Source organism: Teleopsis dalmanni, chromosome X, assembly GCF_002237135.1.
Source record: "Teleopsis dalmanni isolate 2A chromosome X, ASM223713v2, whole genome shotgun sequence".
NCBI lineage: Eukaryota > Metazoa > Arthropoda > Insecta > Diptera > Diopsidae > Teleopsis > Teleopsis dalmanni.
In genome coordinates, this window is record NC_051848.1 from 2,966,072 (window position 1) to 3,073,780 (window position 107,709).

A 107,709-nucleotide genomic window follows, 5' to 3' on the forward strand; every position below is an offset into this window, starting at 1 on the left:
TTTATATTAAAATACATATTTATAAGGCATAAATGTATATATGTATTTTTTGAAATTAAGTAGTTACATAAAGTGTCAAAGGCTTTCAAAATCAGAGATGTTATAATAGTAGATGTCAAAACTCTAATAATCTATTAAAATTTTAAGGATACAATAGAAGAAGAAAATTATAAAAGAAATATAATATATATACTATATGTATATATATATATATAATATATATACTATATGTATATATATATATATAATATATAATGTATAATATATACACTGTATATATAGATAATATATATACTTAATTTTTAGTCAGAATTTAATATATAGTACTGTTAAAATTTATCACATTTTTGAAAACTATCAATATATTTATGTGAATATTTATTTACATATATATACACACATATACAAGTAAAACTGCTCAGTCGATATCTAATGTAAATGTAAGTCAAGTCAAAGTGCTATTCACTATAGACACTATTCACTTTACGATTTTTTTCATAGTACAGTTTAGAATACTTTGGTAGTTAGAAATTAGTAGGTCTAAAACTGTAGTCCATTGAACTACCAGAACTTTTTGCCAGCAACAATTTTATGCTAATTGTTCATATTAAATGATATTCGATTATTAATTTTTTCTTATTATTTACTTAACATAATTATAAATTCGTGATAAAAAAAAAATTTATTTTGTAAAAGTTGTCCACCTAAGAATAATGTGTTTTTAACAGAGTTCTTCTTTAGAAGAGTGTGTTTATGTGTACAATATGAACAATATGAACTTATGAGGAGTGTACAGCTCATCGTCGTCTGAGAAGACGAGTGGCAACGGCGACTATTCCTAGTATTCTCTTCTTATCAAATTTAATGAGATCATCCTTTCGAATCGTAGCACGATTACTGCCGAATAATAGTTTTATAATTGCAAATATACAGTTTCGTATTACTTACTAGCCTTCTTTCAGAAGACTAAGAACTACGAAAAATAATAGGTTAACAGTATTATTATAATTAGACTTTTAGCACCATTACTATAGTTCCAAAACATTGCAGACAGACAAAGTATTATAGTCACCAATATTAATATCATACCAAATTATTTTATGTTTTTAATGGAAAGAACCATGTATTTGTTTTTTTGCTAATTAATTTCTAGTCAAATTGTATATATATATATATATTTATATATATATAGCATATATAGTATATATATATAATATAGATAATGTATAGATAATGTAAAAATACATAAAGTAGTTCACATTCACCTTCCAATGTGAACTACTTTGACATGCTAAGGATTATTAATTTGATAAAAGATAGTGTTTATACATGTGTTTTTAAGTAAATCGGTTTAAATGAACACAGATTGAAGTGCAGTATAAACAATTTTTCTTTTGAGTATCAATTTAGGAATTAGTTTTAAAAAACTTGATTAAATCCTCAAAAAGGATTGACTTTATATATGCCACTCTATTCAATAATCGATGATACTATAACATATCGAAGTTGTGCTAAAAGATTAAGCATGCTATGTATTACCAGATCTATATTATCATATATATGCTTACCTAATTAAAATGTTCCATATACATATTTTATTATATAACATATATAAATGCTATAAATGTGCAAATATTATAATATTACTAATAATGGAATTAAATTGATGATTATATATGTATACTGTTGATATGTGTTGGAACAATAGTTCTCTAAAGCAGTTATATCACTTTAATTTAATATGAAGTTATTATCAGTTAGAGCTATTACAGAACTAAGGTTACTGTTAAGTAACGTAACAGGGCCTGCTCGTCATCTCAAGTAGATATGTCTGTTTTAACATAAGTAAATATTATTTCTGTTCAAAAAAAAAAAGATGAATACATCTAATCTCTTAATCTGTCTAGTATTCCTCTGGTCACTAAGAAATTACTGAAACAATAGTTCTTACCCCAGTTTGATTTAAGGAACTCCTCATAAATATATAATGATGATATAAATCGAAAGACATTCTTGCGTTCATTCGAAACCCTCAATGCTCTCTTCATTATTTAATTTGGAAGGGAATGAGACTTCGAATTAATTATTTTGAAACTGACTGGTTTTGATCTGCGCTAGAAAGAAAATACTGAAGAGGAAACTTCTGTCCCAGCGTTGTTTTAAAAAAAATTCTTTGAACTAACAGTTAATGTAGTAACATCTGTGTTAAGATATTCAATCCCGATTCATCGAATTCTATACTTATTACCATATTTAATTTCAAAAGTATTTTAAAATAATATATAATAATATTATAAAATTATTATATATTTTGTCATATCTCTTCATATAAATTAAAACAAAAATATATTTTTTCTTTTGTATATAAAAAACTCTTCTCCTCTGGCAATAATGTATTACGCATTATAAAATTTGAATTAAAATTTAGATGCATATTTTTAGGAGGTTAAAAAATTTATATATCGAAAACATTTTTTTTGCATTCTTGAGCGAAGAATAGGAGATCGAGTTCTTTGGCTTGATTTTCGGTTGAACAATAGAATTCTGAGTAGAATTACAAATGAACATTCAAATCTACTCATTTTATTTTTCTTAGAATAAAGGAAAATATTTTATTTTTTTCAAAAATATTTTAAAACAAAAATTTTATTCATTAAAGTAGAAGGAATTTCTTTATAGTAAATTTTACTTAAAAATGTATATATGTGAAACCATTTAGAAATCATTTGACATTGTATGGAGTAATTTTTTATTCTGAAAAAATGGCAGAAAATATTTAAACAATTTTAGCCAACTTTTTATTAAAATATAAAACAAATACTTTTATTATTGATCGATTTTTATGAATAAACGAAAAATAATAAAAGGTAAATAATTTAATAATAATAATAATAAAACAATAAAAGAAAATAATAATAATAAAAAGTAAATTGTATAATAATAATAATAAAATAATAAGGTAGATAATAATAATAAATGATACTAAAGATTTGTCTATAATCTCTTATAACATAAATAAGATATAATATTATTAAATAGTAATAAATAAACGTACTTATGAAAAAAGTAATTAAATGAAATAAAAATTAAAACAAAATATAAAATAATGTACAAAATTGATTAAACATAAAATAGAAATGTAATTGAAAATAAAATTACATAAAGTTTAATACATTAATATATCATATTTATATATTAAAATTTAAGTTTATTGCAAAAAACTAAATTAAAAATTATATATAATACTATATAGCTAATTAAACACTTTGCTAAATTTTATTTATTATAATTTTTTTATTTTAATTGTAGAAAATTCTAGTATTAAGTGAAAAATCATATTATCAATTTTTTTCTAAGAGAAATTGTTAATATATAATTACTGATAAGAAATACATATATTTCAATATATGAATTACCTAAACACTTGTGGAAATGCGGGGCCATACTTAAATAATAAAACATGATATTTTACAGAAAAAATTGTCCGTAAAATCATGAACGATATATATAAATGTTTAAAACTATATAACTATATAATAAACTTTTACTTATAAAAAAAAATCGTGTAGCTTAAAAATATATATTATTAAGAATAATATTAAATAAAAAATTTATTAAATAATATGTAGCGTATATATTATATATATAAAAGTACAAAATTTTTTTGAAGAGTTTCGTATGCAAGAAAAATATAAACCAAATTGTAACTAAAAAAATATTACATATAAAATACTAATAAAGTATTTTTTTTTAAATATCAAAGTAGGGAAGATAATTTGTTACATAATATTATATATATATAAGCATAAACATTCGTTTGTGAATTTTGAAACAACCTTTAATGGATATGATATTTATATTTAAGTAAATATATTTATTTATATTTAAATTTGAATTTTAATTTTTTATTAATTATTGTATATACATATATATATGCTTATTTAAAGTATTGATGATTTTTTTGTAGAAGGTTTTTTTCGATAGAGTATTTTCTGACAGCATGTATATACAAAAACGGGCTTACGTTCTATACAATTTTTTTTTATATATTTTGACCACTATATCTTCTCATTTCCTTAGGAAATACCCTGTATATATAAATATTTGTATATTTATCTGTATGTATATACTGAGAGTTATAATTTTACAAAACTAATATAATATATTTAACTTATTTATTTTTAATCCAAACGTTTTAAAATGAAATTTTTAAATGTTCCTTTTGTTTCAATTGTTTAAATTAAAATTTTTGTTTTTCTGAAAATAAATCAAAAATATTTTTTTTCAATAAAATATTATCAAAAGAAATATTATAAAATATCTTATAATAAATTATTGCACAAACAATTTTAAAAATATGTATTATACAAAAAACAAAAGAAATCAAAAAAAAAAACATAAAAAAATATAAAAGCAAATATATAAAAAAAATAAATAAAAAATGTATAAAAAAATATATAAAAAAATATATAAAAAAATATATAAAAAAATATATAAAAATATATATAACAAAATATAAAAAAATTATATAAAAAAAAACATGTAAAATTATATAAAAAATATGTATAAAAATACACAAAAAAATATATAACAAAATACGTAAAAAGTATATAACAATATATATAAAAATATATATAAAAAAATAAATAAACATATATATATAAAAAAATATGTGAAAATATATAAAAAAAAATATAAAAAGCAAATATTTAAAATAGAATAAAAAACAAAATTCAATCTAAACTCGAAATGTAAAAAATATATATACTATATTTATTTATAAAAAAGTTAATTAGCCGTACATATACGCTATATATATTTATAAGCTCAATATAATAAATATAAGTGTTTGTCTCTAAAAAACTTGAAAACAACTTCTGATGCATATACAATAAAATTAATTAAAATTTTTAGTATATGATTTTTTTATTCAAAAAAGAAATTAAAACCTTTGAAAGGTTTCAGAAAAAAATTAAAAAAATTATAAGATATATTTTAAAAAAACATTTAAACTAAATAAGCATCAAAGGCGAATTGAACGTATATGTATATTTAAGCATATATATATGTATGAATATATATATATTTTTTTTCTACATAAAAATATTATATATATGTGAATATATATACACAAATGCTTATATGTATGTATATATTATTTAATATAAAAATATGCATTCGTATATATGGGAATATATATATATATATTACATGTATTTTTATATTGAAATGTATTCATTCACATATATAAATATATATGCATATATATATATATATAATATATATATAATATATATATATATAATATATATATATATATATAAAATATTAAAATACAGAGATATAAATCAAAAGCTCAAAACCGATTTCAAATATATAAAATCAAAATATTTAAATAGATAAAATAAAATTAAATATCTAAAGAATGAATAAAAAAAAGGCGAACAACGTTGTTTATTACTAAAAGAACCATTTATTTAAAATATTTTAAAAATAATTGTATAAAAAGTATGTGCATTGAAATATATATAACTTGTAAATAAATAAATCTTATGCTAAATATATATACTTAAAATTATTTTTATCTTAGAGAAATTATAGTGTAATAACGAATTGTCAAAATGTTTCTTTAGCATCTTAAGCCTAGCATCGTACTAGCATCGATTTCGCACGAAAAGTTTATTTCGCAAGAAGAATTTATTACGCACGAAGAATTTATTTCGCACGAAAAATTGGCATAAACCTCCGTGTAACTTATATATAATAACTTTATATAAAGTTTTATGTCTATTTTTTATGTTAAAATTTTTGTTTATACTAAGCTTTAGATATGAAAAACACCTAACCGTCCAAATAACTTGTTTTTATGTAGGGTATTATAAATATAAGGTAGTGGTCCCTAATTTTTTTTTTGACTAAGGACTACTATAATATTTTATTTCTTAGTAGGAACCATAAAGTTTAAGAATATGAATGAATTGTATAAATGCATAGGTGCATTATATATTCTATAAAATTGGAAAATAATTGTACTTAAAAATTTTTTGTGCGATCTCCTAGAATCTCCTAACCTAGAAGTTCATAGGGTAAGCTCAGAATATTATCTAGACATTCTATATGGAATCAAGACCAGTATTCGACTGACAATAAATGATATATAGAAAATACCGAAACATTTTTCAAAGCGTTCATCTGTGTCTCTGCGACTCTTTGAATATCGAGCATATTGAGAGCTATGTAGTTAGTTTTGGTCGCACAATAATAGACTATCACAGAAAGTTAGCATGTTCTTGACTAAAAAGGCAATCATTCTTATCAATCATTCATGTTAGATATTCTTTATTCTCTAAACTAAAATTGAAGTTGAAAGAAAATGATTTTGATTTCATCCCGTTTTCCAAAATATTTTGATCGATTTATTATAGGTTACTTCAACCAGTGAGTATGAAAAATGTTTAAAAAAATTCGAGCCATTTGTAACGCTATTTAAACGTATAAGGAGTCAGATAAACCTGTGAAACTACTATTCCTTTTAAAACTTTTTTTGAATCTAAGGTTTGAACTCTGAATCTGAATCTGCACTTTCCTTAAGACGTTCTTGTGAATTGATTGTTTAATTATTATTGTGAGAGTATGATGTACCATTAATTGATAAACAAATATGCAATCATATTTAAAGTGCTAAAAGATTCAGGAATTTAGAATCACTGCTCAAAACCATATGCAAAGTTTTACTTGTCCCAAATTTTGCGAAGATATCTTAGTTAATTCATGTTGCGAAAAATGAAATTGTTTAATCTATAATTATAAGTGAAGTCAAATTTTGATATCTTTTTATTAGAAATAGTTTCCTTCAATATGCTACAATCAATTCGATATAGTTTCCGAAAAAACTAATCTCAAACAATTTTCTAACTATATTTTATATATTGTTCGTTTAAAATAGTTTCGTTCCGAATCAATGTCCAGTGAATTTTGCAATACTTCTTTTTTTACACTCATTAGCTCGAAGTGTTCTTACTTTACATTATGTTTTCTAAGCTACATGAAAATAAAACAACTTACCTCACTAGTGTCACAGTGAATTTTAATTTGACCTCTTTGTGACACTAATGAGGTGACTTCACAATTCGACTTCTATACACCTAAGAAAACATTCAATAAATTAAATAATTTCATAAAAAACTGTTGTTACAATTTTTGGTCTCTTCATGATCCGGTGTCTACGGATCATGGACAGACTGTATATATCTCTGTCTGCAGAACCGCCAGTTCTTCCAATATTCAAACTATAATAAAGTCATATTTAAGGTGAAGATTCGAAATGCATAAATTAAAATTAATAAACAATTAATAGATATTGTTGCTTTTATTAATTAAAGTCAATATAATCGTACATTTCTGTTTACGAGTACTTGTAGTGACGTTTTGTGCTAACAAAATTATAAATTCTAACCGAAATTCATGAAATTCTCTATCTTTAGATACTCAGCAGTGTGTTTTGTATTGTTTTGCTATCGTATAAATTGTTAATTTCACATAAATTAGCGGCAGTGTCATCAAGCGAATGAAATTGTGTCGATTCATATATAGGCCCACAGCGTTGTGGCTTCCACGCATTATTTAATATATTTAGACTGACTTATCTCTAGAAACAGAAATCGCTTAATCTGAGCAAAATCGCAGCTCTCAAGTGCGCCAACAGTAAACGCGCGGCACGTCTGAGTCTTATCTCTCATTTGTTGTATGTACATACAAACGATTACCATATCAAACTAACCAGTGAGATATGTTTGTGTCGTATCTACACACAAGTATTTAATAAAACTTGATTCGCAGCAAATAAACAATTTAGTGAAATACTCAGTGAGAATCGAACAACATGAATACCGCGCGAATAAATCGCTTGACGCTGCTGGGCGTTGCGTTGTTGTTTTGTGCGTTTCAGATACAAAATGTAAATAGTATCAATATTCTGGGCTTGTATACGAGCCACAGTCCCTCGCATTTGATAGTGCACATGTCCGTGGCGAAGGCTTTGGCTGAGAAGGGACACAATGTCACAGTCGTATCATCATTGGAACCAAAAGTCACACACAAAAATATCAATCACATCGTAATACCGGCTCCCAAAGAGGGTATGGAAGCACTTGACAAGATGATGTCGGAAATAGCAAAAAAGAAAAATTCGATATTTTCCACTGTGAGAGACCTACTTGGCTCAATGAGTATAATGTTAGAGTTACAATTTGACGCGATGAAGGATAAACGCTTCACAGCCTTGTACGAAAATCCAGATAACAAATTCGACGTTGTCATATTAGGTTTCTTTATGAATGATTTTCAATTGGGTGTGGCAGCTAGATTTAAAGCACCCATTATTGTTGAGTGGACTGCAGCCAGTAATGATCTTATCGATAGGTATGTTGGAAATCCACCAGAAATCTCATATGTGTCCAGTATGAGTGCAACCACAACGCCAGGTGTGCCGATGACATTCCTGCAGAGATTAAAAAACGTATTTGAGAGAATATTTTTCCGTGGTGTAGAGTTAATTATCAACAATCTGATGAGACGATATTACAGGTAAGTGTCGGGGAGACATAAATAATTCATTGGATAAGGTCTTTAACAATATGAATACTTGATATAGAGATTTATACCCACGTGAAAATTTCCCAACATATGATGAGATGAAGAAGAATGTATCGATGATATTTACCAACAGTCATTTCAGCGAAGGATTGATTAGACCAAATGTGCCAGCAGTCGTCGAAATGGGTGGCATACAAATCAAAGATAAGCCCGATCCATTACCAAAGGTACGTATTGCGTTATTTATACTGTAATCGTATCAAGTACTTAACAAACAGCGCTAATGCAACTTAATTGATTGCATAAAACTATCGACTTTTTTATTGTATCGAAATTATTTACAATTTTGATTCTAGAAAACACAAAACACTAAAATAGGTGCTAAAAGCAGTAATTTTGTATTTAATTAAGGGTGCAGTTTTTAATATTAAAATATTTAAATTAGAGTACAAGTAATTAAATGGGAACGGCAGTGTTTGTAAGATACCCTACGCTCAGTCTTATTACTTTTCATATATCTGTTTCAATTATAATTATTTGTATTTTAGTATTATTCTATGCTTACATATTCTTATTATTATTACTTATAATAATAAAGATAGTTCAGGCGATATATTAGAGACGAAGTACCAGTTCAATTTGCCTAATGCCTACTTGCACTGTTGCATATTATTGGAAAATGTTCAGTATGAAGTATTTGTTTTTTTGTCCGCTTTACTGCATACAAAGAAATTTATTATGCAGTTTTTTCTGCCTGAAACATACCATACTAGTCGGAAAGTTTACAAAACTCTCTAGACATAAGAGAGCTTTCACAACTCTCTAGACATAAGAGAGTTCACACAACTCTCTAGACATAAGAGAGTTTACACAACTCTCTAGACATGAGAAAGTTTACACAACTCTCTTATATCTAGTTCGGCACAGTTAACTGCAGAACATACTCACAAATATTGCAAGTATGAATTTAATAGTGACCAACTATTCCTATTTTGCACCATACCTTTCAATTCGGTTAATGATTTGCTTGTGATGGTCAATTAACTCTCATAGCCAATAATTCTTGATAATCGAAATTTATGATTTGTTTCTCCATGTGACTCGATTTGGCTCTCGAAGACAGTTATTGGTCATTGATCACAATGGACTTTAAAGTTGCCTGGAGAAGGCAAGCTACCTTAATTATTTTTTTCAAGTTAATTGACTGCTCAGTTATCAAAGCCAGCTTGAAAACTACAAACATTGACAACTTAAGTCAAATATATTATTATTAAACATTAAACCCTGCCGTGTGAGTTGCAAATTATATTCGCAAATGCGCATCTCTATATACATATTTCTATATGTCTACATCCGTGGTTCCCAATCTTTTTTTGACAAATGATCACTATAATATTTTTGTTTTTTGTACGGACCATAAAGTTTAAGAATAATAAACTAATAAAATAACAAATAAAATAAAATAATAATAAATAAATAAAATAAATAATAGAGGAGTTTCGAACAGTAGTAAGCTACAACAACAAAAATTATTTTTATATAATTTTAATTAATTGGGTTTTTGGCTGACCATACACTGTTTTGAGTATTGCCAAATACTCATCATCAGTGGAAATATTTCTTGTATTTATTTATTCGTAAATAATTTTCATTTTTTTTTTGAGACTGCCAGTACCAGGGATTGAAGTCATGCCCGCCAAATTTAAAGCACAGAGCTACAACAAAATAGCTCACTACTGTTCGAAACTTCTCTATTAAATACCACAGTTTCTATTAAAGTAAAAATAGACACTTCTATCATATTGACGTTATGTAGCCTAATAATGTATTTGTATAATGTATAATATATTTTCTAATAAATGAGATCTCAGTGGACAAACTATAAACTATGTAAACATAACGCGGACCATCAATTGGGAGCCACTGACCTACATCTATATATAACAATAGCAATAAAAGAATAATAACAAGAAAGTTATTATTTTTATAAGAAAGTACCAGCTGTAAAAGACAGAAAAAAGTCGAATAAAAGTTTTCTATAGAAAACCTTCCGTATAACATTTTCAATACCCTCATTGACATTGAAAATATATTTACCAATGCTATCAATTATATCTCAATTTCTAATTAAAGCTACTTAGCAACTGCACCGTCATCATCTACTAACTTTATAGAGCTTTTGAGAATAATTTTATTAGTTCCTTACCTACATAACATAAACATTATTAAGTACGTATACCACTTAACTATATTTTAACTTACGTGTCCAGTTAATGATGTACTTTGTACATTTTTATTGATAACATATATAATATCACAGGGTAAAATTAGTTCTAATCAATGTTGAGTTATAACATTGTAAAATATTCAATAATAATCTGTGATATGATAAAGTTCAATTAATGGAGTTCTCTAAAAGTAATCATATTCTTATATAAACGTATGTATGTATGTATAAATATTTGAGCTTATATTTACGATTGGTAGTTTTTATAGAACTGATACTGTTAATACTCAAATAAAATTAAATATGTTTACTCTATTATGTACATTTACATTCTCAATATCTGTGACAGTTCTTTTACATTTTTTAAACAGAGATAATGATATCATATAATTTCATAAAATAGGAAAAGTACTTTTTAGAATTTATTATATATATTTATTCATATATTCATAAATTCCCACTGTTACGTATATGATTTAATTGGTATAGCTTTTCTATACCAATCTATTTTAAACGTTATTTAAACGCTGTTTACAATAGATACCATTCAGTAATCCTGAATCAGATTAACTTCAAAAACAATATAAAAATGAAGAGAATAGTTTAGATATATCTGTAGAATAGTTTACGATGCTAAATATATCGCCAATTATCTATTAATAGATAGATAAAAATATCTATCTTTTGAAAAGTAGAAACATGAGACAGAGAGTTAAGAAAATTAAATGTAAAGAAAAAGTTGTGCTGTAGTATATTTATATTGCTTAGGTTTATCGATTTGATTGAAACTAGTTTCTATAATTTTTAAAAAATTTCTAAGCTGCAAAATTTCTAAAATGTTCAATATATCATAACGTTATATATGGTATATGGCATCACTATTGTAACTTAATCTTCTAATAAAATTTTTCGCAACTAGACCAAATATTATATTAAGAACATAAACAAGTATATAGACTTTTCAATTTGGTGTCCCTTTATTTGGCTGGAAAGTTGCACGTTCCCGAAAAGACGCTGGTCATGCACTAGATGTTTAAAACTTCGTCCTGTAAGGGTATTCTTTACGCCTAACGTACGGACGTTGTCTCATCTGTGGCTTCCCATTGGACCATTATATGTGCTTAACTGAACTGGAGTGCACAAGACTGCCACTTCAAATTTATCTTTCCCCATTTTCTGTTCGCAATAGATTTCTTGTAATAGGACACAAAAATTTTAATTTAACGTTAGACTTGAAGATTTCAATGAATTTCTTGAAGTCATATTATTTAAATCTGAAAAAATAACACAATGTAATTTATATAGGTTTGACTTATGTTTTTATTAGTTTAATTTTTGTTCATGAATCAATATCGGGATCTTAGAATACCGCATATTAACACTGTATTTACACGAGAGTTTTGTTTGTAATTTCAGCTGTCATGTTTGTAATTTTACATGTCATATATTGTTGGTTTCAAGCCAAAATGAAACGTATAAGTAAGCCAGAGTTCAATTCCTTAACTTACTGTCCAAGGGTTATGTACGAACAATATAATAAATATAATAAATTTCAATATATTATAATATATAACAATATAAATTTTATTGATTATCTACAAATTTTTTATTATTACTTACAGGACATTGATGATCTCATGAATGCATCAAAAGAAAATGGCGCCATACTTTTCAGTTTGGGTTCAAATTTAAAGAGCGACTTTATCAATCCTAATACTAATAAAATCATATATAATGTATTATCGAAACTTAAGCAAAATGTCATCTGGAAATGGGAAGACTTAGATAATACTCCCGGCAAAGCATCGAATATAATTTATAAGAAATGGTTACCACAGGATGACATTTTAGCCCATCCTAACTTAAAACTGTTTATAACACATGCCGGTAAAGGTGGCATTGCAGAGGCACAATATCATGGTGTACCTATGGTAGCCCTTCCATGTTTCGCTGATCAATCGAAAAATGCTGAATATATGGAACAGTCTGGTTATGGAGTACAATTAGATATGCTGTCACTAACGGAAGAAGCCTTGACAAAAGCACTGCAAGAAGTTCTCTCAAATCCAATTTACAAAAAGAATATAAACAAGTTCTCTGAATTATATCGCGATCGCCCAATGTCTGCTAAACAGAGCGTTGTATATTGGACCGAATATGTAGCACGTCATCATGGTGCCGTACATATGCAGAGTCCACTGGTACATTTGAATACTATACAGTATCTTGCATTAGATGTATTTGCAGTTATATTTATCGCCCTCTACATTGTTTGGAGAATCATTAAATTGGGCTTTTGCTTTATATGCAAAAAGGCCTGTAATGCACTACAATGCAAGAAGAAGGACGAAGCCAAAAACAAAAATAAGAATAAGAAAGTTAAAAAACAATAATTAATAATTAATTAAATAATTTAGATAATTAAGACTGTGAAATGTAAAAATTAAACAATATTTTTAAGGAAGTTGTTACAATGTTATGTTTTTAATAAAATAGAGTAAAAATTATAATAATTTTGCATTTAGTTCAAATTTTTGTTTTTTATTCTACTTGTTAAGAATAAAATAGGTCATTTGAATTATTATTTGATATTATAGTACTACTCAATGTAAATAGATTTATCAAAAAAAAATATATGTACCACTTAATTGGGACTTCACCCTTTCCTATATATATAGTTAATATATATATTCAACTTGCAAATACTTAAAACAGCAATTATAAATATAATTATTAATTAATTCAAAGCAATTAATTATTGTTCTTCTTAGAAGACAGGAATCGCTTTCGATTTTCCATGTAATCTTTTAAGTTTCTCTATTCTCTAACTCAGTCCATTTCATTTAAAAAAATTTGAGATCCCCATAACAATCAAACCACAAATCCTGCATGTAACTCTAGATAAAATGTTACCATTCTTCGCATAAACCACCGCCTTATATGGTCGATATCAATACCATATATACTGAGAATTAAATATCTCACTTAGCACAGTACAAAAAATATGACTAATTATAAAATCATATACTCTCCAGTTCTACAAAACAAACTTGAATCACATCCCAGTCTGACAAGACTCGGTGCAGCAAATTTTAACCGGCGTCAGTTAAAGTTAACGTTCACCATCAACGTATAATAACTTAAACTCTTCTTATTAATAATTTCCTTATGATTGATCTTTAAATAGATTATTAATCTGATAGTGCTATCATCTTTATCATCAGTTGATCCTAGCTTTCATATTTTTAGTACAAAATTAATATAGTCGAATACCAACAAACAATAAATCCATTTCATACTGATTCAGCATTATCTTTAAAAGCCCATTCAAATTACAATGTGGATTTTAATAAACCACCGCCCGACATTTTCTTCAGGAGATAAAATTTTTAAATTTCTATGCAACATTGCACAGAATATAGAACAGTGGAAAATGATTACTTATCTCGATTAAATCCGACCATATCTAATATATAAACGTTGTTCATATATTCAATTGTCCAAAAGCAAACACCAATTTGCTTTTAAAAGTTTTTATTTGTGGGAAAACTTTATTGAAGTAATAAAATTCTTCCTCCATATCCTTCACTTCTATGAATCTTTCCGTTCAATTGATTTGTAGGAAGCTAGGTAAGAAGATTTCTGCACTCGGATTCAGACTAATCTGTAGAGTGATGCCTTTTCCCTTCTTTATTTTTTTCAAACATCGCACTAATTTTCGCAACAATCAGTCTGTCCATCCCATTCACATTTTTTATGGCATGTTTTGCCTAAATTTATTTATATTGGTTAAGATCACAAAAACGGTTCAAACAGATCGATCAAATGCTGAATAGTTACTTGCCTTATTAAAAATTAGTCTATATCCAACATATACCACAAATGCACATTTATTACATGTGGCATTTTCGGCCTATTTAAATGTACAAGCATCAATTTAAGTCAAATTTTTTACTCGTCAGGTCTATTGAGGTAGTAAGACCCTGTGCTCCATTTAGGAGAGAAGGATAGTAGTAAGTAAGAAAGAATTTAAATTATGTACGCACAACTTTACAAATTTATAAGTGGTCTAAAGACCACTTATGTAAAAAATATTTGAAGTATCTGAAATAGCTGTACAATCAGTCCAAAAACTCACTGGCACAAAAATTAAATTTTTGGTCTTAAAATTTTTTCAATATTTCGCTCTGTTTTTTTCGAAATTAATTTCTTGTGATAGAACAAAAATAATTTTTAACTAAAATAAAATAAAATAAACATCATTATAATTTTTTCTTTATTTTCGTAGGCAAAGAGCGACTTACTCTGCTTGCTAAGCCAGTAAGTGTCTTATTTCATATGTAAAGTTTTAAGCGAGCAAGTGTTCTTTTCGTATTACAATTGATAAAGCTTTTTTGTAAGATTTAAAATCAAATTGCACATCCAATCACTATTCGATAAATAATATTTCAATGATCATAATAATAAATAACTTATACATAATCAATCTTAAAAAGAACATCCATAATGACGCAATGTTATCCTAAATGATTTCTGCATATTATGGACCTTTGTCATAGCTTTTTCAGTCGATTTTTTATACAGCATTTCTTGATTCTTGACTATATACTCCAGTTCGTGCAGCTCAACAACTTTCAATTCAAAATATTATATTCATTTAATCTATTTAATCAGATAAGATTTGTCGTCCCATTGCATAAGGTGGCTCAGAATTTGTTTTTAAATAAAATGTACCACGTTTCGGTGTTGATGGCTCACCACCCATTCGGAACTCTGCACCACTATCCGAAATTAACCAAATATCTTCAGATTTGCGTTTACATAGTTTACCCCAAAATCCTTTGGTACTTGTTATAGACTCCGCAAAATAATTATAGGCGCGCGAATGTGAACAACCATAAATATAACAATTCTTCTGATCTCTTCCATAGTTTGGATAAAATGTTGCATGTCCAACAGGTTCTTCAAAACCTAAACTGCTACTAGTTTGTATAGATTCTACGTATGTAGCATCTGTTGGATCCACCCGATGTTCATCGCTTAAATCACGGAATTTTGGACCAGCCGGATCCAAAGCAAATATTGTATTAAATCTGAACGGTTTGACTTGTTTACCCGCGCTACCAGCTATTTGCGCACCTAGTGAATGTCCTATCAAATAAACATCGTCATAATGCAAACCGGTACGCATATGCAGGAAATGCACAAATTCAGCTAATAAAAAGCCAAGATCCTCAATCAAGTCTACAACACCAAAATAATTAACATTGGATGATATGAGACTCCAATCCACAACGATGACATTGAAATCTGTGATGTTATGCATGGTTTGTATGATATGTGTGGTGTTTGTTGCATCATTTAAAGCATTGTCAAGTGCTGGAGTATTCACGTCTAAATCTTCAATACTCGGCGTGCAATCTTTTTTATCTAATTGCTCAACAGCAAACTGTGACACTAAGTTAAGATAAGCATTCTTAACGGCACGATTAAACGACCCTTTGCTTTGACTCATCCAGCCATGAATTATGATTCTGCAAAAAAAAAAAAAAGCAACGACTATTATAAGTAAGACTGATTTAAAATGTCCAATAAAACGTAAATATTTGATCAATTAAAACCAAAGGCAAATTTAAACATAATAAGCTATATTATTTCCAGGACATTAACCTCTATATATTGTGTACAGGTAGCAAACAGAATTTTTACTAAAGAACTGAATTCTCGAAGAAAAGAATTTAACTTTGACTGACAATACATGGCAGATGTATGTAGACAACACAATACGTTACCTCGCTACCTTTTCTAAAATTATCTTAAGAGAATAGAAACTAACTTAGGTAGGTAGGTAGGTTGGTTGTATCGCCGATTCCAAGGCATCCATTTAACCCTATCGGTTCATCGTGGTACTGTATAAGGAAAGCATTTGAGGTTTAAAACCACCTTCAACCTTTCGCAAAGCTTATAAACCTAATTAATGAGAGGTCTTGTAATTGACCAAGATTTTCAGAAAAGAAAGCCTCTTAAGTTGTAAGGCGGTGCCGCGCATGTGGCGGACAAATACAAAACGAATAGGAGGTATTTTCTCCACAACTGTGACAGATATAATTGAAAGGGAGATTCTATCTTAATTGAATATGTAATTGATATATATAAAATCTATATAACTGATTAAATATATCAATTACATATTTAATTTTTTATTTGATGTATTATTAAGTACAATTTTTGTAAAGAAACAGAAGCTCTCCTAAAACTTTTAAAGAAATTTCTAACACATAAAAACACTTTCACATACAATAAGTTACTTATTGCAATGGAAACGACAAAATCCTAAAGTTACTTAAGTAACTTACTAAGTAAGTAGTGGAAATATCGTATGAAGTAATCGAAATAAATGGGTAATACTTGTGTTTTGTCAATCAGAATAAAAACAATAATGTTTCAAATGTTTGAAAAAAATGCCGAATACTTTTTGCCCAACATATTTTATATACATTTGTTTGTCTATTTTTACATATTTTTAGTAATTTAAGAGGAAGTTTCATTCAATGTATAGTAATAAATAATTATATAATTAAGTGAAGTAAACTTTTAAATAATAATTAAAGTTGTATTACTTAATCCATTAAGAAAATGAGTAATAGTTTATATATACATATTATTATTTATATATATGTATATAATTTTTAATTTGGCTACAGTGCTCATAAAATCATTAAATAAGAACTGAAAGTTTCTTCTGGTAAATGGTGATCTCATTTCATTCTGTCAGTTCTGTTATTAAATACAAATATAAGATTGCTTGATACTTTCGCTAATTATTTATTAATAGATGCATATATAATGGCATTATGAGGCGTACAGTTTGTAATTTGGGATTTCATAACGAAAATAATTCGTCATAACACACATGAAAAATGAAGGGCAACACTACAAAGAAAATCTACAAATCGTCTGACACAAAAAAAAATTGGCATTCTAATGGATTCGTATATATACTAACTACATATACTAAGTATATATGTATATTAGCCGTATTTAATATAGATGTACTTACTTAAAAACTAGCGGCAAACTGTATGATGTTATTAGGTGATATTTAAATGTGATCTCTTACCCAATGTGGCTACATAAATGATTTTTGCAATTATACTCTGGAGTATTCTGCGATGGCACAAAGCTAGCTTTGTGCACGAATCAAAACAAATCAACTGACGTGAGTGACCGAGCATCTGTTATGACACTTCGTGTGATTTTTTTTTTTGATTCCAAAACTGAAATAATCATATCGTGAAAGCCATTCTCAGTCGATTCGAGGATGTAAAAAAAAAATTCACAGAAGTAGATGAAATCAATACCTCAAATCAGACTTTTAAAAATGTGTGAAGGATTGGAATAAGCACTAGCATATTTAATGGTTCATACTATAAAAGCGACAAAATAAGTTTTTGAGGGTTTGAATAGAAATGAAAAGGCAACAACAGACATTTTAGTTGATTTATTGAAGTTTAGCTGACCATACAACGTTGTTTGGAGTATTACCAAATACTAATCATCATCAGTGGTCTTAGGAAATATTCGATTTTTTTTTGTTTAATTAGTTTATAGTCATAAGACAATTAACATCAAACAAGCAACGATGATTTCTACGTAATTTTAATAAATTGCTTGTGAAGTATTTGAAAAGAATGTCAGGATTACATATAACTCAATACGTGGATAACCGCTTATTCCAATATGTTCAACAGATTTAGCATCTTGCGACTACTCACAATAGCCAAATTTGAAACCCGTTGAAGACAAAAGACAGAAAGCCGTTGAAGAAATGATTGGCTTGAAGACAGTTAATTCACAAAAAAACCGTGCAAAAATCGTGATATTTGCACGGTAACAAGCTGAAAGAGAATATGATGAGAAATAAAAATAAATCAATCAGGAATTATACAAGACGATAGACGACTGCATGGTTGAGCAAGCGATAGTGAAGTTAACAGTTTGATTATAAAATATATTTGATTCTTTATAAATTATATACTAACAAAGTAATCCTACCTTGTTGGTTGATCGCCATTAAAACCGGAAATATCTAACGATTCAGTATCATCCGTGACAATTTGACGTCCGCAATCCGCAAAATCACGTTTGTATAAGTAAAATTCCATTTTAACACGTGATGTACTTGTAAAAGGAATCCAGTGTTTGAAAAATTTCTTCAGAAAAGAGAAATCTACATGTCGTTTGAAAAAACTTGTTGGACGTCTTAAAGTATGCCCACACTCATCCGTGTGTGTGCTAATGGATGCACAAGTGATAGGACGCACTTAAAATAAACCATAAAATAAAATATTTATTTAATCTAATCTGTATTTGAAACCTATATAAAAATTCTATTATCTAAATTTTACAAGAAATTATAAATTTTTAATAAATTATTTGGCAAAACATGAGAAGTTTTGAGGACACTACAACTACTACTTACAACTTACCATGGGCATAGGAAACCTATGTTTGAAGAGTTCTAATATATGTGAAAACGGTATTTAATTCCAAATATATATCTCCGCGGTTACCTTATCTAAAAAACTTAAACGCGCTGCCTTTCAAATTATTTTTGATAGATAGTTCTCTTAAAGTCACTACAGAACCAGCTTGTTTCAATCAGGCACCAACTGAGTCGAAGGAAAGTTCATCCAAGGAAAGACCGACTAGTCGGTTTGGTTACAGGGACAAATATTAAATGACGTAAAACTCAATCATTCTATAAGTGATCTTAGTTATGTGCTGACTTGCCCAGAAGATTTGGACAGAATATCAGGAATACTTGACTTTACTACAAAAAATAACACTATTTATAACTGGGTAAAAAAAATTTTATTAAATCAAACTATATATTATAATACTGACAAAAAATAATTAAATCAAAAATAATATCGCATTAATTTTAATTTTCTAGAACCACCGGTTCCACTGCTTTTTCTAAAAAAAAAACCCTTGAAAGATAATTTCGCAATAATGATTTTATTCTTCTGGAACCGTCGGTTCCGGCAACTTTATATCTGCCAAATCCAATCTAGTTCCAACCATTTTCTCTGCAAAACGCTTGTTTTGTTCTTCGTCAATGGAATTGCGTAGGAGACTTTTAATTTCCAATGCAATTGGATCTAGTTCAGCTGATGACAAAGTTTCAGCGGGTGCAATTTCAGTCTTCGCCTTCTCTGGGAGTAGAAGTTCTGGTTTTATTGCACCAAGATCATCTTGAAAAATAATGTCAGAATCATCATCTTCATCTTCCATCATTGCGTCCATATCGATGTCAACCACCCTTGGAAGATTCCTATCGTCAAGACCACCAGAGAAAACACCATCATGCATATCAACCGGAATCACATTTTCGACAGGACTACTCACTTTACTTATGATTTCCCTCTTTACATCATCTGGGAGTATTAGATCAGTTTTGATTCCATCAATGATGTCATCATCGTCAACCTCGTTATCGTCTTCCATCATCTTGTCCATATCTATATCCACCACCCTAGGAAGATTCCTATCATCATCAGTGTCAAAGAAGAAGGCATCAACGGATTTAGTCCCCTTATAGCCTATTTTTCTGATACTGCTTGTACTAAATGAAGAAACAGTAGGATTTTTTCTTCCGTGGAAGGAGATATAAGCCATACGTCTAGCTAGTTGCCTCAAGTTAAACATTTTTCAATTTTACAAAATAGCGTATTTAGAATTTTAAGATAGAACGAATTTTGCAACTTAGTTGAAATACTTGTATGTTGAAATATTATTTTTAGTTATAGAAATTAAGTTTTCTCAGAGAAAAAACTGGAAACACAAACTATGTTTCAAAATTTATAATGTACTTTGAAAATTTTTTTATTGACAAGTAAAACACAAATCAGCTGTCAGCTGTCAAGTAGGTAGGTTGCTAGACCATAATTATTAATATTTATAATTTTTAATAATACAAGTATAATCAATTAAAAAGGTTCTTATGAGCTTCGTATAAATATTCATGTAACATAGCGTTGGGAAGATAAATTGATTTCGGGCGATGATATTGAATTGAACGTAGTATAAACACTTAATTGAAATTGTGTAATTAATATTAATAGGGCTTCGCTAATTGTGCAGTGTGAACGCAATGTTAATATAATATGTGCATTAATAACCAGTTAATCTATTTGTATTATCTGCACTCTAAAAAAACTATTGACAAATGTGACCAATCATTTTAAAGGAAAACATCAAATACTTTTTGTAGCACATTTAAGTTTTTGTAGGTTTTGTAGATTTCTGTATGTTGTAGGTCAATGTAGGTTACGTTAGGTTAGGTTAGGTTATACCGGCGATCCTAAATACATATCTACACATATACCATATAAGAACTTAAAGGTTTAAAAACCATTTTTAACCCTTGACATACTCTAAGATGCTCTTTAGAGAGGTATTGGAACCGGTTAAGATTTTTAAAAAAGTATTGCCTAGCATAGTCAACCAACGCATCGCATGCAATGAGGAGTAACAAAGCAATTGTGAAACACTTTCATCGACAAGAGTGGTTAAATAGCAGATTTAATTTTCTGATATGGTTCCCTAAACAGCTATGATCTTTCAACAAAAACAAGACTGATGTACTTACGGAACATCTCAATGAGATTGCTAGATTTTTTCTTATTAGAACACGGCCATCATGTACTAGGTTCGCTAGCCGATAGATGAAGCAAGAAACTACTGTTTAAATAACCAATATGATATGACTTTATAGCCAAAATAAAGTCTGATATATCGTAAAGCAAATGAAATCGATATATTCGACTTATGGACACTTTGAGTTCGAAAATTTTTTAATTTTTTTTTTCATTTTTGAAAGAAACTAAAATTACATTTTAAGATATTTATTTATTTATTTGAAATCGAATGCAGCACAGAAGTGCAGCAAATAAAAATTCAGAATTTTGAATGAGTCTTCTACTTCATTCTTGGAAGGCTGATGAACAATTTCATTCACCGAACCCTTATCATCACTTTCCTTTGCAATTACAATCGGATCCAATAATTCAGAGCTATAATGCTCAATAATGTAGGAAAGGTTATTGTACAAATTTCATTGTCAAGCACAATATAGTCCTTAAGAGTAGCATTGGAAGCGATTTTATTTATTTTACTTTTACATCAATTTACGGTCTTCATAAATGTTATTCAAGAAAACTAAAAGAATATCGTTGAGTTCGTCCCATGTAGAAAATTGGCCAAATCCAGCTTTTTTAGAGCAGTGCGCGATCATTTGACTACTTACTTCTATATCTTAAGCTATAGTTACCTGATGTATGCAATCCATAAGTGTAATATTCTGCTTTTTATTTGCTTCTATACGCTTTAGTGCTTATTTTACGGTTCTGTTGCGAAAGTTGCACTCTAAATTTTGAATTACTCCCTAATCAAGTGGTTGGAATTTAGATGTCATATTCGGCGAAAGAAGAAGTGCCAATTCTATGCATTTCAACATAAGAAAAAAAAGTAAACATTTGATTTGGAAAAAAGGACTTCCCCTAACACCAAAATGAATTCATACTTATGTCGTCTGCGAGTTCGTGTAAATTGAGGTAAAGTAAATTGAAATTTCCTAGGGATTTTTTACAATGCACTTATGTAAATAAATATTTATTTATTTATTTATTGCACTTATTTATTATTTTTGGCTAAAAGTTTTCAAATTTATTTATTTATTTATTAAACATCTTATAAAATTTTCACAATGGTAACACATAATTTACCTAATTTTTATCTAATTTACCTTACTCGAAATTTTGGTAAATACCAACATTCGCTACCATACATAATTTACTATTTTCCTCTATTTACCATCAATTTACTCGAACTCGCACACGGCCTTAAAACAAAAATTCGACTTGTAGAATGCAATATTTTTATTGGAGTTATAGAGAAATTCGAGTTATAGAAGTTCGAGTTATATTTCGAGGAAATTTTATTGGAGTTATAGAGAAATTCGAGTTATAGAAGTTCGAGTTATATTTCGAGAAAATTTTATTGGAGTTATAGAAAAATTCGAGCTATAGAAGTTCGAGTTATGGAAGCATAATTGTATGTAATTTGCTCGCTAAAACTCTGTTTTTAGTTCGAGTTATAGAAAATTCGATTTATGTCATTTATCATATATGATTATATTAGTATGGTAAACTTAAGAACAATCACAACTCTTAAATAGTGGAGCCTAGGAAATCGTATCGAAGCCATGCATGTTTTATTTTAAAATATTTTTATTATTTTGGATAAATAAATAATTTTTATGTTAATTAAGTTTCACTTTCATTGATAAACTGAATTATTTATATTAAAAAAGGTTAAAAATGCTGATTTAAAAAATATGTTATAAATAAATAGGAAATGCATTAAATAAATGAAACAAAAAAATTTTAATATACGCTTAGGAAGTAAATATTATATATACCGTCATTGGTGAGGAAAATAATAAAGGTCAGCAGCACTGCAGCAACAACAACGGCAGCATCATACTCTGCTTTATGGCTTCTCATGTATTTGAATGGAATAGTGGCAAACTTGCACATAAACACATAAAAAAAACAACAACAACAGCAAACGAATTACAGCAGCAGCATAAGCTTTACTTGAAGAGTTGTAATTTACGCGTCATTTACGCACAACACAACACAACACAATACACACGCAATACACAAGAACTACACGAAATACACGTTAATTAGTTAAAAAATAAAACAAAAACGATATGCTATCGATGATGATTTTATGTTTAAACGTCTTCTGTTCTATTGGTCAAAGAATGCGTCAATATACCAACAAGTCTGCTTGCTGCTGCTTAACTCAATGGTGAGTCTTCAACTGAGGAAATGGCTCGACATGATGCTGATCAGTTGGTAGATCAGTTCGTTATTCGTTATTCGAAACAAAAACAAAAACGACAACAAAAATAAAACATAAACAAAATTTTTGCTTATGATTCAGTTTGAAATTGCTTCATTGCTGACTGCTGGCTGCTGGCTGTGCTGCTTCACTCTTGAACCTCTTATTTTTTTGTGGTGAAAATTTGTCTCACTCTTGTGTTGTTGTTTCTATGTGTTATTATGTGTTGTATTGTTTTTGTAAAAGCTAACATTAATGCTGCCGCTGCCGCAGTCGTTGCCTCTGCTGCTATTTTTGTTGTGGAGTTTTAAGCTGTGACTTTCAAATTCAAATACGCGTGAGTAGATTTGCAAAGCAATGCTTCTTCTTCTTCTACTTTGCTTTCGCACTCGTATTTATTCATAGCACAGTTGTTAGTAAACAAATAAAAAAAATTTAATTAAAGAAAATATTAATTATTTTCATAAAAATTTTTTGTTTTTTTTTTATAATTAAAATATTGATAATAAAAATATGAATAAACTATGTAAACGCAAATGTTCGCATATTTATTTTATTTTGCAAAGAAAAATTGCATGGCAAGTGCAAAATTTTCTAAATTGCATTGAACTTCAAAGCGTCAAGCGATAACTAAAAAAAAAATAAATTTCAAAATAATCAGCAACAAAATATATTAATAAAATAATGTACTATAAATACAATTTAATTATATACATATTATATAACACATTAAACAATTTCACAAGAAAAATATGAAGAAAAAAAAAATATATTTCCCATATTTAATAATAAAAATTTAAGCATATTTTATCAATGACAATATTTCTACTTCTTTTAATTAAAAAAAATTTTATTTTTAAAATATTCTTCCATGTCTTAACAATTTATTGTTCATTTGTTTAGCTAAAGCAAACTTTTTACGCGGATATAAAGCACTTAACGGAAATGCAAGAAAAAGCCTGCAGCATTGAAGACTTATAAAGTACCTTACACACAAGCATAACTTTATTGGTAACCCAGTAGAAAACGAATTAATCCATCATCGAAGATGTCTCGCATAAATGAATGCATGCCTGCAGACTAATCGATCGAAATGTATGACGATCATGGAAAATATTTTCGAACAAATTAGCCAAATGTTTTTGAAGACATTTTACGTATATGTCTCGAAGACTGGATGCGTCCGTGTCTTGCATAGCGGACGCATTCGATTGTAAGTTGTGAGCTCTTAGCATAATTACTTATTTAATTTTTTTAAACATTTTCTTATTATAATTTTGTTATTAATTTTTTGAGTTGTTACGTCGAAATTTTTATTAAAATCTGTTTTGTTTTTTAAGAATGTTAACTTTTATTTTAATATTAGGAATCCTCCTGATGAAGGCAAAAGCGAATTTGCCGAAATACGTATAGAATTATACTAAAAAATAACGCACGAAATAAAAGTTAACATTCTTAAAAAACAAAACAGATTTTAATAATTTTCTTATTGTTTCTTATTTTTTTGTGCTCTTTAAATTTTAAATTTTGTATTTCAGAGATGTATTTAGAAGCGTATTATACATATGTGTATATATATTATTGACGACGCGTGCTCTATATGGAAGGTGTTTAATTCAAATCGATAAGATGTTTTATTAATAATAACTAAATTATATCACGCGAGAAGAGGTTTTTTCAAACAGTAGTGAACTACTGAACTACAACAAAAATTCATCTTATATTATTTTAATAAATTGAATTTTTGGCTGATCATACAGCTGTTTCGAGTATTGCCAAATACCCATCATCAGTGGGCTTGGAAATAATTCTTGTATTTAATTATCCGTAAATAATTTTTGAGACTCCAAGTACCAGGGATCGAACTCGAGTCTTGCAAAATAAGGCGACAATACATTCACAATAACACTTATAAAAATAAATCAACAAAATTAAATATTAAATAAATTAAATTATTCATTTACATTTATATATATTAGTTTAATATTATATCAATATGGAATAAACATAATTTTTCACATACATACATACTTCTCACAACATCAAAGCAACTTTTTTCAAGCAAAAGAGTATGTACTCAAAGCCATACATGTTTATGCAGTGATCAAATAAAATCGAAAACACTTGCAACGTATAAATGTGCGACCAATTATTGCGTACAACTAGCGGCAAAAATTCGTGGCTGCTACTGCTAAAAGGGGAGACACGAAATGTAATAGAAATGTTTTGCGATTTGAACTGCAAACTTATGAGCACACCTAACTACTATTGAAGCTAATTGTATTTAATTGTTTTTTATAAAACTTTATTCTTTAAAAATATATATGCATATGTAAATGTAATAAATTATTTTAATTCTGGATGTAGATATTTTAATGAAGTTATATATTTTCTTTGACATTTTGCAAATTATGTTAATGTGTGCCCCGCACACCTAAAAACCTTAGAGCAGGCGTCATTCGTATATATGTAAAAGATGTAATAGATTCTGAATAAGCCATATCTAGCTTTCTCTGATATGTACATTGCTGATTCATATGTTATGGGTTTGTTGCATAGGTCTGTTTCATATCCCTATTATACTTGATATTAAATATCTTCCTCCTATTGTTTTTTTTTTCCTACATAAGGGGATTTTTGTGATACGTGCGATAAATATGTTTATGACATATACTTCACTAGTAAAGGAAGTAAAAACTTGTAAGTGATACTAAACCCAAATGTTCACCTCTCTGCACAATTGTCTCAAGTTAGACGTTGTAACAACAAATGCGAGTCGTTTTTTTACCAATCCATTTTTGAGTTTCATATTAATACACACATTAATATCATTACTCAACTCTAATCCTTTTTCATTTCCTCCAATCCAAAAAAGCATGCGCCTATCCGACTTGTTTGCCATCGGTGGCAATAGAATATATTTTAGCGTAACACGTATAAATACCTGCTAGCCTCAATAAGTAGAGCTTACCGTGTTATCGGAGGCTATGATTAGGTGATTAGGAGATAAAAACAAATGCTATGGTAGAAAGCTATCACAAATATTTTTACTACTTTTATTCTTTTAAGAACAAATATGCAATACATACAATTAATTAAAATACCAACCATTATAATGGACAGACAACTCTATAACATCACAAAAAGTACGTACAAAACAAACTCTATACCCCAGGATTAATCTTGTTTTTTGGAAAGAAACTAATTTCGAAACGCGTGCAAATATTACACGTGCATTATTAGTAATGAAACTGGTTTAATTTACTTATCACGTTCCAAACACAGATATGCACTCAGAAGTGTTGATTCTCAGATTAAAGTATTTTTACATTGTGGGAGTAATATTGGATCAAAGCTGTCAGCAAGGTTATCGGTCTGAATATGTTGTTAAGTTGTGGATTCAATATACAAAAATAAAATCCAATTTAAGTCAGGATTAACAAAAAATTTCATTTAAATTGGTATTTACCTTCTGTGCAATATCACAAATATCTTCATATCGTAAATTTTTTTACGATATTGGAATAGTTTCTCAAAAATTTAGAGATCAAAACTTATCGGAGTAAGTAAACATTTTATTTACTTTATTTTTAATATTTGATTTATTATGATGCATTTTTCATTAAGAAAAATTCAAAACGAAGAAAACACTGCATGCGGTGGCCTTTCATGATTTCGTTTAAATTTATTTAACCCAACAAATCATTTTTTTCAAAAGAAGACAAAACTCTAATACCTATATGCGGGATATCCTTATAGCAAATTTTTCTTCACCACCATATTTTTTCCGCACTCATCACAAAAGTGATAATATCTTAATTAAAATAAGAGACGGTGTAGTTTAAATACCCTTAATCATGCAATGTGAACGTACTATTAGATAGTCAAACCACAAACCCTTCCCACTTATAGTGGATAGAAGTGTCTTCCATCAAACTTTGTATTTGGTCGTTACTGTTATTATGATCCAAATGTGGAGTTAAACAAAATATTAATACACGAGTTAATTTTTAAACGCTTTTACTATATATTGAAAGCAAAAATATTCGGTCGGAATACCACATATCGTGAAAACACATTATTCTGTCCCAACGCTCGATTTATTGTAATACAGGATTGTAACAATGCGAGATTTATTGCAGTATCATCTTTTTGCAATTTCTCTTGTAGGCAATTAATTTTTAAGTGTTGCATTCGACATTATTCGCCTTAAATCAGCTGATTTATTGATAATGAGCTCATTTATGAAAGCACTTCGTATAATATATTATCCTTCATATAATATATTATAATATATTATATATATTATATTATCCTTCGTATTATAATATATTATCCTAATCTTTAGTAACAACTTTAAAATATTTTTATGTGATCTGAATTTGCGTAATAATAAAATAACAGCTTGATCAAATATTAGATCAATATTAGGACCATAAAATTTTTTTATGTAACTAAATAAATTATGACCGTGGAAGCAAGCATTGTATATTAACTGTATCGCAGGTGTATGCAATTGTTTATTTTGTTTTAGTAAAGCATAAGTCTGCAGTACATATTTGCACATGTATTGATGGAAGACCATTTAAAATAGTTTATTTTACACATTTATAAACAATACAACATTTATTTTATTAAATATTTAATGTATCATTAGTATTATATATACCATACTATATAAAAGTAATAATAATAATAATAATTAAAACTGTACTAAAATATCCGTACGAATTAAAATTAACGCTACAACCCTAAACAAATATTTTTCAATACGTTTTTTAATAACGTAACGTAAGTATCAGAGCGTCATTCCGCCAAAATTGAGCAAATAGTAATTTTACCGGAACCGAAAATTTTATGATGTTGCAACGTAAAGTACATATTTGTTTCCAAACTTATCGTAAACTTAATAAGTTTTCGATAAGTGGTGTAAGATGTTACAACGAAAATTTATTATATTTAGTTAGATATGGTTGTATAACCATTTAATCTTAATAACTTTTTTAAAAGCTACACTGTAAGTGTAAAAATATGTAAGCAGTGAAGTTTACCATAATACGTACCGAAGACTAATTTTAATTATGGAATAATTTGTTAATCACACAAAAGCAAATTTGTTAGTGAGTAATGTAAAATTTTAAAACTGAAATCGGCTCTATAGTTTTTTCAGGTGCAAATATAATGTAAATAAAAATAATGCGAAATGGAATAATAAAAATTACTTAATAATAAGTGTTGAAGTTTAATATAAAACTTAATTAAAATTTTTAACAAGATCTTACATATCAATATTATATTAAAATATTATTAGCATATATATAATATAATAAATAATATAAATAAATTATTTAATTTGCAAAATTAATAAACTGTATAAAGTATAATTTAGTATAATATAATATAATTTAATATAATAAAGTGTAATTTGTTTAATCAGCTCCATCACTGAATAAATTCAAACAATCTCTTAATTATTTTTCCCTTCAGTTTATAGAGTACTGTTTATGTAAAATGATTTATACATAATTACAATATTTAGCGCCAATTTTTAAAAATGATTTAAAAAATTTTGTACTTATATAAATTTGAATATTTTTGTACACCCAAAATATTACTTACGCGTATTCAATTAACAACGTACGCATTTACGTTTCATTTTAATAAAATTAAGTTGAAACAGTGTTGGCAGCTCTAAAACGTCATTTTTGAAAATAGCTTTGCGTTAAGTCGCTTGCCCTGTGAAGCTGTAAAGAATTAGAGGCAAGACGCGCGAATTTTAATTGCCTTCAATATATATAACATTAATAAGTTTTATGTTTCAATTTGAATAACTAAGTGATAGAGACAAAATAGTCTCTACCAAAACAGTGGCTGCGAGGTAACTATGTCAAATCGACGAAATGCAAATCGAAATTCGGGCAAATTCGGTGCAGGTAAACGAAAACAGGATGAAGATAAAGATGAATCAACAACACGTAAAAAAGGCACAAAAGCCAATGCTAACAAAAACGTATCTAGAAATGCAGCCGAAGTTGAAGATACGCGCTTAAACGCAAACAAAACATCTGAACCAAATGCTTCGAAGCAAGATGAGGCAACTCTATCACAACCAATTAAGCAAACACACAACCCTGTACCAGTTATTGAGTCAAATAACCAAGCAGTAAGTGCTACAGATGCGCCAGGGCATGCATTGGATGAAGCTACCATATCGGATGATGAAGAAGGAGGGACGCGTATCGGTGACATATATATACCGCCACCAATCCCGCCTCACTGTTCCATGGAAAGTACCGGACCAAGGCTCATTATAACGAAAATAATTAATAACAATTTCAAAAGTTATGCAAACACAGTAAAGTTGGGACCTTTTCATCATGTACGTATATAACAACAATACCAAATTTGAGCGATTTTTATTTGTGATTAATGAAATTTTTTTTTATATTCTAGCGATTTACTGCTATTATTGGTCCGAATGGTAGCGGTAAAAGCAACGTGATTGATTCGCTATTATTTGTGTTCGGCTATCGCGCTAATAAAATACGATGCAAAAAAGTATCAACTTTGTTACACAATTCAGTAAATTATCCAAACACCCCTTCTTGTTCCGTTGCGGTACACTTTCGCCAAATAGTGGATGTGGATGACGAATCGTGTAAAGATATACCAGGTAGTGAAATAGTTATAGAGCGGGTAGCTTTTCGTGATAATTCTTCGTATTATACAATAAATGGAAGACGTGTACAGTTTAAAGCGGTGGCAAAATTGTTAAAAACGCATCATGTCGATTTGGATCATAATCGGTTTTTAATTCTACAGGTTAGTTTAGTTATTATATATAATAGATAGTTTAGTTATTGTATTGAAAATATTCTTATACAAATATATTAGGGCGAAGTAGAATCGATAGCGATGATGAAAGCAAAAGGGCAGAACGAAAATGAGACCGGTATGTTGGAGTACTTGGAAGACATTATCGGCACAAGTCGGTACAAGGAACCGCTTCAAAAAATTAACGAACGCGTTGAACAGTTAACAGACGAGCGCACTGAAAAACATAATCGCTTAAAAATATCTGAACGTGAAATGAATGATTTGGAACAACCATATAATGAAGCCTTGGACTATTTGAGGCTTGAGAATGAAAATACACGTACTAAAAACCTGAGAATACAAAAGTACATAAGTGAAAAACGTAAAAAATTAGAGGAATACACCAAAAAACAAGAAGAGGTGCGTGATGAATTAATGAAACATGATGAAATTTCTAAAGAATTGGAAACAAAGCGCAAAGAAAAAGAAGACTTAGAACGTAAAGAAATCAAGTAAGCATCACATTTTTTTTTTAAATTTAAAGTTGCAAGTTGTCTTCATATTGACAGAAAAATTTAAAAGTAAAAATGCAAGATCTGAATACATTTCTTGCCCATTTTCAGTTCTTATTTTTAATCGTTTTTTTTAACTATACATTAACTATACAGAAAAAAAAATAGAATTCTGAAATCCCACATGCAGGAAATGAACAATAGTAATCATTATATTATCCAAATTTTTATATAATATATTAAGTACTTAATATTCAACTACAACTGCAAGCGGATATTCCATGTCATTGCAAACAATTTTAATCTAAGTTTAATTTGCGCTCACACTTTAATCACATTCTAGAACAATAAATCAGAAGAAGGTCTAGATTTTTTTGTCGTAACGATTAGTTACATTGTCGATAACCCACCACAATGACGTAGGCAGAAGGGTTATTCTAAAAAAAATTGTTTTTCTGTCCGTTTTTCTGAAATTCATCAAATTTTTGTATCATTAAGTACCAATCCTTCTTGAATATGCCAATAATCCAACACATCGCATCAGCTAAAACTAAAGCAACAACCATATTTATAAACTTAGATATAATTTTCTTATATTTATATTACTTTTCATTCTCATGTGTCTTATGTCGGCATTTTTTTATTATATTATCGGACTCATCAGAAACAATCAGCTCTCATTGCTTTTATTCCTGAGCCGAAAATAAATAATTCAAATCCTTAGCAAACTAGACAAGTTCGTCTGTTGTTTTGACAAGCATTTACTCCTAACTGGGCTTTTCATTTACGAGTGAAATTGCTATAGTGCAAACTAGTAAAGATGGACAGTGACACAAGAACAAAATACATTGTGAAACCGCTTTCAGCTACATAATTTAATATGTAATATTTGGTTGTTTAATGACCTTCCTTAATAAAATGATCTCTAGCACATCCACGTCTTGGTACATTTGAGGGCTGTGCACTTTTGCTTATTTCATACAATTTACTATCCTTCTTTCTTCAAAATAAAAAAAACAACTAGAATATCTCAAAAGTGCTATAAGCAAACACTACCTATTCCTGTCTATTGAAATTATTAACCATCTTTATTTGAATAATATTCTAATTGCGTTCGTATTTATCAGAGAATTTGACGCCGTACGGAAGAAAAAGGAAAATATAGAAAAGGATCTAGAAAGGGCAAGCAGTGATTTTACTAGAGTACAACGCACTATGGCAGCAGTTAATAAACGTCGTAAAGAGAATAAGGTTTCGCTAGAGAAATGTGAAGAGAATTTGGAGACTTTGAAGAAAATACCAGAGAAGAACGAAGCTGAAATCAAAGAATGTGAAACGAAGGTGGAGAAACTAACTAAACAAAAAGCAGAAGCTGATGAGGATTTACAAAAAAATTACATTCTTGTCGAAGAGCAAACGAAACCTCTTATTGAAAAGCGTACTAAACTTGAAACGGATCTCTTAGATTTTAAACAAATATTTGACAGTGCAAAGGCGGAACAAATACTGCTGGAGAAAGAATTGAACATCCTGAAACGTGATGAAACGGCAGAAGCAAACAAATATTCAATTCTTAAAACATCCTATGATGATTCTCTTGAAAATTTGAAAACACAAAAGGAGAAATTTGAAGAGATTCAATTAAAACTGCCAGAAATAGCTCAAGGTATCAAGGAAAAAGAGCAGGAATTGGTGAAATTAAATCAAGATGAGAAGATCAAACGACAACAAGTCAACGCACTTAAGTCACAAGTAAGTAATTGATCACAACACAAATTACTTTGTATGCTTATTAGGAATTGATTTTATTCTCTTTTAGATCGATGAAAAGGTGACCACTTTAAGAATGGCCCGTTCCAACAATAAAGTTGTTGACTTTTTGATTAGGCAAAAACTTTCTGGGAAAATACCTGGTGTACTCGGACGTTTAGTATGTGTATACTATATATTTAAATACCAATTTCTTTCAATGTGTATATTTAGGGCGACTTGGCTGGTATCGATTCGAAATATGATGTTGCGATTTCTACAGCGTGTGGTCGTTTAGATAATATCTTGGTGGAAGATGTTCGCACAGCACAGAAATGTATCGAAAGCTTGAGACAAGCTGGTGTTGGTCGAGCATCGTTTCTTGCATTAGAGAAAATAAAACATTACAGTAAATATTCTGGACGTATAGAAACGTAAGTCAGCAAATTGATAACATAAAGTAGTTTTATAATATAATTCTTTAGTCCAGAAAATACACCACGACTTTATGATTTGCTTCGTGTTGAAGATGAACGTGTTTTGCCCGCATTTTACTTTGTTCTTCGTGATACACTCGTTGCAGATAATCTCGAAGTAGCATCACGTATTGGTTTTGGTGCGCGTCGTTTTCGCATTGTAACAGTCAGTGGTGATATAATCGAAACATCGGGTACAATGTCAGGTGGTGGTCGTTCAAAAATTCGTGGAAAAATGAGCTCAAAAGTGCAAACGAAAACCAAACCAGATATGAACAGCTCAACGAACGAAAAAGCTTTAGATGAAATGCAAGAGCAAGCCCAGAATCTTCAGTCGGAAATCAATTTTTTGCAAGAAGAACAAGGTCGTATTGAACGCGAACTGCTTCAGCTACGAGCAAAACGTGTACAGTTTGAAAATGATGGCAGGAAACTATCAATAACAAATAAAAGTTTAGAAGAGCAATTACCACGAGTTTTTGAGCAATTACAGATACAAAAGAAACGTATGGATGCAACAAAATCCGACACGGTTAAAGTCAATGAATTAGAAAAACAAATAAATGAGAAGCAAAAGAGTGTGGAAAAGGCTAAAGTTGACACCGATAAACTAGATAAAAAAATTGCAGCAACGAAAGCTGATATAGAGGAAATTCATAGCAATAAAATAAAATCCGTACAGACAAAAATTAAAAATTTATCTAATCAGATAGATAAACTGTCCAAGAACATAACTAAGTTAAAGGTTGAAGTCAGTTCTTCAGAGCGAAATGTCCAGAAAACTGAGAAGGAGATTGAGAATTTAAATTCGATGATTATAAATTGTCAGGATGAAATAACTGAGCTTAGTGAACAACGCCAGAAGCACGATGATGAAACCGTAGAATTAACTAAACAATTAGAAGAGACAAAAGAAGCTTTAGTTAATGCTAAATCTGGTGCAAGTGTTGTACAAAAAGAGATAAAAGAAATCGAGGATCTTGAAGAACAGCAAAAGTTGAAGCGTATTGAAATTAACCAAAAACTTAACACAACAACTAATCGTGTTAACGAAGTAAAATCACAAATTCCGCATTGGGAACAGCAGTTGAAACCACTAAAACTGAATGAAATACCTGTAGATAAAGAGCCCCAAGCACCTTTAAAAACCTATACGGAAGAAGAGTTGAACTCACACACATTACAGGATATACAGTACAAGGAGAGTGTGCAAGAAGAATTATTGCAGAAAAAGAAACCAAACCTCTCGTGCATAGATGAATATATTGTCAAACGCGATGCCTACTTAGAGCGTGTAAAAGGACTTGAGGACATTACAGCAAAAAGAAATGAAATGCGTCAGTTGCATGATGATGTACGGAAGAAGCGTTACCATGAATTTATGAATGGTTTTCAAATTATAACGAAAAAACTTAAGGAGATGTATCAAATGATAACGCAAGGCGGTGATGCAGAACTGGAATTAGTCGACTCAATGGATCCATTTACTGAAGGTGTATCGTTTAGTGTTCGACCCCCAAAAAAGACCTGGAAAAATATATCAAATTTATCAGGTGGCGAAAAAACTCTGTCTTCATTAGCATTAGTTTTTGCTTTACATTACTACAAGCCATCACCTTTGTATTTCATGGACGAAATTGATGCAGCGCTCGATTTCAAAAATATATCTATCGTTGCGCATTACATTAAGGTAATTTCGAATTTAATATATTTATGAACATTAAAGTAAATGTATGCAGTATATAAGAATATTAGAGAAACCATAAACTCTACTTAAGATAGTTACATATTTTGAAATATGATTTATAACCACTACAACGAGTGTATATAGAAGTATATTTATTATTTAAGTATATATATGAATCATGATGGTAGAGCTGCAGTTTGGGCACACATCAGGAATAAACGTGTTATTTATTTATTTGTTTATTATTTATTTATTTGTTTATTATTTATTTATTTGTTTATTATTTATTTATTTGTTTATTATTTATTTATTTGTTTATTATTTATGTTATTTATTAATTATTTTATTTATTTATATTATTAATTTGTTTATTATTATTTATTTGTTTAATATTATTTATTTTGTTATTACTTGATTTAATTGTTTATTATTTATTTATTGTTTATTATTTATTTATTTGTTTATTATTTATTTATTTGTTTATTATTTATTTATTTGTTTATTATTTATTTATTTGTTTATTATTTATTTATTATTTAATTATTTAATTATTTATTTATTTATTATTTATATATTTTTTTATGATTTATTTATTTCATTATATTCAATGGATTTTATTTATTTTCAATTTTTTTTAATGTATATGTTTCAAATCGAGTTGAAGTATATAGTACTGTTTAATAGATTTTTATATTTAATGTTGTATTTAAATTTAATGAAAAAAAATTTTTTTTGCCTTTCAGGAGCGAACTAAAAATGCTCAGTTCATTATCATATCGTTGCGTTCTAACATGTTCGAGTTATCAGATTTGGTTGTTGGCATATATAAAGTTATGGATTGTACTGATGCATTATGTTTTCATCACAAGAGATATAGTTTACCAGATGCAAAACAAAATAATGAAACAACAAATTCATTAGACAGTTCAAATGCAAACCTGGCTGTAGATATCGACAACTCAGTGAGGGATACAATAACGAACGATGCACAATTAATTCCATGCGATAAAGATACTGATGCAGCAGCGGCAAATTGTGAAAACGAAACGCAAGATTCAATGCAAACGTAAACCTAAAATCCAACTTCTTACGACGTCATCAATTCGCTATTATTAAGTTTCTTTAACAAAAGTAGTTTTAATTACAACTTCTTCACATAACTAAGCCGATGCTTGTCCAACTCTGTTATGTGCAATTACGTTTAAGTTTACCTAACGCATTGTTTGTATAATTTATGCATACATTATGCATGTTTGTATTTATTTTTTTGTTAGAATGTGTTTTTATACAATTTTTACCAAAAGCATTATTTCAAAATTTTACATTTGTTTTATACTTATATTTTGTGTAAGACAGCATACTTGACCATTGAAAACTTCTTTATCACAAAATTAATTAATTTTTAAAATTAATTAAATTAATTTTTAAAATTAATTAATATTGTGGTAATGACTTTTTAACTAAACTCTGTTGTGTAATACACCTATATATATTGTATAGTTTTATACTTCTAACCTACCTAACTAGCTTAAAGTGTTTGTTATAGTGTTCCAATGGTAAAAGTTGACCCCACTCATGTTTTAGTTTTATATTAACGTTTACGATGAACAAAACAAAATTCCCTTATAAATCTATGTTGTAAATTTTGCAAAAAAATTAAATATTTTATATTAAAAATAATTACAAATAAATATTTTATAAATACATAAGAAAGTATGGCTACATTTGTAGTTGTCCTTGCTTGAAACACACATAAATTGGGTTAAGGGCGTTATTAAACATTTTTAATCCTACAAATGCAAGCACAGCAAATTTATAAGTATTGTTAAATAATTTTTAAATAAATGTACATTATTGTCAAGTATTTAAAAAAAAATTTGTGCGAATTATATTATAAGAAACTAGATGCAAGTTGTTGTTGTTGTAGTACGCAGCGATCTGTTTGTGTAATGTTGTTGTTGCTGTAGTCGGCCGAAATTTGAAAAGCAGATAATTGTAAAGATTACAAGACGAGTACATGGGTAGGGAAGTGGATATATGATGTTTGGGGTATGGGATAATTGCAAACGGAAGGTGGAATATAATTGAAATTAACCCATGTCCAGCCGTAGAAACCTAGCTACCTCAAGCGAGTGGGTCCAAAGGCCGATTGGACTAAGATAAGTGTGTGCAGAGGGACAAGAGAACAGTTGGACGACGTCATGGTGGGTAGAGTTGCATGGCTGTATCCTGATCTTAATTGAGCTAAGACAATTTTTACACGACGTTCTTCCTGTGAGGTTGCTTATGTAATCCCTTTTGGGGGTGATAAATAGTATTTCGTCGTCAAAATTGACGGGTGGCTCTAGGACAAAGATCCAGCCGTTCTTGCAGCCTACTTTGTCCTGCATTATATATTAGTAAACGAACACCTGTATATACTAGGTGATTGATTATATATTCAGCTATGATAATAGTATTATGTCTTATTGTTGTAATCAGAACGGACCATCTAGAATACTTGAACCAATTATCATAGTAAAAGCATTTGTAATTCCAGCAATATGCTTTTAAAACCTTAAATACAGTATCGCAATAATTTCTGACAATCAACATACTATTAAAGTGTTTTCGTCTTTTTCTTATATAGATTGTTGTTTGTGTCCCAGAAAGTTGACTTTTGTTTTCGGTAGCTGTTCTGAGGGTAAATGTTATGCTCTTTGTAATAAAACAGGCATTCAAATAATATACATACAACAATTAGAAAAAGGGTTTAATCAAAAGCAATCTACGTTATATTCTAACCTACAAATGTTTTTTTTATTAAAATCGATCTCATTGAAAACTGAACTTTAAGAGTCACAAGAAACTGTGAAAGGATTATGCTTTGTTTACTTATAAGCATATATGGTTTAAGTTATAATGTAAAATATATACTCAGCAATTAAGAAACAACTACTGGCTGCAATAATTGTCTTTGTTGTAGCCCGCGGGGAGCTGCTTGTAAAATCTCTTTGGGGTGGGAGTGAACGGCACTTGGTTGTTGAAATTGACAAATGGCTCCGGGATGTAGACTCGGCCGTTCTTGGAACCGGGTACAGTAACGGTTACCTAAACTTACGTTGGGAGTTAGACTAATGCATTAATATACATATAAACGATAAATACATACAATGCAATAGTACAGTACGCTAGAATAGTCAGTATTTAAACATGCGTTGGGTAGTCTAACTCCCATTTATTCATTTATATGTTTTCCTCTCTGTACATAGAATCCGCACACTTCCATTGTAGGGTTATCTATTTCGGATGATATGTACCTTTTTAATATTTTCCAGTGGCATCGGGTAATTAGATAGTTTATTCTTTAAGAGCGCATTAATCCATGAATTATTTATAACTATCAATAATGGTAATTTCAAGATCATTAAAGAACATTATTTGTTGAAACTTGAACACATAGAAGGATATCGTCCAATTTATACAGAGGTGAAATAGTTTCTAAAGACATTAAACGCCGGGTTGGATGCACCATACTATTTATATGTACATTTCAGAATGAGCAAAGAATAGCTTAACTAACATTCCTTTGATCAAGTGTTCTTCTTTGCTCTGCGAAAGAAGATACTAATGCGAATTAGTATTTCTTTTACTTTTAGCAGTTTTAAACAATAGTGTCTGGAACCACTTCTATGAGCCACTGTAACAAGAGTTCCGTTGATTGATTTGATCAAAAGGCAATAACAACAATTTAATATATATGAGTAAATTATTATAAATTTATTTAGATTTTATTGTGAATTCTTATAGATTTCTAATCCAAATAATTAACAAAAACTGCATAACTACTTTACGTTATAAAATATTAATCCGACTCCGTCAGTTTACCCATTATATTATCACATATTTTAGCCAGCGCTTCAGTTGTTGTACTTTTTATCTCCGTAATGTCGGCGCCACAATCACATGCTCTCGTGATTTCTGGATCTAATGGCAATGAGCCCAAAAAAGGTACCTGCATTTCCTCACACATAGTCTTCGCACCGCCGGTTTTTGCAGGGAATATTTCAGAGTTTTCACCACAATTGCCACAACGGAATGTGCTCATATTTTCAATCACACCAACAATAGGAATGCGTTGTTTCTTACAAAAATTAATTTCCTTACGTACGTCTAATAATGATATTTCCTGCGGCGTTGTCACAATTATAGCACGCAATGGTTTACTTTCAGTATCACCATCATTGCGTAAATACGACACAATAGAAAGATGCTCATCTGATGTGCCAGGTGGTGTGTCGAAAAGTAATATATCTAAATTGCCCCAATCGACTTCACTGAGAAACTGTCGTATCATGCCATTTTTCTTGGGACCGCGCCATATAATAGCATCATCAGCAGAACCCAATAAAAATCCAATCGACATGAGGCACACATTATCATCTACACCAACTGGTGACCAACCAGAACCAGACTGATGTACATTCTCTCCTTCAACACCAAGCAAACGCGGTTGCGATGGACCACAAATGTCTATATCCAGCACACCAAAATTTTGTTCATGATATTTGCTTGATAAGTACCTGGTCAGCAACATTGTCACTGTACTTTTGCCAACACCGCCCTTGCCTGATAGCACCAACAATTTATGCTTCACGTCTTTCATAGAAGCAGTAACCAAAGCCTTGCCCGGATCTTCCAATTTTTTATTTGGATCACTGCAAATTCGTTGGTTAGGACAACCTTGACAGGCACTGGCCATACCTGCATTGGTACTTTCCACTCCGGGACAATTTTCTGGTTCTTGTTGCATTTTCTACAGAATTCAATTTTAAATAGAATTTAATTGTGAAATTAAACACAATTTGCTGCTTTTAATCTCAAATCAGCTGTTCTCTGCAATAGGGTTGCCAACACAGTAATTCTGTTAAACCCAAATTAAAAAAGTTCTTCAAGCTGTGGATACACACAAAACGAATAAAGCACATTGCTTTTTTTTACTAGTTAAATATTGAAAATGAAATAAAACAATCAAATAATGATAATATATATATATATATATATATATATTATTTTCATACTTTACGAATCTAAAAAAGTTTTCCACTGGCTTCTTTTTTATGCTATTGCTCTCAACTCGTTAAACGATTTGCCCATAAAAATTGTTAATTGAAAAAAATTGTGTAAAATTATTATTTCAATTTGATATCGGGCAAATAAGCGCCTAGCTAGAACTCAATCTGATAGTTTAATTTTTCACAGCTGTTTCGAGCAATTGAGGCTGTACATCCAGAACAATTTGGCGAATTATGGCTTCTAAATGTTTCAATGTCTTTGTTTTATGACGAAACAATATAGATAAGGTACATAGAAATGTAAAAATTGATATACATAAAATATATAGTGTGTATGTCACACTACAGAACATAATAGTATATTCCCATTAACTTCATTCAAGCAGTATATATGATTTAAGTGGCTAATAAGATTGATTAACCGTAAAAAGACCTTTCCCAGGTTAGTTAAAAATAAATTAAAGGAAATCACACCTAAAACAAAATACAAAGAAGTCAAACAAACATAAAGTAAGAATTTTTAAAATGTTTGTTTTTTATAAATAAAATTGATATATAAAAATATATAAATTATTTTATATATATACTTGATATCATTATACAATAACATAAATTATTTAACAAAAAACATTCATTTTAGTTGGACGTCACATTCATAAATCGAATTGTTCCAATGGAAATAAGCAAATCTTAATTCGATTAATATAAGTTAAACTGCAGTGGGAACATAGTATAAGATCTTAAGGTATCAATTAAAAAAGTTATAAAAAGTGAAAATATTGTAGGCAATACAATAATAAAATTAATTGAATAGTGAAAAGTTTTATAAATTTACGAAAGATCAAAATAAATAAATTTTCTAACACATTAACATTATCTATTTAAATTGTTTAATATATTACGGAAAACCTCAATAATAATAATATTGGCATAGCATTGACTTTATTTCAAATATGTATGTTTCTTTCATTTCACTTCGACCTGTCAAATCAAATTATTCCAGTACGAATTAACTGTTTAAGATCTTAAAATTAATATATAATTTAAAATCACTTAATATTTAATGTTAGTTAATGTTTCAATAAAACTAGTACCATAAACATGTCTGTAAATATATATGCTATGCATATAAAATCAATAAATTTATTCGAATTTGACAAAATTTGCTTTTAATACAACTACTAATAGTACATTCACACCGTCTCATTTAGACACTTGTTGATTTATACTAATGAGTGAACGTTTACATTGTAATGAGCTCATTTATGCCATTGATAAAACTTTTATAAACTTCACTTAATAATATATCACATATATCACAAAAATTTAAATATATAATTGATATTTTAACTCGTTTAGGTATATTTTTATATTGGCGATCCCAAGGGATCCACTTATGCCTATAGGCCCATTGTGCTACCGTATATGGACAAACTCAAAGTTTTAAAACCTTTGGCAAAGCTAGTAATGCTATACAAGTGAAGGTCTTGCAGTTGACTAAGCTGGAAAGCACTTTCATCGTCATGTTCACAACTACGGCAGCTATATAATATATAATTGACCATTTTAATCAGTATATATTTTAGTGCGTAAAACGATTTTAGAACGTCTCAATCTTCAATAAAATTTGTTCCTATAAAACAATGTACTTTAAACATTTTAAATAAAACTATAATGTTTTCAATGTATTTAAATACTTTTATTTAATATTATTTATTTCTTTTGTTTGTAATATTTTTTGTAATACATTCAAACAGACATGTAGATTTTATTTTGATTAATTGATTTATCTAATCCATAAGTAATATATATAAAAATTTAAATAAATATATACAAACTAAAAGATGCTCAATTGGCATTGAAATTTATAATAAATAATTTAGTAATATAATAAATTGTATGTTTAACATAATAAACGATTTTTTATTTAATATACAGGTTGGTCAAATACAAACAACAACCCAACATATTTTTTAATATATATATATTGATAATTAAGTATACAACATCATAAATTAAAAATGCATTTAAATTTTATTTTTGTCTTTCAATAATTCTTTTTTTAACATATTATTGTCACCCCTATTATAGTCCGTCTCATTGCAAACCTGCAATATATATGTTCCTATAAGCCAATAGTGATAGCAGCCAGTGCTTATATAGATATATATAAATATACATATACATAGTTTAATATATCTTAAATAAAAAAATTTTAATTTATATTGTAATTAATGCATAAATAATATAAAACATACAAAATATATATATTTAGTTAACGTACTATTATTAGGGAATTTCTTTTATTTTAATGTAAGTACCAGACTTTGGCAGTAAAAATACGGCTACAGATAAGGAATCTATTGGAAGATTCAGTAACTGTCTTTAAAGCCGTATAATAAGTAATAAATTCGTTACATAAAACGATATACATACAATGTATTTATAACAACGGATTCGAGATAAGGGGTAAGTAAATTTATACTTAATATACTAAGTTAACTTATAATAATATATATATATATTTATATATATAATCAATGACACCACCAATTATTATTATTTACATAATTTACTACATTTTAATTTATTATTATTATTTTTTTGCATAAATAGCATTTGTATTATTAAAGTTTAAATACTTTGTATATATTTAAATACAATAAAACAAAAAAGTAATTCAATTTTTAAACAGATTTTAATATAATTTTAACAAATTCGTAAATTTAATAGCTTTTTAAATTAAATGTAATTATCAACAAAAACTAAAAGTTATTTTAAATAAATTATATATCGTCATGGAAGTAGTAATTGTTATGCCATAGAAAAGTCAATATGCGCATAATTATAAATGAAATTAAAACATAAAAACAAAACAAAAATTAAATATATATGTTATATACATATAAGTGTATGTAAATACTAAAATTGACTAAAAAAAATGTAGATTGAGAATCAAAAATAAGTTGAAATTTTACTACTTGCGCAATAAGTATAAATTTTGTATATAAAAGATAGATATAACCAGAATAAATAATTCGAGTTGAAAAACGACAACAACTACTTTATATGATAATTAATACTATTTTGTAGAATTTTTAAATTTTAATGCTAGCAATTATTTATGCAAAAAGTCTAAGCTTAATACTATTTGTATATGATGCGATAATTTAACAATAGAAAAGTTTAACAATTTTGTTCTTCACATTTAAATTTAATTTCATAAATTTTAACTATAACAATTAAGATAAGAATCATTACACATGCAGCCCCCCGCTTTCTCTTACGCTATCTTGCATTTTGCATCTTGCATAAAATCGTTGAAAACTATTAACGTTAAAAATGTTTAAACAGAGGTTTTCTACAATTAAAATTTATATTAACAAATAAGAATTAAAAATAAAAAGATACTTAAAAGCTTTTAAAAGGAGTTCCAACTTTGTAGAGAAGTTTTAGAACAAACTTGAAGCAATTTGATCACTCTAGAGATGGGAATCAATGCATATATCAATGCGTATACTTTTATTTAATTATTTATTTTTTTGAACACTGGGAATATTCTCAAGACGTTTTCTATTTCATAAAGGAAATATAATTTATTTCAATAAAAAAAATACTTATGTAAACAACTAATATCTACAAACAATATTTTTTGTTCTCAATTAAATTTTTATATAAAAAAAGTTTTAAAATAAACCATTTTTATTATAAACTTTATGTCCTATGAGTGAGGAAATTTTTATACAAAACAATGCTTTGTTGTTGCCTGCTTTATTGTATATCGTTAGACCTTTCAACGAAAAGTTTTCTTATTAATATATAAAGGCAAATAAAGGTATCATATGCAACGTGCGAAGCAATACCCAACCACAAGCAACTACTAAATAACACTAACAAGTTTTGTTCAAATTCAAAATCTCACATGATCTCACAATCTCAAAATAGTATAAAAGGAAGATGGAAAGAGGTTCTTGTTTATAAACACTTTCATAGTAATTAAAGTATTTCTTTCAAAGATTTTAATTTTAACTGTTCAAACTTGTAGAGCATTTAATAGAGAGCTGCATAGCATAAAGATTTTTCATTATTATACTGAATTAACAGAATAATTTATTTTTATAATTCACTGGGATTGTCTGTTTGTCTTTTTTTTTATTAGATTTGATTTGGTTCAATAGAACAAATACTTCACTTGTTGCTGTTGTTTACGCCTTTGTCAATTTTGTCGCCTTTGTAGTTTGTTCTCCTCTAAACTATAACAATTTAAATTTGCTGATATACGACTCAACATGCTCAACATACGGCTTGGAATTTTGTACAATTGGTGTAAACGTTTATTGCGGTTATTAGTATGAAGTTGTTGTAGATAAGTTGAATGTTGTATAAAATTATTTGCTGGATACAAAGGTGGAAAATCGTCATCATCATCATCATCATCGAGTATATCATGCAAAGCATAAAGGTGAGAACGCCTTGGATGGGACATTACCGTATGGTAACGCCCAACGTTGAGTGGACACTATGTACAAGAGTACATTGGCTCATCGAATTGCTTAACACGTAACTTTTGTTTATAATGATATTCCTTTAAGTACAGCTTAAGACGTGCTGGTAGCTCAAGTTCACTTATACCATCATAGGTGGTATTTGAAGCGATGGCAGCACGACTTAACTGTTGTAATGAGAATGTTGTTTTGCGATGCAATGGAATGATGAGATTTGGTTCAAAAAACATAACACATGTTGGATCCTTATAGTGTTCCAATAGTCCAGTAACAGTTGGAGCAGTAAATACGCAAGGATCATGGCAATCAAAGCTGTAAGAAGAAAATAAAATTAATTAGAAAACATTTAATAACGTTAAAGCATAAAAATATTAAATAAATAAGATTGTTGTTATTGTTACAGTTAAGAGTCATATGAAGGCTGTGCTAAAACTTTGTTTAGTGCACTTCTCTAATAAATAGATATTTTTCTCTTTCCGCAGACTTGCTGCAATCGCCTACGTTCGCTTAAGAGAGCTTTTACTGTGATGATGAGATATAAACATATGTCTATCCTTTGTTCATACAGTGTAAGCTCTGTTAAATGAACACTTTTTTTAATATTGCTAGACACTATTCAGTTTTAATTTTTTACACAAAACATATTTTTTAAACAGACAGTTCTCTTGCTGCCACAATCGGTGTTAAAATTATTAAAATAAAAATCAATAGATAATAGTTAACAAATAAAACCAACCTAAATTTATGTCCACTTTGCTCGATGCGTGCATGTAATGATCGTCCATATTTGCGAAATGTCACTGAGAATAAAAACTCTTCTTGTGCTGAATCTCGCAATAGGAATGTTCCCTCTGGTTTACCTTCCAGTAAACGTTCAGCTTCATAACGATCCATTTTGCCCCAATAGAAACTTGAATTCGTAATTTTATCTAAGTCAGGCACTAAGCAATGCACATAATCAACTTGGGAATGTATAATTGGACCATTGTGTACATTTTTCACCAAACTTGTAGGAGTTGGCGTTGGGGTTTTTGTAACATCCACTATCGATGTATCAGCACTATTAATTGTATTGCTACTACCAGTGACAATTTCCGTGGTCAACAGGCGTATAGCATTATTGTTAATAGGACTCAGTGTTACCATTGAAGTGCGTGGGCATTGTAAAAGCACCAACTGTGGTGAATTAATAGGTATAATAACATCATTGTTTGTCTTCGCCCATAATGATAATTGATTTGTAGCGTTGACATTAGCATCTGCTGTTGTAACAGCACTTATCGATATTGGCGTGGAATTACTAGACGAGATTACAGAATTTGTACTTGGCACATGTGGCTGATGTTGACGAATTCGTTGTTGTGTTTGATGGTGTGCGCTTGGACGTGGCAGTTCATATTGTTGCATCAGTGCATTAGCTGGTTTTAATACAACATCTTTGGAATGTTTGTTCTCTTTGCGTTCTTTATTTTTATTGGATTTGATTTGTGGCTGTAACATGCTTTTGAAAACATTGCGACAATTGCGTATTTTGGATACATATGAAGATGTTGTTGGTTTCATTTTATTTCGACAACATGTTGTATTATTCAAATTAGTTTCTACCAAAAAAAAAAAAAAATAAATATTATTAATTAAATTGATCAGAATATTTATTTACAACAAATATTTACCACAACAATGTGTTATTTCCTGTATCGATGCATTAGCTGCTGACTGTGGACTGATTGGTGTACACGCCCGACTATCTTGTAGGACTTCACAATATTCTGCCGAATCTGTCATGTTGTCGTCTGAGTCATCTTTAAGCTGCAATACATTAATATGCGCTGACAATGAATTGTAAGCATGCGAGGATGCACTGATATGATTATTGAGCACTGAAGCTGCTAGCGACGATTCAGTTGTTTTTCCACTTGAAGTTATAGTTGATGATTTTGTTACAGTTCCATTTGGAGAATTCTGTGCGTATAATAAAGAGCTGCCAGCAGTTCTATTTCCTTCTTTTGTACTTGTATTATTTTCATTGCATATATTATGATTAAGTGTCAAATTAATAATTTGTGGATTTGAATTCGCATCCATTGAATTTTCCAAAAATTCTGAACGTGCCAACAGCTCTGGCGTTCCCTGCGCAAGTAGCTGTGGTATTTGCTTATTACCTTTTTCCATTTTGTATTGTATTTTTATAATTAAATGCCTTGGAAGCGTTGTATCTGAGTTTACGCTTTGAGTGTTACTCAGTTCAGCGTTGGGTATAATTAAACTTTCTTTAACGGTCTTCGTCGTATTGCTTAAACGTGGTGATCCAGTCACTCTTGTATTGTTATTGATTGCAGTAGTAAAATTCTTAGTTTCCGAATTTCGAGTTGTTGTTATGATCTGTAGATTGGTTGGTAAACCCTTTAAGGAATTTGAGGATTCTTTACTGAAACGGTGCCCCATCTGGAGAAATTTTACAGACGTGTTTTTTTTATTGTTGTGCTAAAATGTGAAAAATATATACATTAATTAATTTTTAATTATAATGATGTAAAATTTTATAAGTATAAATTAACTGAATTGTTACAGTAAAAGTGATAATTGAACATTTTGGATTTTTAAGTTATTATAACTATATTCAACATGACCAGAATTGTTATTATTAGACCTGCTTCTAAAGCACGAAAGAATTCTTCAAAACCATTGATAGAATATGTATTATCAGAAAAAAACGGAATACCATTAAAATGTGTCTAAGGATTCAATGCAAATTTTTCTGTGTTATTTATGTAGAAAAGTTTATTTTACATATATCTCTTAATTCAGCAATTTCACAACAATATTAAATGGATCAAATGCTTAGTAATTGTTTCCACGAATTATAAACGATCCTAGTACACTCCTCTTCGTATCTATGTTCAACAAATATTTACATCATTTGTTTAGATACTTCGCCTGATATTCGATCGCTGCACTGCGGCCAAATGGAATACAACAAATTCCTTGAATATGATTCATAAACATTATCAGATGATCTTCATAGTAATATACATAATCGGGTAACGTAGGCGTTAGTGAAAATGTAGGAATTTGAAATAAGTGATTCATAGAATTTTATCAAAATTTTAGAAAATATTAATTATTTTGCATTATAACAGTTTGGTCAGTAATTTTTGTAATGGATTAAGATTAAGATTAAGTAAACGAGATGAATAAATTAGGATGAAATGGATAATAAAAATAAATGAACGATTGACTGAGAATATAAATATTTTATTATGACTTAAAAAAAATAATATTTAAATTATTCAAAAGATTTCTTAAATTGCAAGAAATATATAGACCGTATAAATACTAAGAACTAAAGAAAAATCTTCGATCCATTACAAAAAAGTTTTCTCCTCTTCTTGAATTAATAATATAATATTTATTGAGTATTTTATAGGATAATAAAAAATCATTTAAGACATATAATTTTAATTTAATTGAGTATTGCATAGATTGTAAATAATTAAATATTACTAAATACTAGAAATAACGAGAAATGGAATGGAGGGATGGAAGATTAAGCAACGAACAATTTCCAGACATAATTAAAAATAATTAAAAAGCAAGTATAAAAAGAACTGCAAAAAATATTTCAGAATTAAATCGAAAGGATCATTTAATGCTTTTCAGATATGCTACACTCAAACAAACATATTATTGTTTAACAATATTCTTGTAAATATTGGAACTATATACACAAAATATTAAATAAATATCATAACTACATAAAGCTATATAAATTAAATATAAGAACATTATGAAAGTAATTAAAAAAAAGATTTTTAATGTAACAGTTTAGTGTTAAAGGATCCTTTTATTCATCTTATGATCGAAATCAAATATAGAATCGGAGTACGATCAATTAGTAATGCATATTTTGAACCGATGGTGAAGGCTAGATAGACAAGTTTTTGTAATATCGCAGACACCGAAAAATGCGGTAAAAAAATAGAAATCTGGGCACAAATCGTAAATCAAAAGAGCATGATTTAAAATACCAAATTCATGTTAAAGCGATTCTAGGAGGAAATAAGACTCTGAAGAGGGGGTGAATCAGAGTATTGAACCATAGCTTCGAACTATCTTAGTAATTTATAATAGTTCATGTTTATAATCTTAATATTAAAGATTATTTTTATTTTGAGATTTTTAAAAAAACCCCGTTTACAAATAACACTTTTGATGTGTGTCGGGCTTGTTTAACTACTGACCTATTAGCCCATTCAAAAACAAAATAATTAAAAATATTTGGTCATTAAAACTATAAACTATTAAGAAAGATTTTTCGTTAAACAATAAATAAATATCAAAGTTTTTAAAATATATATAACATAAATTATTTATCAATTTTATCATGATTATTTTTCATAGATCAGTTGAGTAAAATATATAAGATTTATGAAAATTTATTTATTTAATAAATAAAAACTAAAATAATTATAAATTACACCATAAAAAATTAATTTTTTTTTTTATTTTCAATATTATTTATAAATTAGTTAGGCATAGATTTTAAGTTGTATGAGCATTTTTTTGTTTAACAAAAAATAATTATAAAAGTTTTTCAAATATGTATATATTTTATATAAATTATTATTATTAATTTTATTATTAAATTATTATTATTATTTTGAATATTGTTTATAGATGATTTAGGCGAAGTTTTGAAAATTTTTTTTATTAAACAAAAATAATTAGTCAATTTTTTTAAAATGTGTTTAATATAAATTATTAATTACTATTTTTCGGAATATTCTTTATAATTCAATTGGACATACATTTTACAAACATTTTTTAATTAAACAAAAAATTATTAGTAATTTTTTCAAAATTTTATGAACATTTTTTTTATTAAACATAAAAAAAAACAATTAGTGCATTTTTTTAATATATATTTAACATAAATTATTAATTATTATTTTTCAGAATATTATTTATAATTCCATTGGATATATATTTTAAATTTTATACACATTTTATCATTAAACAAAAAATAATTAGTACATTTTTTGAAATATTATTCAATATAAATAATTTTTATTATTAAACTGAATATTATTTATAGATCAATTCGGCGAAGTTTTAAACAAAAATTTTTTAATGTAAATATTTTTAAAATAATTATTTTATCTTACGATGTTGTAATAATTAAGAATTATTTATAATTTAAATTGAAAATTGAAAATAAACTCACTAAAAATATTCCTATTTGAATCACTGCTAGGCATTTCAATTTATTACTCAACGAATGTAAATAAATTGTTTATTTTTATTTGAATGCTAATTAGCAAACTAATTGAATTAATTATGACAAATTATAATTTGGCACTAACTAATTTTGTTTTGTTTATGAATAGTCGAGGCGTCTTAGTTGAAGAAAAAAACTATGTATATTTTTCTTTATTTTTGTTATTATAAGCACACAATTTTATTAATTTTTACACAAAACAAAATTTTTCAGGGCAAACTGTTTACCGAAGACTACCCAATAGACGACAGAAAACCGGACTAGTGCTGTTGAGACCAAAAGTCTGACTGAAACTTGCAAAGAATTATTTTCCCAAACAAATGCAAAACAACAGCCAACGATGAACGAAGCAAAATTTAACGTGCAACGTGAACCGAACTGAACCGATTGTGCGAGGGTGGGTGTGGATGTGGATATGGACGTGTAAACGGGGGAGTGAGTGTAAACACGAATACGTATATTAATTTGGATTTCGCGCTAAACTTGCATTGTAAGTGTGTCTGTGTGTGTGCTTGTATGTGTGGAGTGGAGTGGAGTGGACTTTCATTGATGAATTCACTTAGAAAGTAAAACATTTCCACGCAAATAAACGAGCAGAACGAAGAAGAAGAAGAAGACGCAAGCAGAAAAACCGCAAATCAATTCTCAGTTACTTTATTTGCTTGCACTCACGTGCCTGTCGATTTCGTAGTATTGCAGCAAACAAATCGGCTATGACGAATAAGATTACCCATTACCCCCAAATCGCCCTAAAATCCGTGTTCATGTTTATAAAACATAAACACACATCGCGTATACACACCAATATTGTTTATATAAGCAGAAAAAAGATTAATTAATTTGAAACAAAAAAAAAAAAATTAAGTAATAAAATAATGAAGAAATTATAAAAAGCTTAAGTATTTCTTTTTAATTCATATTTTTTTTTGCTTTTTTTTTTGTTAGAATTCAATGGCATATACATATATGCATATGTAGTATATGTACTTTTGTATGCGTTTTTATGCAGAATTCTTTATTTTCTTTTTAATACTTTGGCTTTACACTGAATTGGTTGGTTGATTGGTTAGTTGGTTGGTTGGCTCTCTACTTCGTGGCATAGCATAAATAACAGAAGCAGAAATTCTCCGAAATGACTCATGACCGACCGCTGCTGCGTTCAGTATTAAACAACTTCACACAGTACGTACACGGCCGGCGTATCTTCTACTAACCACTTGTCGGCTTTTTTTATGAAATACAAACTTCAACGATTACTACAAGCACTACAGCACTACAGCACTCCAGCAGTATGCTTCACAACAGTGTGCCCAGCAGGAGAAGGCAATGTACATACATACACACATACTATGTGTACAGTTGATAGATATGTAGGTACGACGTAATCGTAATGGTAGTCAGTCAATCTGAGACAGGCGATAATAGCGGCCAGCGCAAAAGTTAATGAAAACTGAATTTCATCATCATTATTAAAAATTGAACATGATTTAATAATAAACAAATAATGAAATGCCAATACATGTCGTAGCATGAAAAGGTACTAACTAACTAACTCTTATATTTATTTGTACATATGTATATATATTATTTGTCGCTTCCATTGGCAATAGAGACTTTATCAGGTAGCTAATAGAAATTACTGTAATACTCGTATGATTTATATTATAAAAATAATGTAAAAAGCAAAAAATTAGAAAAAAAATTAGAGGTGGCAACAGTGAAAAAAAAAGAATGAAATTGCAATAATTAAATAGCAATTGTGATAATATTGCTTGTAAGTTTTTGCACTTTTGCTATAGCAAATATAAACGAATATACGATTACAACTTATATACATACATATATACATATTATACATAACATACACACATATATTAATATCTGACAATTTTATAAAACGTAATGATAAACCTGTAGTTATACTTGATTATATTCTTAGAACTTTAATTTTATGGAATTCTCATCAAAACTTTCGGAAATCAAATGTGCAAAAAAATAATAACAAAAAATTGTAGCATACACATGTATACACAACATACACGCTCAAACATAATTGACAGGAATTGTGCATGTGCTTGTGCTTATGTGTGAACATATGTGGTTATGTGTGAGCGTATGCACTTGTGTACTACTACTCGATGTATCCTGTTTCAATAACGAGTCAATTTCAGCACACACATACCACAGGTACGACTTTTCGGATGGATGGATGGTTGGTTGGTTACAATAAATATTCTTAGAATTTTTAATATCAATAAAACAATACTTATATCGACAATTATAAATTTATATGCATAAATTCATACATATGAACGAACGAACGAATGAAAATAAATTTTATACAATATTCTTTTTAAGAAAAAAAAAAAAAATATTTCTAATTAAGTTGAACTTTTGCGAAAATCAGTAATTACATTTTCAAATGAAAAATGTAAGTAAAAATAAATTGCAATCTCAATTATGGAATGAATGAGGGAATACCCGGAATTTGTAATGGGTAAAATGCATGTTCCAACAATAAAACAAAAAACAAAAAAAAACAAAAAAAAGAAAAAAAAAACCAATGAACAAATATAACCCATAATGAATGCATTATAATTTCAGAGAATATGCCATACAATAATTGAAATGGCAATAGTTCATTTGAAGTGTGAAGTAAGCAGATAGTACAAGGAAATAAGCACAAAAAAAAAAAAAAATTAAGAGGAAAATTTCCAGAGAAGGAGTAGTTTTATTTAATAATACTTTTTGACCTAATAAATTCCAAGTATAAAACTATTACGTACACAGCTCCTCTTACGTCAACGCATCTAATGACGAGGTCGTACTGCTGTTGATTGAAATCCGCGTTAGGAATTATTAATAACTTTTTGCAAGAACAACTAGTAAAGATTTTTTACTTCATCTAAATTAGAAACTGAAAATATAACAAGACTTGCAGTTGGTGGATAAATGTTGAAATTCTTAAAAAAAGATTTTAATTACTCTTAAAAAAATGGTTGATAATTAATAATGAGCTTTTAATATATTGAACAAGTGAAACAATTAAGAGGCGGAACTAAAAATAAGTTATATCTTTGAAAGTTGATAAGTATAATAATAAAGAAAAAATATTAGAGTCTGAACAGTTTAAGCTTGCTTATCAATTAACCCCGTAGTTCCCCAAAGTTTTTTTTGTTTGAAAAACTTACTGGAGTTAGTTTTTAAGTCAATAGCTAATATTTTTTCAAAAAAAAAAATTGTTAATAAAGATCATCAAATCATTTAGCATTATATATTTAAAATTTGAGGGTATCGCAAAATAAAAAGAAGATCTTCTCTCTACTACCCACTATTACGAGGTTTTATGGATTCAATTAACTCTACCACAACTAACTATAAAGTCGCTTATGGTGTAACTGTAATAATTATCACTAGATAATCACTATCATAAGAGTTTTATACAGACTGCTTTAAAACATTTTTGGGAACTAGGAGGTTAAAGGTTGTAATCTATAACAAAAAAAAAATAACAATAAGCTGATGAAATTTTGACATAACGACAGTTTTAAGCTTTTGCTCCGCTTTTATTTACGGATGCGAAGTTTGAATAATACATCATAGTGAAGTTGAGCGTAGAGAAAACAATAGTACTATTCGCATTAAATAAGTTATGAACTTAAGTAGATGACGGATAAAAAAAATTTCTGATTCGATCTATACAGCTTACAGCTTAACGTGTATGATAGCTAAAAGATTGCGCAGAACGGAGGATCCGTCAAGTTTGCTGACCCGGCAAACTTTTGGAACAAGCCCGAAGAGGGAAGGACCACAAAAATAATGAACTGATGCAGTAAAAAAAGTTAGAAATATAAAAAATTTACGAAATTACAAATGAATACATATTGATCGATGTACCTGGTAGTAAATTTCAAAAGATATAAATAAAATAAAATAGAATAAAATTACTGCTCACGTATTAAAATGAAGATTTTAAAACTAACAAGCACAAAAGATCAACTATGGTCACAGTGGTCTGCTCCATTAAATGCTGATACCCTGTTTATTTCTATTAATACTTGTCTGTCAGCGAAATGTCTTTTATTCAGTTAATAGTATTACTTTATAAAACTAAATTCATATCAATTATTTACTCTTAAGTTAAGTGGAATAGATAGAGGTGTAAAAGTAAAAGTTTTGAGACTTTTTAAAGTCTATGGGTTACCGATAATTTGAACGAAATAGATGCATGAAAAAAAAATATAAGCTGAATCAGTTTTATTTTTAATTATAAAATAATTAAAATTTAATAAAATGAGTAAATTTATTAATAACTCGGAGTTGTTCTAATTACAAAGTCCAAACTAACAAAATTTCGACAATTCCCACACAAACTCTTAATGAATTAGTCACCTCACAGCTTAAAAGCAATTTCGTTTAAGAAATTTTTTTACATTTTTATATCAGTAAATTGAAAAAAAAAAAAAAAAAAAAAAAATGTATGACGACACAAATTCTGGAAGGCCTGTTGATTACGTAAATTTTTAGACAAAATTTAATTGTAAAATGATTAATAACATTTCGATCTATTTTAAAAATTTTTCAGATAAAAATTTTTGCATGACTAAGTTTAAGAATAAAAATATCAGCTCACCAAATTATAAAAAAATGACTCAATGTAGTTTCTGGTATGTGGGGCTTTTCTCATTACGTTTTGAAATATGTACTATATACATATTAACAATAAAAAAAACATTATTTTTAGTCTATATCAGAAAATATACAATTCAATGAAAAAAATATATATATACTTAGATACACAATATACATATAAAGATATATTATAATATACTGCTTATAAGACATATGTTTAGTAAAAACGGGTTCTTCGTATTGTACTATTCTTTTCATCGACTGATTTATGTTACTGACACTATCACACCCAACCATAACCAAAACAAAAAGTATTACTGGGATGATATATCACCATTAACACAATCCAAATCAGTTATTGGTATCCATAACAATAGGAGATACCAGGAGTGTATGAACGTATGAAAAGAAAAATTTAAAATCAACACAGAAATTCTTACAGGGAACTGTAAACTAAAACACCACCTTAAGAAACCGGGTATATATAATGCACAAAGTGACCTGCTATTAACCCAGAAGGGGGCACAATAGATCCGACAGTCGCAGTGCCATATCTCTTAACAATAATAATAATAAAATCTCTCTATATACGAGTATTAATGTTATCTTAAAAAAAATTGTACGTAATTCATGAGCTACTACCACATTTAGTCTTTTGGAATCCGTTTTAATTAGTGTCCTTTTTTTACTGCAAAAACTTTAGTTCATTTGCATAATTGGTTGAAGAGAGAGAGAGAGAGAGAGAGAGAGAGCTTTTTACTTGAACTCGATGTTATTAATCTGGTGTTATTACAAGATATCCCTAGTAAAATTGTTTGGACTGCCTTTTATTTGAACTGAGTCAACTCAAATTGAACATTCTAGCTGATTCTTTATACTTTTTTGTTATAATTGGTTGGGGTGCCTTTTGGGTCTTTAGGTCAGCCCAAACTGGCCATATTTCAGAATGCTCTTATTCCTTTTGTATATTTATTGCAGTGTCTTTTATTCGAATCGTATTAGATCAAACTGATATACATTCAGATTATTCGCATTTCTTCTGTATAATTTATTGAAGAGTCTATTATTCTAACTGTATCATATCAAGCTGGCACTGCATTCTTCCAAATATTTCCCATTTCTTTTGTGTATTTATTGCAGTATTTTTTATTCGAATTGTATTAAATCAAACTGACATCCTTCCAAATTATTCCTACTCCTGTACGAAATCAGTCTTGCGTTTTAGCAGATTATTACCACATTTTCAGTGTAATTGATTAAAGCGTTTTTTATTCGAATTGTATCAAAAATATCTGGCGTTCTAGCAGATATTCACAAGGTCTTTTGTGAAATTAGAGTCTTTTATACAAATTGTGCCGCATCAAGCTGGCAGTTTTAGAAATTGTTCGCATTTCTTAAAACTTTTCAATTTAAATTGAGTCAGAAAAATCAGACGTTCGTGCAGATTACTCCTCTTTCTAATCCCCTATTGTTATCTCGTACGAATTTTTTAGTTATTAACTTGTTATAGTGACGGTGAAACCATTTTTTCTTTGAAGAAAACGTCGGGACGTGCCTGGTATGACTAAATCATCACTCCTCAGCAAATCTTATAGCCCATATTAGCCCATTTAGTGACGCTGAAAGAACGTCTACATCGTTTTTTTGTTTTTTTTTTCTGTGTAGATGAACTTGTATGGTCACCAATTCATTATAGCTGAGCTAACCATATCCATTTTTTATAATCATCAAAATATGTATTTTTGAAATATTAATTTTTGCTGTATCAACTTTTGTAGTTGTAAAGTTACCTATTAATTGTTTAATTTTATTTAATAATTAACATTCGTGCCTTTCTCAAATTCTCTCTTGTACGTATACGGTATAAAAATATAGTGATAAAAATAAAACTAAAGGTTCTGTCTAGATAGAACTATAAAAAGTAGTCTTCACAGAAGAAACTGTAATTCATCACATTACTGAAAAATTATTTATATTATTTTCTAAAATTTTTTTAATATGTAAACAACATTTTTCACAATAAACGTTTATGAGCTGTAAAATTATATATTACAGACTATAAAAACTGGAAAAATTTTGCATGCAAGACATTTTAATTTCCTATTAAAAATAGATTAAGTCTCTGTGTGGAATGTACTTGAAATATTTGTGCAATTATGGCAAAAGGTAGCAGCAACAAATCTATTTTCTTTAATTTATTTATTTATTTTTTGAAATTAAATGGAAATGAAAATAATGATAACAATAACAAGCGAAATTCTGAAGAAACGCCGAGATAAGACTGCTGCTTTCACAGAAAGCCAATGAACGCCTCTTTCAATGGCACGCGCGTTACGTACGATTGTACGTACAATATACTCGTCTACCTACCTATACAGGTATAGGTAGATATGTGCATTGCACATCTGCACATATTAATTTAGTGTATTATTATGCAATTTATTTAATCGTAATTATTAATTACACGAAAACTCATTACCACTACAACTATTATTTGTTAAGTTAGCGAGTACGTCGTCGTTCCATTAGTAATGCCATATTATAGTTTTCACTCGTACTCCGGTGACAAGCGCGATCTCCAGTGATAGATTTGTTTGCTGAAAGTCACGTAGGTAATTAATATTTAACGGCAATTATATGGAATTTTTGATAACTTAGCGCAAAATTTGAAAGATTGTTATGGACAGGTGGAGAGAAGTCGTAATGCGGATGACGTACACAATGATTGTGTTTCCATTGTTTTGATATTAATGACATATATCGGAATTACTTGTTAATGGGGATAATTCTTTATAACTTCATAATTATTTCAATGAAAATGAAATAGTAAATGAAAATAAATTAAAAATAATTCAGTTCTCTTTTGAAGTATACCGCAAAATGACTTCCTTTTTTAAGACAAATCGCTAAAGTAAAAAAAATAGGCTCAACAATATGAAATTAGGATTTAGTAGAAATACGAGATTTATATACGAAACGTGTTCTAAAACCGATAAAAACTTTTAAATTTTTTAAAAAGTTTTTCTCATTATATACCCTTTAAACTATAACAGTCCACCTTTGATATTATACAATTTACTACCATGGTTTCCAGTTTGGAAAGCCATATTGAAAAGCCTTTTAGTGTATAGTCTTGACACCATTCTGCAATTTCGCCAATATCACATTTATTGTTAAAAAAAAATTCACCTTAAATACTTTCTTGAGTGTGAAAAATAGATAAAAATCACAAAAGTACAATATCGGCAGTGTTGTGTTTCCCTATAAATCGTTAAATTGGATAAGAGACAAATTTTGCTACCATTTTGCTCTTTTAGCTATTGCAACTAATACAAATAATGAACCAATCATTAAAGTATAAACATCTCTAATATTAAATTTTAATTAACAAATATAATTTGATGAACCATAATTGAATATTCAAGTAATAGCAAATAATAAAGCAACATTTTCAATTCAATTAGATTAGGGCTGTCCAAAGCACGGCCCACGGGTCTCATGTAGCCTGCAGCTAATCTATGTGCGGCCGGCGGTATGATACTACTCCACTACAATTAGGCAAATTTCATTTTAGTCTAGAGAATATGAGAACATGCAAATATAATCTGTATGAACTGTACAATGACGTTAATATAGCTAAACTTACGAAGATTAAGCGAATCCGCTGGCTTAGTCTTATCATCCAAATAAATACAAATACCCGGAATAGAATTGGAGTAAAGTGGACGTCTACATATTTAATAACGAGATCATATGAAGAAAGATCGTATACTATTCAGTACTGTTAGCAGGTTGGCGGAGAGTACTTAAAAAAAAAGTTGTCAAGAACAATGAATAGATAAAGTGGCAGATCTCTTGATCTATAAAATCTAGTGCTATACAATGTTTCGTATTAAAATATCTTATACTTTTTTTTGGATATTTTCTTTGGAAAATTATCTAAAAAGATATTTAAAAAAAAATAGAAGTTGTACTTATCCGATATGTCAAGAAGAATGAATAGAAAAAGTGCAAGATCTCTTGATCTATAAAATCTCATGCTATACAATGATTCGCATTAAAATATCTTATACTTTTTTTTGGATATTTTCTTTAGAAAATTATCTAAAGAGATGTTTAAAAAAAAATAGAAGTTGTACGTATCCGATATGTCAAGAAGAATGAATAGATAAGGTGGCAGATATCTTGATCTATAAAATCTAGTGCTATACATTTTCTTCAAAATTAAACTTTAGAAAATTAAACTTTATAAGAATGAAGTTACATTTCTTCAATCCCGTTGAATTGGAACAATTGCTAAAATATCGACTTGAATTTAAAAGTATGGTAAAGTATATTTAGTTACTTATGACGTATATAATTTTATATTAAAAAAACAAATTTTGTTTTAGACATTTTTAAATAAATTAAATATAGAATCATATATATATTTAAATAATTCCTATTAAGCAATCAAACAAAGAAATACTAACATCTAAATGCTAAAGCATAAATCTTTTTAGTTTATATTAGATTGGAGATTTTTAATTTGTATGCTCAACACATTCAAGTTGTTTTCATATCTGTTTGTAAACAAAAATTTTAAATTGCCAAAATACAAACAACGAAAAAATATATAAAAAATGTAAGCAAAAAAAAAAAAATTAATAAAAAGATACAAAGGAAAAAAAACAACTTTTATTACTCTTCAAAAATGTAAGCGATTATACGAGAAGAAAGACGTGAATAAATATTTAGAAATTTGAATAACAAGCTTAGGGTTTCCCAGTGAATGAGATAACACTTATAATAATCGAATCCATTCTCGTTTCCAAATTAATAAACTATAAATACTTAGTATATTTATTCATTTGTGTAAGAAACATATATTATTTGCCGGTATGAGATAGCAACCTGTCTTATGTTAGGTATGGAAACTTTGAGATTGATTGTAAATATATTGTAATTATGTGAAGGCAAAAATATTGCTTACCTAATTCTTTAAAATCAAATTGCGGATTTTTATTAAACATTTCTAAAGAAGAAATATTATTGTTAGGAAAAAAATTCAAATTTCTAAAAATTAGAAGGATTCGAATAGAAGTAAAAAGACAACAACAAGAATTTTAGTTAATTTATTTAAATTTGGTTGACCATACAACGCTGTTTTGAGTATTCCCAATTACTCGTCATCAGTGGAGTAAAGAAATGCAATCAAACTTTCATAACTCGAACTAAATGGAGTGCAACAGGGTTTAGAGAACAATTACAAAAAAAGTCTTTAACTCGAAGTCTCCATAAATCAAACCTTTTCTTTGCAAAATGGTATTTCGAGTTATGGAAGTTTGTATTCGAATTTTTTAATTAGTTCATAGTCCGTATATATGTAATTTGTTTGTACTGCAAGTGCCAGGCTTAGAACTCGTGCCTGCCAAATTAGAAGCGATGACTAGTCGTGTTTTTTAATTCTTACAGATTATATTACCTGGTTTCTAAGGAACTACATTAACAGATAACAACGTTGAAAACTTTACTTTTTTTCTATACACTGCATTACATTATTATTATCATATATCCCTCTTAAAGAGTTCGTCAAGTAAGATATCTACAGGATATAAATATATTTTTTTTTAATTGTTATGTTTAACAGAGGTTTCGAAGAGTAGTGAACTGCAACAATAAAAATTCTTTTTATATTATTTTAGTTAATTTATGTTAAAAACATTTCTAGAACAAAGAACTTATAGAAACTTAATATGTGTACGCTTTTTATAGAAAGTGCGGTGTTTGCAGTATTTAAGAAAAAATCGTTTAGATCAAAATTGCTTAATTCCAAATTAATGATGTAATTTATTCCAAACTATATTATTTTTTTTGAAAGGAAATATTAATCACAAGGAATGGGGTTGGATAAATAATAAACAATCATTAAATTTTTGCAGACAACACAGTTTTTCAATAACAAACCCATTAAAGTTAAGTAAATAAATATAACTATTTATGTCACATAATCAGCATTGATCAATTACGAAACACTCGGTCGAAATGATAGTATCTAACTATACCATTCAGACTAAAAGGCACGAATTGCCATAAAAAATATTGCGAATTTCGCAGAAATCACGAGAGAGCAATCCATCGTTGATAAATTTTAACTGCGTTTCAACACTTCTTATATGGCATTTGCAAATCACCCCAAATGTCGACCGTTCCAGTCAATGATAAAGTAACTCAATCGTCAAGAAATACCATAACGCATTAAGAGATTAGCGCAGATTTCTTATGCACTTTATTTTCAGTTAAATAAATAAACACTTAAGCCCCAGCTCTGGTATAATGAATACTTAAAATGAAGCCTTGATTTTTTTTTTTTTTTTTTTTTTTTTTTTATCACAACAAACACTGTTATCGATGAAGTGGTGAGGGTAAACAAAGCAATCCAGCCAACCCCGCTACAATCAGAAGCACCAGAAGCAGAGCATATATAGCCCCAACTTCATCATTATACGAAAATCTTTCATCAACAAATGAGATATGATTAAAAAAAATAAAAATAAAAATAAAATTTGAATTTTAAAAATTAAAACAAAAAAAAAATAAAAAATTAAAACAAAAAAAAAAATAAAAAATAAAAATTTAAAATAAAACAAAAAAAAACTCAGTATAAAGAAAAAATTAAAAACAAATGTTTTAAAAGAATTTAGCAAGTTTATTATCATTTGGGATTCTAGTGAATGAAAAATTCCGAGAAACATGAATTTCACTAAATAAATTGGATTTAAATACAGGCAAAGCATATATGAGGCGGTAGGCAATGGATAGAAGTCGGCGTCGGCGTTAGCGGTGAGCAGTGAGCGGTGGGCTGTGAGGTCGAGAGATATGACGAGGTTGCTGGTATTTATATGTAAAAATGTGGTTTGAAGGTGCCATCGTTGGGAAATTTATCTTTAAACTCTTAAAAATAAATTTCTTTTAGCATGAAATAATAAACAAAATTATTAAGAATGAAGTCCGATAAGATTATTTTCAGAGAAAGACAACAATTGCACATACATACAAAGAAATCAAAATGCGATTTATTCACTTTTGCCTAACTCGTACGTACACTCTCCTACATCCGAATTTGTATACGCAATTACTTTATATTATATATAATACAAGTACATATACAATACATATGTGATTAAAAGAAACAATATATTCTACTCTTATATTATATGTGATAAAAGATTTAAACAAATCAAAGGTCAACATTATATCAGAAACTTTATTTTGTAGATGTTTTTTTTATTTTTAATTATATAATTCCTTTAGATCAAAGAGATTAAATCCCGAATGAAAATGTTTAGCTTTCCTAAAGTAAATGAACTTTTTCATGGTCAAAAACACATACACATATATAGCATATATTTATAGTAAGTGCAACTGTTTCAAGAACTTGAAATATAGAAAAAGTAACATACCATTTATTAAAGTATCAAATATTATGCATATCAATCAGATATCACAGCACAGAGCAGAAGAGTTGAAATGGACGGACAGACAAATATATAGTACTTTACGTATGGTATGGGATTCTTAATAGCTCTATTACTGCAATAGATCTATACACAATATATATCAACAACAACAACATATTCACAACAAAAAAGAGAATAATTTTACTTATAATTATCTTAGTAATATGATTAGTTTAATTTAAATTACACTTAATATAAAGTAAGATGATGTTTCCACTGCAGTTAAAACTACATTGGTCGTTTCCATTGACATAAGTTAATTCATGTACATGTAATAACTTGTTTGTTTACATTTTACATATAAAACATATGACAAATATTTCAAATTTTGCTAATTTCCCTTGTGGTAAATTTATTTTTTAGAGTTGCATTTGACATTTTTCGCCTTAAATGAGTTGATTTATTTATAACGAGTTCATTTATATGAAAGCACTTTGTATGTTGAATAATCCGCAATAGCGGTCTTAATGAGCAAAACTGACAAGTGGAAACATGATATAAAGTCTCAATAAGTAAAGTCAGTTTAGGTGATGATTTGACCAATCATCACCTAAACAAGTTCAAAATGTCACATATATGCACAGCACATTACAGATGATGTAAAAGTATTTAACAAAAGGAATAAGAATAACAAAATTTCGTTCGACTACATATTTAATTAAACTGAATTAGGGCTTCAAATCGCAGTACTTATACATATACCATACTAAGATGTTGAGTTGTTATGAATTAAACAAAGTCAAACCCACACATTTATGAACTACACTCTACTGATGATAAAAAAAAAGTATTCAACAAAATTAATAAAATCGAAAAAAAAAAATTTTAATTAAGACAATATTATTTCGTCTGACGTAGAGTCTCAAAGCGTGGTACTTATAGGAATACCATTGACAGAATTTTGACCTAACAATCTAAACAGATTCAAAACAACACAATAACAACTTCAGTTCTCAGAAAGTGAATAATTTAGTAATTATCAGTTCCTCCCATTTGACAAAATCAGTTGCTTAAGACAAACTGATATGATTTTTAAAAGAAGCAACAATTCTTTAAGGAAAAGGAAAGAGAACTTTATTAGGAAACACTACCAAGACTATCACAATCTAAAATGTTTTTAATGATTGCATAGAACAAATAAAGAATAACCTAAGAATTATTACGGGATTATTGACCGGTCACTGTAGATTGAATATTCAGCTAACGCAACTAAGAATTCAATCCAACTCAGACTACAAATACTGTAGAGTAGAGAGAGAAACTGCTTACCATGTGCTTGGGGAGCGCCCGGCACTGATGCACAAGCGGAAGAAGCACCTAGAAGGGTATTTCACGGATCATAAGAATTCAAGGCTAGGAAAAATAGGCACTTTGCTTTTTGATTTATTTTTTGAGGAGTATTGTCGTATTTATTTACAGGTAAAAAAATATATATTCTTAACATGAAAGAAATCTTAACGAGAAATCTTAAAGATATTTCATAATAGTATGTAGTAATACTATACTACAAAAATGGAGTAAAATGAAAGTGATACTATTTCAAATTAGATTAATATAAATGCCTAACACAAATATTAACTTAAAAAAGGAACTAAATCCTGTGATTATGAACACGCTTTATATGCTTAGGGATTTCGAAGTATGGGAAATTAAAGAGTTCGCAGGAATGAAAAAATGATTCCTTTTAGGAATCAAGCAGGGTTTTTGTAAATCTAAAATCTTTTTTTTTTGTAAATCTACTATGAACCTATATAGAAGTTTTGCTTAACCTGACATTGCTGGAGATCAATAGATTCCTATGCAGCTTACAGCCAGATTAACTAAACCTAATACATACTAATATGTTTTGTTTCTTTTCTTGAACTAATAACATCAACTACTTTAATTTTGAAAGAATATAATATGTTTGTTAGCGATTATAGTGTTTTTTTTTTAAACATCACAAAGCTATTTAAATTGTTCTTTAATTAAAAATACTTATATTTTTTCAAATTTAATAACATGAGACTATAAAACTTTACGGTGCTCATAAATATTTTGCATATAGTGTATTTATTACGTGTACATTTCCCCTCTATTGTTTTTTGCGTGAAACTATAATGCAATGTCCAAAATGTATTTAAGATAGGTTAGAAGTTGTAGTAAGTAGTAGATACTTACTTTTGGATTGTAGATATACAAGATACAGATAAAAATATGTTTATACATAAAATGAAGTTCATAGCTAATACAGATTTTTAATGTAGGTTGGGGAATTTGAGAGTTGGGTTGGGGAATTTGAGAATTGGATTAATATCGGCAAAATTATGGATACAATATATAAAATTATTAGTTTCATAGAATATTTTAAAGAATTTTATTGTATTAAAAGACGAGATAAACTAAATAGAGAATATTTCCAAGAAACATTATTAAAATATGCAAGGCACTATTAAAATAAAAATTTTTAGAATTTTTAAATAAATTCTAGAGTAATACATTTATGTGTTCAAATTATAAACCTAAAATATATATATATATATATATATATATATATATATATATATATATATATATAAATATAAATATATATGAATATATATAAATATATATGAATATATATAAATTTATATAAAAATATATATATATATAAATATTTAAGTATATAAAAATAAATGTATATAAATATTTGAGTATATAAATATAAAGGAAGATATAAGAATATATATATATGATTTTATATACAAATTTAAATATATATATATATATATGCATATTAGCCGTACAGTTTTGACCTAAATTGATGTATGTGTTTTTGGTAAGGTGTGACAACGTTCTCGGAAATTTTTCTTAAAACCAAACGATAAGTGGTGAGTGGTGAGTAGTGAGTAGTGAGTAGCAAGTGCAAATTATTGAAATAAGATATGCCAAAGGAAGCAAAAAATATTGAAGCCCTACGGTCGTGAATATTCCTAGAAAATATTATCTTGTACTTGTGCTTGTATCTGAGATAGTAGCAGAAACTTTGCTCATGACAAGCAAGCAAATTCGTTTATTTTTTTAGGAATTTTGCTAAAGTGCACTTAGAAAGTACTTAAGTTAAGCAAAAGATTTAAACACAAATTAGATAATATGACAACAAAACTAATTTTAGAAATGAGAACATATTCGTACTCTAACAAAATATATAGGTGTAGTAATCTATCGAAATCAATAAGCATTTTTAATCTTTTCAACACTTTTAAATTCAAAAAAAAAAAATATATATATTTATCTTTACATATATATGTGTAGAAAAGTATTTATTGTTAATTTTATAATGTATACAAATATTGATAATGAATTAATGGCAGACAATCAGGCATTTTGGCATTTTGGCATCCCCGTTGCTTGCTCTGCCAACGATCTCGACAGAAACGATTAAGTATAGAATAAATACTCAAATTTTGAAATATTCAGGGAAAAATACATTCCACATAAAAATGAATTCTTCGAAATATCTACACATTTTTTCTCATTCATTTATTTTGTTTTATATTTACATTCCCATTGTATGCGCTGTTATCGAAAATAAATATTTATGTGTCCTTTGTCCTTTGTGCAGCGTGCCATGACAACATTCCATGCTTCGAGATAATAGCAGCTGGCATATGACAGCTGTAGGAATGCATTCAAGTGAAATTGGCGCAAAAACTTGAAATAATAATTTTTTCCACCGAAGCACCTTTGACATTTGGCGTATTGTACCAGAAACGCGCTGAAATAAGCCACAGCCGGAGATATGACGAATGAATTATGTGCTCTCTGCTCGTAAAATGAGGCAGGATTTACATTTGAAAAGCATAAAGCCAACAACAACAACAACAACAACAACAACAACAACTGTGGAACTTTATGAAATTATTTGTATGTATTTTTATTTTCAAAAGAAAGACTGAAAGTTTTATTCAAACAAATCACAAGTTTATTTGTACTCGTGTCAGAGTATCTGAGATTACATGGATTGTCTACATTTGAAGTGCGCGTAATAATGGCTCAACTGTTTACACGAATGGCATAAGAAAATTATACAATTTTCATGCTAAACCGTAACATAAAAAAAGAAACGCTCGACACGTGCCTGTATAGTCTTCAGTGCTATCAGAATAATTTAAATATTTAAAAATAAAATATGGAAATGGAGAAAGAAGATGAGAAAGTCGGAGATAGAGTAATAGAAGTCCATCGCTTTTTAACGTGATTACCTACCATAAAGGGTAAGAAAGTCGGAGATAGAGTGATAAAAGTCCATCGTTTTTTAACGTGACTACCTACCATCATAAAGGGTTAACACTACTACAGTACTCTTAACACACGTACCAGAGACCAGTATAATGCAACGATAAAGGAATTCCGCCGGTATCAATTGAAGCTATATGTTTGACTATTCCAATTTGAAAAATATTTGTGTTAACAAAATGGATATATGCGTGAATTTAACAGAAGATGACGCTCACCTGCCACAAAAACCAATCAATTTTTAGGTACAATTTTTTTTTCTGTTTACCAAATATCTTAATGTACCCAAGGAACGATTAAATACGCAAATAAACATTCAAGGTAAGTGACAATTATTAATTTTTAAAACAAGACTGTCTTTGCAAAATCAGGACATTTGATAAAAATATTTTTTTTTTTTCATAAATACCTCAATGTTTTTTTTTATTAACCCCTACTGGGTGTATCGAATATCTAGCATGGAATTAAAAGTTTTGTAATTCAAGTGTACGTAGAGCATAATTTTGATAGTGTTGGTCACAATATTAAGCCCTTACACCATCGGAGATCTATCAAGTTATTTGCTTGAGAGGAATAAAAAGGACGTATACGATATGGCTTACGATATGGATAGGTAACGGTAGTGTAAGAGGAGTTTGTTTAGGGGTAAGAATGGATTGCTAATGAATGGGATACGACACTTCTTCATCTACAATGTGACTACAGCATATAATCTTGTTCATTATTAGAGTGTATGTCGTTAAATTGCGACCTCTAAGACTTAATTATCAATATAAAAATTTAAGATAAACCGAAAAGGGAGGTGTGCGACACTTGGTCGTCTATACAGTGATCGCTTTAGAATATGAAATATGGAATTGTCATTCTTAAAAATATATATTAACTAAATAGAGTTAACTGAAAAAGTAAGTAAATAGTGTAGGTTAAATATAAAGCTTGTATGCGGCAGCTCTGTGTTAATAGATGATTCCCAACGTATATGCTATATGTGTTATATGTGTTAAATAAGGTTCAATATAATATTTATTATTTTATCAATAATAATTTTTTTAAGCTTATTTTGCTATTTATTGTAGGTCGTTAATTTTATGTGTAGGAAAAGAAAAAAAGCTGATTGATTTTTTTTTTTTGTGGGATTCTTTAATGACAAAAATTCGTTAATTTAGCAAATTTCACACAAATTTTTGAATTTTTAATATTGAATTAAATTATTGAAATATAAAGCATATAGATATTATCCCCCTTATTTTTATTACTTCTAATTTCAATAGAATTTTTAAGTTTTTTTTTTCTTTTCACCAATATTATGTAGTATGATATTCAATTGGAGTTCATTAATTCGGTTACCAGATTGATTACCAACAACAACAACACTAACAGCAACAACAATAATAATAAGAAGAAGAACAACACTAAGTAGAGAAGTTACAACAACGGCCAGCACACATTGTGGCGACATGATATTTAATCCAAAGTTTTTGAACGGATATGATAAAGAAATTCTTAATTTGGTAATTTAAGCAGCATGTCTACTACTACTACTACTCACATATATATATATATAATGTGTATTATGCATGCATAAATGTATGTATACATTTACATACATTTATAAGGGAGTAAGCAGAGTAGCATACATGCATGCACTTACTACATAAATATTTTTTTTTTAATTATAAGCAAAAACTACTGAATTTCATCATGTCATCCAAAATATTACCACAAAATTCTTTTCAAGTCATTCATTAATTTCTTGAATTTCGTTCGTTCGTTCGTACTGTTTTACTGGTTGGTTGGTAACCGTCGTATCGGCTACGTTGGCTACGTTGGTTTTTTTCAATGAAATATGCATTTTATGAACTGCTGACTTTGTGCATTTACGACACATGATATATGTATGTATGTGTGTATGTATGTATGTAAGCCGTACCCGTACCCAAAAAGCTAAACACAAAAAAAAATGCAGCCGAAGAGAAAAATTTCAATTTAATGAAATGTATTTGGATATCAGCTTTGTCGTTCAATCAAGTGTGAAGTTGCTTGGCTAGCAAGCATACGAATGGCAGTGCATATTGAAACCCTAAATTACGGAAATCATATCTGGTTTTTGTGTAACTACATCCAAAGCTATGAAAAACAAATCAACCACACCACCACCAGCAGCAGCAACAGCAGCAGCAAAATCAACAACAACTGCAACAAAATAAATAATAACAGCAGCAACAACAACAACGACTAATACTACACCACTAGCGGAAGAGCAACTACAAAACGCAGCAATTACAACAAAAATAACAAGAAGCAGCAAGCAATTTTAATGCATGTGGTTGGTTTTTTATTCATATTATTTCTGTTGTTGTTATTTTTGTTTTTAGATGAAATCTGCATATATATGTATGCATGTGTATGTGTATTGTTGCAACTGTAATTAAACAGATATAAACATAGAAATTGCTGATTTTCACAAATTCAAATTCTATTATTAAAAAAATTCAATTGAAAAACTCTTTACTCTACACAATATAATCTTGTGTTTTTATAATTAACATTTCATTTCAACTTGAAGTTAAAAAAATTCACATTTTAATATCATTGGAATTGAATAATTCCCGTGAACAATTAACAATTTCCCACGAATTGGCATTATAATGTATAAACTGATTTTGTATTGTATTTGTTGTTGCTGCTGCTGTTATTGTTGTTGTTGTAGTTGTTTATTTATTTATTTATTTTTTTTTCTTGTATTTTCTCTTGAATGCTTTTTTACTCTCTTTTATGCCACAAGGTGGCCAACAACAATGAGTCAATTCAGCTGCTATTACTGCCTTTGCTGTGCTTCTGCTGTTGATTGTGTATTGTATTGTATCGTTGTTGTTGTTGTTGTTCACGTTGAATTTTGAGTGGTGTGCGGCTATAAGTGTGTTGTTTTGTTGCTGTGTGTTGTTGTCTTGTCTGTTGTCACTTCTGAGAATTCAGTCTAAATTAGAAATGAGTTTCTTGGAATTGGTATCTTTTGTGCGTCAACAATTTCGCTTCTTTTGGGCTATATTTTGATTAAAATTCCAAGAATTTTTGCATTTAACTGATTTTAAGTACACACAATTCCTAGATTTAAGGCGTTTTAACACTTTTATATAAAAATTTTATTAAATTTTTATAATTTTCTGTTATAAACTTATTGGCACAAAATGCTGTTTAAATGTTGTTTTCTAGAGATATTTTTCTTTTTTTTTTTCATTGAGTTGACTTTACCTGTACTTATTTCTCTCTGTAATTCTCTTGAAATTTGTTTGCAAACATTCAACTTAATCAATTGTAATAAATATATATATTATTTTCAAACATATATTATTAACAAAAAATTTTTTATTTATTAAATTTATTTTGTTTTATGCATGTTTCATAAGCCACTAATTCCACATTACATTAACTTTATCATTAAATCTACATTTATTTCACAATTTCACACGCAAAACACAGTACTTCCACCCATTATGAATGTGGACATAAAACTAACCAGCAGAGGAAATTTATATTGTGTACAGGTTTCACCAATAAAAAAAACAATTTCCTCTTTTCTTCTGAATTTAATGGACCACGTAAACAGTGCTACCAGACTGTGTTTGTTATTATGTTACCAGAATTAACAATCACAAAATTACCAGCATGAGTTCCAGCAAAAGTCACAACAAGCTGCTTTTATTATTAACAGTTTCACTTCTGGCAAAGAACGTTAAAAGTCTTGCGTTAGATGGACCGGAAGACCGTTTGTAAGATTTAAGCTCTTCTGGCACAAATATCTTTCAAAAAAATTTTATCATTTGTAATTCGTGATATGAAGTTGATTTGTTCTATTTCTTCGTGGAGAAATCAAAAACAGCTGCTAATCGCTATTGCATACAAGTTGACAATTAAATTTTAATACAAATGTGATGAAAAGCCGCAAGATGTATAATCCATTATTGTAATAATTTATACATAAACAATTATTTACTGAATTTAACTCATGTTAAATAGAAATCGTAGCAAATACTGCTGCATTAACACAACAGTGGCTAAAAGAATAAATTAATTTTAATATATTATATTATATTAACCCTGGACGTATAATCATAATTCTACTAACGTTAAGAATAATCATACGTAAAAATGACGTGCAATTTTCAGAGTTTATATTTTGCCGTAATATTAATTTAAATGAGTGCAAGTTTTTTACAAGTTTTTAAAGAAGTATTTATTTATTCAAATTAAAACAAAACAGTAATACTTTCAAACACATTTTTTAAATAAACATAATAAATATAATATGCCAATGATTTTCACTTAAAAAGGAATTGCATTTTTCAAAATTATGTATTAAGAGTAAATTTTCAATATTTCTTAATATATTTTTTTTATTTTTATTTAGAATAAATCAAAAAATAATAATAGAAACAAAAAAGTAAATGAAATTTATATATACTTATAAAATGAACAACTTAAAGTTAGCTTATACAAATAGCAAGTCATATTGAGATCGTCATAAATGTTACGAAAATAATTAAAATTATTAGGAACTTTTGGTTCAAATCAGCTAATTTATAGTTATATAATAATAATTAATCCTATGCAGAAATACACTTAAAGCATGTATCACGATTGTGCTCTCTACAAATCGGCTTTTTACAAGAACTACATCTAACGTTTGTCATTCTTTTTTTCTTATATGAACAGAATGCACAATATGTTCGACCAGAACTAGATTTTCCACCTTTCTGATCATTTTCTTCATCTTTTTGTAATATTTCAACAATATTAAATCTCTTTGATTCTATTTCTATTAAAACTTTACTGAAATTTGAAAGAAATAAAAGTTTTTCAAAATACTTTATTAGCCATAAAAGTTACACAAAGTATAATCATACGTAAAAATGACGTACAACGACTCAATATCTAACTTATGTCATGACTTACCGACACTTATCATATACCTTACGCAAGAGTTAGATCCCGACTGAACATATCAAGAGCGCGAGAGCAATATATGAACACAAAAATGAAATAACTGTAAAAAACGAAAACGTGTACGTCAAATTTACGTACATTATGCGTCCAGGGTTAAATATATTATAAAAAATATATATTCTTCATTATACTTATGTAAATATATAAAATATATATTTAAAATTTTTTTTTTTAAAACAGTGTAGTATAAATTTTAATTAATTAATTCATAATTGTTTTTTCTTCTGATTTTTTATATTTTATTGTATATAAAAAAAACATTGACCACAAAAAATACAAACAAAATCTTAGCTGACAATAGAAACACCAGATCAATATCAGGTCTTTCATTTGGTTTTTGGAAAGAACGTTAACTACTTTCAGTCTTGCACAAGACCGCTGTCACTGCAGTGAGTTGAAAGATCGTTGCTACAATTCCTCTATAAAAGTAAACAGACATTTATAATTTAAATTTATGTTTGTTAATTTTTGTCATTAAGTCAAAGCATTGAAATCCACTATGTGAGACATTACTGAGCATATACACTGTTAAATTGTGCCAAAACTTTATACGTGTGACAAATACATAATCTTTTAGAATGTCTCCAAATAAAATTTGTATATGTTAGTGAAAAAATGAGTATATGGAAAAATTTGTCCAAAGTGTAACCAGTGCCTTGTGCTTGTCTTCTAACTTGATTACTGGAATTGAGTTTCAGCTTTTGACATTCACAGTGCAATGGCTGAAATTTGTCTATTTTGTATTCCTAAAATGTAGTTATATTGAGTTCAAATCTCACAGAGAATAAATGAGAGCATCTGATTGAGCTTAACATCCCTGGATGGCAAAAAAGTTGTTCAGATTATTTAAATTTGAGAAAATAAATCGTTCGAAAATGTGGTGAAAAAAAATTTATGATATGTTTGCATTTTGTGTTTCAGCCATCATAGTCAACGCACTATATTATATTAATTATTTGTATCCGAAACTAATAGAAAAACATATAGCAACAAATTAATCGTAAAATTTGCAATAATAAATTTATTTAAATTTAAAACAGATATTAATTTATAATAAATAGAATTAATTTCTAAGAACTGTACAAACTTAAACTTCTTTCTTTTCCATATTTTTATACGAATTGAAATAAGCAATATGGCAGCACCATATTTTGACAGCCGCAAATATTTGTTTTGCTTACCATTTGTTTATTTTTTATAGAGTTTATTGAAAAAGACTGTGTTATTGTAATTTACTAAAATGCAGTTAAATTCGTTTAATGCAGAACTATTACAACTCATTTTAATTAAAGATTATAAGTGATGTTTAAAGATGGCTTATATTTGTATTAAATCATGTAAATTGTTTCTTTTTCTTTTTGTGATTTATGTTGCATAAATTTAATTAATATAAATATGATTGCAATAAATGTAACTTCTAAAACCTTTTTAAATGAGTTCGCTTTTAATGAAAAGGTGTTTATAATATGTTAATTATTCGTTTACAAAGTCTATTATTTAAATTATTTAATATAATGTAAATATTTTTGCATGTAATCACTTAAAAAATCAACATTTTCACTTAAGCACAGAAGAGCATAAATTTGTTAAGCATTATTCTATATAACAATGTCATAATAAAATTTAAAGGATATTTTTATTTAATAAATAAACTGTATAAAAAATAATGCACTAAATTGAACATCTACTGTATATATTTTCTGGCTCCCTTTTTCTACTGCAGTCAAGAGATCTTCTCACTATGCTACAGCTGTGAAAACCCCATAAAATAAATTTATTCTAAACAAGTTCAGCGTGACGAATAAATCTACATTTCCAAGACTTTTACTTACGTCTGTCAGTTAATGAGTATAAGTAGCGTTCAGGATTTCTATCGTTTGCAAAAGGTAAACCAAGCAGAATTCTTTAAGAACTTAAGAGATCATAGTAAATCTAGCAATGTCAGTCTGTCTGTCTACCTGTTTTTTATTTAACTTTATTTCTTAGTTCTTAGGTTTATTTCATCATTTCTTCGTATGCTCGAAATCGATTTACTATATAATATTGTAATTATGAAATTGGAAATACAACACATATAAATAATTTAATTTTTTTACTGAAAGAGTAGCATAGAAATTAAGACTCCCAATAGAACATTAAGATAACAGTGAACTGTTGGTGCTAGCAACTCACTCAAAGCAAAGAATCTATAGTACAAAGAAGTGCCACGCTCATACAAACGAAATACCCACTTTATTTTGCTGGTGGATTTATAATAAATCCACCCAACCTCATGCAACAATGTTCGATCGAGTCACAATTGGAATAATAAAGATAGTTACAATGTCCATCTATTTTCTAAATGCTCTTTATATCATAATCAACACAGTAAAAAACACATACAATGTGATGAAACGCATTAAATACGGTAACCGTAAAAGAAACAAATTACAAATTCGTATTAAAATTATTATTATCAACTATTACAATCACTTTTGTGTATCTTATAAGTTCTGTGATTTAAATAAAATGAGAATTGTAATTTTATACATGCATATATTCTGATGTATATATTAATTTTATTTTGTTTTGAATAATAAAGATGGCTTTAATTTTTGTATCTATTTGTCAAGGAATTATTATATCATTATTAACACTATATTTACTAAAAACCAGGATGCATACGCTTAAAAGGGAAACACTTAATAATTTATTATTAAAAATATTACCAACTGCTAATTAGATTTTCTCAATTTTTTATGAATGTTATTCATTAAAATTAAATAAGTGATCCTTTTAAAAAATATTTAATAAATTTGCCTAATTTTATTACATCTCTTTATATTTTGATAATATGTATTAAGTTGATATATTAGGAACTTGAAAACTGGCGTCAAAAGTTTTCAAAAAAATATTTGTTTATTATTTGAAAACTTTGTTTTCTATTTCATCTAAAGCATATTTCTATTATCTATTATTAGAAGTATAACCGATTTTTATCTATAGTAAACGTTATAAGTTTACAGTAAACAGTATATCTTGGATCCGATTTTTCAGTCACGTGATCTTAAGCATCTCTACGAGTTTTGAATTTACTAGATTAAGTTTATATATATATATGAATAATATATAAATACCTTTTTTTTAAACAAATAAATCTACAATAATTAAATATATTAAAGAGTGATATTGATTGTTTGATAATAAAACTTAAACAGTTCATTATGTTCTTATTATTGTAATCCATAGAAACCTGATGTCCCTGTTGAAATGTGCGAGTGTCATCAAGTCGTCTACAAAGACCAGTGGCTCTGGGAAGTACAACATATTGGCGACATATACACACATTTACATATTATCTGATTTTTGCTTCAAATCTTGAAATAGAGGAAGGCATATGTCTGGACTGCGAAAACTTGCATACATCTACAAAGAAAAATAATAAGTAATTATTATAATTTAGTTTAAGTGTTTAAAACTAAATATATATATATTTATATTGTAGAATATGCTACAAGTTTTTGTAGTAAATAAGATAAGATACTATGATATTATTGTAGCCCAGTGGGATTCAGAAAGCAAGCACATATATGGATAACTAAATCTGCACAAAATGGCAAGCTGCAGTGAGAGAATCTTGTCATTTCAACGCCTTGAGATGGTTCATTTTATTTGATGTGTTCTACCACAATATAATGAATATTAAAGTGTGTGCTAACAAACCAACTTCATGATCTTTCTTTCGAAAAAGTAAGAGAAAATTTTATGCAAACTAAAATTATGAAAATACTATATAATATATTTTATAACATGTACAAAACTGTTTAATCACAAATAATTTGCTTTCGATTTCAATATATAAAATTTTTCATATCCTTATTAAGCTCACATCTTAATAATTGTATAATTCAAAGACTTATTCACTAAAAACTTAAGTTCCTGAACTGCAACAGAAAAATTAGTTGTCTTATGCTATTGTTGTTATTTGCCAATTTGAAGTTTTGCCAATCCTTGGGAAGTCCACTTTTTTGCTTCTTTTAGTTATAATAGGAACCTACGCAGTTATCTTACTTTCTAGATCTAATTTTGAGCTCCTGAACTCTGAAATTCCAATAAAACTAGTTGTTCTGTTAAATTATAAGGTAAACTCACATTTTAAATTGCACTTCGGAGAGTTTAGTAGCGCTTAGTCGTTTGAAAAAACGTTTAGCTCCACAACGTAGTATCAAACGCGCTTTTAGTAGTAGTTGATGGCACTTTGGCGTTAATGTTGATCGTCAATAATCTTTATCGTAGGGCATTGTTATATCATTAATATGTTTATAATTTATAATAATATATAATATAATAATTTATATGTATATTATATATATTTGTATATATATTACATATATATTTATATTTTAGAAATTAAAAATATATATGCACTCATCCATATTTATATATTTTCTATAGTCAAGAAATTTAAAATCCAGACAACAGTTTTTAAAACATTTTCAGAAGGCAACGTTGTTTTGTAGGAATTGATGCGATTGACCCGGAGCCACTCTCATCAAATGTAGTTTATCACCCTCTAATGGGACTTTATAAGCAGGTATTGTGTTTGTATTTGACATTTGTTGTCTATATGTGTTTTCAACCACCACCTATCCGCAACCAAACCCATGTTATCTGCTTTATAAATTCCAGTGGTCTCCAACAAAAACAATAACTATATAGTTCATTAATCAATTGATCAATGACATTAGACTAGCAGATAAGTTTGTTTTAGTCCTAATTTGTCTAGTTTAAAAGTATGACTTGCACTGAATGTCTGTGGAATTGTAATAGCTTTAGAAATTCGTAATATTAGAACATTTTTATGAAGACAAGACTCTGCAGTTTATTTCAGCTCTCTGTACAATATTCATATGAATCACTTAAATTGAATCTGTGCATGTTCAAGCTTAAATTGAAGTTTAATTCCGGTATTTACGAGCTGATAAAGCGTATCACTTTTTCAAATGAGGGTTAGCGTATGTTGCGTGTAGAAATTATTTAACTTTTTAAATGCTAAATTGTTTCTTAATTCAATGATATATAAGTTAATTACTTACTGCACCGTACTTTTCGCCTACAGCGGCCTACAACGAAAATGTTCGTCTTTAGCACAGACGGACTAGTACTTGCTGCACATATGTTTCAGTTCCAGCAATTTGTTTTATTTTCATTATTATAGAATTAAACCTTCTTACTGAGCAGTTTGACTATAATTTATTATTCTTAAGATACAAAGAATTCTTTTGACAATATCAACTAAAGCAAAAATTATAATAATAAAGTAAAATAAATAAAAATGTATCTACTTGTATGTACGTTTTGAAGAATCTGTGCATATCTGTATCATTTGTATGAACGAACGAGTACATGGCATTATAGTCATAAAATTTAATATATCTCACAAGATAATATTATTTACAGCTGAAGCTACTGTATAAACTAAGCAGTTAAGTAGGCAAGTCACGTTAGTATCACAGAGAAATTATAAAACTTAGTTATTACAATTTGTTCGGCGTGATAGCACAGTTGCTTAGAAAATTGATCAAATAAATGTAACTATAGTTGATATAGTTTAAATCTATAGTAGCGTATCGTATTAAAGAAAATAAAAATTTTTCCGTTTTGTTGAGTGTAAATTATTTGTTGGTCCATTGTTACAATATTGTTTTGGCACGATTTGTATCTAAGGTAACGCAAATTTTACCGACATGACTACAGAAGAAGTGATACAGATGCAACGGTCGATATCAATGCCAGTTAAGCCGAAACATCTTGAGCCGCCACCTCTACGACGTGCGGACAAGAAAGAAGTGGTATACGATGACGGTTTTTATCCCGAAAATCCAAGTTTTCGAAATAAAAACACATCTGAAAATCATGGGAATAGTGAGAACAATGATGATTCCGTTGGAGTTATGAGCAAGTGAGTTTTGGTTGTTGATTGAAGTAGATATGTGAAGCACTGTTCAAATTTTGTAATGTTAAATTATATTCTGATCTATTCTGAATTACATAGTAACACTTAAATAGAGTTAAGTGAAAAAATTTAAATGTGTGAATTTATAACAAAGTTTTATATAGAAATATACATAAAAACATATAAAGCAACATTCGTTGGGAAATCACATTATGAGAAACTCGACGACTAGGGACAGGTGACAAGTTTTTGAAGCAGAGTACTTCAACTCCCTTAAGAACATCCAAGATTTTCTGTGAAATATTCATATTTTAGACTACATCTGTACTTATAAATATCAAATATAAATGGTTTGTGATGTCATGCTTCGACGCCAAAAAGCTGAGATTCAGTCGGGTCAACAACAAAAATAGTGACAGGTTTCTTAGTCAAAATATCACTGAACTTAGATTAATCAGTAGTCTCTAATCAATGTAGTACCCTCAGGTTAATAACAAAAATGCTGACAGTTTATTTAGTTTAAATATAAATGAACTCAGACTACCCCTTTAGCCCTTTAACGCTTTCTGAACAAAGTCCAGAACTAAATCTAAAGATGAGCTCTTAATCTGTTCTGGTGACAGAAATTCCATATGAAACAAGTTTCTTGTGAGCGTTATTAAAGCTGAACAGTCACAAAGCATATGCATGGTAGTTTCGAGGCATAATCTGCTTTCCGAATCAGCAGATAATTGTAGTTTATGAAGGTGATGTTTCAGACGATAATAGCCTGTAATCAAACTCGTTGACCGGTTTCTTAGTCTAAATATAATTGAACTCAGATTAGTCAGTTGTCTCTAATCTATGTAGTACCCTTAGGTTAATAACAAAAATGCTGACAGATTTCTCAGTCTAAATGTATCTGAACTCAGCATAATGGTGGACTACTTAACTGAACATGCCTATGTTGGGTAGTTAAGCAAAATGGTTTGACAATGGTTATTGATACTTCTGATAGATCCATAACGATACCATGTTTTGTGCTTGTGTGCTACGGCTACTAGAAAACGTATCTATTTTAACTATCTGACTTTTATTATTCGAATTAGTTCGAAATTTTAAACCAAGAAATATAGTTCGACTTATCAGTTGTCTTACTTTGTCTAAGTTAGCTTAGGAGATTCTTTCCTGGCATAAAATAAAAGATGTTACAAAATGCGGTAAGTGATATTTTTTTCCAATAATAAATTTTCTTCTTCTTATTTGGCACTACAGTCCAGTGCGAACCTTGGCCTCATTTCTAATATTAAATATAAGATATATATTTGATATATATCTTGTGTGAATGTGAAAGTGAAGGACTTAAATCGCAATCTAAAGTGTTTATAACTGTGAATGGTTAGCGCTGGAGATGGAGAAGATAAAAAATTTTGACAAGATTTGTTTTAATAATGTTTGGCATTAGAGTAACCAATTGATTTTGTAGTTCGAGTCATGAAACAATTTTGGCGATATTTTGGCAGAACGGAAAATGTGAACGTTATAGATTCGTTCGATAATATATGTCTGTAATAAGTTGATTAATGCTGGTGAGGCATAGGCATAAAGTTTAGTTATTTTCCATTATGAAGTTAATGTTATAAATGAATGCAGTTAATGTCATGTTAACACTATGCACGTTTTTCTTCTATACGGTGTTTAATAGTTTATAGTGTAATTGATTAAAATGAATTTAGATTGAATTCCATTTTTAATAGAAGTTTGGTCTAGTATTGTATATAATATATATCTGCTACACCACTTATGTTTTTAACTAGATCAGCGCACTGAAACCTAATTGTCTGAAATAAAAGTTCCTGAATAAGTAAATGGACTGCACCCATTCTGCAATTATTTTACAATTATGTATAACTTCATGTTCAAGTTTTTTAATTAAGGACTCTAGCAGTCTTAAATAAGAGCTCTTATTTTAGTAATAAATTTGTTAAAAATCGTTGAAATGGTTTTTTTTCATAGTGTTTACATTCACCTCAAATTAAATAACAAATTTGATATCAATACCTTTTTAAACTATTACGCTCCTGATCTAAAACAACGTATCTATTTAATATTTTTATGTTTTTTTCAAAGATTTAATTGAATATTTAAAATAATTTATCTTGTGCTAGCTTGCCATTTAGTTTTGATTGGGTCGGTAGTACTATAGAGCTCAATAATGATGAAATTAATAAAGGTAAGCTTTTGTGTATGCAATTTATATATTCCAATTAAACACTCAATGCTCTTTATTTGCTTTTCACAGATAGCCAAGAAACGCCGCCGACATTGCGAAAACGAGTGAATCGTGTGATTGGGAAGAATGGACGGGAAAATGTCAGCTATCGGAAAGTGCCACAGAAATCGTGGCGTTATATACGTGATTTCGTTACAACATTAGTAAGTGCTATATCTATTCAAATGTATATCTATGTTTTATTTTTTGGTCTTCCTGTGCCGATTCGGATTTTGATTCGAGCCATAGACATATAGTACCTAAACTTTTAAATGTGCTGTAGTTTTGCTGACTTAAATAATCTGCCATTACTTAACAGTCTTCTTATTCCCTTATGCTTTTTTGGCAGAGTTAGACACTTGCTTCTGTGTTGTTTATGATTTCAGTTTTCCAGAAAGCATACCATTAGATCATAGTAAAAGTTGATGAATCAGATATATTGTTAAATTGTGGTATAATGAGGACACATGTAGTGTTGTCGTCGTGGTAACCCGTAAAGATCTGCTAGTAAAATCTCTTTGAGAGATGGTGCCAGGTACTTGGTCGTTGTAGTTGATGAGTAGCTCTTAGACGTAGACCCGGCTGTTCTTGGAACCAATACATATGATGTCCTGTTAGAAAACGGCATATAGTGATAATTAATTTCTTTATAAACTCTAGTAAAACTATATTTATTATTTGTTTAATTTTCATGATAAATTCCACTGCATTCCATTACTACCGGAATACACTGTTAACCTGGATTTTTATGATTTTTAATCGATGAGTTAATATGTTAATATGTAACCCATTTTTCTACCTTACTAGCGATATCAATTGATTTTTTATTGTCTATAATATTAGCTGAATTTAACAAAGAAAATGTAGAAAGGATGAATATATCCACAGGAATATAATTCTATAAAAGTTTATTCGTCCCTTTAAGTACTTCATATAAATAGAGCACAGCCATTGTCAAAGGCGATGTATAGGTTCAACCATTGTTAAGTTTAGGTTTTAATAATCCATACACTTTTACGGTTTTTTTACGTATAATTGAGGTTCACTTTGATGTACATTTTTGGGTAGTGGGCAAGCCCGGTATATTTAGTATATAGAATACTTATAATTATATGATTGAGGGTTTCGGGTAAGGCACTGCGATCAGTTTGATCTATTGTGCACCATAATTATATGATAATCAAATTGGATAATTATGGTTTTGGTTTTTTTTGCAGCTGATAAATAGTATTGTAATGCATTAGGTGTATTAAATAGTGTTTTCTTATATTTTTCATTATTGTATTTTAGTGTCATCTATGTTAGTTTTTTAACCACAATTACTATAATGACTATATTGTATCCTTAACTGTTACCCATTTTGTGATTTTCATACGAAACATTCAATCGTACTTGAAATTCTTTAAGAATTTAATTCTTAAAGAAAGAATTCTTTCTTTGGTATTCCAACTAATTCAATAGTGATTGATTAGTATCGTAGATGCTTAGCGGTTAGGACGCCCGAATATGATGTGTAAAATTCATCAACTAGTGTTGGAATATTGACGAATAAAGATGCAAGAAATTCATAATGTTGCGAAAATTGCAAAGGAATATATCCGTAACATACTAAAGCATTTACAAGTGGGCAGCAAGTTCGGTGCCAAGTCTTACCATAGTGGATTTAAAACATAACAATGAGATTACTTCTAGGCTGTGTTTATAAAAATTTCAGTGTTATCCAAAAGTAATTGCATCGATTGATAATTGTAGATAAGACGGGTACCAGTATATACTTCGGAAAGTACTTATATAAATGAATGCACTCTAAAAAAGATGAAGACAATTCTATTAACAGGAAAGGTTATGGCTTCTTTTTAAGAACCGTTCTATAGACAATTAAAATTAATTGTAGTGCCCGTCATTTACTTGACTGAGAGATAATTGAGGTATAAACTGATGTAGTAGATCTACTAGGTTATAGTTGTTGCAGTCTATAGACTCTGTAATCTAAACTTATTTTACGTAAACGTAAAATAATGTTTTGAAATATTAGACTGGACAGTGTTTTATGCCTCGTTAATTGCACAGTTATTACATATAAGCATGTTCTTTTTTTTCTACTCCCATATTCCAATATAATACAACTTTGTATCTGATTCATAATACAATTACTTAGAATTTTGTTGAGTTCACTTTATATAATATAAACAATATCTACCTACATCATGCCAGTAAATATATATTTTTTTTAACATAATTCTGCAAAATATAATAATAAAAATTATTTTTGTGTTATTTTTGTGATTGTTCTTTTTCAGATAGAGCTTGATTGGAAGTATATGCTTACCATGTTTTTGGGTAGCTATTTCTTCACTTGGTTCTTTTTTGCTGGACTTTGTTATATGGTTGCAATTTCTCATGGAGATTTATTGTTCGATGCCGAAACTGGACAACGTTTGGGCGAGGGCACGGCGCCTTGCATTGTCGGTGTTTATGACTTTACCTCAATGCTTATATATTCTATTGAAACACAAACAACAATCGGTTTTGGTGAAAAATATCCAAGCGAAGAATGTCCTGAAACAATATTCCTTTTCATAGTGCAAATTATATGTTCGATTGCAATCGAGGGAGGCATGATAAGTATTATATATGCCAAAACAGCTAGACCAGCTAAGCAAATAACCAAATTGAAATTTAGCGATAAGGCCGTTGTGAGTAACATTAATATTATATTATACCATATATAGGATTATACACATTATTAGTATAGTATACATGTAATCCTAATAAATATTTTGTTTTGTCTTTTTTTTTTTAGATATGTTATCGTGATTTAAATTTGTGTCTTATATTTAGAGTTTGTGATTTACGTCAACAGCAGATAATAGATACAAAAATACGATTATATATGATAGTAGATAGACCGTAAGTCTTAAAATTTAATCATTTAGTGAAGCTATTCATATATGGTATTATCGTTGTTTATAATTGTAAACAGTACACGGGAAGGCGAACTTATCAAAACTCATACAGAACTTAAACTCGAAGGCAATGGGCATCAAATTATTGTTTGGCCGGAAACTGTGTGCCATATCATAGATAAAACCAGTCCTTTATATCGTTATAAAACTGCTAAGGACTTTAATGCGGCTCAATTTGAGTTATATGTTTCCATTGTCGGCACCTCGCCGACAACTGCACAGGTTACTGAAGCGAGAACTTCTTATTTGCCGCGGGAAATATTTTGGGGTCAAAGCTTTATAAACTTAATAAATTATGACGTTGTGAATGAACGTTACGTTATCGATTATAGCAACTTTAATACCACCATTTCAGTGAGTAATAATATTATTTTGCACAATTCAAACATCGAATCTGTAATATATTCCGAACCTATAGGTGGATATGGCGAAACCTTTAGAAGACGAAGCAGATAGTGTTACAAAAAAATTAAATTAAATTATTAAAATGTGTCTTTTAACCAAAATATTTTTTTAACTGTTAGTGTAAAATATTAGTAAATTACTAATAAAAAATAAAGCATTTAATTTTAATTAAAAAATTATAAAATCATTTTTATTCATTGAACTTCACATTTTAATTCTTTACAGTGTTCGTTTGAAAACTGCACTAATTAAGTCTAAAATTTTTCTTCACGTTTAAAAACTTAATTTAGTTTTTGGAATACTAAAAGCAAGATCGAAGAGATAGGAGATAATTGTTTTTGATGTAATCCAATTGACAAGAAATAGAACCAGCTTGCTGGATTTATAGGCAAGATCGTGCTGACCAAGCACCCATCGCCACCTCTATTTCATATTCTACCCTGTTGTTTTTATAACCCATTGAGTGCTGCTTGTGAAGTTCTTTTGGGAGGTGTCGACCGGCACTTAGTCGTTGCTGGCGACAAGTGGTTCCACTATGTAGGCATCGTCGTTCTTGGAATCTTCTATTCTACCCTGAAAATGTTTTGCAATAGTTTTTTTTAAGTTTTGGTTTATAATCCCTTGCAAGGTTGCTAATACAAAATTTGGATAGCAAGTGTGGTTAACCTATTGTCTGCATTACAGACGGTTCTATATAAATGAGAATTTAGCACATTATCAATAAAGTGTAGATTGACTTGACTTATTGTTGGTAGAGTCTTGTTATGTCGAAGACTTTTCTGCCACTGATGTTCCTAGGCAAATACATGTTTTCCATTACAGATTTTCCATATACATAAAATTTCTGTTTTTTGCATTGGATTCAACCATAACTAATGGCGCATTATCATACCACGGATGAGGCGCCGTCCGTACATCCTAACGGTTGATCTAAAGAACAACCTTAAAGGTCAAAGTCTCAAATATTTAGTACATGAATGACATTTATTTGAAAAGGTGCGATTTCCTTACTCAAATAGAAAGGGTATCGCATAGGCATTTATTGTATTCACATTACAATTTCGAACTTCGAACAATTCACTGTACTTGAGTCAAATTTTTGAATACTTAGTCTACTTAAGCATCGAATTGCTGAATGCTTCTAACAGCTCGAAAAATATTTAAAGCTCTAATATATAAGTATTCTGTTGTGTGTAAAAGACTAAGCTTTCTCATAAAACTAAAGGATTGCATTACATATATATCTTACTATATATATTAAAAATAATAATAGTTTTATTCAAAACACATACGACTAAAATTTTTTAAATTTAAATTCAAATTAAATACATTCTATGCCTAAGCTATTTTTGTTTGAATAAAAGTATGACAATAGCTGTAGATCCTCTGTCAATACTAGCTCACTAAATAATATTAATATTAATTAATGCTTAAATTAATTCAATTTAAAAATTAAGTGATACACATTTTCTTTAAAGTTGAATGTGTTTCAGTTAAGAGATAGGATTAAGTCGTTGAGTGAATGTTTATTTCTCAATTTTTAAAATTATTGATAAATATTTTAACAAATTGAAGATAGTTTATATTAAATACATCAATTGAATTACATTTTACTTTTATATTTTTATCTTTATTATTATTACAACAATTACAAACAATTTGCATACAAATATATAATTTTGATTCTGTGGCTAGAATTTAACTTTAAGGACACCTTATATTAATATCAGTCATCAAAACAAGCAACACAATTTATTTAAGATTGGCAGAAGAAGATGCTTCCCGCAACTTCGAAAGTGCCTCCTGCAACTGCTCTTGAAGTTCAATATTTTCGGTTTTTAAGCGTCTAAGCTCCATGACTAAAGGTGTGGACTGCATTAGTGTAATTAAATTATTATCAACACGTTCAGTGACTTTCATTTGCTCTTTCCATAGATTGAAAGTTTGAGTATAATATTGCCATTTGTTGGTATCAGCAGTACAATTACTTTCACATAGTAATTCCTTAAAGCGTTCATTCATTTCACTGCGTAAATTATCAATTTGAAATTGAATGGGATGCGCTGGTTGATCAAATTGATCAGCGGTTATATACTCAGTTTGTGTTGAAACTTCTTTTGTATCTGGTTCAATAAAAAGATATTCATTTGCCAATACAAAAGCTTCAAGTGAATTATTTTCCTTATCGCTGGATGAGTTTGAGTTATTAACTGTTTTTGGTGATGTCGACGGAGCAGGTAGTTCTTCTTCTTCAATTTGTTTCAGCTGTTTCACTTGTTTTGACATTATATTTACTTTGTCGATGTTTCTTTCACGCAAAGGAGGAGGAACAATTGCTGAATAGTAAAAAGGCAATTATAATTAGGATAACAAAAAATCTTTAGTAATAACTTACCATCTTTTTTTAATATATCTTCACCAGTTGATGAGTCATCTTCTGTTAGTGTAGATATACTGGCAATTAAAGGCAATTTATTACCACCAGGTAAGCTACATTCCATTCCGTTTGAGCTACGTACAAGAGTTTCCCAATCAAAACTATCACGGCGTGATCTGGGTGTTTTCGATTTATCCAAACTATTATCGACTTGATATTCCAGAAAATCAGCAAATGAATCACTTGTGTTGGGCTTTGGTTTTGCAACTGGTTTTGGATTCTCTTGTTTAACAAACTTATTATCTTTTAACTTTTCATTACTTTCTGTAGGACTAGATGAATTTACACCACTTTTCTCAAAGAAATCATTATGTACTTCATTACCGGGTGGTACAAATGCAACACGTTCCACGGATGAATCATGCAATAGTTTGGAAGTAATATGGGTTTTAAAGTTACGCATATCGTAACAAGAAACTTCACCTTTTAAACTGCCAACACAGAAAAATTTACCGCAATCACTTGTTGCCACAGTTGATAATGGATGAGAGCATACTACCGATGAAGATGGACTTTTATATCGAAAATCAAAAATATTAATAGTGCAATCATATCCAACTGTGAGCATTGTGTCAGGATCATTTTTGGGAATGGATAAATCCCGACATGGAGCCTTATGTGCATCAAGGCAATGTATGGTTTTGCGTTTAACTTGTGTATCATAAACTATAATTGTACCCTTAAATGATGCTGCAGCTAGGATTGAACGTTTTTTCGGATGAAAGCGAGCAACAGTGGGACTGTAGGTAAAAAAAAAAATCATTTCATTATAAAATTTAAAAATGGAAAAATTGATAAATTTAAATCTCACTTAATGATGTGTATAATATAATATACAAAATTTGTATTATAAACATTAAGGACCATAATTTTTATATCTCCTACGGGTCACATCTCCTACGGTTTAATCGACACAATATATATTTTCACTTTTTAATCGTTGATAAAAAAGTTGTTTTTGTACATTACTGATCTTATAACATTTGATTATAAGTTCGAGAAAATATTTAAGTTCTATTTTATTTTTATAATATATGTTAGAACTTTTCTTTGGGTATGTTAATACAAAAATACCAGCGTTATCTCATACGGAGTATCTCCAAGCGTTTCTCGTTGTAAATATTGTTTACCTCTCCAAACGGGTTGTTTGGGTTACAATAATTTAATAAGATTTTAATAAGATTTTAATAAGATGCTGTATGTATGTCCACACCTATATATTATTAAATTGTTAGACAATTCAGTTGACTAGACTTAATTGTTCAATCAAATATAAGTAATACAAATAAAGTGATTTCTTATTGTAATAAACTGGAAGGATAGCATTAAATATCTAGACATAACGATGGACAAACGATTCACATGGCTTAAACATATTCAACTGAAAAAAATTAGCTGTGCCAAAATTCTTCATCACATTCAACCGCTATTCAAAAATGAAAATCTCAATGTTAAGAACAGGAAGGTGATATATAACCAAATAACTCGACCTTCACTTTAATATGTGTGTGTAGCGTTCAGCAAGGCCTTAAACACTACTATTCGCCAGCTAGAAATTGCACAAAGCCAAGCACGGACAAGGCTTTTCAAGGTGCCAAGATACATTAGGACGAATGACATCAAAATTATTTACGAAAACTGACAGGCTTACCAACACCGCACCGCGTTATCGAATCTCAGAATGGTTACAGACTCCTCGGGGAAATGTGCAGATGTGAGAAAAGTTATTGCTTAGTCTGATGAACTGATAAATGATAATACAGTCAAGTCGTAAAGATGGGTTATGAAGAAATACCGCAGTTAATAGAGAGGAAACATAATAGAGCTAATAATTTACATCAATCATTTTTTTTTTAATTAACTTACTGGCTGTCAAAGGTGAAGTTCTCACTTTTAGTTTGTGTTTTAAGACTATATATGTCAATTTGTTTATTCTCTATCACAGCAGCTATGTAATCTCCAGTACAATTGTAGTCCACGAATGTAACGCAATTTTTGTAATCTGCAACATTGAATTTAATTAATCATTTAAGTAAATATTCAGTATATAGCCAACATACCAGATTTGAATGTATGATAAAACCCATCCTCCCGTAGATTATAAAGTTTAACCAGCCCATTTGATGTGCCAACAGCAAATTTGAACGATGACGTTTTGGAGCAACAAACAGAATAACCAAGCTCCGTACTTACTTTGGCACTTTTAAACTTGAAATTATCTATGTTTAAAAAACAATTTTATTTTCAAAATAAAACATTGTTTAATATTACTAACACTAGCAGCATATTTTTGTACAAAAGCGTATTGATAATTTTTTTGCAAATTATATTTTATGAATATTTAAATAAATAATTACTTAAAATAAAGCTTGATAATATTGTATAGTTTGTATTTACCTTGCTTAAGAAGTCCCTTGATGGTAATTAACTCAATGCCAGATTTTTTATTTATTTGCACCATAAGAGGCTTTTGATAGAATTGGAAATCGACGGCGCTATCCCCAGCTTCATTGTAAACCGCTTTCTGTTCTAATGTATCAAAACTCGATAAAATGGTCGATTTTGATGCCGAAACAACATTCATATTGAAAAATATGTTAATTAAAAAAAAAATAAATAAATTTAAGCCGAATTCGTTAAACAATACCAACACTTTTACAAAATATTCAAATCTTGTGCGCAAATTGAGCGCTACTAAATTACGTACACAATGTTTGAGTGATGAGTTGCATTCCAATAAAATATACTTTTTTGTAATTGTAGTGTTGCTTTACTTCAATTCTGTCAGTTAAAAGATTTTGAATGTTAAATTTGTTTTAAATTTTAAAAATATATCACGCTTACTTGATAACAAAAAATAATTTTGGTAGTATATATTAAATAATTTCTGATGTATTTATGTACAATTTAAGATATTTCTTTTTATATAAAAAGCATATGCTCACAAAAATGCAACTCTGAATTTGCATTAATAAATTTTTAAATAAATACATTTATTTTTCACAAATTTTATTCTAATGATAAAGTATTAGTATTAAATTGCTAAATCGACACACAAACTCTGCATATTTTGTGATAACAGCAAATTTCAGTTAACTTTTATAATCACTATCAAACAATGAATTATAAGCAAGCTAGTAACAGCTGATGCGACATTTAAACTTTAGCAATTTAGCATCAAGGCCTATATTCAATATATATATTTTAATATAAAATATAGAATATTGGAAATATATCAAATAATTTGTTGTCTGTCCAAATGGTTAGCTGGTAATAATATAAATACATAAACACACTACACACATATAATATATCCAACTGTATCACGAAATCAATCTTATTATTTATATAATATTTTTTGTATATTTAGTTATAATTGATATTAATAATAATAATAATATTTATCAGAGCAATAATGAGCGTATTGCTGTTGATGGGTGAATATTGAAAAACGTTATAAATACTGGATATCACAATTAGTAACTATATTTTTTTAAGTTTTAACTTTATACAATGAATTTTTTATATATCTTTTTTAACAATATGACTGCAATTTTTTATATGATATCAATATGTCATCAATATGTATTAAATTTTTACTAAAAACATGAAATCATTACTAAAACAATGCAATTTTAAAAGTTAAAAAGATAATTAATATAAAAAACTTTCCAACCTTTGTAGTTTCTTTTCGTCATAAGAAAAGTCAAATTCAACAAAACAACAAAATAAAATTACCATTAAAAAACGTAAGTATTTAAGAATTACACACTTCATTGTTTTAAAAGCACTTAATAATCACATACTAATAATTTATTTATATTAAATTATATTATATGTGATAACTAATATCAAATTACACACTTCATTTAAGCGAGTCTAAAAATCACTTTTAAAACTAATTTTTAAATTAGTTTTTAGAGCGTTTACATACAAGAATTAAAAGCACTTTTAAGGTAGCTGCCAATCAGCCTATTGTTAAACGGTAAACAAAAATGTTGATTTTAAACATTTTAAAAATGGATAAAGTAAAACTACCAATTGTTTTGCTTCTATAGCAAAAGAAAAATATTGACTCAATATAGTAAAACAAAATAATAAAACAACAATGAAGATTTTAGGAATATCCCATATACAATTTACGGAATTTGGTCTGGATCTGGTAATAGCTTTTGGTATTTGATATAATAACAGCTGATTATTTTTTTAGCTACTGTCATCAAGCAAACAATGTTAGCTGATTTGAATGTTCCCTGAAAGTTCTGCCAGGAAAGAATTTATTAATTATTTTCAGATATAATTTATTTATTATTTTAACAAATAGTTAATATTGTTCATTCGGAATACATATTATATCATTTCTTAACTAATTTTTAATAAAGTTTACTTTTGGTTTTATGACATTTAAAACGTATTTGGTATTTTAAATATTTAATAAATTGTATTTACTCGAATATTAAAAACTAAAATTTAAATTAAAATAATATAACAATATATGTTAGAAATGATTGAAGTAATAACATAAGCTTTACTGACTTTTCAACATCAGTCAGTATGTTGTGTCAATATAATAAAAAATGACAGATCCAGATCAAGTCTTGATTTGCAAATACAGAATGACATTAACATTAATATATACAGTATATAATATCGAAAAATTAAGTTTTATTTCTATATCAATATGTTTCGTTTTAAACAAAAAATTATATGTATAGTTCTTCAAAAATATTAAAAGGTAGTTGGTGGTTATAAGTGCTTACTGAAGCATCGTATAAATTGCGTTTTTGTTCCTTTTGCACATTGTACTTTCGTATGTCAAAACACGTTAACCCTAAAAATCGCATTTTTGTTTACATTTTATTGTTTACATTGACGTGTGTTCAAATATATATAAAAAGAACTGTTAAATTGTTTAAAATTGTTTCTTGATTTTAACAAATAACAGAAGTATATGTCCATAATATATATTTGTATATGTATGAATATTCGCATTATATGCATGAATTAAAACTTGTGGCGTTGGCAGCACTTGAATAAAAAATTGCGACATTTGAGAGTCAATTCTCATGTCAATAAATCTCTTTTACGTAGCATTGTTTCGTGTCACTTTTTTAGTCGTAAAGGAACGTCAAACAGAAAAAAAGAAGTCAACGAAAATTAAATAGAATTACCAAGTAAATCAAAGAAGGAAAAGCAAAATAGTGTAGCGAAATTCTGAATATATATATACATATATAAAAGATTTAAGCCTATTTATGTTAAATTTTGTCGTTATTAATATTTTTGAGTTAACTTTTAAAAGTCATAACACAAAAAAAATAAACACGGTGTATTGTTGTTTTTATAATTGAAGAATTAAAGAGCAAACAGCAGCCATAGCGTAAACACAGTGGAACGAATTTGTGCTTTTAAAGAGGCCTTAATTTTAAATAAATATATAAACTTAAAAAGAAAAAGCACATATATCTGATTAATATGAATCGCAGTGATGGCTTGGTTAGACGTACAGTTAAGACGCGCGACAATGGTGAAGGTGGAGCCACAGGCAATGCAAATACGCCAGATGATAATGAAAGTATAAACGATGGCTATAAAGATCAGGAGGACAATGTTGACGATGGTGATTCTAAAGAAACGCGCTTAACACTTATGGAAGAAGTACTGCTGTTGGGCTTAAAAGACAAAGAGGTAAATTAAATATGTTAAATAAGCATTGGATAGTATTAATATATTGCTCTAGAATGTTATTTATGTATACGCATCTATTAGAACAGTCCACGTAAACAGATGTTTGCGTGTTTGTATTTTTGTAGCTCAACACATTTTTGCAAACACATTTGTTTTGACAAATTTTAAGAAAAATTTGACTGCATCCTAGTGCATTGGAACCATTGCTATTTATTGATAGGTAACACATGCTAACCAGATATATAGAAAATATTATAGAGTTGCATGTCTTTATGGTCATATATTTCAGAAAATTTTTGAGTTAGTGTTTTACTATTGCTTTCCAGACGGTTTTAGCTATTTTAACATTGCTGGAGATCCTTCTCACTATATACTGAGGATATACTTAAATAACCCAATAGGATGCAACAATTGCATCTTTTACTTTCTTACAATATTTACGCTTCTCGCTTTAACCTCGTATTAGTTTCATTTTGACTGCAGATATATTGCACTCTCCATAACCACTTTGAATGGTAAAATATAATTTTGGACGAATTTTTGGAATTTTTATTACTACAGATATATTGCACTCTTCATAACCACTTTGAATGGTTAAATATAATTTTGGACGAATTTGTAGAATTTTTGTTACCAAGATATCTTTTGGTTATCTTAGTTTAGGAACGTTATGGTTTGCAGTGTATATCAGTTGTATTCTGAATGTAGTTTTGAAGTAATTAAATTGCAATTTCATGTTGTTGCTTGCAATGAACTAAGCAGTATCGGGTCTATGTCTCGGAGCTATTCGACGACCAAATGTCTTAACAAGCAGATCCCTGTAGGTTACAACAACTGCAACAACAAACTATTACTCTTCAGCATTAACATTTTTTGTATAAACTTGAAAATATACTAATACATAAGGTTACGATTTAACTTAAACTTAATTAATATAACAATTATCAACTTTAATTCTTCATTGAAACAACAATGTTAAGTAAAATTGTCTAAAACAGTTTGAGTAAGGTTGGAATATTTAAGCTGTTCTCTTCTATTTTTACATACAGCTGCCGCTTTTTTTTTGTTTTGTGTTCTGCTCTTTAAACACAAGGATTTAACTAAGTTTAAATCTTAACTTTTAACAAATTAAATCATTAATTATTATTTTATGATTGCATTGTAATCATATATTCGATGTGAAAAACTAATTGTAGTTCGATGAAGTACATAATACCAACTATCAGAAAGACAGAAACTTACTAAATGTTACCTCTACCGCACTTGATGTCGCCCATCTGTTTGCCTGCTTCGGCGCACACACAAACTTTAGTTTAATAGACTTAGATTGGAGTGGCTAGGTTTAGGTGCCGCCTGGAAGTGGCTAGGTTTCTCCGCTCCAATTCTAGTTCATTTCCATTTAAATCACACCTAACCCCCAATCCATTCTCACTCCTAAATAATCCCTTACTCTCTCACACAATCTAACGTCGTAACCCATGTATTCATTTTGTAATTTCTTTTATGTTATCTGCTTTACAGACCCTTGCGGGTTATAACAATAAGTAAAATTGTTAAAATTTTTAAAACTTATGAAATTTTAAACCAGGTTAGATCAACAATAATAATGAGTTCTAAATCAATTATATTATGTGTTGATTAGGACATTAAAAGATTCACATTTATTTTAATAGTTTATCAGTGTTTGCTGTATATGGTATAAAAATTTAAAGCAGCACTATTCACGCAATATATACCTTATTAAAACAGACTTTTTACCTTGTATTAAGTATAAAAATAGATAATGAAAACAATATGTTAAGATATTAAAAAAAAATTTAATACAATCTATTATCTTGACCTATCAATTACTGAATCGTTCATTTAACTATTTATTACTCATAGCAAAATTGTTGACAGTCACATTATTTTAAGTTATACTTCTTATCTACATATATTAGAGCAATTGATAAACTGCGGGCTTTTAGTGATATAAAATATTTCAGTTTTTATAGTTGGATTGGAGTATGCAGCCAATGAGGTTTTTATAGCTAACTTATTAAGACTTAAACTAAATCGAACTCAAAATTGCAAAAAAAAAATATAGTTTTTATCTAATGAATTGTATATAGTTTTATTAATTGATATAAAATTTTTTATATATAGATTAAATAGTCTAAAATAAAATCAAAATATGTTATATAGTTTAAATTATGAACTGAAGTTTTTGTTTCTGTAACCCGCGGGGACTTATAGAGTAAGAAACATAAAACGATTACAACAGGAATACAGGAATACATGGGTTGGGATGGGATGTGTGATGAAAAAATTAAATAAGATAGATCATTCCGAATCAGAGTATATGCATTTGCTTCGATTGTTTAAGTTAGAAATTTATTTATTCCGTCAACCGGATATTTTGTAAACATTCAAATATTATTACAAAATTAAGTACTAATTAGTTTGATTAATTATATATATGTATGATATACCATATGTGTGTTAATTACTTTGTGATTATTTTTTTTTAGTTTGTAGCTTATAAAATCTATATATTTTCTGAATTATAAAATACAGTTGATTGCTTTGAGCTAGAGTACAATATATCTGTTTTAAAGGCTTAAGATAGAAATTTATTTACACAGTTGGGGTGGTGTATATATCAATTTACATTTACTTTAGATTATGTAAGTAAAATATAGCACATACGCAGATTTTGATAACAGACTTTTGATTAAAATAGTTTAAATAATTGCACGTATAGTCTTGTAAGTTACAATGATTTTTATTTACATATTTAAATGCTAAGTAGTTTTTAATTAATAATAACGGCAATGCGTTAATAACTATTGTAATAACAGTCTTAATATCTCTGGATACCATTTTATTATATGCCATAAATATACATTACATTATTAAGATATATATTTATATATATATCAATTTATTACCCTAATAAATTTTTTGACTTTGCAAACTACTATTCTTAAAAATAAAGTTTGGGACTAAAAAGATTTCTCTGCCTACAGACTAACGCTCCAATCTCAATTATTGCAATTTTCTAAAAATATTTTTGTACATTAAATGTTTTTCTGGTTTTATTATTTAACAGAATATACAATCTGCTAATAAACTCATAAAATCATATTTAATGTTGCATGCAAATGACTTGTGCTGAAGCGGTGATGATAAGTTAGAAAACGAGTCAGCGGAGTATTTGAGGAAAGCGGTTCAAGTGGGCCATAAAAAAAATTTGCTTAGAGATTTGAAGAATAGAATATCACGTTGACATTATAGTATAGAACTTAACAATAATCTTGATTGTTCAATGATGTTTTTTGATTATTATTTAAAAAATTCCTAGTTAGTTAGTTAGTTGAAATGGAGGGAGAAACGAATCCTCTTTAATTAGCTATTAAAGCCGTTTTGAATCCACAATACCTCGTAATAGTGGGTAGAAGAAGATTGAACTAAAAGCATCCAGAAGTATTTATAAAGGCGAGAGTTTGGCTAATGCTTATATTGAAGATATCGCTAAGTGTGTTAAAGAAGGGGGCTCCCAACAATCTAAGCCTAGCTCTGATCAGACCTGGACAACAGGTGTTCTGGTGTCATTTCTTCGAGAGTCGGGAGACATGCGTTGTAGATGATACCACAGGGTAGGTCGAGCCTAGCTCCATACTGTCCTATGCTCCAGTGCCCTGTAAAGACAGATACACAGATAAAGACCTAGATACCTCTGATTTAGAAAAGAAAAAATTCCTAGTACTTTTTATACAAAATGTACATATATACCTATGTCTGTGTAAGTTTTGTTTTTCCTTTTTTTTTCGGGGATAGCTTCACATGTCAGTTCATATTTCGAGTTAGAAACGTTAGATTGGGTCGCACGAGGTAATCAAATTTATGGAATCGAATCTTTAATCATCGCTTTTGGCGTTTTCATTCAATCAGTTCAGTATTTTAAATCTTATGTGCCAATATATTTAAGATAAATTGATTTATGGGCCAAAAAAAAAATTAGATATTCTTTCTATCGTCATGTAAAAAACATTTTTAAGACAAAATAAAAAAAGTGTTGATGGTAAATGTTGATTAACAAAAGAATAGGAAAATATCACCCATCTACTTTGCGACTAATTAGAATTTACCAGAAGTCAATCATCATCTTTGAGCGTCTAGTATATATTCGATATTTGTAATATAGGCAATTGGCTGTTTACTGGATATCCAGGAAATATCTAGGAGATGACTGGATATCAGTTAAATTATGGACGGTTTTTGTTTTCTTAAATTAACGATTTAATTTTCAACGATATTTTTCGAATTTTAATTTTTAACTATTTTAGGTACAGGGCTGTAACCGATACCTATCAGCTAATACAATATACTTTGTTTATAGATATGTGGTTTTTTTTTACAAAATTGAGTTTCCTAAATCAACCATTTTTAGTTGATTAAAGTTTGTGTATTAAATTTAACATTTATTTGAGTGAACTGATTATAATTAATTTGAAATGAAACAAAGTTATTTTTCGCAATTTTACAATTCTCTTTATCAAATTCTTTACATTGCTCGTGAAATCAATTTTAATTTTAAACTTTTACGAAAGAAAAATTACTTACTGAAAAGCTTATCTAACAAACCAGCTTTTAAAAATAGTTTTTTGAAAATAAAAAAAAAATAGTCATAGCTATTTTATTTATAAATGAGATTTTTATTTTTTTATAAATCAGATACTTCCGATCTGTTCTAAATTCTATTATATATTTCTAAATATTTCTATTTCTATAATTTTCTATGCAATTTTTTTGAAGATTCCCCATCCCATTTAAGGTTATTACGTCCAAAGACGTGATTAGTCATTAATTTGACTAACTCGGTGAAATTATTATCACAATTTATATATATAAACATATATATATGTATTCTTATCTGATATTTATTTACTTGAATGCATGTATATGCATACAAAATAAAACTATATAACTTTTTTATTTCCCTTAAATATTTACATAGAGATTATGTGTTACGAGAATTTAGAAATTATATTAAGTTGCCGTAAACTGCTTAGAGGCAAATCTACTATATAAAAGAAACTAAGAACGGTTTTAGTAAATGTGAATTTTATGAATACGTTTATGTTTTAATTTCGTTAAACTAAAAAACCTAATCTAAAACTGGAAGTTTGCCAGAGATTAATTATAGTCTATTTTTTTTTATGTTTACTTTACTTAGTTAAGTAAAATAAAAACAAACGTTTAATAAAATTAGCTAAAAAAACCAAGAAAATTAATTATAAAGTTTTTATGCCATAATTAATAATAACTATGACCTATTTTGCAATTAAAGAAAAAATTTCTTCAAAATATTTAATACTGTGATTATTTTCTGTCAACATAGTTAATTACTTTAGTTAATTATATCGCATTGAGTTTTTTTAAACTTTATTCACAGGACTCACACGTTCAAGTTTTTGGCAAGTTTGTATTGTTGTGTGCTTCTAATTTCTTTCTTTTGCAAATTGCAATAGTTCGTATGTGCTGAAAATTTTATTGATCGTATGCCTTATGGTAAAGCTTCACAATATCAATAAAAGTATTTGTATTTCTCACACAAAATTAAGTAACTAGAACTTAGATTAGATTGCGCAATAAAGATTTAAGGTCCCATTTGAAAAATAAGATCTTTTGTACAGCAACAAACGAAGTTTTTGTGGAGAAGCTTTGAATTATAAGTGCAGGCTTTAATACCACAATGGTTCATTAAAATTTTAACATAGATAGTGATCAATTTGACGTGCAGACATTATAAGTACAACTATATATAGTATATTAAACTAAACTGTATATGTGTGTCAAAATTTCATGACTTTCCTATGAGTACTTCAGCTTGTAATAAAATGAAAACATTATTTAAACATTGATGTTTAATAATTCAATTGAATTGAATTCAACAGTGTGAATGATAGAAATGGGTATAGCCACTTGCTAAACAGTTTCAAGATCATCATGTCACAAATATTAGTTGCAGATGTTACTGCCAAAGTCGTCTTAGCGTGTGTGTTTGTTATATTGTTAGTGAATTTATATTTTTTATATACCTATATACAGCCTTTTAAAACATAAAACTTGGAGAACTAAAATATCTAGATCGTCTACTGAATCTTTCTCGGTCAATCGATAATCTTCTAAAACCTTAGTTATGGTAATCGACAATTTTTCAAAACGCTCTTAGTCGATTGTCGATCTTTCAAAATCATATCCATTTTCAGATAATTTCTGGTGTTGTTGGTGTTATTGTTCTAGGAGGGTATAACATGGATCATGAAGATTCAAGACTAGGAAAGGTCAGTTCTATACTGTCTTTCATTAAAGAAATCGGACTTGGAGAAACACTCTAACCCGAGTAAGGAGCACAATACTCGTAGATCTTTTAGGTCGCAGTGCACAATCCCTTCTTTTAATAATAGTAATAATAGTCTTATTGTTGAACGTGGTTTAGGAAGACCAATTTTAGTGTTTGTGCGACTATTTTTGAATCCTAAAATACGGAAGCCATAACTTTTCCAGTCGATTGTTAAGTTCGTGATCATTTGGAAGCTCTACTCTCGGGCATTCTCTGACTTGTTATTTTCCCTCAGATGTAAAGTAATAGATCCATGCTTCATCAATTATCACTACTCGATGCTAGATTATCACAGTCATATAGATTGTAAAGAAACATTTCCAAACAATGTTTTGAATCACGAAGTCGTTGTGGTTTTTGGTTAATTGTGAGCAAACGGGGCTCTCATCTTCCCGAAAGCTTCTTCATATCCAAATATTCATGTAAAATATTCGATACAAATTCATATGATATATTTGCCATCTCATGTTAGCCAAACAGCTGATGAAGTCGAAACTTTTACAGATGTTACAAGTGCTTAAAACTTGCCAGATATACAAAATATAATTGATTTTGTTCTGGCGTTGCCACCTGTTGTGAAATCAAGTAATATTAATCCACCTAGTACAATAGCTGGCTGTAGTGGTGTCTGTAAAATGTCAAAAATGATGTTGTGTAAATGTATCGCATCACCGTAGGATTTGCGCTCGATTAAGCTACAGTCTTTGGCGTTGGGGAGTGCAGTGATGAGAGTAGTCATGGCATAAAAAGCGAATTTTAAATTATATGTCAGATTCAGATCAGATTATCCAGCATTTGGGTCTTCCATCGGTTCGGCCGATTTCGTGACGTCCGGGAAACCTTGAACTATGTAGTCAGCGACTGTAATTTAATCGTGCTCTTGTCGCTGTTGTGTTTCAGTTAATATCATTTTTCTTATTGCTTCGACTTAAGTTTAGCAATTTAATTTATTTATCAACATATATTTAAATTTTTGCTCTATGTTTAACATGTTCTTATAGTCTGAAAAAACGATCTCCAAACCCTGCCTATTATATTTCTAAATAAGTTATTCGAGATCGTATATACTTCCAAAAATCATATATATTTTTTCAAGTGTATTGAAATGTGTTTCTCTGTATTTCATTTAACTTTTAGTAGCCATTTGATGATTACTTAATTTCGATATTTGATATTGTAAGCGTTTTTCTTTTTTTTTATTAAACATTGATGTGATGTTTTCTACTATTTCACCTCTCCTCCATCCGACCTATTTCATAAAAACAACAGCAAGTGTTTTCACCAAACACCGAAGTCATTAAAATTGAAGCTGTTGAAAACAATTGTTAACACACAAACGAACGATCCATGCTTGCTGGCTTGTATCTAAGGCCTATTGGGGACTGTTAGTTATTATTTTTTTTTTTTTTTTGGTATTTAAATACGAGTATCTGCGTTGAGATAATCATGGAAAATGTTGTTTGTTGATATTCGGTTTGTTATTGCAACAACTGCAGCGTACACAGCAAAATGCGTGGCTATATTTAATTTATGTATTTTTAAGTTTTATGGATCTCCCAGTTCATTGTTTTATTGACTGTTTATTGCCCTTTCGAATCGTTTTCATACATAATTATTTTATTAAATTTTTTTTTCCATATACTCGTACTTTTGTACGTGTTCGCAAAAGCTTTTGCTTATTTGCTTTTTGCTGCCATTAACAGTTTTGTTATTTAACATTTTCGAAAAAAAGAAATCTTATATATGATATGTGAGTTCTATTGCTCAGATGTAACATACATACATATTTCTGCAGTTACATTTCTTGTCACGGCACTTGTTTCTTCAACTCTCTTATCAACTTAATTTTGTTAATTGCTCTGTAAAGTATCGCACAGAAGTAGAACAATTTTAACAAAATTGCTAACCAGACCAGCGAAGATACAAATAAAAAAAATATAATTTTAATAAATTAACGAGAATAACAGAAAATTTTCATGTATCTGCATATCTCTACGACCTTGACAATTACAGAAAAAGGTTTTACTTTATTATATTGATAAATATTTCATCACAAAGAGTAGTATGTATATGGAAAATTATTTGCTATCGGAGATACTTTACTTTACCTTCTTTTGCTTGCCTTCTTTCTTTTATGACAATGACTGTGATGAGTTCTTTCAAAAGATTAGCATTGCTAATCAATCTATTACGCCTTGAGCGTCATTTTCAGAAAGGCGAAAAATGGTCGACGACGATATTCCATATATATCGGATAACCTTCATTTTAACTTCTTTTGCTTGCTTACTATTTTTTATGAAGATAACTGTGATGAGTTCTTTCAGAAGATTAGCATCGCTATTAATAGTGACTAAATGAGGGAGCGAGAACAAGTCAGTCTATTACGCCTTGAGCGCCATTTTCAGAAAGGCGAAAAATGGTCGACGACTATATTCCATATATATCGGAAATACTTCACTTTCACTTTTTTTACTTGCTTACTGTGTTTTATGAAGAACGATGAGTTAAGTGGGGGTGGGAAAATAAGTTGGTCTTCAGTCTTCTGCTTCGTTTTTATGTTACTTCCAAATATATTCTATATATATTAGATTTCAATATCTATTTTTGTCAGGGGGCGCTAAAAAGCTATAGTGCGCAGGGCGCTTGCTATGCTCGCGACGCCACTGTCTATTGATCTTGAATATTTTTTTTTAATTATTTTTATTAACAAACTTTGTTTAAATTACAGACAAAAGCGGATTTACTTGCAATTGAATTAATAGTCAAGGCTTAAAAGCACATTACAAACACGTAATTTTCAAGTAAATATGTTAATTTATTTCTGGGCGGTCTGTCACAAACCGATTAGATTAGTCTCAAAAAAAAGAAGAAAAAAAAACATTTATTATTTTGAGACTTTATTTATTATTTGTTATTCAAAATAAATTCTTCCTCCTCTTTAGAGCTGGAATTGGCTTTAGTGTGTCGGTAGAAGCTTGCTTTTTTGATAACCGCATTTATTTCGAAACCATTGTCTTTCATTTTCAATTTCAGTTTAGAAAATAGCCAAGAGTTGCATAAAGACTAATCGGGTAAATATAGTGTATGACTGATAAGAAGAATATCCTTTATAGTAAAGACTTCTTGTATCACGATGCATTATTGTGCAACAAAAACTTGATATTTCATATTAATTTGTCAATTCTGTCCCACCGTTTTTTGTGTATTTTTTATATAATAATCTGAAATAAAAAAAGTGGCAAAAAACTTGAAACTTGAGTCATCGCTTCTAATTTGATAGGCAGTCAATCTAAGCCTGGTACTTGTAGTCGAAACAGATTATATACGGACTATAAACTAATTGCAAAGAAATTCGAATATTTCTTAAGACCACTGATGATTAATACTTGGCATTACTCGAAACTGCGTTGTATATGCAGCCAAATTTCAATAAATGAACTAAAATTTTTGTTGTTGTCTTTTGCTTTCTAGATGAATCCTTCTAAATTTTAAAAAGTTTATTTTCTTCCTAAAACGAAAATGTGACACCACTTTTGGCAAAAAAATTAACATTAAAAAATACTAAATTTATAATTAATCGAATTTTTCTTTTAGGGTTACACATCATTTTGGAATGACTGTATATCGAGTGGTTTACGTGGTTGCATATTAATTGAACTCGGCTTGCGCGGTCGCGTAATGATCGAAAAATCTGGTATGCGCAGACGTGGGTTATGCACAAGGTACAAACTGCTTTTTAACATAAAAAAAAAATAAATTATTTTTTACTGTAAATAAATTTTAAGTAGAAAACTGATATTAAAATCAGATCAACAAACCGGTGATGTATTACTTGATGAAGCTCTTAAACACATCAAAGAAACTAATCCCCCAGAAACTGTTCAAAGCTGGATCGAATACCTAAGCGGTATGTTGAGTTTTTGACTTATATTTACTTTTAATTGCAATCTTTGCTAATTGTTTTGTAATTTAAATTTTATAGGTGAAACATGGAATCCATTAAAATTGCGTTATCAACTTAAAAATGTACGAGAACGCTTGGCTAAGAATTTAGTGGAGAAAGGTGTGCTTACAACGGAAAAACAAAATTTTTTGTTATTTGATATGACCACGCATCCTTTAAGTGACAACGTTGTGAAGTTACGTTTAGTCAAAAAGGTAAAGGATAATTACAAGTTGTTTCAAAAATTAGCGTTAAATTATTTAACAATATATATAAATTATTTTATTTATTTTGTTTGTCCCAACACAAGATCCTTTGTTATACTTTATTATAAATTTATAGTGTCTTCTTAGGCAATATTAGATTATAAATTGCAATTTTTTTATTACATTGCCTTAGTTTATTTAGAAGTAGAGTAAAACTTTGTGCTCTTATCAAGTTTAAGTATTTTAATTTCTAACCGCAGATGTGATACAGTGCCACCATAGCTCAAGATATGAGAGAAAACACAATCTGCTGCTTAATAAAAGGAACAGTTTCTTAGGGAATAGATTTTCTTGACAGTCGGTCCATTAGTCATCAGAAAGGGCAATGGATCTGCTAAATTATATAAGCTCAACAACACAAGTTTCGTTTATCAGGATTTGTTTTGATATTTATAGTAAATAATCGCTAATTATTTGAAGCGAAAGAATATCTGTTGATCAGCCATAGTAACCATCCCACAGATCCTGTCAAGTTTAAGGAATTGAATGAATGAATATTCACAGTTATAATTAATATTACATTTTTAGTAATTGTAACTCATGTTTAGAGAGGTGGTCATCCGAAAAAAAGGTGGTTCGGTATGCAAACCCATCCCCTACTGGAGCCTACATTTAGAAATGTGTTTGACTAATTGCTAATTCAAAATGTCCATACCCTGGGCTTTATTTTATATCAGCTAACTACTTTAATATTTTTTATAAAATAGTTCCGTCTATAGCTTCTTGAAGTAGTAATAGACGAATTAATTCGACGCGAAACCAAATTAATTCGATATATATTTCTGTTCAGGCTCTTGCAAAAATATGACCTATTTTATTTTTAGTTATAGTTTGAAACCAGGTCTTTTTTTAAATAATAGTCATTTCAAACAAGTTGTTGAGTTAGTGCCTTTTTCCGAGTTAGTGCATCTGGCCACTTTTACTGTTTGATAGCTGGGCGATTTCTGCAGGGTCCCACCCATCTCACTGTTAATTTATGTATTCCTCATAAGCTTCGTGATTATTTAATGACTGATCTGAGATCTGTGTCTCGCTCCGTGCGGTTAGTGATTACTTTGAGATTAGATAGTGCTAAGTAGGGTAGCCTATCGGTTTTCGTATATAGCTTTTAACATAAAAATTTTTTTCGCATATAAATTAAAACAAAAATTTAATTAAAATAAATTTATTTATATCTTTAATGTTCAGATACAAGATGCAGTTCTGTCGAAATGGGTGAATGATCCTCAGCGCATGGATAAACGTATGTTAGCTTTAATATTTTTAGCGCATGCGAGTGATGTTATAGAGAATGCATTCGCTCCTTTAAACGATGATGATTATGAAGTGGCCATGAAACGTGTGAGAGAACTATTGGATTTAGATTTCGAAGGAGAAGCTGCTAAGCCAAATGCTAATGAAATATTATGGGCAGTTTTTATGGCTTTCACCAAATAAAATAAAAACTAAATGCGGCAGTCACTTCACCAGCGAAGCGAAGACAATTGCCAATGAAGCACTTTATTTTCTATCAACTGCAATTTATTATTGTCATATTATTATTTTTTAATCTAAATCATATAAAATATTGACTTTTATTTTATATATATATATATTATACATCATGTTTTATAATTGTTATAAACAATAATTAATATACAAATGTAGTTTAATAATAGGTAATAATATTATATATCAAATATTTTGAAAGATTTAGATTTGCGCCCATTCATGAAAGAAAATTTACAAAATGAAAAAAAGAAAATAATATTATAAATTTAAAAAAAAAAACGTAAATAAACTTGTATAGCTAATTTGTAATTAATTAAATTAAATTTTAGAAGAGAAAAAGAAAGAAAATGGAAATTTAATATCTGCAAAAAAAAAAAAATATATAAGACATTTGTATTTAAGAGTACACGAATAAATAATTAAAAGAAAACAAAAAATATTTATACAAACTAAATTAAATTTTGCTTTACGATTTATATAATTTAACAAAAGTTTCTTCAATAGTGTTTAATTTTAAAATATTTATACAAAATTTTTTTTCAATGTAAATTTTTTGCAAATTGTGTAAACACAACTTTTTTCATTTTTCAATTAAATGTACGTAAATTCAAAAGAGCATGTATGTATGTATTATAAGTATATCTGTTTATATGCGTATATATTTATTTAAATAAAGTATAGATATGTATATATATTTATGCAAATTATATGTAAATAGATATGTATATGTATTTGAAATGTGCAAAGAAATAAAACGTATATATGGAGATATATGTATGTATATACTAAATGTGCGTAAGCATGTGTATACCAGCAAATACGTAAATAGTTTAATAAAATAGCAATGTGAGTTAAATGAACTTATATAAGTTTCATAATATTTCACTGTCTTGTCTTGTTAATTTTTCTTTTTTTATTCTTGTTTTTTATATTTTGCATATACAAAAATAATACATATTTGCCTTCCAAGTTCCGCGTTCCCTAAATATAATTACAAATATCGTTATAAATGTATGTATGTGTCCATAATTGATTGGATTGAGTGGAATCAAAAATTGTGATCACATATAAGTAAATTTTTAAAACAAAAATTTAAAGATGTTATTTGATTTTGATTTGTCTTTTTATATACAAAAAGAAAAGAAAACTTAAAAAAAAAAAGATTTTAATATATGACATTTTATTATTTTGTTATTAGTAATAATAAGAAATTAAAGAGAAAAAATGCACGAAACTGAAGTTATTCACTGCAATAAACCTTTTGCCACTGCATAAAACTAAATTATATTATTATGATTATTATTGTCATTATTATGATTATTATTACTATTATTAACTAAAAATAATATAAAATTTGTACTATTATCAGATAAAATAAAATAATCTAATATATAAAATAAAATGAAACAAAATATATAATTAAATATAAATTATTTATAACTTTTGTTTTATATTTTGCTAAAAATAATTTAATAATTGCTGCTCTTACTAGTCCCGGTCACACTGGATTACTTTTTGACGATTCTTTTTCATGGATGTTTCCTTCTATGCAAGATAGAATTTGCGCTCTATGTCGCCGATTGATCGGATGTTAGATACATTAGATCAGGAATGGAATGTTCTGCCCCCAACACTAAGTGCAATTGATTTTGTTGTTGTAGCCAGGAAGGTTCTGTAAAGCAGATAGCATAGAAGGATTTACAAGATGAATACAAAGGTTAGGATGTGAAGAAGTATTGATGGTGTGAGAGGGCAGGGAATTATTTAGGAGTAAGATGCGATTAGAAAATGTGTAGGATATAAATTGACATTAAACAGTTTCAAAGCGGAAAAACCTATAGATTAGGTCTTATTAAAAAGTCGATAGGCCTCAAGTTTCTGTTTGCGTTGGGGCAGAAAAAAGGTGGGCGACCTTATAAGGCGTAGAGCTGAAGTTGGTGCACATATTGGGAATTGACGCATTCATATGTGACAAGTAATTGTTTAGCGCATAACTATATTCTAATCTCAATTGCACGGGGAAAGGACGAAAGATGTTGGACGAAGCGTATTGCGAACTGTGTTGCAGAGTAACAGTGGTCTTGAAGAAGATACTGCTTCTGTGTGAAGATTTGAATTTGTTGTTGTACCCCGCAGGGATCTGTTTGCAATTTAGAACGAAATTTTCGAGTTTTTTACGTAATTTGATTGCGGTATTAGGTTATATTAAGAACTTTATATAATTCTTTTTATATGTAGTAGTTTTGTGGAAATAGATTATTGTTAACGCTTTTCTATGAAACTGACTCTCTCCCTATTTTTATTACTTTTACTACTTGTTTTATAAGAAATGTCAATAACAAAAGTTTTAAGTTCTATTTAGAAGTAAAAAACGTTCCATCATATTTTGTGAAACCGTGTGTGTTAATATGTGTTTTCCACATGTGATATTCAAAACTCTCTTATAGGTTTTTTTTATGAAAAACTAAAATGGTAATTATTACTTTATAAATTTTTAACCACCCAACATCTATCAACACGAAATAATTAAAATATTATGCTGTTACTGAAAACAGTCGAGGACGTACTAGTTCCAATAAAGGCCTAGTCTACGTCCCGGAGTCACTCGTAGACCCGGAGTTCGACGACCGAGAGCCGTTCAACATACCCAAAAGGGACTACACAAAGAGATCCTTGCAGGATACAACAACAACACATGGCTAAATTTAACAATCGAGGTTCGTATTTATTACATAATATATATTCATAAAATATATGAAGTTTATAAGAAGCTACAAAGGCAGTACTATTGAAGACTAAAAAGTACTATATACCATAATTTGAACCATAGATATTGAATAAATATCTATTATTTAAAAACTAATTTATAAATTATTTATAAATACAATTTAATTTTTTGGTGATGTACCAAAACTAGAGATATTTCCAATAAACAAATTATATATCGGATGAAGACCCAAAAAGCACGAAAAATGTTATATTCAATCACCTACTAATCAACATTCATTTACGTTCTTTTTTACTTATTTAGCCATAACAACCCGTTACCGAATTTCGGCCTGACGCAGCATGTCTCCCCAGGCGCTTTTGCAGCGTGTGAGCCTTCTCCAGTCTCTTATATTAAGTCCGGTCAGTGCTCCCTCAACTTGATCATTCCACCGGAATGATCGCTTTCTTTCTCCAACTACTGCTTCAAAGACCTTTTTTGCTGGAGCAGGTTCGTCCATTCTCATGACATGAACAAGCCAGCGAAGCCGCTGGATGTTAATTCGCTGAATTATATCAATGATCAGTGATCAGCTTTATCAGTGATAAAGCTCGTATTTCAATCGTATGCGGTAATCGTCGCCAACTTGTAGAGAACCCAAGATCTTACGAAGATCTCCCAGTCTTCTCGAAAACTCCCAGTGCTGCTTTATTATTGTGTGATAACGTTCATGCTTCTGCACCTTGCAGAAGCACAGGAAGGATGAACAATCTATAGAGCGTAAGTTTCGTTTGTCAATTTTACTTACATTGTAAAAAGGCACGTACACACTGTTCAAAAACCATGATGCTTAGTTTATTGTGGGTAAAACGGAATTTCTAGAACAACCACCATTTGTTGAAATTTTGTGGATATGTTACCGTTTCTAGTGGACTCAAAAATTTAAAATAAGTTTTAATTTAAATCATAGTTTAGTTAATATTTTTAAAGTTTTAAACACAATAAATACAATGGTTTATATATGGAAAAACTGAACTTATTATACAGTATACATGAACTTTGAGATGAAGACACATTCAATTTCAATATTCAATCATATATCTTATATTTTAAAAATTCAGCTATTCTGTTGCTGTAATTTTGTATTAAAACAAGTATAATAAGCAATTTATATAAGCAATTTAACACATATTCTTATGCTATCAGGTAAGCAAACCTAATGAGAATTATAAATAATGAAATCAATTGTTTACATACTTCAACAAGTTAAGGACAGCTTTCTGTGTTGAAGTTAAAGATTTATGTAAGCTTTAATGCAGACGGTCCTATGCTCCAACTAGGAGTTAAAGGATATATATAATGCAGACATAAAAGAGTGGAAGTACACTACAACTGCAATGGATTTTGTATGAAAAAGTATATGAAAATATAACATATGTTATATTTATTTGAAGAAAAAGGTAAATTCTCTTCGTAGACTTTAAAATTTAAAAAAAGTCCTGTATATTAAATCTGCAATTATATACTCATCTGAGTAATATTAATAAAATCATTGAGTTAGAAAATATCTTTAAGGAATGTTTTAAAGAAAAATGCATAAATAAAATGAGAATAAATTTTATATTTGATATACTAACATTTGCTATAATGTCTAATCAATAGAAATTTTCATACACGTAGTTATTTTTAATTTATTTTATTTTACATAATTAAAAACAATCGAAAAAATATAATTATAAATATATATATATATATAAGCGAGAATTGAAATTGAAAAAAAGAAATAATGAATTATCTAAAGCAAAATTATTAAAATATAAAATATGTTCATATGAAAATAAAAGCTGTTTGGAACAGAAACAAAAAATCCATTGGAACCCTACATAACATAAAAAAAAATGATAATAATAGTAAAAAATAATAATAAAGCATGACTACACATATTCATTCCGCCTAAATTTCAACAGTATTAAGTTTGAACTCATTTAAATAAACATTTGAAATTTGATTAAAAATGTTTATTTA

General features: G+C 28.6%; 8 protein-coding genes across 14 annotated transcripts; 4 read left to right on the top strand and 4 right to left on the bottom strand.

The window, feature by feature from the left end:
* The first annotated feature begins 7,651 nt into the window (after positions 1 to 7,651).
* Positions 7,652 to 13,248, top strand: LOC119690275 (UDP-glucosyltransferase 2). The gene is made up of 3 exons (XM_038105297.1): positions 7,652 to 8,586; positions 8,654 to 8,822; positions 12,445 to 13,248. The coding sequence occupies exons 1-3, from the start codon at positions 7,883 to 7,885 to the stop codon at positions 13,213 to 13,215; spliced, it is 1,644 nt and encodes a 547-aa protein (XP_037961225.1). The 5' UTR covers positions 7,652 to 7,882; the 3' UTR covers positions 13,216 to 13,248.
* Positions 13,249 to 15,081: 1,833 nt separating this feature from the next.
* On the bottom strand, positions 15,082 to 24,156 carry LOC119689218 (phospholipase A1). Its single transcript, XM_038103998.1, has 3 exons — positions 23,307 to 24,156; positions 18,878 to 19,145; positions 15,082 to 16,356 (listed from the first exon to the last, which is right to left on the bottom strand). Exons 1-3 carry the CDS (start codon positions 23,422 to 23,424, stop codon positions 15,489 to 15,491), a joined length of 1,254 nt encoding a protein of 417 aa, XP_037959926.1. The 5' UTR covers positions 23,425 to 24,156; the 3' UTR covers positions 15,082 to 15,488.
* Positions 24,157 to 29,439: 5,283 nt separating this feature from the next.
* Positions 29,440 to 36,351, top strand: LOC119687445 (structural maintenance of chromosomes protein 4). Its single transcript, XM_038101765.1, has 8 exons — positions 29,440 to 30,116; positions 30,191 to 30,559; positions 30,632 to 31,065; positions 32,193 to 32,817; positions 32,885 to 32,995; positions 33,049 to 33,248; positions 33,300 to 34,980; positions 35,721 to 36,351. Exons 1-8 carry the CDS (start codon positions 29,622 to 29,624, stop codon positions 36,045 to 36,047), a joined length of 4,242 nt encoding a protein of 1,413 aa, XP_037957693.1. The 5' UTR covers positions 29,440 to 29,621; the 3' UTR covers positions 36,048 to 36,351.
* Positions 36,352 to 38,717: 2,366 nt separating this feature from the next.
* LOC119687270 (cytosolic Fe-S cluster assembly factor NUBP1 homolog) lies at positions 38,718 to 39,855 on the bottom strand. Its single transcript, XM_038101529.1, has one exon. It carries the CDS (start codon positions 39,767 to 39,769, stop codon positions 38,822 to 38,824), a length of 948 nt encoding a protein of 315 aa, XP_037957457.1. The 5' UTR covers positions 39,770 to 39,855; the 3' UTR covers positions 38,718 to 38,821.
* Positions 39,856 to 44,536: 4,681 nt separating this feature from the next.
* On the bottom strand, positions 44,537 to 69,726 carry LOC119687269 (probable serine/threonine-protein kinase ndrD). 2 transcript variants are annotated; one of them, XM_038101527.1, is made up of 4 exons: positions 69,455 to 69,726; positions 46,210 to 47,020; positions 45,273 to 46,137; positions 44,537 to 44,848 (listed from the first exon to the last, which is right to left on the bottom strand). In XM_038101527.1, the coding sequence occupies exons 2-4, from the start codon at positions 46,979 to 46,981 to the stop codon at positions 44,551 to 44,553; spliced, it is 1,935 nt and encodes a 644-aa protein (XP_037957455.1). In that variant the 5' UTR covers positions 46,982 to 47,020; positions 69,455 to 69,726; the 3' UTR covers positions 44,537 to 44,550. The 2 variants fall into 2 exon arrangements, with proteins under 2 accessions (XP_037957455.1, XP_037957456.1); XM_038101528.1 differs by lacking the exon at positions 69,455 to 69,726 and adding an exon at positions 49,761 to 50,104.
* A 4,818-nt stretch (positions 69,727 to 74,544) lies between these two features.
* Positions 74,545 to 82,878, top strand: LOC119690176 (inward rectifier potassium channel irk-1). Of its 2 annotated transcripts, XM_038105174.1 has the most exons (8): positions 74,545 to 74,630; positions 74,691 to 74,935; positions 79,289 to 79,353; positions 79,423 to 79,556; positions 81,693 to 82,088; positions 82,196 to 82,302; positions 82,376 to 82,712; positions 82,777 to 82,878. In XM_038105174.1, exons 2-8 carry the CDS (start codon positions 74,916 to 74,918, stop codon positions 82,834 to 82,836), a joined length of 1,119 nt encoding a protein of 372 aa, XP_037961102.1. In that variant the 5' UTR covers positions 74,545 to 74,630; positions 74,691 to 74,915; the 3' UTR covers positions 82,837 to 82,878. The 2 variants fall into 2 exon arrangements, with proteins under 2 accessions (XP_037961102.1, XP_037961101.1); XM_038105173.1 differs by lacking the exons at positions 74,545 to 74,630; positions 74,691 to 74,935 and adding an exon at positions 76,690 to 77,147.
* Positions 82,879 to 84,405: 1,527 nt separating this feature from the next.
* LOC119689864 lies at positions 84,406 to 87,973 on the bottom strand. The gene is made up of 5 exons (XM_038104795.1): positions 87,598 to 87,973; positions 87,261 to 87,419; positions 87,067 to 87,202; positions 85,159 to 85,940; positions 84,406 to 85,099 (listed from the first exon to the last, which is right to left on the bottom strand). The coding sequence occupies exons 1-5, from the start codon at positions 87,782 to 87,784 to the stop codon at positions 84,516 to 84,518; spliced, it is 1,848 nt and encodes a 615-aa protein (XP_037960723.1). The 5' UTR covers positions 87,785 to 87,973; the 3' UTR covers positions 84,406 to 84,515.
* A 1,944-nt stretch (positions 87,974 to 89,917) lies between these two features.
* On the top strand, positions 89,918 to 103,195 carry LOC119661947 (Golgi phosphoprotein 3 homolog sauron). 5 transcript variants are annotated; one of them, XM_038071469.1, is made up of 6 exons: positions 89,918 to 89,935; positions 90,554 to 90,888; positions 100,872 to 100,999; positions 101,063 to 101,184; positions 101,260 to 101,435; positions 102,675 to 103,195. In XM_038071469.1, exons 2-6 carry the CDS (start codon positions 90,676 to 90,678, stop codon positions 102,921 to 102,923), a joined length of 888 nt encoding a protein of 295 aa, XP_037927397.1. In that variant the 5' UTR covers positions 89,918 to 89,935; positions 90,554 to 90,675; the 3' UTR covers positions 102,924 to 103,195. The 5 variants fall into 5 exon arrangements, with proteins under 5 accessions (XP_037927397.1, XP_037927396.1, XP_037927394.1 ...); XM_038071468.1 differs by lacking the exon at positions 89,918 to 89,935 and adding an exon at positions 89,971 to 90,010; XM_038071466.1 differs by lacking the exon at positions 89,918 to 89,935 and adding an exon at positions 90,166 to 90,374.
* Positions 103,196 to 107,709: the final 4,514 nt, after the last annotated feature.

What these genes read in the sequence shown, in the direction of transcription:
- LOC119690275 (XM_038105297.1), top strand. Translation starts at nt 7,883, where the DNA reads ATGAATACCGCGCGAATAAATCGCTTGACGCTGCTGGGCGTTGCGTTG. An exon ending in CTGATGAGACGATATTACAG is followed by an intron (nt 8,587 to 8,653) that starts GTAAGTGTCGGG and finishes TACTTGATATAG; the next exon opens with AGATTTATACCCACGTGAAA. An exon ending in AGCCCGATCCATTACCAAAG is followed by an intron (nt 8,823 to 12,444) that starts GTACGTATTGCG and finishes TATTACTTACAG; the next exon opens with GACATTGATGATCTCATGAA.
- LOC119689218 (XM_038103998.1), bottom strand. Translation starts at nt 23,424, where the DNA reads ATGTGCAAGTTTGCCACTATTCCATTCAAATACATGAGAAGCCATAAA. An exon ending in TATTTTCCTCACCAATGACG is followed by an intron (nt 19,146 to 23,306) that starts GTATATATAATA and finishes GTTTATTTTAAG; the next exon opens with TGCGTCCTATCACTTGTGCA. An exon ending in AATGGCGATCAACCAACAAG is followed by an intron (nt 16,357 to 18,877) that starts GTAGGATTACTT and finishes TTTTTTTTGCAG; the next exon opens with AATCATAATTCATGGCTGGA.
- LOC119687445 (XM_038101765.1), top strand. Translation starts at nt 29,622, where the DNA reads ATGTCAAATCGACGAAATGCAAATCGAAATTCGGGCAAATTCGGTGCA. An exon ending in ATCGGTTTTTAATTCTACAG is followed by an intron (nt 30,560 to 30,631) that starts GTTAGTTTAGTT and finishes CAAATATATTAG; the next exon opens with GGCGAAGTAGAATCGATAGC. An exon ending in CTGGTGTACTCGGACGTTTA is followed by an intron (nt 32,996 to 33,048) that starts GTATGTGTATAC and finishes GTGTATATTTAG; the next exon opens with GGCGACTTGGCTGGTATCGA.
- LOC119687270 (XM_038101529.1), bottom strand. Translation starts at nt 39,769, where the DNA reads ATGCAACAAGAACCAGAAAATTGTCCCGGAGTGGAAAGTACCAATGCA.
- LOC119687269 (XM_038101527.1), bottom strand. Translation starts at nt 46,981, where the DNA reads ATGGGGCACCGTTTCAGTAAAGAATCCTCAAATTCCTTAAAGGGTTTA. An exon ending in GGAAATAACACATTGTTGTG is followed by an intron (nt 46,138 to 46,209) that starts GTAAATATTTGT and finishes TTTTTTTGGTAG; the next exon opens with AAACTAATTTGAATAATACA. An exon ending in CAAAGTGGACATAAATTTAG is followed by an intron (nt 44,849 to 45,272) that starts GTTGGTTTTATT and finishes TTCTTCTTACAG; the next exon opens with CTTTGATTGCCATGATCCTT.
- LOC119690176 (XM_038105173.1), top strand. Translation starts at nt 76,933, where the DNA reads ATGACTACAGAAGAAGTGATACAGATGCAACGGTCGATATCAATGCCA. An exon ending in TCCGTTGGAGTTATGAGCAA is followed by an intron (nt 77,148 to 79,288) that starts GTGAGTTTTGGT and finishes ATCTTGTGCTAG; the next exon opens with CTTGCCATTTAGTTTTGATT. An exon ending in TAATGATGAAATTAATAAAG is followed by an intron (nt 79,354 to 79,422) that starts GTAAGCTTTTGT and finishes TGCTTTTCACAG; the next exon opens with ATAGCCAAGAAACGCCGCCG.
- LOC119689864 (XM_038104795.1), bottom strand. Translation starts at nt 87,784, where the DNA reads ATGAATGTTGTTTCGGCATCAAAATCGACCATTTTATCGAGTTTTGAT. An exon ending in AACTTCACCTTTGACAGCCA is followed by an intron (nt 85,941 to 87,066) that starts GTAAGTTAATTA and finishes TTTTACCTACAG; the next exon opens with TCCCACTGTTGCTCGCTTTC. An exon ending in AGATATATTAAAAAAAGATG is followed by an intron (nt 85,100 to 85,158) that starts GTAAGTTATTAC and finishes TTTACTATTCAG; the next exon opens with CAATTGTTCCTCCTCCTTTG.
- LOC119661947 (XM_038071469.1), top strand. Translation starts at nt 90,676, where the DNA reads ATGAATCGCAGTGATGGCTTGGTTAGACGTACAGTTAAGACGCGCGAC. An exon ending in TGGGCTTAAAAGACAAAGAG is followed by an intron (nt 90,889 to 100,871) that starts GTAAATTAAATA and finishes TTTTTCTTTTAG; the next exon opens with GGTTACACATCATTTTGGAA. An exon ending in AGTTACGTTTAGTCAAAAAG is followed by an intron (nt 101,436 to 102,674) that starts GTAAAGGATAAT and finishes TTTAATGTTCAG; the next exon opens with ATACAAGATGCAGTTCTGTC.